The sequence below is a fragment of the Poecilia mexicana genome, unplaced genomic scaffold, assembly GCF_051168715.1.
Source record: "Poecilia mexicana isolate PSO_F unplaced genomic scaffold, ASM5116871v1 scaffold_14, whole genome shotgun sequence".
Taxonomy (NCBI): domain Eukaryota; kingdom Metazoa; phylum Chordata; class Actinopteri; order Cyprinodontiformes; family Poeciliidae; genus Poecilia; species Poecilia mexicana.
The window spans coordinates 7,714,988-7,859,166 of NW_028263383.1; the positions used below are offsets into that span (position 1 = coordinate 7,714,988).

Sequence of the window (144,179 nt, forward strand, 5' to 3'; positions counted from 1 at the left end):
ATTAAAGGTATTTTTGCAAAAGAGGAACTTTTTTTTCCTCAATGAACTTCTGAAAATAACAGCAGTTTACAGATGGTGATTGTGTAAACATGGCCTAAGAATCTAAACTAGGGTTAAACAATGCATTGGAAATTCATTGTTGGGTCAGTATCTCTATATGCAGTAACAATAGACGGATCCCACCTCCTAGATCCGAGCCGTCTGTCGCCATCTTGATTCTACAGAAGCAGCTTTTGACTTCATTGATCGCACCAATATCCAAAGCAATGGTTGGATCGAGGTTGGAGAAAATGTCTTTTGGAGTACTGGTCAACTTTGTACAACAACACATATGGGCAGTTGTCATCATCATAACCACATTGGTGCCTACAAATGCAAGAAAAAATATGGCAACAAGAATCAGGTGAGAAGTACATGTTTCTAAAGCTCTGAGTCTTTCCTCTCTTGAAATAGTCCTGGACAAAGCGATGGAAATGCAAACATAAGAGCCAACTATCAGAATGAGGGGAATGCACATCACCACAATAAGGGCAATAGCAGTCAATATGTAACTGTAAGATTTATCGTTACAGGCCAGCTGATATATTGGTCCATGATCACAGAAGAAGCTTTTAATCTCTATAGACGAACAGAACGAGAGGCGATTAATTGGCAAACACAGAAAAGCCTCAAAAATGAATTTAAGCCTCTGTACTGCTGCTCATAATGCTGTTCCTATAGTGACATTTATCAAATTTGCATATTGGAAGTTTTCCTTCTGACATTCACATCATTTTATCATACATCATCATAATCTAAATCTCTATACATAGTCCAGAGCACAATAACCAAAAAGGATAAAAAACAGAAATGTTTGAACAACCCAAAATAAATGAAATATAAAGAACCAGAGATTGAGATATTGCCTAAATGCAGCTTACCTAAAGATTCTCAACTAAAGCTAATGGAAAATCATCATCTCCTAAAAAATCAGGGCTGTAGATGTGTTGTGATTATTCTGTATCTGAATTTTTTGGAATTAGTCATCTTAAAAATAGTGTTTTTCTGCCATAATTCAAGAGCACATATTTTCAGTGGGGGACAAAGGTGGCTACAATCATAATAGCCACACAGGCACACCCACTAGAAGGAAACAAACGCACCCAGTATAACACTTTCATTCTATTGGCTGAGAGGTTGCCAGGCAACGGTACTTTTTTGTTCCAAGCCTGTGCAGATAATGATTCGCAAGCGAGCAGAGAGGTTTGCAAGTGGATATTTGATTTGAGCAGAGAGAAGTTTTGAGCGCCAGGAGAAAGGTTTGAGAAACCACAGTGAATATTTGAAAGAGAGCAGAATTGAGCACAAGCATTACAAACTTTGAGGGAAAAGACACGAAGCCCTGCTTTCAAACTGAAAATGTAAGTACAAGAGGTAAAAGTTTTGAGAAACTGAAACTGGTCAAGTTTCAATCCAAGTTTTGATCAGATCCCATATAAATTTCAGTTACTTCCTCCCAACTTGAAAAGGTTCAAATTGCAACTTATGTGTTTTGAGGTCAATGAATCCACCAGCTGACATTCTACATGATCTGCACCATTATACACATTAGCAGCGTCATCTTAACATTTGTCTCCAACTGCAAATGAGCTGTTGTGTTCTGTGTTTTCTGTGAAGTTATTTTTGAGGTTTTCTGTGGTTAGCCCTGTCCCTTTCCTGTCTTCCCCGCTGATTGCTTCCCAGGTGTGTCTCATTCTCTGATTACCCTCCAGGTGTATTTAAGTCCACCTGTTGTCTTTGTCTCTTGTCGGATCCTCGTCAAGTGTTAGTCTCCCTATTGTCGCCTGTCTGTTCCCCCGAGCTGCTTGCATCTGGACTGTTTCTACATTAATCCTTCATCTTCGTCTTCTTCAACCTGGGTCTCAGTGTTCTTTCTCACCCCAATCAACCACAAATCATGACAAATACTCAGTAAGTGTAAAATACCCCCAAACACTAAAGTGACCAGTACAAAACCTGAAGAAGGTTAAACCACAAAAGGCAACTCATTTTTATCGAACCATATGAAGACTGCACAATTTCTCATTAATTTATCATTATTGCAAAATGCGTTTTGCGAAGAACTGCCAGGACTACAAGTGGCCAAGACATCAGGAAGCTACAACTAATTCGCTTCAATGCTAAAACATTGAAATAACTTGGCGTTATTTAAAAAGCTAGGAGCAATTTTTTAAATAAATCTTTATTGTTGAGATGAAAATGATTTTGTTTTCCTATAGTTGGATGCCTACTTGTTTTCCTGGGTCTGTGTTTGCTATAACGTCAAGAAAGGACAAGAAAACCTTTAAATTATTTGTATATTGATCACAACTCAATGAACATTTATTTGATCTTGTATCAGATGTAAATCACCCACAGGCTTGAAGCCTACTTGTGACATAACAGGTATGAATTGTTGCCTCCTGGAAATTATCTATGTGCAGTTTAATTAAACACCTTTTTAACATATTTAGAATTGTTGGCCATCCATCTCCAACATTTTATATACCTGGGTTGTAGATCATCTTTTAAATCTAGAGTCAAAAGTTATGGAGAATTCATGAGAATATGGTTTGAAGAAAGTTACATTTATTTCTCTACCTTTTAATTTTTTTTTCTCCATTATTTCATTTATGGACACAGATGAAAACATGATACAACAAAAATAATACTAATAATAGATGTAATTTTCAAGATGTTAAGTAAATGCTCCTTTTTTGTAGATATAATTTTATGCTCTGGTAATAGAAATGTTGCGTTGCGTCATGTTGTTAATGACGGACGTTCATTGAGCGACACCTGAGAGCTTGAGGTAATGATGAACTATATAGGTGAAAAAATAGCATGGAACAGCTCAGAGAGCTGCACACACTTCTGATTCTCTACTGTGTTAAGAAAACTAGAAGTGCTTTCAACAATCTCTGTCACTTTAGTTTTTTGTGAGTTGTCTTTATCCTGTTATAAATATGAACAGAGAGGGTGAAAATACTGTCACGTTTAACTCCACGTTTGTTCGTCCTCTACATTTTTATCTCGGTGGGTTTTACAACATCCCTCATGTTAAGTATTACTATGTCTTCTTGTGCTTTGTGTACATCATGACTGTGCTTAGCAATGGTTTCCTCCTCTCTGTTATTTACCTGGTGAAGTCTCTCCACACTCCCAGATACATAATAGTGTTCAACCTGGCTCTGACAGATTTGTGTGGGAGCACTGCGCTCATCCCAAAGCTCTTGGACACGTTTTTGTTTAACAGGCGGTACATTGTTTATGAGGCCTGCTTAACTTACATGTTCTTTGTTTTATTCTTTGGAAGTATGCAGTCATGGACTCTAGTCATAATGGCCTATGACAGATTTGTAGCAATTTGCTTTCCACTGAGATATAACATTATTGTAACAAGGAAATCAATAGTTACAATTCTGCTGTGTTCATGGACATCTCTGGTCCTGGTCATTGGAGCCTTGGTCGGACTTCTTGAGCGCCTGTCCTTTTGTGCATCTGTGGTAATACAAAGTTTTTTCTGTGATCATGGACCAACATATAGTTTGGCATGTAATAATAAATACATAAACTACATAGTGGCTAATTTCACTTTTGCTGTAGTCATTTGTGTTCCTCTCATACTGATCGGAGCCACCTACATCTGCATTTCTGTAGCACTAAGCAGAACTGCATCCAGAGAAGAACGACTTAAAGCAATGAGAACTTGTACTTCTCATTTGATTCTCGTGGCCCTTTTCTTTATACCATATCTGGGCACAAATATAACAGTGAAAACTAACGGCATTGACCCTAATATGAGGATATTAAATTCTAGTTTATCCCACACAGTTCCCTCTCTGCTAAATCCGATCATATATGCTTTAAAGACAGAAGAAGTGAGAAGTGCTTTTAAGAGGGTTTACAAAAGAAGAAAAATAAACAGACTCGTCTCACAATTGCAAACTCGGACTTCTTAGTGCTTTAAGGCATGACTAAAAAATTAATATTACATCATGTTGTTTTGCTGTGTTGATATTTTAATGCTGATAATATGGTTGTATGTGTAAAAAAGTTATCTTAGGGATGCACATGTGTTTTTGTTAATATGATTTATTTCAGATGCATGTTTTTTTTTTTTTTAATACAAGACATTTTACGTCCAGTGGTGTTTATATATAGCATAGTGATGACTTTAGATATACCTTAGATTCTAAATTGAAGTGATTAGTAGATATATTTACAGTTGGTTGTTTGTGAATGTTGTCCTTCGTTGATCTGCCCAGAATGTACCAGATTATACTGAGACGAGTCAGTGTGGAAAGGTTCATTGCAGAAAGCATGTAGGTAAAATGCAGAATGGTGATAGAAACATGTAACTGTGGACATCTAGTGTTCAAGGCTGAATTATGAAAAATAAAGTTGCAAATTCTCATCATAAACTTTGCTTGTCTTTTTAAGTTAAAGAGCGTCCCATTTTCATGTACCTACTGCAGAAATCACACTTCACATAAGTAAAATTGAGTTAGTTTTATGCTTTTTTAGAAGACATTATAAAATGAAATATGAACATATTCTGGTAAGAAAAAATGAAAATTTTATGCGGTCTACTTTTTTTAAACGATACTACATTTCACACTTTATTTTGTTAGTGATTAATGCTCATTATTGTTACCATTTTAACTGAAGTGTTTAATATTCTGAGTACTGATTGGTGGCTGCCTCGCTTTTGCCAGTCTTCCGCAGGGCAACTGGCTACAGTGTAGCTTACCACCACTATCAGTGTGTATGAATGACTGAATGCAGTGTAAACACTTTGGAGTCCTCTGCACTAAATAAAGTGCTAAACAAATACAGACCATTAACCAATAGAGTAGAAATAGCTTCCTACATAGGTGAGGAATTCATCCTTGAAATGGATTTTTAGATTATGAAACTGAATTGATTCTGAACATTCATTTAAAGTAGTATCTCATAATGCCAGAAATACTAATAACTTCCCTGGGTTTAATTAAATTGTGCTCTGTTTGTACAATACAATAATAATTATTTTTTCAGTAGTGTTTAACATCCGTGTAAGAGTAACGAGCTTTCAGCCACCTCATATTATAAACCATTACAGTACCAATGTCATGATCATTAGACACAATGAGAACTCTCCACACCTACATAAAACACCTGGTTTAAACTGGCTTTTCTCCCAACATCAGACCCTGTCACACTATTTTGTATCAGCCTCTAGTTTCATGGGTGGGTGTTGAGAGACATGATGCCATTGGAAAACACCGCTCCCACATCATCACAATAAGAAAAAAAAATCATTAATATTGGCATAAAAGCAGAGAGTTCACGTAACGAAATTGATTGCAGGAAGCTAGGTGGCGCAAATACATGAGAACAAAACTAGTAACTGAGGACATCTAGTGTTCCAGACTAAGTACTGCACTTAAAAGAAAAATTCACGTCACTAATCGTCATTTAGTGGTTTAAACATATGAAATATTATGATATGATATGGAAATTTGAATCTTGAAGTATTTTCCCCTCTGGTTTATCCTGGTTTCATGGTGTTTAACATAGTGTTAAAAAGCATTAAATAACAAAAAGAAAAGTTTAACATACCAAAAAAGAGTTGGTCACATCACTAGTCAAATCTTCATTTCTATATGAGAAGATAAAGATATTAAATGTGACAGGTTTTCTCTGCAAATACAAATAATTTTGTTCAGATACAAAATAAATTAAAACAGTAAATTCACAAATTCCTCACTATTAAACTTTTAAAGCCAATAGCAGTAGATTGTTCATGTGTTAGAGCGCAAAGTGCCACCATTATAAACATATTAAGTATTAACTAGACCTCCGATTGGTAGCGTTTACCCAGCAGATAGAAAACAACATTAAAACAATGAATACATAAATAAATCTCACTTTTACATAAACAGTGTGTCGTGTTAAAAAATGTCTGTTCTTCATTCAGTAAAATAACTGGAGGTGGCTAGCCAGAAATTGTACTCAAGTACGAAAAGTGTTACTTTAAAATAATATCACTCAAGCAAAGCCTTAAAAAATGTGGAGCAGGAAAACTTCTCAAGGAAGAACTTTTTCTTTCTTTTATTTTCAAAAAAATTACTCAAGTAAATGTAACTGTACAACCGACCCGTTTAGTGACATTGTCAGGTTTAGACGTTTCCAAGTCTGTAATATATCCATTAAACCACTAGAGGTCAGGCTTTGAACATTTTGCCGTTCTCTTTCCGTTCCATTCTGCAGAAATATAAACCAGTAGACTGAACACACTGTTCAAATAATCCAACAAAATATTCACATAAATAAACAAAATGAGTTATGCAGAAATACAATTTCACAATAGCAAACAAGAGAAGGTGGAACACCTTGTGTAGTTTTTATCTGCCATAAAGTATTCACAAGACAAAATTATACATTGAAACATGGATCAGACTTTATTTATTCTTTCTAAGTAGTGGTACACTTGTTTGGCTAAAAGGACAAGCAGGTGCTATTTATAAAACATAAAAATAGAGACTGAATTGCATTAATCAACATTTTTTCCTTAATATGTTCACAAGACACATTGATACAAAATTGTGCTGATATTCAAAGAGTTGACCAAATTTCACAGAAATGTATATTTATCTTGCCAGCAGTTACTATTTGCACATCCTTGTTCATTTTTAACCACAGCTCAGAGGTTATTACTTAGTCATAATGTAAAAAAGGATTGGACTTTAATTATGCTTTTGAGTTAACTTTGGTTTTTCTAAACAAAGCAAGTGTCCTGATTTTGATCTCTTTGGTTTTCAGAGAATAAACAATAGGATTAATGCAAGGAGGCATGCAAGATGCCAGCGACAGACTCAGAACTCTCTTCTCTGGGTCCACTACCCTTGAAAAAAACCCAATGCTGAAAATAACAAGAAGAGGAATATAAAATATAGCAACAACAATAATATGTTCAACACATGTGGCCAAAGTTTTCACTCGTCGGTCCACAGATTTCATCTTGAACACAGTCACCAGGATGCTCACATAGGAGAGCAGGATGAAAATGAAAGGTCCTCCCAGGGTCAGAACAGAGAGGGATGAAGATGCCGACCACTGCAGTGAATAATCGTTGCAGGCAAGTCGAAACACAGGTGCATAGTCACAAAAATAACTGAACACCCTGACAGAGTTGCAAAAAGACAGTCGTGTCATTGAGCTTGTAGTGAATGTAATCATTACCACAATAAAACACCAGGTAGCGCTGATAATCCAGCACATGCTGCGCACTGTGTTGATTGAGTTCTGCCTGAAGGGGAAACATATAGCAATCAGCCTGTCATAGGCCAGTATAGTGAGTGCATAAGACTCCAGAGCTGCAAATGCATAATATACAAACATCTGAACAAAACACAGGTTAAACGGAATAAAATTGTCTTTCATGAGAAAAATCTTTATCATGCCAGGAATGGTGCAGGAGTTAAGCACTAAATCTATCACTGCCAGGTTGGTGATGGCCAAGAATTTTGGAGTGTGCAAACTGTGACTCACAGCAATTGTATAAATCAGCAAACAGTTAAACATGACTGAAAACACATAAACAAATGCCAGGAAGATGAAATACACAGATATGAAGGGAAATGACTCAAATCCAACAATGTAGAAACCTGGAGGGTGAATGATGACAGAAGTGTTAGAAACAGTCCTAGAGGAAGACATCACTGATTCCCACAGCGTTTGCTGGAAGATGGAGCCTCAGTAAGAAAATCTTTAATCTGAAAGCAGAAAAGACAAGGTTTGTTAGAAATACAAACAAAATTAAAATGAAAACCATAGATTCTGCATGTTCTAAATTAGTTTTAAATTGCTTTACCTAATGTTCCTCCCATGTTGTTCGCTGCAACTCTTTTGGAGGCTTCTTTCAGTGTCGGCAGCAGGAAGATATCTGCGAATGTGACTGTGTGTACCAATATTTTTAAAGCCCATCCCATGAGTTTAGTCTCAAAAAGTAATTGTGAAATATCTCATTTGTTCTAGTAAATTGGTCCATTGAGAGGCCAAGTTCATGGCTTACACTTTGTGTTTGTTATGATCAAAACAAAGTTCTAATTACCTGAAATATTAATTATAACGAACAGCCTTTAGCAAATTATATCAACTGGTTGAATCTGTAAAAAATACATGTTTTGATGGACTGCCTTACAACATGCTTTATCAACATCCTGTAGCTACTGATCTTTGTTGTTTCCAATTTACACATTCATGTTTAAGCTTTTCTTTGTTATTTTATAATATATGATTGCCCAGACCCATGTGACTGTCGATCCTTCTTGACTTTCAAAAGTCAAACATTTAATTCTTTGTATTGAAATTATTCCTTGTATGCACACAGTAAAAAACTTGCACATCATTGTTTTTGTCATTTTCTAACATTAGTTTACAATCATGCCCCACAATGTGGCAGAGTGATACAGTGGATGTTTTATTCCAAACAGTGTAATCCTTTTTTTCAATACGGCAATATTTTTCTGCTGGAAATGATTAATTTTAAAAAAGATTTTTCATTTTGGATTTGAATGCTATGCAGCTTGATGTTTATTTTTATTTACATCCGGCAGCTGATGAATGGATTACAAAAGGTTACGTAATCCCAAATCCCCAATGAGCTAAAACGGGAGACTTCAAAGACAGAGGAAAAGGAAAGAAGAGAGAGAGGAGGAAGAAATTCAAAGCACATCATCTGTCAATCATGATGAGGAACATGAGGTTCTAGATCTCACTCTTGAAGCAGTGATAAGGACCCAGCCGAAGTATCTGCAATTTATAAGGTCTGTTTGCAAGATCATTATCTCTGCCTCTGTGAAGCTTCATGACTGTATAATCAGAAAAAAGATTTGAAACGGATCTGCAAAAGCAAAGGAAGTGGATTAGCAGGATTCAATTAATCCAGGAGATGCTGCTGCAGCTCAGAAAAAACAAAAACAAAAAAACGTCCTACTGGCTACTTGTTTTCTTTGTTTTTAAAAACATGTTTTAAATAAAGTAAAATAAAATAAAATAAAATAAATATATGAAAAGTGATTGGGAAAGGTAAGCAGGTAGATTCATATTGGGCCTGAGATAATCCGGTAGAAGGGGAAACCCCGACCCACGGTCACAACTCCAGAATCCATCCAGAGATATTTCTAAAAAAGAAAAAAAAAAGTCCAAACAATCCAGCCAATCAGAACTTCCCCAGAATGAAACAGTCCCAGCCTCTCAATAAACTGTCAGCCCCCATGAACTGCAACATGAATTTTCCCACTAAGTTACCCTAAACCGCTCCCCGCCCCCCCACTTCAATGGCGCCGTGCCATTGAAGAGGGGGAGGGGGAGGGGGGCGCAGGAAGAGGTATGGATGAAAAAAAAAAAAAAAACATGAACTCGTATGCGCTGGGTTTTTACCTTAGAATAGCCAACTCTGTTATTCTTCTGTCAATTTGATACAGTAGGGGCTTTCGCACTGCCCATATCTGTGTCCTCTGTCTCTTTTATCAGCAATTAAAACTGTTTAATCCGTTGTTAACATGTCGTAACCTGTTTTTCCGAGCTGCCTTTAAACGCAACATGAGCGCTAGACGCTCTTGCTGGGTTTACACCTGTGCGGCAGTGAAGGAGACCTGCTGCTGCTGGGCAGAGCTGCTCAGGTGTGTTAGAATCACGGCAGCAAACCAGCAAAACACAAAGAACTTTTCACAGTTTTCCCCCCAAACTAACAGACTGCTGAGTAAAGCTGTTGGATGCAGGTAATGTTAGCTAAAAGATGACTAGCTAATGTCAATACAGCACCTTAAGCTTGTTAACAAGTAGCCTGTAGGCTACTGGTGTTGTTGTCTATGTTCAGCTAAGATTCATTTTGCCCCCCATAAAGGTGATTCTCCTCCTACCCCTCTGTTCGTCTGGAGCCGGGGCTGAGTATAATGGGGAGTCTCTAAGAATCCACCTTCCTCACACACATCGTTCAACCAGACAGCTATTTTAGGGGCCCAGAAATAGTTTGGAAACCACTGGGGGGGCCCAGGAGAAAAAGTTTGGGAACCACTGCTTTAACTATGGTGTTCTATCATTTTGCCTTGAGGGATAAAAACTCTTAAGCATAAAAGGCAAAAATAGCAACCTGTTTTCAAACAGTTCTTGTTTTTAAATAACATGCAATATTTATTAATGAAACAAGCAAGTGGTTAACCTATTGTAGAAAAAAATCATAAAAAGGTGCAGTTTATTATTTAAAATAGAAAAGGACAACATTTCCTGCTAGACCAAATTTTTGTTTATTTGGATTTTGAAGATTTTACAAGAACATGATCCTGTCTTTCTTCTGAAGAGCTTTCTATATATGCCCATGTTTGATAAATGGCTGTGCCAAATGCTAAAATTAAAATTAAAGGTGTCAATTTGGATATCATTAGTAGGCGGGACAGATTTTAATTGTGGTCACTTGAAATCACTCAGAGGGCCGAATGTGCCGTACATTGGACAACCTTTCATTTTGTACACAAAAACTTATTTAAAATGCATTTTAATGTCATGAAGGAACAAAACAGGATGATAGGCAATGTCAATGTTTTTTCTTCTAAAGCGGGAGCCTGAGATATGACATGTACTAAGACCATTTTACCACTAGAGGTCAGGTTTTCATTATACTGTGATGATTGATTTTTGGAGTACCGTACATTTAATGCTGCAACCATTTTTACTGATGTCCCCATGCATCAAGATAGTGACCCGGTTTGTTTTCACTTGTGCGTCATTTTCAGGTGGTTGTGGAGTTTCTGAAATATAGTTTTAAGCTGTTTTGCTAACAAAATAAAAGCAGACTGAAAATAATGAGCTGAAAGATTAATTTACTTAAGCATCAAAATATTATGATACATTTTATTTAGTATATTTTAAGAAATATGTGCAGTTGTTGACTATTTTTCTGCTTCAAAAAAACAATACACAATTCTTTGTTAATATTCTAGCTAGCTAATCCACTGTTTTTTTCAGAGTTCAAAAGTTTGAATAGGGACTGATTCCAAAAGCTGGTTTGGTTCTTCAGAAAATAACAGCCTCAGAGGTCACGAAATAGTGGCAGACAAATGTATTTATTTGAAAACTTACATTGTAAATATGTAAATATTAAAACTACATAAATGTACTTCTGATGCATAAAAGGCCAATTTTCATTTCATTTTTAAATTTCATTTTTGTGATACAGCAACGAGTTGGATGTATTTATTTGATTATGTATTTATTGCTATTAAAGATAATGTAACCCAGTTAATTTTCTATTATTTCTAAGTTCTCATTAAAAAGCAATTGTTGCCCAATTGCTGACAAAAAACAAGCAAACTAAGAAAATTTTCATAACTAACACGCACATTTTCACACAAGTTTAGACATGTGACTAGTCTAGATTCATGGTGATTAATAGTTATAGAGTATAGATACAATCATAAATATCTCAACTGAGCTTAGGAAAAGGAAACTCAGCAATCCAGATGTGAAAAAAATCTATACATTAATGGAAATAAAAAACATTTGGATTTACAGAAAGATCTATATCAAATGTTCCCTAATTAGGAGAAAATAAAAACATATAAGTAAGAAGATATTAATTGTAACAATATATGTACAGAATAAAAATTTACCATACATTTTCATTAGTGAAATGAACAAAACATTTTTTTATTCTGGTTTTGATCAGACCCCTCATTTCATCACTGTAACGTCTGCAAGGATTGTTATTAGAATTTTGTATTAACTTTGGTTTTTCTAAACAAAACTAGTGTTCTGATTTTAATCTCTTTGGTTTTCAGAGAATAAACAATAGGATTAATGCAAGGAGGCATGCAAGATGCCAGCGACAGACTCAGAACTCTCTTCTCTGGGTCCACTACCCTTGAAAAAAACCCAATGCTGAAAATAACAAGGAGGGGAATATAAAATATAGCAACAACAATAATATGTTCAACACATGTGGCCAAAGTTTTCACTCGTCGGTCCACAGATTTCATCTTGAACACAGTCACCAGGATGCTCACATAGGAGAGCAGGATGAAAATGAAAGGTCCTCCCAGGGTCAGAACAGAGAGGGATGAAGATGCCGACCACTGCAGTGAATAATCGTTGCAGGCAAGTCGAAACACAGGTGCATAGTCACAAAAATAACTGAACACCCTGACAGAGTTGCAAAAAGACAGTCGTGTCATTGAGCTTATTGCAAATGTTGCAATTCCCACAGTAAAACACCAAGAAGCAAAAATAATCCAGCACATGCTGCGCACTGTGTTGATTGAGTTCTGCCTGAAGGGGAAACATATAGCAATCAGCCTGTCATAGGCCAGTATAGTGAGTGCATAAGACTCCAGAGCTGCAAATGCATAATATACAAACATCTGAACAAGACACAGGTTAAACGGAATAAAATTGTCTTTGATGAGAAAAATCTTTATCATGCCAGGAATGGTGCAGGTGTTAGCAAACAGTTAAACATGACTGAAAACACATAAACAAATGCCAGGAAGATGAAATACACAGATATGAAGGGAAATGACTCAAATCCAACAATGTAGAAACCTGGAGGGTGAATGATGACAGAAGTGTTAGAAACAGTCCTAGAGGAAGACATCACTGATTCCCACAGCGTTTGCTGGAAGATGGAGCCTCAGTAAGAAAATCTTTAATCTGAAAGCAGAAAAGACAAGGTTTGTCAGAAATACAAGCAAAATTAAAATGAAAACCATAAATTCTGCATGTTCTAAATTAGTTTTAAATTGCTTTACCTAATGTTCCTCCCATGTTGTTCGCTGCAACTCTTTTGGAGGCTTCTTTCAGTGTCGGCAGCAGGAAGATATCTGCGAATGTGACTGTGTGTACCAATATTTTTAAAGCCCAACCCATGAGTTTAGTCTCAAAAAGTAATTGTGAAATACCTCATTTGTTCTAGTAAATTGGTCCATTGGGAGGCCAAGTTCATGGCTTACACTTTGTGTTTGTTGTGATCAAAACAAAGTTCTAATTACCTGAAATATTAATTGAAACGAACAGCCTTTAGCAAATTATATCAACTGGTTGAATCTGTAAAAAATACATGTTTTGATGGACTGCCTTACAACATGCTTTATCAACATCCTGTAGCTACTGATCTTTGTTGTTTCCAATTTACACATTCATGTTTAAGCTTTTCTTTGTTATTTTATAATATATGATTGCCCAGACCCATGTGACTGTCGATCCTTCTTGACTTTCAAAAGTCAAACATTTAATTCTTTGTATTGAAATTATCCTGTGTATGCTTTTTGTATGCACACAGTAAAAAACTTGCACATCATTGTTTTTGTCATTTTCTAACATTAGTTTACAATCATGCCCCACAATGTGGCAGAGTGATACAGTGGATGTTTTATTCCAAACAGTGTAATCCTTTTTTTCAATACGGCAATATTTTTCTGCTGGAAATGATTAATTTTAAAAAAGATTTTTCATTTTGGATTTGAATGCTATGCAGCTTGATGTTTATTTTTATTTACATCCGGCAGCTGATGAATGGATTACAAAAAGTTACCTAATCCCCAATGAGCTAAAATGGGAGACTTCAAAGACAGAGGAAAAGGAAAGAAGAGAGAGAGGAGGAAGAAATTCAAAGCACATCATCTGTCAATCATGATGAGGAACATGAGGTTCTAGATCTCACTCTTGAAGCAGTGATAAGGACCCAGCCGAAGTATCTGCAATTTATAAAATCTGTTTGCAAGATCATTATCTCTGCCTCTGTGAAGCTTCATGACTGTATAATCAGAAAAAAAGATTTGAAACGGCTCTGCAAAAGCAAAGGAAGTGGATTAGCAGGATTCAATTAATCCAGGAGATGCTTCTGCAGCTCAGAAAAATCAAAAACAAAAAAACGTCCTACTGGCTACTTGTTTTCTTTGTTTTTAAAAACATGTTTTAAATAAAGTAAAATAAAATAAAATAAATTAAATATATGAAAAGTGATTGGGAAAGGTAAGCAGGTAGATTCATATTGGGCCAGAGATAATCCAGTAGAAGGGGAAACCCCGACCCACGGTCACAACTCCAGAATCCATCCAGAGATATTTCCAAAAAAGAAAAAAAAAAGTCCAAACAATCCAGCCAATCAGAACTTCCCCAGAATGAAACAGTCCCAGTCTCTCAATAAACTCCCAGCACCCATGAACTGCATCATGAATTTTCCCACTAAGTTACCCCAAACCGGCACACAAACACATAAACCCGCAAACAAATACCATTCCAGGGCCCAGCTCAGAAGCTGAGCCCAGAGAGCTGATTGCTTTGTGGCGCGACCATCTTATCCTGAATCTGACCAAAACAAAGGAGATGACTGTAAATTGTTATTACATGGACAACATACTGGACTGGAGATGCAGCAGTGAAGCTATCTACAAGAAGCGACAGTCCAGACTTGTGCATCTTTTCTGTAATGTAGATGATTGGAAAAATAAGCTTCCTAAACTGAAGAAGAGATGTTCCCATGCATCAAGATAGTAACCCGTTTTTAATCCATAGTATCAATTTCAATGAGTCTGTAATGGTGTGTTCAGTCAGAGGCCTTTTCAGATCCCCTGTGTAATGGCACAGATAGTTTAAATGTTTCTGTAAACATTTAACATTTATTATGAAGTTGTTTACATCAGTTTTTTAAAAAAGAAAAAAGGTAAGGTAAAGGTAGATGTCATAAAAGGAACCCTTTTATTTTGTTTACACTGATTTAAAGGGGAAGAGTCATGATTTATGGCAGGAGATTCATGCTGCAGGACTTGAGTGATGTTCTTGGGTAGTGTATTTAGGTTATGTGGCTGTGCTTAAATCTATAGAAAGCTAGTAATTTATTAGTATATGAGGCCATTATGTCCATGGAAAAGAAATAGCTTGAGGACACTCTGTTCACTCTTATTCACATCAGTTATCCATTTAAATTAATGGATTATTTGAATTCAGAAAAAAATGACAGACATGGGTTAGCACTCTTGGATATGTGTGTCAACAGTAGCACATTTTCAGGTTGAAAAGCTACTTAGTGAGTGGATTCAGCTATGCATGAATTATTTAGATGTTCTGCAACAGTAACAGATTGAGAAGTAATGAGCACAGTCTGGTGGGTTTGTTGAATTGAAATCAAGGCAAGTGAGTTTTAAGCCAAAGCCAAAACCAAGGGCAAAAAATGCTTTCAGGTTGTTTTCTTTAAACCAGAGGTTCCCAAACTGTGGGGCGCGCCCCCTAGGGGGGGCACCATGCCATTGAAGGGCGGAAGGGGGAGGGGGGGCGCAGGAAGAGGTATGGATAAAAAACTAAACAAAAAAAACAAAAAAAACATGAACCTGTATGCGCTGGGTTTTTACCTTAGAATAGCCAACTCTGTTATTCTTCTGTCAATTTGATACAGTAGGGGCTTCCGCACTGCCCATATCTGTGTCCTCTGTCACTTTTATTAGCAGTTAAAACTGTTTAATCCGTTGTTAACATGTGGTAACCTGTTTTTCCGAGCTGCCTTTAAACGCAACATGAGCGCTAGACGCTCTTGCTGGGTTTACACCTGTGCGGCAGTGAAGGAGACCTGCTGCTGCTGGGCAGAGCTGCTCAGGTGTGTTAGAATCACGGCAGCAAACCAGCAAAACACAAAGAACTTTTCACAGTTTTTCCCCCAAACTAACAGACTGCTGAGTAAAGCTGTTGGATGCAGGTAAAGTTAGCTAAAAGATGACTAGCTAATGTCAATACAGCACCTTAAGCTTGTTAACAAGTAGCCTGTAGGCTACTGGTGTTGTTGTCTGTGTTCAGCTAAGATTCATTTTGCCCCCCATAAAGGTGATTCTCCTCCTACCCCTCTGTTCGTCTGGAGCCGGGGCTGAGTATAATGGGGAGTCTCTAAGAATCCACCTTCCTCACACACATCGTTCAACCAGACAGCTATTTTAGGGGCCCAGAAATAGTTTGGAAACCACTGGGGGGGCCCAGTAGAAAAAGTTTGGGAACCACTGCTTTAACTATGGTGTTCTATCATTTTGCCTTGAGGGATAAAATCTGTAAGCATAAAAGGCAAAAATAGCAACCTGTTTTCAAACAATTCTTGTTTTTAAATAACATGCAATATTTATTAATGAAACAAGCAAGTGGTTAACCTATTGTAGAAAAAAATCATAAAAAGGTGCAGTTTATTATTTAAAATAGAAAAGGACAACATTTCCTGCTAGACCAAATTTTTGTTTATTTGGATTTTGAAGATTTTAGAAGAACATGATCCTGTCTTTCTTCTTAGCTAGCTAATCCACAGTTTTTTTCTGAGTTCAAAAGTTTGAATAGGGACTGATTCCAAAAGCTGGTTTTGTTCTTCAGAAAATAACAGCCTCCGAGATCACGAAATAGTGGCAGAAAAATGTGTTTATTTGAAAACTTACATTGTAAATATTTAAATATTAAAACCACATAAATGTACTTCTGATGCATAAAAGGCCTATTTTCATTTCATTTTTAAATTTCATTTTTGTGATACAGCAACGAGTTGGATGTATTTATTTGATTATGTATTTATTGCTATTAAAGATAATGTAACCCAGTTAATTTTCTATTATTTCTAAGTTCTCATTAAAAACAATTGTTGCTCAATTGCTGACAAAAAACAAGCAAACTAAGAACATTTCCATAACTAACACGCACATTTTCACACAAGTTTAGACATGTGACTAGTCTAGATTCATGGTGATTAATAGTTATAGAGTATAGATACAATCATAAATATCTCAACTGAGCTTAGGAAAAGGAAACTCAGCAATCCAGATGTGAAAAAAATCTATATATTAATGGAAATAAAAAACATTTGGATTTACAGAAAGATCTATATCAAATGTTCCCTAATTAGGAGAAAATAAAAACATATAAGTAAGAAGATATTCATTGTAACAATATATGTACAGAATAAAAATTACCATACATTTTCATTAGTGAAATGAACAAAACATTTTTTTATTCTGGTTTTGATCAGACCCCTCATTTTATCACTGTAACGTCTGCAAGGATTGTTATTAGAATTTTGTATTAACTTTGGTTTTTCTAAACAAAACTAGTGTTCTGATTTTAATCTCCTCAGTTTTTAGAGAATAAACAATAGGATTAATGCAAGGAGGCATGCAAGATGCCAGCGACAGACTCAGAACTCTCTTCTCTGGGTCCACTACCCTTGAAAAAAACCCAATGCTGAAAATAACAAGAAGAGGAATATAAAATATAGCAACAACAATAATATGTTCAACACATGTGGCCAAAGTTTTCACTCGTCTGTCCACAGATTTCATCTTGAACACAGTCACCAGGATGCTCACATAGGAGAGCAGGATGAAAATGAAAGGTCCTCCCAGGGTCAGAACAGAGAGGGATGAAGATGCCGACCACTGCAGTGAATAATCGTTACAGGCAAGTCGAAACACAGGTGCATAGTCACAGAAATAACTGAACACCCTGACAGAGTTGCAAAAAGACAGTCGAGTCATTGAGCTTACAGAAAACGTTATAATTCCCACAGTAAAACACCAAGAAGCAAAAATAATCCAGCACATGCTGCGCACTGTGTTGACTGAGTTCTGCCTGAAGGGGAAACATATAGCAATCAGCCTGTCATAGGCCAGTATAGTGAGTGCATAAGACTCCAGAGCTGCAAATGCATAATATACAAACATCTGAACAAGACACAGGTTAAACGGAATAAAATTGTCTTTAATGAGAAAAATCTTTATCATGCCAGGAATGGTGCAGGTGTTAAGCACTAAATCTATCACTGCCAGGTTGGTGATGGCCATAAATTTTGGAGTGTGCAAACTGTGACTCACAGCAATTGTATAAATCAGCAAACAGTTAAACATGACTGAAAACACATAAACAAATGCCAGGAAGATGAAATACACAGATATGAAGGGAAATGACTCAAATCCAACAATGTAGAAACCTGGAGGGTGAATGATGACAGAAGTGTTTGAAACAGTCCTAGAGGAAGACATCACTGATTCCCACAGCGTTTGCTGAAAGATGGAGCCTCAGTAAGAAAATCTTTAATATGAAAGCAGAAAAGACAAGGTTTGTCAGAAATACAAGCAAAATTAAAATGAAAACCATAGATTCTGCATGTTCTAAGTTAGTTTTAAATTGCTTTACCTAATGTTCCTCCCGTGTTGTTCGCTGCAACTCTTTTGGAGGCTTCAGGAAGATACCTGCGGATGTGACTGTGTGTACCAATATTTTTAAAGCCCATCCCATGAGTTTAGTCTCAAAAAGTAATTGTGAAATACCTCATTTGTTCTAGTAAATTGGTCCATTGAGAGGCCAAGTTCATGGCTTACACTTTGTGTTTGTTGTGATCAAAACAAAGTTCTAATTACCTGAAAGATTAATTGAAACGAACAGCCTTTTGCAAATTATATCAACTGGTTGAATCTGTAAAAAATACATGTTTTGATGGACTGCCTTACAACATGCTTTATCAACATCCTGTAGCTACTGATCTTTGTTTTTTCCAATTTACATATTCATGTTTAAGCTTTTGTTAGTTATCTTATGATTTGAGATTGCCCAGACCCATGTGACTGTCGATCCTTCTTGACTTTCAAAAGTTAAACATTTAATTCTTTGTATTTAAATTATCCTTTGTATGCACACAGTAAAAAACTTTTACATAATTACAGCTTACAATCATGCCCCACAATGTGGCAGAGTGATACAGTGGATGTTTTATTCCAAGCAGTGTAATCCTTTTTTTCCAATACGGTAAAAAATTTTTTGCTGGAAATGATTACTTTTAAAAAGATTTTTCATTTTGGATTTAAATGCTATGCATTTAGATGCTTATTTTTATTTACATCTGGCAGCTGCTGAATGGATTACAAAAAGTTACCTAATCCCAAATGAGCTAAAATGGGAGACTTCAAAGACAGAGAAAAAGCAAAGAAGAGAGAGAAACAAATTATCTCAAAAAACAAAATAGATTTTACCCGCAATTGTTTTTTACAGTTGAATTTCGGCAACCCCGGCTGCCGGCGTTTTACCATAAAATAAAAAGCATATTTTACTGACATGTCCTGGAGTGTAATTTCTTAACCCACATGCAGAACACCACGCGGAGAACAGAAATCAGTTAAATACGTTTATTGTAAACACACAATAATGATCAACAATAGAGTTCTGAAGAAAGTCTGCAATCTGGATCACCGGAGCACAGGAATGTGAAAAAAGAGGGAAAAAAAAGGAGTCGTGGAAAACGGCAGTGTCAGAATAAATGGACTGGTCTCACTTGAGTGGAGGTAGGTCAGGGGGAAGAATCACTGTGGTTACCAGGGTTTGGTTCAGGTGGAGGGTTGCTGCTTGACCGACGAAGAGGTTGCGGTGGCAGGCGGACAGGTAAGCTTTGGATCACAGAAGGCGAGGAGCGAGTGAGACTGATGACAGGGTAATCCAAGGAGGTTTGGTTTACTGTGGAGGTATCAGTGGAACTCTAGCAACCAGTGGGTCCACAGCATCATGAGGAATAACCTGAGGAGATATCACTTGAGGTCCACAACAGGAGATCACAGTGAGAAGCTCAGAGGGCTGGAGTACCAAATACTGGCTAACACTCTGGATCTCAAGTGTTGGCAGCTCCGTCCTCATATACTCCTCCAGACGATCTGATTAATTGCAGGTGTGCAGGAATCCAGGAACCACCGAAAAAACAGTCTCTTGGCACCGTCTGGTGGTAAAAGAGGGGGAAAGCAGCAAAACAGAACCATTCCAACAACATGATTTCCAACAGGGTAATTGTTTTTACCGTGGAATTTTGGCAACCCCAGCTGCCGGCTATTTTTATTTATTTATTTATTTTTACATTGTGGGGTTGCCAGAATTCCACAATAAAAGAAATTAGGGATAAAAATGTTTTTTGTTTTATACCAATTCCTTTGAGATTTCAGTTTGATATATCATTATAAATTATACATTTAATTATTAAAAAATAAAAGAAACCAAAGTATCACACCAACATTCTAATCTTTGTAAATTACTTTTGCAGTCTGGTTTATGGTTTTACGTCAAAGATATAAACATCAGCAAAATTTGTAGTTTTGACTAATTAATTCCATTAATTTTAGGGTAATTAGCTCCAGGCAATATTACAATATTTTTCTATGAATTTTACAATTACTTAGATTTTTACAATAGATGTCTGTGTTTTCTACATTTAAAAATCACTTGAATATATGTTTATGGAGTTACGTATTTTTTACGGTAATGAAGTGATTTTTATATTACAGTCAGCAAACCGTAACTATTTTACCATTTTTTACCGTAAATTTACTGACTTATTTTGCAGTGGTGACTGACGGTGATTCCATGTATTTTCTACGGTAATAAAATGTTTTGGATATTACCAGGGGTGAAAGTAGTATTAAATTCTTGGCGGTACTATTTGGAGTTTCTGTGCTGATTAATTTTTTTGCAAAGCGATAAAAGCTGGGTAGCTCTTGAATTGCTACACAATGGAGCCATGTTTCCCTCAGCCCACTGGCTGCAATGTTGACACCTTGAGATGCCATGAGACCTAAATTCTGAACGTTACGGCATGGAGTGCATCCCAGTTTTCCATGTCTGGCATATAACCATTCATTTTAGCTTTTAAACTGGTTATATTGATCCTGTGTCCAGACAGAGGGGTAATCAGTAGATCTAGCATCATGACCTGTTTGTTCTGAAGATCCTGCAGCTTCCTCTTCCTAACATGGCGCCTCCTCACCCTGACTCTCATACTGACAGGAGGAACCACAGAGCTCTGTTAAGTTAAAGCTCATCTTCTGAAGTTGGGATATTTTTCCTCCAACAGGTTCCAGAGGAATCACCTCAAACCAGATGTTGGACTGGATTTTATTTCAATGCCATTTGTGAATGTTAGAGCCTCAATTTCAACAGTGGAGCTTTAAAGGTTGAAAAACGTCATTTTGGAGAAAATCTCATCAACATCAATATTTCCACTAAATAAGAGGCAAAAAAAAGTTTAATAGAGGAAAAGCCTCTCGGTCTCTGAGCTCAATGCAAGATGTCAGAGAGCATCAAACTATTTTTTTAAATATTAGAAAATTAATTTAATTTCACATAATTATCGCGGTAGAAGCCATTTGTTTGTTAAATACTTATTGAAACATATTTACCGTGTTTGATGTTTGTTGTGAATGACGTATACTCACAAAGAACGAGATAATAAGTTCAAGTTTGTCGTTTATTGAACGTTCAGAAACTACAGCGGCTGCGCCAAGGTAAACAAAGATAAAACAACCCGAAGAGGTGATCAACTCTAAACCACTCGCACCTTTTTACTCTCCGTCTCTATTTGCCATTTAAGCACACCCGTTGCCGTGGAAACCGCCTGCGCTCCGCAAGCCGAGCAGGGACTACATTAAAAACATAACATTCAGTCCGTTACGATATCAGGTTTTCAGGCTTGATATTTATTTTGCGATTATTAATAAGCCTCTCATGAACACAGCGGTGGTTGATTAGTTAATTTTAAACTCCTGCTCTGCTAGTTATTAATGGAACCGAAACGCACAGAATTGCGCAACACCTGATTGAAACAATAATTACAGAGGTCATTATTTTTGTTGGGTCATTAATTTGAACACGTTTTGTTGGTTTTTTGTTGTTCTTTAATAAAGCTACGAACGTTTTGATAAGGAGTCAGAGCAGGACGTGCTGGTCTCAGCGTCCTGACGGCGTTTAGTTTGTCATCTAATGCCCAGATCGACTCAAAACCTCCCGATCAACGTGTTGCTCCCCTGCTCTAGCAAAGCACGAACAGTTCAGAAACAATATGAAATGGGGGAAAAGCTGTTTATTAACTAATGAAGTCGTGTTTTAGATTGTTCTTGAAAAACTAATCACTCACGGCTGATTAGTGAAGCCATAGATTCTTTACAGCAGACAGCTGCTCCCCTCTGTTTGTCCTTGGGGAGAAAGATCTATATCAAATGCTCCAGTTTGTCACTGTAACGTCTGCAAGGATTGTATTAGAATTTTGTATTAACTTTGGCTTTTCTAAATAAAACTAGTGTTCTGATTTTGATCTCTTTAGTTTTCAGAGAATAAACAACAGGATTAATGCAAGGAGGCATGCAAGATGCCAGCGACAGACTCAGAACTCTCTTCTCTGGGTCCACTACCCTTGAAAACAACCCAATAGCAAAAATAACAAGAAGAGGAATATAAAATATAGCAACAACAATAATATGTTCAACACATGTGGCCAAAGTTTTCACTCGTCTGTCCACAGATTTCATCTTGAACACAGTCACCAGGATGCTCACATAGGAGAGCAGGATGAAAATGAAAGGTACTCCTAGGTTCAGAACAGAGAGGGATGAAGATGCCGACCACTGCAGTGAATAATCGTTACAGGCAAGTCGAAACACAGGTGCATAGTCACAGAAATAACTGAACACCCTGACAGAGTTGCAAAAAGACAGTCGAGTCATTGAGCTTACAGAAAACGTTATAATTCCCACAATAAAACACCAAGAAGCAAAAATAATCCAGCACATGCTGCGCACTGTGTTGATTGAGTTCTGCCTGAAGGGGAAACATATAGCAATCAGCCTGTCATAGGCCAGTATAGTGAGTGCATAAGACTCCAGAGCTGCAAATGCATAATATCCAAACATCTGAACAAGACACAGGTTAAACGGAATAAAATTGTCTTTGATGAGAAAAATCTTTATCATGCCAGGAATGGTGCAGGTGTTAAGCACTAAATCTATCACTGCCAGGTTGGTGATGGCCAAGAATTTTGGAGTGTGCAAACTGTGACTCACAGCAATTGTATAAATCAGCAAACAGTTAAACATCACTGAAAATATATAAACAAATGCCAGGAAGATGAAATACACAGATATGAAGGGAAATGACTCAAATCCAACAATGTAGAAACCTGGAGGGTGAATGATGACAGAAGTGTTTGAAACAGTCCTAGAGGAAGACATCACTGATTCCCACAGCGTTTGCTGGAAGATGGAGCCTCAGTAAGAAAATCTTACTGAAAACAGAAAATGTAGGGTCCGTGTTAAATTCAAGTCTAACTATATAGCCTCAACTGCAGCCTGCATACTGTAACCACACACTGCCTTTCTCATGAGATTCAACTCACATTACGTACTTAAAAAGTAGTTTTGAAATACCTTGTTTATTCTACTAATTTGGCCTCTTGAGAGAGCAAGACTGAAGTTATTCTGATAAACATTTGCTCTGCATGAAACTAGGACCTAATTATCTACATGTTGATCTAGTAACCTGAGTAACTAAACTCCCATTGTTAATAATTACAACTGGTTCAATCTGCTCCAAAGTTCTGACGTATTGCAAACATAAAGTTGAAGAGATGAGACATTGGTTTAGTTTCTAATTAGCCAATTTGTTGTGTCACTAGAGGATCTTTATTCCTTCAAATGTTGCATGTTTTAACTTTTATTCAGAATTATTCTTTACTGTCCCACAATGGGGATTTTTCTGAAATGGAAAAATTCAGAATCAAATAGGAGCTGCTTATGAAATGATAGAGTGAACATCTTATGAGCATTCTTATCCATAAGCATTGGTGCCGTACAACATACAATACTTTTTCTGTTTTAGGTCAGTTAGGATTACCATAATTTATTTTTAATTGCTAAATGTGAGAATAATAAGGGAGAGAATGTGATTTTCTTTATATAAATTCAGAAGTTTATATCCTACGTCCTCTTTATGTGGTAAAATTGTCATTTACTCTTTATGACAAAGGTGAAACGTTTTCGGTTTCCTTCAAAATATTTTGCTAAATTTTAGCAGATTTCCCCTGACAGAGCTGTTGTATCTGAGTCTGGATGGATTTCCTCACATACATCTTATAATATCTGTCATAAGTTGTGGTTGTAGTGGTGAGGAGAGACGCCGAGACCCAGGTTATGGTGGTGATGATATTTAATGATGAAAATAAAGCTCAGTCCAAAAACAGGCAGCACGGCAGAGAGACAGGCACACAGCCAAATACCGGTAGCAACTGAACGACAGGACTACGTGCGAGCGAACACAAACCAGGACTTAGCAGTACAACTGGTGAGTAGACTAACGACAATAGACAACGACAAGGACCCGACGAGGAACACAGACAACAGGTGGGTTAAAATACACACGGGGTAATTAAGGGAATGAGACACACCTGGGGAGCAATCAACGGGGAGGACAGGACAGAGACTCACAGGGAAACAGGAAAACATAGAAAAACTCAAAAATAAACATACAGAAACACGGAACCTAACAATATCCAACCACAGCAGTGGTTCTCTAAAGCAGAGACTTTGTTGTAAGCAACTTTGTAACTAATCTGGTGGCATGCTTAGTGTCAATGTCCATTTTGATGACCCAATCAGTGCACATCAGATTTTTGAAGTAATTTATTTTTTCTCATTAAGTCTCCTTATATTGGATAGTTAATGAGAAGTTTCTTTATATTGGTGCTACATTCATTTCACTACATATTGTGGCTCCCTTACCATTCTTAGTCAACATGATCACAACACCTTTTGCTCTTCTTGTTTGAATAATTCACCTGATGTTTGTAGATGAGCTGGTTCTGGACGGAGGCCCTCGTGCCCCAACCTTTCCAACACTGTTGCTGTTTTTAACAAAGGAAATCTTAACTATAAGTTTTTATAATTTATTTTGTAGGCTAAGCTGTTTTCATGATGATGTTATTGTGATAAGCTAATATACACAGCTGCCAAAAATATGTTAATATGTAAATTTGCATCTTCTGCTGCTTCCTAATTAGTACACATAGCAAGATGAAATGTGTTTTGTTCACCCAAACTGTAATTTACTCAGTTGTTTTCTTTAACATTGATATTTGGTAGGATGATTCTGTATTATGTTTTATCCAAATTCATAAAACAATTAAACAATGCTTCTATATCAAAGTTGGACTTTACACATTTAACCACTAGAGGTCAGCCTTTTGTCCTTTTACTGCCTCTCGGCTTCAATATAAATATTGTATATTCAAAGGAACTGCTGGAAATATAATGATCAAATATAAATATAATATTACCAAAAAAGAATTTTGCATACTTCTCCTTTTGATGATTCTACATTTAAAGAAAATTTTCTCACATATTTTAGCTACCATATCATAATGCTGGTAATTTTCTCAAACAACATTGTAGGCCAATTTATAACGTTAGATTAACATATTCACAAATATTTAATGATAGAAATACTGCAGAACAGGCATAAAATATTTCAGAATTGTGGAACATTTGAATCAATCTGATTAATGTTAATTTCCATTTTAGACTATTTTATTTCTTATTTGTTACGGGTCTTCAAAGAACCTAAACTAACCAACTAAGTTAAATTTAAACAGTAAATGTAACAAGGTGCAGTAAAACAGCTAATGCAAATGTTGTTGTCCATTGTAAAATTTATTTTCAATGCACTGTTCCAACCAATTTTCACTTAGAGAATTCAAATACCTGACATAATTTAAATCATATTTACATATAAAATCAAACCTCAGAAGACAATTGTGGTAGGCTGGACCCTCAGTTTTAATTGACTTTACAAGGTGCAGATTACAAAAAATTATACTACAGTATAATATTAAGATATTAGGTGTAGTGACATCCTTATATGAGAAAGAAGTAAAAAAAAAGGGGCGGGGGGAAGCAAAGACAAGATCTGTTCATGACTTTTTTTTCTAGGTTATTTGTTACTTCTACAGTCTACATTTGATTGATTTGGATTTTGCTCAGATTTTTGCATTAACTTTAGTTTTTCTAAAGATAGCCAGTGCTCTGATTTTGATCTCTTTAGTTTTCAGAGAATAAACAACAGGATTAATGCAAGGAGGCATGCAAGATGCCAGCGACAGACTCAGAACTCTCTTCTCTGGTTCAACTACCCTTGAATAAAACCCAATAGCAAAAATAACAAAAATAGGAAGATAAAATATAGCAACAACAATAATATGTTCAACACATGTAGCCAAAGCTTTCACTCGTCGGTCCACAGATTTCATCCTGAACACAGTCACCAGGATGCTCACATAGGAGAGGAAAATGAAAACAAAAGGCACTCCAAGGACAAAAATGGAGGAGAATGAAGCTGTGGACCATTGCAACGAGTTATCATTACAGGCAAGTCGAAACACAGGTGCATAGTCACAAAAATAACTAACCACTCTGACAGAGTTGCAAAAAGACAGTCTTGTCATTATGATTGTTGAAAATCCTGCCGCTCCAACAGCTAGACACCAGGTAACACTGATAATGCAGCACATGCTGCGCACTGTGTTGACTGAGCTTTGTCTAAAAGGGAAACATATAGCAATCAGTCTGTCATAGGCTAGTACTGTGAGTGCATATGATTCCAGTGCTAAGAATGCATAATATACAAACATTTGCACAAGACACAGGTTAAATGGAACAAAGTTATCCTTGATTAGAAAAATCTTTATCATGCCAGGAATGGTGCAGGTGTTAAGCACTAAATCTATCACTGCCAGGTTGGTGATGGCCATAAATTTTGGAGTGTGCAAACTGTGACTCACAGCAATTGTATAAATCAGCAAACAGTTAAACATGACTGAAAACACATAAACAAATGCCAGGAAGATGAAATACACAGATATGAAGGGAAATGACTCAAATCCAAAGATGTAGAAACCTGGAGGGTGAATGATGACAGAAGTGTTTGAAACAGTCCTAGAGGAAGACATCACTCATCTGCAGAGCTTTTGTTGAAAGAGGGCATCTGTTTAAAAGTAAAGTCTGAAAAACAAAGTGTTGATGTTTATTTGAAATACTGATATCTAAAATATACTAAAAACTAAGTAAATCAGCTCACCTAATGTTCCATGAGTGTTGTTTAGCCGCAGCACTGAACGGGGCTTATCTGAGAAGCTGCAGGCAGACAGCTGGAAATGTGACTTGCGTTCCAGATAAAATATATGTTCCAGTTTATCCCGTGAGATTAACTCAAAACTTTGAAAGCTATTATGAAATACCTTGTTTATTTCACTAATTTGGCCTATGGAGAAGTCCAACTGGTTCATTATCTTTAAGCTTGCACATCAGTTCCATTAACTTTTAAAAAGTAATTTAACTTATAGACATGAGTACCTGCAGATTTTTCTATATCTTAACACAAACTAAAGATAGATTTTGTCTCTATCAAAATCTGAATATGGGACAATTTATGAGAAGCTATAAATACTAGTCGGTTATGACTTGCAACCTTCAGCTGTCTGAAAACAAGATAAAACAATTTTGACATTTCCTAATCAATCTGAATCAACAAAAGAATGACTTTACCAGAAAAAAAAGGTCCATGAGTGATTTAAACAGAGCATAGAAATAAATCCAACAAAATGTCTTATGAAAAAGAGTGGACAAACATGTCCTCATCATCTGGGTAATCTGAAGACAGAAGCCAAGATCTGAAACATACCGAAGTAGACTGAGAGCCGAAACTGAAATAAAAAGTTGCTTCATTATATTAGATCTAGGGTGCACTTATTAATTATGCAGAATTTTATTTTTTCCCCACAAAATCTGTTTTTCAAACTGTCTAATTGGTTAGCAGTCAAATAAATAGGAATACATGTTGAAGTAATTTATCAATCTAGTTTATTTGCATAGCACATTTTAGCAACAAGGCAGTTCAAAGTGCTTAACATCATAAAAACAAACAAAAAAAAAATACAAAGTTGCAAAACACACACTCAAGAATTGTTCATTAATGTTTCGTTGTTTATGTTTCAAAAGCAACCCTGAACAGGTGGTTTGTAGTCCAGATTTAAAGCCACTCTGTTTTGGCAGTACTCTGAGTATGTTCCAGATTTGTGGTGCATAGAAGCTGAATGCTGCTTCTCCATGTTTGGTTCTGGTTCAAAAACCTTTTGACTACGTTTTGAAATGGGTCTCTTTTAGATCAATTTGAGTTACGCATGTAATTGAGCAGCTCATCAACAGACTGCCAAATGTTAATTTCTTACAGAAAGATGTATGAAAGTGCAGAAAAGGCCTTTTTTGTAGCAGTTGCATGGATAATGAGAAACTGTCTAGTCAATGTCTTTTTTAAGGAACCATCAGTTTTTGTTTGAGAATCAATGTCGAATATTTAAAATGTCAAGCCACGTCACATTTCAAACTTTATTTTCATTGGTAATTATGACATTTATTACAGTCTTTTGTTTTAAAAGTATCACAAACAGTTCTTGAACTTATCCCAAAACCATATGGATTTGTGAGTTCAACTGGTTGACTTGTTAGAGGTCTGCGATTGGGCTCTCCGCTGTTCTTTCTGAGCATTTTGGAAATTTGTCATGCAGTCTTTGAAGCTCTGAACCTGCTTCTGGCAGGCTCTCCAGTCCTGATGTTCAGCCATGCACTCCTGCACAGCATAATGCAGCTCAGCACAGCCAGTACGGGATATCATCTGATCAACGGGGTCATCCTCGTCGTCTTTACGGGTGCGGTCATGGGGTGAAGGATAAGACATCCTCCTTATTTATATACACAACACTGACTCGGGCTGTGAAAATCAGCAAGAAGTAGAAAAACAAGATCTGGTCAGAATTCATATCTAAAAATCATCAACTGCATACGTTTGGAAAAAATAGATTAGAACCTTGAATGGTTCTAATCTGACTATAATTTTTTTGTATTTTTTCTACTGTTTTTAGTCAATGTGTAGAGGAAGATCACCTGTTACCTGTTGTGTGTTTGGGGTTCAACGCTGCCCCCTAACAGTGAGGCACGGTACTTTCTCCCTCACCCTCAAAGTAACTGCATTTTTGGCCAACCTGAAAGAATAAATATGTCAGTCACATTTATTTTAACATACAATGGAATATCAAAAACATTGACAGTGCCACCACGAGGTACAACACTACACCTCCGTATTCCTACAAGCAAAACGTAAATTTTACCATCAAAATTTGATACTAGTGATACTCGCAATAATAAAAACTTATTTACAGAAAACTGAAATAGGCAAACTGATTCTCTTATTATTTTACTTCTCATGTACCTCTTTGACTTGTCAGGATTACAGGTCAGCCATTAATCACCTACATGTACCTGCATGAACTTTTGGTACATGCAGGTTGCCTCATGTCTTACAATGTTGGACTTGTTTCGTTTAACCCTCTGATGCGTGAGTGACTGACTATGCAGTCTTCCGTGAGTGGGTCCTTTTTGACCCGGGTTACAATCAATGTGTTTTTATGCTACTTTTGCCATTTTGATTCAGAATAATGTTTTGTATAACATTTCTACTGTCTTTTATTTCACACAAGAGTCATTTCATGTTTGAAATATTTTCATTTTTCACTTTTTTAAGCATTTTTAGAACAATTTGTAGAACATTTTTAAAACAAAATGACAACAGCAGCAATTTTACAACAACAATGATGAAATGTCAATCATGTACATGTTAACATCCATTATGTGGGTGTGTGTGTGTGTGTGTGTGGGCATGGGGGGTCGGCTGCACAAGAGCACGTTTCTTGAAACTAGCTAGCTAACCGAGCTAGCTAACATTACTGTCTCTATTCTATTATGCTGTGTGTATCACACATGTGAGTGTGTGTATGTGTGTGATCCATCCATCCATCCATCCATCCATCCATCCATCCATCCATCCATCCATCCATCCATCCATCCATCCATCCATCCATCCATCCATCCATCCATCCATCCATCTTCCATTTATCCGGGGTCGGGTCGCGGGGTCAGCAGCCTAAGTAAGGAGGCTCAGAGTTCGCTCTTCCCAGCCGCTTGTTCCAGCTCCTCTGGGGGAACCCATGGCGTTCCCAGACCAGCTGAGAAATATTGTCAGCGTGTCCTGGGTCTTCCCCAGGCCTCCTCCCGGTGGGACGTGCCCTAAACACCTCACCAGAGAGGCGTCCAGGAGGCATCCTGACCAGATGCCCGAACCACCTCAACTGGCTCCTCTCGACATGAAGGAGCAGTGGCTCTACTCTGAGTCTCTCCTGGATATCTGACCTTCTCACCCTATCTCTAAGGGAGAGCCCAGACACCCTGCAGGAAAAACTAATTTTGGCCGCTTGTATCCGTGACCTTGTTCTTTCGGACATGACCCAATGCTCATGACCATAGACGAGGGTAGGAACTTAGATCAACTGGTAAATCAAGAGCTTCGCTTTTTGGTTCAGTTCTCTCTTCACCACGACAGATTGGTACAACACCCGCTTCACTGCAGACACTCCACCAATCCACCTGTCGATCCCTTCTCCATTTTTCCCTCATTGCTGAACAAGATCCTGAAATACTTGAACTCCTCCACTTGGGGCAGGACATCCTCCCCTACCCGGAGAAGGCACTCTATGCTTTTCTGGCTCATTTATTTATGCATTTATTTCTATAGCTATGAATTTGTATTTCATTTATTGAGATGATAAAAGAAAGAACATTGAACACATTGATCAACAGGTTTTGGATGTCATTCAACATATTCTCTCTCTTGGTTTTCTCATTCAAGGTGTCAGACACTTACATATAATACTTATATGTAAGAGTTCTTGTGGTGTATAATAATATTATTCAGCGGTGAGACTTCGGTCTCAGTGTGTTTGGTTCACAAAAAATGTTTTCCTGACAGTCAGTTGGTAAGAAACCAAGATTCCCATTAAATTCCATAGGAAATGAATGCGGGTCATTTTGGACCCACTCACGGAAGAATGGGGTAGTAACATAAAACATGCTATTTCTTAAAATGTATAAAAGGTAAGTTAAACATTTGAATTGCATGATATCAGTAACATGTTTCTTGAAGAATACCTGGAATATGAAGTGATGAAAACTTTTCATTACAAAGATATTGCAAAAAGATTACCTCCCGGGGTCAAAAAGGACCCACTTACGCATCAGAGTTAAAGCTGTGAACGACTCAGTTTTTTAGATTGGTCTCCGCCGAACAGTTAGTGTTGTTCTTATTACAAATAAGCTGTAACTACAAATGTTTTGCTCCACATAACGTGAACGGTCAATAAGTTTAGAAACAAACTACTACTCACATAAAGTTTTGCATCCAGTAACTAAGGGAAGGCGATAAGCTCGCGTTTAAATGCTTACTTAATAATCATTAAATAAATAAGTAAAATAAAATACCTCTCTTGTTTTGCCCGCTCAATTCATCAAGGACATTTTCCTTCTGTTGTGGAGCAGAAAGCACGTTTTCATAAAGCGCAAAGCTTCATTGTGTTTGCATAACCAACCTAGACAGGAGAGGAAGGGGACATGTTTACGCAGAACCCGGAAGTGTCACCAGAAAACATGCTCTGTTCCAATGGTTCCGCTGCGAAGCGAAATTTCATTACAATATTGTCGCGAAATGTGAATTTGAAACCAGAATTGAAGAATTTTCAGAAAATTACATTATCAATGCAATCATTTCTATGCTTACTATACAGTCTAGAGTGTGAATATGCCAAGTCATTAATAAGTCATTAATTCCTTAAGACCAAGTTTCCGTTGTACAAACTATTGACTAATTCAAATTTTAAGTCAGTTTTTTAACTATGAGAAAGTTTGTAATTGTGCTTAATGTCCTAGACAAAATGTTTAATGCTTCTAAAGCTTTAAAACAGCTCACACTGAACATTTCAAACTTACTAAAGGTATTAATTTATTATTAATAAATTGTAGTTTATGTGTGATATTAAAAAAATCATATTAATGTCCTTTGGAAACAGGTCCAATTGTAAAAAACAAACAAACAAACAAACAAAAACCCAATTCAGTCAACATGTAGTTCAAATTAGATTAGATTCAAATTCCGTTGCATGCTATCTAATTCACACAATTTGTAATACAACTCAAAAGATTCAGATGATAAGTAAAGGCAGATTGGTAAAATCTGCCCAGTCAACTGGAAAAAGTCGCTGACATTCCAAGAACATCTTATGATGTGAAAGTGTGACAACACTGGAACGGTACCACTTTCTTTTAACAAGAAGAGATTTCCATTAAGATTTTGCTGGTTGTCCTTGTGAACTCCCAACACATACTGTACTTATATTTTGACATATGCTGCTGTTTCAATATCCCAACTAAAATTCAAAAGAAATTCCAATCTATATCAAACCAGATGTCAAATCTTGTATATGTGTATGTGTATGTATATGTATAAATTGTGCCCATTGTGGATTTTCTGTAAATCTTGAGTGAAAATCAAAGTTTTCTGGCATCGAATAATACCATCTTTACTAATCTCTGTAAAATATTTACTATTCACTTCTTTGGATTACAATAAAATGGCAAGTTCAGAATATAAGAATAGAAATGTAATATTTACAGCACTGACTGTACACTGAGTAGTTATAAGAAAACAATAGGAGCCCAGTAATTGCATGCACCATTAGACAAGGCTGGTTCATTATTCTCCTCAGAGAAACTTTGCTGCTTTGTATAAAGTTGTTGTTTAGGAAATGACTCAACAACAATAATGACATTGGTAATGAACACTATTCCCTTGGGGGGCATTTTGTCACCAAACAGAGCTCAGTGACCCTAGATAAAACGATCCTCTCCTGCCTCTTTGACTCCTGGGAGCCCTGCTAATGAGTCCTATTTGTGATGTCATTACCCAAGGATGCTGGTTAATGACCTTCTTTAGAGCAAACAAAGCTTTTACAGCTCAAGCTTAAGCCTAATTAATCTCATCTGCACCCATTAGAAGGTTGTGCACTCTTGCAATTAAAAAAGTAAAATAATAGGAAGGGATGTAGAATGAAATGAAAGAGCTTCTATTGCCAAACAACCACCTTCTCCATTAACAAGCAGATACATCTGCAGTTTCAGATGAACAAAAATAATACAAATACTGTTTCACTTATGTTGGCTTTTCATACAGAACTTCACATCATTGTCAAACTGCTAGGCTACATGAATTCGGTGGTTTTTGAGTTCTTTTTATATCTATTAAATGATAAATGGGCAGAATTCCAGTTAGTGTAGATCCGTCAACAAGACAGAAAGTGTTTTGCCAAAGAGTTTCTCAAACATCTGAAGGTGGATCTATATCTGCTGTAGTCTTAAAAAGCTTAGTTACAGGTTAAACTAATAACCAAGACATTAGTCTCAAGACAGAGAAGGGGAACTGGCCTTTTAGCTTTTAATGAAGGCAATTAGATTTTGTCAATACATATATATTTCTGAAAGTCTTCGCCGTTTGTATTGCATAAAAAATATTTATTTCAGTGGTAGAGGTTTCATTATTATATAACATGATTCTGAAGGAAATATGTTAAACAAAAACAGACAATAAATACTGCACTGAACTTTGAATAGTTGCAGTGTCGCCATTTAACCACAAGAGGGCAGTAATTGGCAGGTTTAATCTATTATAACGGCTCATCCACTGGCAAGTCTTCAGAGAGGGACATAAATGTACAGTATAAAAACCGAAAAAGGTTTTTTGCAACATGATTCATTAGGCTGCAGACTTTTTTCAGCATCAACTTGTAAGGCCTAATGCTTCTTAACAACGACAGTGATGAAAAAGTTTGCTTAGTAGGTGTGAAGGATTACTGAGCAGAGTTTACTGGTCAGAGTAGAAAATCCAAAACCGAAAAACAAAGTATTAAACTCTGATATTATGTAATGTTTTTGCCTGTAAAAACTCGTAATGTAGTAGACGGGCTGATGGAAATGAAAGGACTATTCAAAGTTTATATAGTGACAGACAGGCTGTGAGCAGATGAAGCCTCTTACTTTGCAGAAACATTATGACCAGATGAAGAATCAGCAGCTTCTATTGAGTGAAGGTCAACATGAAATATTTACTCAGTTGAGGCAGCACTTTTGTTTTTGACATATGAATCATAAGCTGTTTGCTATCCAAGGTTGTGTTTCTCTGCATTATTTGCAGAAATATTTGCAGCCCAGGTGGAGTGACAGGGCTACTATTCTTCATGCTATGCTGAAATCTGGCCTTGCTAAGTGGCAATAAGAAAGTCCTGGTTGCACTGCGCATCACATTAAAAATAGCATTCCCATGTTGAAACAGAGCTGTAGAATGAAAACTGTTCTTATCACGATGAAGGAGTCTGGTCAGAGTTGATGGGAAAATGGAAAAAAGTAACAGTAAAAAAGACTCGATTTGAGCTCTTTTTATGAAAAACAGACTTTGCATCCTGTTGGTTTATGTCATAAAATCACAGTAACATATCTTAAAATTTGCACTGAAACTTTAAGATATCAAGTGTACAAATACTTTTGTAAAGCCCTGAATTTAAAACAATAACAGCGCACTATAAAGCAGAGCTTCACTGTCCCCTTTACTTTATTCAGACTCTCTTACTGATGCATTTGCAACAACAGAAAGTCCCTCTGCAGTTGATGACCTTTGAAACTTAAAATACAAATTATGTCATATTATGAATTAATCAAAAACATCTAAAAGATCAAAAAGCAACTGCATTGCCACAGATGAGAGAGGGTTTTACTGCTTTGTTGATAAGTCCAGTTTGCAGTCAGGCTTCGGCCTCCCAGTCATTCACACATGGAGCAAGAGGGTGAGTCATTGCTTTGCATAAGGCAAGGACATTTTGTGCCTGAACTATAAAAAATCCCTCTAATGAATCTTTACTCGTCCCCCCTTTTCTTTATCTCTCTGCTGCTGCTCTCCCCGTTTGCTGGGCTCAGCTAAAACACTGTCCTTGCTTCCTTACAAAGTCACTCAACTGGATAAAGTCATTTACCTGAATGAAGAGGAGCAAGGAAGACGAGCAGCTGGGGGTAGTGCGGGGGCACAGGAGATGTCTTTGACAAACCACTATTTGTAAAGAAAATGTGGAAAAATAAGGAGTAAGGGGGGCATGAATAAACTGGATGTTTTGAACCAACAATAGAAAAAAGTGTTTTCCATGTCTTTATGGGACAGAGTCTGATATAATATAGGAACAACTCAGACACAATATAAGGAAGATGCACTGACAGACATCACTTTATTTTTGCACACCAAGGAAAGATGAATAGATATTAGTTATGTACAGTAGAGTGTAAACCTTTAAAAGACTGTTCTAAATGACAAATTCTGGTGTAAACAAAAATGAAAACAGGTTAAATTTTTAATTAATCTTTGGGGAATGTAGTTTTAGCCCACAATATCAATTTGAACACAGCTCAGGTAGGGAAGCACGTCATTATATTTCACGCGCTATTTTGTTTTCCACTGTACTGAATTATTTACATTCATTGTGTGGGGTTAGAAAACATTGTGATTCACCTTAAATTTGACTCTGACAACTCTGACTTATAGCAGGCTAAAAATATCTGCAAGGTTGAATTGCACAACGCAGATGTCATGTGAAAAAAAAAATACTAAACAAAACATTTTGCTTGTGTCTGTATTTATCAGACCAGGTGCAGGTTGCAACTGGAGTAATAATTCTGTGAGCATTATTACAGACACTGTATGCCCAATGAATAATTTGCTTATTTTGTGCATGTGGTGAGAAGTAGGAAGATGTGCACCTGATCCTGAGATCATAACAAAGTTTAGTTTAAAGTTAGCAACAATTTCAGTTCCTGCATACTGGGCAAGCTGGGCAAAGGCATAGGAAAAACTAACCCTAAAAGTTGTTAAAGTCTTACCAAAGAACTTTGAAAAATAAAGATTTTTTGTGCATGATAGGCATAGAACTAGTTTGAGAGTTTCAAAGAAAAACTCATATTGACATTTCATACAGAACATTTTCATACAACATTTTCTGTTTTCTTTTGGAACGCCTCACAGTTTTTTTTATGATTAGACATCTTAGAAACAAAACCCACGCTTTGTCACATAACAACCTCCAACTATTGGGATTGTGTGTGGCACATATTTATCTAAAAGGCAAGTTTGATCAGAACCTTTTTTTTTTTTTTACAGAAGGTTTCAGGAATAAAAATTCTAAAAGTGTGGCACGGATTTTCACTCTGCCCTTGATGTCATCACTTTGTAGGGTGATGAATAGTGGTAGTTTTCTGCCACACAAAGCATTTTTCATATGGCCCAAAGGTTTTGTTTTGTTCAGCAAACATGTCCTGCTTTCTTCCACGTTTGCTGAGTTCCCTCCACAGATTTTGGAAGAACTGCAAACAGGACTTTATGTGGATTTTCCAAAAAGCCATGTACCTGCCTGCTTTTCTGACAGTTCTATCACTTTAGGTTGTAAGGCTGACCATGATTCACAAGATTTTTCAGGGACATCAGTGGATGGTGTGATGCCACACCCTTATTTTATTTTATTTTTTATTTTTTTTATGAAATCTCTCCAATATTAATTTCACCAGCAGCCATCGTCATACCCAATAAGCTAGGCAGAGTAAGGAGAACATTGAACAAAATGTGATAGGACGTACAACAAGTTTCATCAAATCAACTTCAGGAACTCAGCAGGTTTTTGATGACTTGCTGAAAAGAAACATCACTAAAGGAGTTCGCTCTGTTACTCAGAATTATTTTTGAACATTTCAAACTGTGCAACTGCAAAAGAAATAAGCCTCTCAATGAATGGTGCCGCAGCTAGGAGCTGTGGGATGTTATTATCTCTTTTCCTTTCATAAAGGATTGCCTAGCGCATTCTCTGCTAAATAAGATTATGCAGGAAAGAATGAATCTCCCTTCTGTGGCATTAGGAGATTCTGATCAGGCTCTTATCAAAGCGACCCGTAAGTTACATCTGGATCATTTGTCTGAGTTATGAAATGCTTTTTGAAGAGAAAACTAAAGGTTGCTTTTCTGCTGGACTCAGAGTAGTCTTGCAGAGCTGCTGCAGCCTCCTGTTAAGAGGAACATGAATGTACTGCACACGAATGCTTGTATTCTTTGACAAGGCTGTCTTGATGATTAGGTTATCTCTTGAACCTTCACACACAACAGGACAGTGAACGCTACAGTAGTCCCTCCACAGCTGACATGGTGTCACATTCTTATACAATTACTACGTAACGGTGCCCCTATGATGCTGACTCAGTAAAACACTTTGATCTCGAGCAGAGGACTCCAAGTCCAGTCCTCAAGAGCCGTCATCCTGCAGCTGCTTTTAGATGCATACATGCTCCAACACATCTGAAGCAAATGGTGGATTCACCATCTCATGTTTGGCAATGGCCAGGCAATGAATGATTCCCATGATTCATGAGTATTTGAGCAGGGATGCATCTAAAAGCTGCAGGACATACAGGACATAACTCTCAAGGACTGGAGTTGGAGAACTCTGACCAATGGCATGAGAAAAACTAAAGTTACCTTCACTCATACTTATTGCATGCGTTGCATGGAAGACTTTAAATCTGCAGTGTTGTAACGTCCGCAACTATTTTCATTTATACTTTCATTATTTAAGTCGATTAGTATCCTGGAACTTTTTATGTGTAATTAACGTTTTTATGGGATATAAATATGGCGCTCCTCCCCTATTCAGAAACTTATAGGAAAATGATCCTGTGGGAAATTGAATTAAGTTAAATAGATTACATCAAAGGAAGAAAACTCATTTCTACCCAAAAGAACCTGTAGCTGTACATGCAGTTTTTTAAGTAATACAGGTGCTGGTCATAAAATTAGAATATTGTGATAAAGTTCATTATTTTCCATAATGTCATGATAAAAATTAAATTGTCATATATTTTAGATTCATTGCACACCAACTGAAATATTTCAGGTCTTTTATTGTTTTAATTTTGATGATTTTGGCAAACAGCTCATGAAAACCCAAAATCCCTGTCTCAAAAAATTAGAATATTATGAAAAGGTTCTCTGAACGAGCAATAAAAATAATCATCTGAATCAACAAAGTAACTCTAAACACCTGAAAAAGATTCCTGAGGCCTTTAAAAACTCCCAGCCTGGTTCGTTACTCAAAACCGCAATCATGGGTCAGACTGCTGACCTGACTGCTGTCCAGAAGGCCATCACTGACATCCTCAAGCAAGAGGGTGAGAAACAGAAAGAAATTTCTGAACGAATCGGCTGTTTGCAGAGTGTTATATCAAGGCACCTCAGTGGGAAGTCAGTAGGAAGGAAAAAGTGTGGCAGAAAACGCTACACAACGAGAAGAGGTGACCGGACCCTGAGGAAGATTGTGGAGAAGGGCCGATTCCAGACCTTGGGGGAAGCAGTGGACTGAGTCTGGAGTAGAAACATCCAGAGCCATTGTGCACAGGCGTGTGCAGGAAATGGGCTACAGGTGCCGCATTCCCCAGGTCAAAGGTCAAGCCACTTTTGAACCAGAAACAGCGGCAGAAGCGCCTGAACTGGGCTACAGAGAAGCAGCACTTTGGACCACTGTTGTTCAGTGGTCCAAAGTACTTTTTTCGGATGAAAGCAAACTTTGCATGTCATTCGGAAATCAAAGTGCCAGACTCTGGAGGAAGACTGGGGAGAAGGAAATGCCAAAATGCCAGAAGTCCAGTGTCAAGTACCCACAGTCAGTGATGGTCTGGGTGCCATGTCAGCTGCTGGTGTTGGTCCACTGTGTTTTATCAAGGGCAGGATCAACGCAGCAGCTATCAGAAGATTTTGGAGCACTTCATGCTTCCATCTGCTGAAAAGTTTTATGGAGATGAAAATTTAATTTGGTCTGGAATCGGCCCTTCTCCACAATCTTCCTCAGGGTCCGGTCACCTCTTCTCGTTGTGCAGCGTTTTCTGCCACACTTTTTCCTTCCTACTGACTTCCCACTGAGGTGCCTTGATATAACACTCTGCAAACAGCCGATTCGTTCAGAAATTTCTTTCTGTTTCTCACCCTCTTGCTTGAGGATGTCAGTGATGGCCTTCTGGACAGCAGTCAGGTCAGCAGTCTGACCCATGATTGCGGTTTTGAGTAACGAACCAGGCTGGGAGTTTTTAAAGGCCTCAGGAAACTTTTTCAGGTGTTTAGAGTTACTTTGTTGATTCAGATGATTATTTTTATTGCTCGTTCAGAGAACCTTTTCATAATATTCTAATTTTTTGAGACAGGGATTTTGGGTTTTCAAGAGCTGTTTGCCAAAATCATCAAAATTAAAACAATAAAAGACCTGAAATATTTCAGTTGGTGTGCAATGAATCTAAAATATATGACAATTTAATTTTTATCATGACATTATGGAAAATAATGAACTTTATCACAATATTCTAATTTTATGACCAGCACCTGTATATTGAAAATTAATGTATAATTCCATTTCCATTTCACAAATATTAGTTTTTGTTGGTGTATATTTTGTTGGCAGCTGTGGCTCAGGAGATAAGGATTTGTGCTGTTGCTGGTTCAAAACCCAGCTTCTCTGTTGGTGTCAGTCATTGTGTCCTTGAGCAAGACAGTGCATCCGCCTTCGCCTGTTGGTGATGGTCAGAAAGCCCAGTGGCACCGACTGTGTGCAGCCCTGCTTCTGTCAGTCAGAGCAGATGTGGCTACGATGTAGCTTATCACCATCAGCGTGTGAGTGAATGGGCGAATGACTGCATAGTGTAAAGGGATTTGGAGTTTTCTGAACTAGATAAAATTCAGGCCATTTACATAAATTCCCAATAAAACGTGTCAAATTTTATAGTTATTACAAAACAAAATGTGGAAAAGAGAAGTGAAGAAACTTTAGCAAATGCAAAATAAGCTATTTATTCACTTTTTTGGCTTTGGTTAAGCAAAGTTTAGATGTGGCATCAAAATGAAAACTCAAACCTTTTTAATCAGCTGTGAAACAAAACATCATTTAATCATCATCATCATCATCATCATCATCATCATCATCATCATCATCATCATCGCCTTTATTAAAGACACAATCAGGTCTTTATAAAAACATTAAATTAATGTCCAGCACAGGTCCAAAAGAAGCTAGTGTTATGATTTACTATGGTTATGAACAAAACCACATTTAAAATCTAATTTTCTAATGTTTAATATCTAACTACTAATTTAGACATAAACTAACCTGAAATAATACATGTTCCCTCCCAAAAAGTGTTGCTAAAATACATTTCAAGTTGTATAAGATAAATTTTATTTCAGCTGTACTTCTTACAACAAACATGGCACTCTGATAAATACACCAGCCTGCTAATGTCATCTCTCTCTTATAATTTGCACTCCACCTAATAAACCAAGACAGAATAATCTTGTTCTCCCTGCAGGGCTTGTGAGCCTGCAGCAAACTACTTTTCTAAGAATAACAGTAGCTGAGTCACAATTTTATTTGAGCTTTTCAGATTGAAAAATCCATGTCATTAAGCCGTCTTTATGAAAACCGCAGTTCTCCTCAGAAGTTTACATTTCAGTTGTGAAAGCATTATCAGAAAAGTCATTTACTTGTCTGGATCTCCATCTAGAAATAACTACAAAGAACCCATTTTATGCCCCTTACATTTTTCATAATCTTGATTCCAAATGTAATTCTATGAAATCCTGACTTCTTGCCTCTTCTGTTATTTCACATCACAACAGAAGCCTGATTTATCTAGAGTATTTAAACATAAAACTTTCCAAATGCGTAAGAGAAGTAATCCGTTGTTAAGGGCTCCCTATGCCAGCATGGGGAGTTTAGCAAGATCCCATGTTTTCTAAATAATTCATATTTCTTTGTTCAAATGTAAATTAAAAGTTTTGAAGCATGTTTTAAGACGTAATAAAAGTCACATAAGCTTTTATGGCTGGATAGCCATAAATTAATCCTTCTATTGTAGTTTATTGAGTTATTGTAAATGTTTGAGCTTAATTCATATTTTGTTGACATTGCAATTGTTTGCAAAATAAATCTCAACAAGTAATTCATAGTTTTTTGAATATTGTCTTGTAAGCACAGCATAATTCAACTAGTGCTTCAATACAGGTCACTATACACAAAACATGACTGCAAGAGCAGATGAGTAAATCAGAAAAATAACCGAATTTCTACAAGATATGTACAACAGTCATGTCCAGAAAGACTTCATGTCAAATGCAATTTCTTACATAAACAATGCAAACTGACCGACAGTCTCTTTAGGGGAGTCATATTTGACTCACTAAACCTAAAACATGTCCTCATACATGCAAAATGTTCATACAAATGAACACATTAATGCTGTGGTGAACATTGGTCTTATTTGTAAGTAGGCCCAGCAAATGAAATTCAGCTTGTGGCTCCTCTTATACTCAGACTGGCCCCGGTGAAACAACCTCATTGGCCGGCCTGGGATCTGAGTCCTGCTCATTGCGATTGTGTTCTAGGTTCTTCTGGTTCTTCCTAGGTGAGATACAGCATCATCAAAATATCATTCTTATCTGGATTAGCATTATGCAGATCAACACGCATAAAACCATCTCCAGGTTCTTGCTCATACATGTGTGTGTCCAGAGGGAATCCGCTGCTTGTTTTCAGCACAATGCAAAGCAGGAGGTCACTTTTGTAGACAATGTCCAGGATACATCTGTGTGTGGTTTCCTTGGTGTTGCTTGTGCACCTTTTCTGTTGCACGTTATCCTTCCACTTAACTTTTTAATAATATGCTTGAAAAAGGGATTCTCCTAACAACCATCTTATTTAGAGCTGAACTTTTGTGGCTTGTATCAGTGACTGGATAACTTTAAAGTTTTCCTCCTGACTGTTAGTTTTCTGAGAAACTGAAATTTAGATTTTCATTACCCAAAAGCTCTAACCATAAAAATTATTATTGAAATTAACTGTCAGTGATGTTCTATTTCACTGAGACACACTTGTCTCTTGCTTTCACCAAGACTTTCAAGTTAAAGACCAGTTTTCTCCCCTTTTTCATGAGCATCTTGATTCATCGTTGTCTCTTCTATCCTTCCGCACCAGCACTGAGCTAAACAGCCACGTTGGCCAACCTGGGGTCTGAGTCCTGCTCATAGCGGTAGTGGTAAACCTCCATCTGGTCCCTGCACGCCTCTCTGATGTTATTGAGCCACCGTTTGATGCCTCCCCGGTTCAGATACAGCACCATGAGGAACACCACTCCGATCAGAGCCAGCACTATGCCGAGGAACACGTATGAGACTGCCTCCAGGTTCTCGTTCATACAGTCCACGTCCTCTCCCCGCAGCTTCTCCACGGGGACCCCCCTCCGCGCTTCCGGCTCACTGCAAAACACCCGCTCAGCATCCTGACACTGCGATGAGTTTTTTAACCAGTAGTAAAACACTTCCAGTTCGCAGTTGCATCGAAACGGATTTAAAGCCAAGTAGACGCGTATTCGTCTCTGCTGGTACAAACTAGATATGTTTTCTCTCCCAATGTACTCAATTGAGTTATTTATGAGGACTAAAAAGTGCAAGTTATACATATCTAACCTTTCCATGGGTATAGACTTTAGTCTATTCCCCGCCAGCTCCAGTCTGTGGAGGTTCCGCAAACTTTGCGCACTGAGCGCGGATGAAAGCTGCGCTGTGGCATCGGGCGAAACAGAGTAATTGAGAAAAAGAGAGCGCAGCTCCGTCAGTCCGTGGAAAGCCCTGGATGAGATAGTTTCCAGCTGATTATGGCTCAGGTCTAACAAATGTAATCGGGTGAGTCCCAGGAAAGCGTACGGCTCAATAGTCTGTATCCCGTTGTAGGAAAGCGAGAGTGTCACCATTTCCAACTCGGTGCCGTTGACAGTGAACGCGCCTTGAGGTAAAGTTGAGATGTTTCTACCTCTAAGTATCAAAGTGGACGTCCATGTTGGTATGTCCGAAGGTCGATCGGTTTGGCCCCCATCAGGTAAGCAGGTCACAGTCCCCGAGTCCCTGGCACAGCTGCAAGAAGACGGGCAGGCGTCATCTGTCCTGACTGGCGAAGACAATAAACACAGCAGCGCTACGTAATGCGAACCCCACTGATTCCAAACAGAGAAAACACCGCTTAAATGTTCGGCACTACGAGTTATCCACATCTTTTCATTTACTGGTTGTCTAAAAGCTTCAAATTATGACGTAAAGTCGAGTCAGTCCGCGCTGAAAGCGACGCGCTTCTTTCTAACAATCAGGAGATGAGGAACTCTCCACCCATTGTCACCTCGGTCTGTCTCTGGGATCTTTGCGCATCTGAGCGTTGGACAGCTGCGTGGAGAAGCTGCTGATCAGAGCTCCTTCGGCGGGATTTTTGACGCCTGTCACACACAGAGAGAGCGAGAGCCGCACACACGCACCACACGGGACAGTACTTGCAGGGGCACGTCCAGAAAGTTTTGAAAGGGGTGGCCAGATGGGGGCCATTGATAATGTTGGGTGACGGAACCTTATTATGATGTTGCAATACGTGCATGCGCATGTATTGCAAAAGGAGTATTTGCTTCTCTATTAAAGACAACATCTGATATCAGAATGAATAAATAAACAAACAAACTAACAACCAAATAAATAAATAAGTGAATCTTGTCTCCTCCTCTCCCTTCTTATTTGTACACCCTTTGGATGAGTACAAGCAACCCCCAAAAACTAATATAATGTTTTGGATTATAATGATTTGCTTAAGAATTTCTAATATAATTAGTCTTGAGTGAGTTAACTATTTTAGTGGGATTTTTTTTTTTTTTTTTTTTTTTTTTTTTTTTTTGGAATCGCCAAACATAAAGTAATACATAGTAGTGAAGTAACAGAACAAGGATGCTTTTTTACAATACATTTTTACAAAAAAAAAAAAAACATGTTAGCGCATGTGTGCTCACCTTTGCTTTAATACTCGGTATGTCCAGGTCAATATTGCTTGCAGTTTAATTAGTAGATAATTGATTTTGAGTATAAATACAGCTCTTCTATACACCTCTAACAGCTTTGAAGAATTCATGATGAACAAACAGACTAGACAGGTCATAGATAAAGCTGCATAAAAGTTTCCAGCAGGGTTAGGTTCTAAAACAGTTTGTGAACTTATATTCACAAACTATGAATATCAGTTTGACACAACTGCAAACTCTCTATTCACTGACTAGCTGTCAATCAAACAAACAGCTGCAGGGCTCATTATGACTCTGGAGGAGGTGCTGAGGTCCATTGCTCAGGTATTTGTCCACACCTGGCCTGAAAAGAAAGCCGTCATTGAGGAAAAAAGTCATTGGAAGTGCCATTCTGAGTTTTTCACAAAAATCATGTGGGAATATACATGGACTGATTTGAAATTAAACGTGTTTCTTTCTAGCTTTTGTAATAATATAAATTCAAAAACCAGTCAGAAAAATGAAAAATATATATCTACTCTCCTGCGGCTTTAAGATGGCCAAAAAAAGTTACACTATCTGTCTATGTTGCTTAATGTTAAACTTTACATTGTGTTTAACAAATTACATCAACACATTCAGCAATATTCTGTTTCACCATGTCTTACTGAGTCCTGCTGCACTCCCCGGGTTCTTGGCTTGCTGATCATTTTACTGCAGAGCTCCTTGCATTCGTTAGAAGTAATGCAAGGGTTGTTTTGTTGAATCCAGATTAGTAGCTGTAATTAAATGCAGGTAGTGAAGCCTGTTAAATAATAATGACTTGATCAACTTGCCTTCAGTTTCAGAGAAAAACAACATGGCCATCTGGAGAGCTGATCACACTCTTTACATCTCTGGCAAACAAGAATCTACTTTCATATCAAAATAATGCAGCACAACAGGAGTCTACAGGATGTCTTCTGCAGGTTTTAGATGCATGCTTATTCCAACGTGAATCAAATAAATGGTTCTTACTAGGCCTTAGCCAAACTGGATGCCATGTTGAAGAGGTAATTCAGTGATTTGAATGATCTGTGTTGGAGCAGAGATGCATCACAAAGCCCTAAGGAGAATGAGCAGCATTGTTTTGGAGGGAAATATATGACAATTACCAAAGAATATTGATTGGAAATGAACTTGTGCACCTCTTCAGATATATTTAACAGCTGGCAGTTCAGCTTGAAACATTGAGGATAAAGAGACCTTCAGGACCAAGGTCAGCTCCACAATACACTTATGAAAACAAATCTAGTTTAACAGCAAAATCACACATACAAAATACCCAACAGGCACTGAAATGAAAAAGATAAAACAGTTGAAATCAACCTGTAGTTCAGGACCAAGGAGAGCTCCAGTGGTTCTGAGCAGAAACAGTATGCAGCCTTTAACTCCCAAACCACCAGCCTCACATTTGAATGGCCTGCTTTATAACACTATAACTCTTGGATAATTCTGCATCTCATAACAAAGGCCCCATCCATTTCTATCTTTTTTTTTCCTCTTTTGCAAAAAATACAATATTTTATTATTTTTTGCGACGTGGGTTGAGATGACAGATCATAATGCTGATGGGATGATTTTGTTCAAAAGGCACATTGAAGCCGATAAAACATCATGGGAAGATGGATTTTGGAAAAGAAAAAAAAAACTATGTTGGAGGCTGCAAAGTACTTGAGACTCAGGCAGAGGTCCATTGGGACAACAAGCATCTGAGATTCATATAGCAGCACAATGGGATAATTTACATAAAACCTTTTCCTCTTCTTCATGTGTTTCTTCCTTCAAGACAAAAGTATAAAATACTTGGAAAAAGGCTTTCTGTATAAATGCTGCACTTTCAGATGTTTTTCGTGGAAAACAAATAAATATTCCTCTTCATAGTTCTGCACTACTAGTTCATAAAACCCATAAAATACATAAAATGTTATGGTTAAATTGTAATAAAATGGAAAGAGTACAAGGGAAATTTCTGCCTTTGTAAAAACATTGTGCAAGTAAGTTGGAATTGGTTTCATTCCATTTCACCTAAAAAAGTAAAGCTAAAAATGCAATCAAACATACAGACAAACTATATGATAGAAGAAGTGAGCTCTATATTGATAATTTACATACTTTTTAAAATCTCAAACTGGTTCAATCTTCAGTCAAGAACCAAATGGACATGACAGATCAAGGTTGGAGTGTAAGTATAGGCACAGGCAGAAACATAAAACATAAGACTTAGACACACAGAAAGACAACAAGTGTGCAAATAATGGAAAGTGAGCTCACTGCTGGTGCTCCTGATAAGTCGAAAGAGCTATATTAACGTCAATATTTATTCCTACAGACAGACAAGGACACCAGCTCGGTCAGGCTCTTCTCTTCGCAGGAACCTGGAGCTTACTTGATGGACGGTGGCTCTATCTTCCTGCACACAGAGCTGATTTAGCGACGGCTGCTTTACACCGGCTGCTGCTGATATTGTCATGGTGCCCTCTGTGGGGCCTTCAATTTGACAGGGAATCTCAAAATTGATTTACCTCAGGCTACTCATCCCTATGTCCTGACTGCAGTGATAACCCGGATGTAAGTGTGTGTATCTGTTCACTGTTATGTGGATGACCCGGGTACTAATGGCATTGTGAGTCAAGTTTCCTTCCCCTCTGAAAGCCTCAGTTTGTTCATAGTTGCTTAAATGCTAAATGAGAGGAGACACACAGTGGCTCTGCAAACATATAATACAATATAATACATTTGATTACATGAATGCACAATAGATCAATGCACATCACAACTCCTCGATGTGGGGCCAACTAATAGAGATGTAGAATCTAATATGTAAAGTAAGGATATTGACACAGAACAGCATAATGCCAATATAAATTTCAATATAATCGTTTTTTTGCTCAAATGCTGTGCTGAAGTTTCAACTGGTCTTCATAGATATCTCTTCTGGTATTGCAAATTGATATTTCCTCTTAGATTATGTTTTGTACACATTTTTTTAAAAAAAGCGAATAAAGACAAAAAGAAGGAAACAAGTGTCAAGACTGCAAGATGAAACAAGCAATGTTTCTCTCTCTCTCTCTCTCTCCCTCTCTCTCTCTCTCCCTCTCTCTCTCCCTCTCCCTCTTCTCCCAACACACCTGCAATTAGTAGCTCTCGCTCAGGTCCATTTTCCAGCATTCCTGTGGTTTTTGAGAGTTTTTTCATATTTTTTTTCATTAAAACATCCTTCACCAACAAGCTGCCTCTGTCTCTTTGAATTTGGATCTTTTATCAACCAACCTACAACATGACAGTTTCCATCATGGATGTGTGGGTAAACGATCTGCACCAAATGCATAAATCCAATAAGAATCAAAATCTCCGGGGAATGTTTTCAACTCCTTGTTACATTCGCTCAAGAAAGAATTACACAAGACCTTCAAACTCAGTATCTCTTCTGTTTCTCTACAGAAATTTCTCAATTTTTAAGTCTGATGTGACCCATACTAATGAGACAGCTCATAAAAAGTCCAGTGTATCTTTTTGTACTGCAGTATGGATGTTTGAGCACACAATTACCTATAGATAAGCAGTCTTGGCATGCAGTCTCAGGACTCTGCAGGAACTGCCAAGTGTGCATTTTACTCATAATAGGATCCATCAGACCTTCCATTAAACTCTTGAGGAAGAAGTGTTGGGTGTGTAAGCAGGTGGAGATCAGTGATAATCTATCCCTCCTTCAGTAAAGATGGGGACACATGACCCACCTTCCTCCTATATCAAATGCAGAGCGCAGCTCTACAGTCTGTTTCACCTGCCCTTCAATCTGTCCATCTGTCTGTCAGCAGACCTGCGCCTCAAACTGTACGCCACCAGCGAATGAATAAGAGATGAGGGAGGGGGAGAACAGGGATGAAGGCAGAAGTGAAGAAGAAGAGCTCTGGAGTAGACGGGGGTGTAAACAGATCTTGAGAAGCTGGTGTCAGCTGTCCCTGGACCATTAATTAGTCATTTAGGCTGGTAATGGACTGAGCCAGAACCAGACAGACGCAACTTACCCAACAAAGCCAAAATCACTCTGTCACACGACTTAGCTGTAGCTGCTGATCACTGTGTGTGTCAAGGGTGAAAAATTATGATGGTTGCTGACTTTATAATGTTGAAAAGAATCAGACTACACAGACTTTAATACTGAAATGTTATCTCACTGCAGTGAGATAACATTTCAGTATTAAAGTCTGTGTAGTCTGATTCATTAAGGTTTTAAACAGTTTTGCATATATTTAGCATGCTACTAGAATCACATTTGGGTAGATAAAGTGAATTAGGGAATTAAAATATGTGTGTGACAATAAATTACTGAGAAGTAGTACATTTATTTACAGATCTGTAAATAACTTTGATACTTAACCACATTGTGCTAAAATATCTTTAGGTAAGATGCTAATCCAGGTTGAATTAGGTTTACTTGTAGCACTCTTCTGCAGCAAGACATCACATGCAGTTTGACGCTAGATTATAAATCTGTCCATTATTACAAAAATCATGTAGAAATACAGTTCCTTTCAAATCACCTGAACTGTTTTCATTGTTTTTCACATTACAAAGTAGCTGAAAGCTAAAGTGAAGCCTAGTTGAAAGAAGTCAGATCATGAGTTTATCACAAGCCGTGAAAATGACGCAGCAAACATTTGGCAGAAAGTGCTTTGGTCAAATAACACCAGATAAAACTTGTTGTGGTCTACTTTGTCTACAATTTGTCTGTAAAAGCAGAACAGAGCTTTGTACGTTAAATGCCATTGATTAACAAACATTATTTAGTTACAATTATAGAACAACTTATTTATAAAGCCACCAGCTCTGCTGCAAGTTACCTGCCTTCAAATCTTGTGCTGATAAAGTCATGTCTTTTTGAGTAGACACTTTTTATGTGTTACCTTTACATGTCACCCAACATTTAAAGTTTGATGAATGAATGCAATCCAATCTGAAAATGAATAGTTCAGAGTGTTCATTTGACAGTCATTTGATTCAGTCACTTGAACTCTCAAGAAGATATTAAGGTTGAGTTACAAAGTGCCTCACAAATACCCAGTAACCTTTCAGAGATGGCATAAAATAACTTTTCTCAAAACTGCTCTTTGCTTTACTCATGTTTTTATTTTTGTAACCATTTTATATGAGCTGTACTTCTTTATAAGCCTATTATAGCCACTTTTATTTGGTATTATTACATAAGACCGATTCCTCCAGCAGCACTCAGGATAGGTTTACCCCTCATTGTGTTCCATGGTGATCGTTGCTTTTCTAACGAGTGTGCGACAAACAGACGATATGGATACTCGGCGTCTCCTGTCTTTGTTTAGATTGAATTACAAAACGCTTGATATCTGATGTTCAACTGACCGCAGTGTATCCTTCTGGCTGACAGCAACTGATGACACTGAAGCCCCCATGGCGGCTAAAGGCTCTGCTGCTGAAATGTATCAGTGGCACCTTGGAAAGTGAATCAGTTGTCTGACTCAAGGAGAAGACAGTGGACTGCTGCCAGTCGCGTCAGAAAGGGTTAATCAGTCAAAGTGCACATTGTTTCCGTTTCTGACTTAATGCTGGAACTTAACCATTTTCTGTCTTTTGATCTGGTATAACTCTTTTTAAACACATTTCTGCAAAGCAGATGTTGGTATTTGATACATAATTTAGTTGTGGGACGGACACAGAGCTTACATGGGGTCATAGTCGAGGTCAGAGTTTGAACTTGGGTTTGGTTAAAGCTTCAAGTTTCCACAGTTCGCAGAGTTCATAAGATACTCAAGTGACCTCATGGTAAATCTTAGTCCCTACAAGTCAGCGCTTATTTATTTAAATATAGTAAACAACGGTAAATAAAGGGAAGAGTGAAATCCTTCCTATAAATCCTCCCTTGTCATCCGGCAGTCCTGAAGGGAAAATGTAAGCTCTGATATTTATTCACAGCATGGATGGGCAGTCAGACTCATAGCTTCTTCCATACATCAGCAGCCAGACTGCTCATCACATCCACCCACTGTCAGGGTGAACTTTCCAGGGTGAACTGCTGCTGCTTTCTGCACGGCCCAGGCTGCAGGACCCCACATGATGGACAGGCCAGAGTCCAGCACCATGTCCTCTAAGTTGTTCAGTTATTAATATCATACCTGAGTATAGCTGGGACTTGATGTTAGACTTCAAAGATTTTAAAAACAAAACACAATAAAGGATTTTTTAAAAACAGTAGTTTATGCACTACATATGAACAACAATACACTTCAGGAATTAGTTTATTCAATAAATGAAGTTGAATTGTGTTACTGCACATCCCTTGTTCAAGACAACATCTTGACATTTTGAAGAGGACTTAATAGGTCTAGATTTGCAATAGATTTAATTTAACATTTATCCTTCAGCTTTATCTTTTAAATTGAAATAGAGTAAATCAGGTTTTCTATCAGGCCACTAAGTTTATACAAAACCACTCTATGGTCAATCTATGCATCTATAAACACTATAAAGACTCCTCTTACCCTCTTCATAAATTGTTTTGGTTTCTGCCGTCCGGCAGGAGACAAGTTGAAGAAAAGCTTTTATGGCTACTACAACTTTTTTAAAAACTGGAAAATACTGAAATAATCCTGAATTAAGTTCTTCTTTCATCAAACTCTCTGAGAACGCTGCCTTTTTTCTCTTTTTCTGCTTTTGTTTTGGGACATGAATGACTGTGCAGAGTCATGTATTTAATTTGTCTTAACTTTCTGCTCTGTACATTTCTGTTGGACTTAGCGTTGCTTTCATCACTTTGTGGCCTGAATTTTTGAGATTCTTGTGCTTCATTCTACGTTCTTATGTTTTAATGTCTCTGCTCATGTCTGCGCTCAGTTTGTGTTTTGTAATTGTCTCTGTGTCCGTTCATTTTGTCTTCCAGCAGGTATGCTCCTTCGTCAGCTTCCTGCCCTCCAGCTGATTCCACTCAGTTAATCAGTTTCACTTTCCAATATTCACTTTCCTCAATAGTTCAGTCAACTACAGTCAGGACCTCCTGTTTACATAAGCTCCTTGCTTACATTTCCTGTTTTGTTTCTTTATGCTTCTCAATGTGTTTAATTTTGTTTTCTACTCTGTATTTTCTCTGTATGTTTCTTTAGACTCTGCTAAAGCAAATTTTTTCACCTTCAAGCTGTTGCTGCCTACCTCCTGTCTGCTCTGAGGTTATTCACCGTGACACAATTTGCAACTTCTTATTGGTGTATGCACTAAAGGAAACCTGTCTAAGTTGTCTTCTGGTTCTTTAGATGAGAAATTTTATGTTTAAATACATTTGTCTTTAGGATAAGGATCAGAGGAAGGGGTCAGGGTTTGATTTAACCAGTAATTTACATCTAGGTTTGTGATTAGATCCTAAAAGAAAGACTGAATGTTTATCAACCACATTAACAAGTTATCTACAAACGTATTCTTAAGCCCATATTTTAAAATGACAAGTTACTATTCTGATAAGCCAGTTCTTAATATCAGAGCACTGCTTTCTGGAAAGCTGTAGGCTGATCGTTTGTTGAGCAGAATGTCCTCCAGAAACTGTAGGAGACTCCTGAGTAGATTTTCAGTTAATCTTCATTCTTAAAGGTCAAACTAGCTTATAGCTAATGACAGCGGCCTACGCCATTACCCATCCTCCCTCTGGCTGCTGCATGACAGTAATTGATGACTTGTGTCTATAAGTGATCCACTACTGCCTATTCGTCAAGATGCCCTCTCATTTTGTTGGCCCATAAAATCCCTGAAAAGTGTATCTTCATGTATTGCTTGGTCCACAGCTTTTGAATTTTAATCAGCAGTGGTCATATCTCAGCTTTCTTTATCTTTTATATTTTTCTGAGCACTCGACAGCTTGTACAGGTCTGAAATATGGCATGGTGAGAAATTATAGTTTGGTTATTTCTGTGAGTGTCTGCTGAGTAGCAGTTAGCACAAGTTCTAGTTATATTTACATTCATTCTTTGGTCAGTGAGGGAACATTGTCAAAATTAAATTAAGTCAAGTCTGAAAAAAAGGGCTTTGTCTTTATTGTCTTTAATTTGATCATTTTTATGCAGTTGAGTTAAAAAGATACAATCAAATATTAGTACATTTTGGGCTGTCTAGTGATACAATTGTTGCCTCACTGCAGTAAAGTCTTAGTCTCACTCCACAGTGAAGCTTTAGAGTTTCCATGTTCTTCCTGTGCATCTCTAGACTTGGTTCTTGTCAGTCATGCATGGAAGTTGGAGGGTAGGAACAATTATGTGATGTCTTGTGCCAGTGAGACTTTAAAGGTGTTGCACAAGACTTTAGTACTATGGCTGCAGATTTAGAAAACTCTTTCAGTCCTGGAAGACAAATCATCTGTTTTATCGGCACACAACAAAATGTTCTAACAAACCCAAACATTCATAAAGATAGACAACAGAGTAGATAAAGAGAATGATAAAAATCCTTACAAATAAATAATCATTAATATTTCAAAATCAAAATTAACCCAAGTATTGCTTGTTTAGTCAACCTGGTTTACTTTTAACCAATAATTTTTAGATTAAAAATATTAATACATTATTTGGGGTCAAACTCAAAGACATTCTTGAACCCGACCTTTGGTTAGCACAAACTGTTTTGTTTTTTTAGGTAGCAGTTTTTACGCTTTATGACTGCAGATTCAAGCTTCCCTAAACAATATCCCCCAAACCTAGAAGCACATACCACACTCTTATTGCAAAATAATAGAGTAAAACGGCTGAAAAGCAATAAGAGATCACATTACACTGCAAGAAGAGGAGAATAGTGGAAAAGAAGCTTGAGCAGTCATGGAGCTAAATGGCTTCGTTATCCATCCATGTTTCTCCTCACATCTGAGCTGAATCAAAAAAGGACATAATGTGACGTTTATTACTGTGAAAATAAATTATAGAGGAAGGGTCATTATCATCCGGAGAGTTTTGAGAAAAATGAATCTATTCTTAGGTTTTACCCACATAATGAGATATGCCTGCAGTTTCCTATTAAGAAGTTTCAGAACACCAAGTTTAGCCCCGGTGAATAATCTTTCATCAATCAGACAAAAAAAAGTACAAACATTACTCCTATTTAAATGGAGGTGTGCTAGATGACTAAACATTTGTGGATGTTTTGCAAGAAAATGACTCATTTATTTTGCTAACAATTAATATCCCAGGGATCGCAGAAGGCATGCTGACACCACAGAATGTACACAAAGCAAACAAATGATGCCCATTTCCCTGAAGCAAGTTTCCTCCTCAATATTGTTTGTTTACCCATTGGACTTTCGAAATATGCCACCTGGGTTATTGCTTCCTGAAGGTGCATGAATAATTCCAGCAAAAACAATATTCTGCTTCTATGAGAGCTAGCTTCAGCTTTCAAGGACAAATCTGTGATACAGAAAATGTTTTCTTTCCTGTTTTACTTGCGAATATCCCTTTTAATCAAAACCGACACTTATTCCCTCCACCAAATATATAACCAGAGAGATGCAACATACATTGGGTCTTGGTCAGCTCTCATAATGCTTTGTAATAAACAGAAAATAACACAAATGAGGGTGAACACTCAACTGTTCATTCATTGGAGCTTTTTTGGTTCTTATAAAAACTACTAGAACAAGGTTTTGTGTCTAGACAGAAAAAAAAAATAGTTAAGAAATATAACAACTTCAGTATTGCTCTTTTTTTGTATTCCACTCTGCTGTTGCATTGTTGATGTAGAAATCAAATCTATTCTTCCACAAAAATACTCAGTCATTTTTCCTTTGCTGTCTTAAATTAAATCAGACCTTTTTTAGATCACTGGAGATTACTTAAAATATTTATTTTTGCTAAATTCAAGAAATTGGTTCATATTTAGCATGGTATTAAAGTTACCAAATATGATAAGCTGGTCGGAAATCGAACCTAATGAATTAGGATTTTACTCTACACTTTATCACCTACCGTAAGTTTGATGACTCTCATACTAACGGCCTCATACAGCCATAACTGATGGCCTGGCAGACCGTCGCCTGTGTCTTCAGGGTCACACCACCTGGAGTTTGAGGTGTCAGTCATTCTCCAACTCTCCGTGTTTCACACTGCTTACTCATAGATGTGTGATGGTGTTCCAGCAAGGTGAGCCGGCTGTTCAGGAGAATAATTGGCAACGCCTTTGCTGTCCAGTTCCCTCACCTTGTCCAGTATACACATTCCTCAAGCACACATGCCAAATTTAGCTCATCTCTCTGCAGCCCTCAAATTTAGAAGCTGCCATTCTCATTCAACTGTTAACCCTCTCATCTTTCTCTCTATATATTTTTTAATAATGATCTACAGGGTTTAGCTGAAGTCTGCAAGTACAATAAATGACTGTTTCTAAATTTTCTCCAGGAGAGATTGTGTTTACCGTCTAACCCTGATTCAGACTTGGATTAATTACCAGCTATTTTTATAATAGCTGGTAACAACTGTCTGTCCTGGACAGTAATGGAGATTTTATTTTTACATGAGCCCAGCTGCATTACCATCCTCTGCATCATGTATCAGATTCCTTCTGCTGAGGAGAGAGAGAGCTGAAAAACTGAGCGCCAAGGAGACCGACTGCCGACGCAAATCCACTCAAAGGCGAATGGAGAGACTGGAGAATATGAGGGGCTTTTAGAGTGAAGAGCGACGAGCTCATCTAATGATCAGGATGGGATAGTTTGACCTTTGAATGGCCTTCCATAGGGTTGGACACATGAAACTGTAGGTAAACAGATTACTGCTTATTAAATTGATGCGATAACGATATCAAAATACAAATAGAGTATCTTGCAAGACTACCCTTGAACATTTTCAAATGAGACGCCACCAGAATACCTATTGCAACACAGAGGGAGTACGGGCTACAGCAGCTGATATGGGAGAGTCGAAGCTCTATCGGAGTGGCAACAAGGAATCCACTGTTGAAGAAGTTTGACTTAAATTCCCTCAAAATCATGTGGGAAATTTCATGGTTAAATGGAAGGAAGTTCTTTGATCTGATGAGACCAAAGTTGATTTTTTTGACAAACACCACATTAACAAACCCACCATCCCCACTGTGAAGCACGGTGGTGGCAGCATCAGGTTCTGGGTGTTTTTATATCATTGTAACTAGTTCTTAAAATTAGTTTTCACTTTGACATTAAAGGATGTTTTTTGTATTTTTTGTTCTAATAAGCCAAATGTTATTGGTCATGGTTGATTTGCAAAAGCAGTAATGCATGGAAAAGAATATTTAGATTTTTTTAACTGTAAAAATCAGAAAAATGGAAGTGTGAATTTATAAACAGCTCCCCTGCATGTAGCACTTGAATCGCTTTTTTCTTTCTTTGATGACACTTTCTTGGAAAACTTTTTGACTACAAATATTTGGGGACAGCTCTTAATCTGTTTTGCACATCTGCAGGCAGATATTTAGTATTCAGTGCATATTTTGTTAAAGGATTCATTCTTATTTCTTTGCAGTCGATCACCCTCATCACATATCTGTCCCCTTGGACTCCTGCTGTGCTCAGTGAAAACTTCCTCTGAGCTGATATCAGTTGCCTTATTATTATTTTTTTTACTTTGACCTTGACTTCCACACATAAATCCAAATCTGTTCTGTTGGCTACCTTCCAGAAAGCAGTGGATGCCTGAGGACATCCAGCTGTGTGCTCTGTCTTACTGCATTTATCAACATAAGTTGTTTATTCTCTATTGAAACTACAGAATCTCTAGGAGAATGCTTACTCTGATCGTATCTCTCATTATTCATGAATAAAGCCATAACAGAACTGAGTTACGAGGGACTTTTAGGGTGAAGGTCCTGGGGGAGATGCACTGCAGGTTCAAGAGTCAAAGCACCATCCTGCTTTCAAGCTATTCAAGCATGAAATTGAATTAGTCAGTGTGCAACTACTGCCATCTAAAGGTCAGAGGGCGACATATTACAGCATTGCAGGTTAAATTTAGAGAGAAATTTGCTTGGTTTTTAATCATTACTCATGGGTGTCTAAACAAAAGCCCCACTCACACACACACACACCCACAAGTTGAAAAGTCCACAGCTATAAAAAACAAATGTTTACTTCTGTTTGAATCAGAGCACATGTAACCTGGAAAGGTTGTCTTATACAGTGCAAGACCATCACTGAAGCATGAAATTGGAATTACTGATGGATCCATTCTGACACACACAGACACACACACACACACACACACACACACACACCCCTACAGGTGCTTACAGACAGTTAACTCTTTCCTGAGCCACAATGCCCACAGTCAGAAAATATTTTATTCCGCTTCACAAAATACAAAACTATATTTCGATATTAAGTGTGATCAGTCGGGTTTAAGCTTAGAATGTGGACCGTTGAAGACATTCCTCCAAGGCGTTCAGTTCCTGTAGCTCAGGACAGTGAGGACCACAGTGGAGGGAGAGTATTCTCCTGACCTTGGGAATGACGGAGAGGGCCGGGCCTCTGGCACCACTGGGAGAGAAAAAAAACACACACACACAAACCTGGGTTTTCAATTAAGCGAAATAATAAAAAGGTTAAACTGGTGCAGAATTACTCAGCTGAAAATACGAGGACAAAGTATTTCCTTGACTGACCCATTGAAGTGGACCTGAACTAACTTGAAGAGCTGCTGTCCCAGTTCCAGACTGTCTTTTCCATACTGGGAGCTGATAGCTGCAGCACTTTGTTCTAGATGGGTTGCTGCATTTTTCCAGTCACCTGCAGAAGCAGTAAAAAGAATAAAATAAAATAAAATAAATAAAAATACAAATAAGAATATGCAACTTCTTAAGTCATGAATGTGCTGATCAGGATCGAAAGTTTTGTTGCTTATGAAGCTCAGATAAAGTTAAACAGTAAAGTCATTGAGTTTGGACTTTAACTGAAGTTAATAATATATGAAAAGCAGGATTTGTTACTGTTAATGTTCTTATAAAAATTTAAAGCCAGTGGGTTTTCCTGTGGAAACAGTAGTTCACATCCCTTATCTGTAAAAAGTGATGCTCACAACAGCAAACGAATGGAAACCTTTTTCATTTTTCTTTTCTCAAAGTTGTTGCTCTGCAATTAAACTTCTGTTCCAGAATCTGGTTTTGAATATTGCTTGATTATAAAAGATCTTTCTAAAATCTACAAAAAAACACATGCCTATCTTTTGTAATTTATTTAATTTTTCTTCATTGCATCCCTCCTTTTGCTGTGTTAATCTTTTTGCATAATTTGTTGATGATATTCAGAAAATGAAAAAAAAAATGACTTTAGTAAAATGTATCCAGAAAACATAGTTACAGATAAATAAGTCATAAAAGTACACCTTCATTTAGTAATGGCAAATTATCTTAAATAGATGGTATTTTATAACTCTCACCCAAAGAAGCATAAGCTCTGGCAGTGGCATCAGCCAGCTCCCCCTGCAGCGGATGAGTATCTCTGAGTAGAAGTCCAGACTGACTGCTGATCTTTTTCAGGAGGTGCAGGGCTTCCACTAGGTGACAGAAGAGTGGAAGAAGGACTATTGGTAACTATGTACCTGTATGTTTAAGTCTTAAGAGTTTTGTCTGGAATCTTAAATAGGAACCTGGATTTTCTTTTTCCATGAGTGCCACAGCTTTCTCCAAGGCAACCCTGAACTCCTGCAGCTTGTGGTTCACATCAGATGAGGATATTTGATGACCACATGGTAAAAGAGAGCATGAAAAACCACTTCCTTTGTTTTTCTAAAGAAAGAAATATACACATAGACAATATTTCAGATATTCAGTACAAATGTTTCATAGAAGTGAGTAATAAATAGTCATCGAGTAAATAAATATACTTTAAGAGCTCCTTTGCACTTTGTACACAGGAGTCCTGACTCGTTCCTGCTGCTCTCCTTCATCTCCTCCTCCTGGTCGCTGCAGGCCTCACACTCACACAGGAAGTAGTACTGTTCCTGCAGGAGACACCGCCGTTCTTCAGTCCCCATCCTGTTGCTGTTGGGCCCTAAAGACATGCATCAGACATTTAAAAGTGTATTTTAAGCCAGCGACATTTTGTGATTTTTATGGGGAAAAACATGTTTTGTTAAGTGGATTGTTTGCTTTTACAAGTAAATACTAAAATTGTTTAAGAACTTCTCAAGTAAGTGGGGAATTTACTTTAATCCCTAAAAAAAGTGATTGGCTGTCACACAGCTCACCATAGCAGTGCAGGATCTCCTCTCCAGCATTGATATCTCTGGTTGCTCTGACCGTCACAGTGACTCCCCGGCCCTGTCGTTCTTCCCCAAGGAGACGCTGATTGAAACCCTCGGAGTCCTGTGAGCCAACGGGACCATCAGCGGTTCCGGTGCTGAAAACCAGACTGGTGTTGGGACGGCAGGAGTGATTGAGAAGGCTGAGAGTTGGAAACATTGCCGTGGCAACTCGAATTTCCTCCACAGACTGCACTCGAGAGTTTTCAGATCCTGTAAGAGAGAAAAGACGACAAACTAAAGGTTGTGTTTTTAAACAGATTCTAGAGTAATGCACTTTAGTGCCTTGCTAAATTATTAATAACCTTGTACTTTCTATTTAGCTATATTTTTCCAACCACAACTTGTGAAGTAAAAGGAAATGCCATTTGGTTTATAAATTAAAAAGAATTGTCAGATATTTGTAATTGGCGTGAAACATGGCTCTACAAGGCACTAACTCATAACATAGGTTAAAAAAATCTACATATAGTCATGTTCACAATCATTCACTATACTTTGCTATTATACTATTAAATAAAATACCAATAAAAAGTGTTTAAATGTGTGAGACTGAAAGGGTAAAAACACCTGTATTTGCTTTAGCCTGGAAAATCCCAAGCTGTAGTTGTTTATCGCGACATTTAACGTGTAGGAAACTTACCTGTGTCTTGCAGTGTGATGACTGCCTGAGCATTACACCTCAGCTGCAGCATGTGCCTCAGAACTGCACTTCCCACAACCCACAGCTCTGAGCTCCACTCTGAGTCTCCTCCTTTCTTCTTTGGTCCGTCTGAAGATTGGCTGGTTATTGATGAAGCATCACTCAGCTTCCAAGATGTAGGAAGAGGACCTGCCTTGCTGAGCTTCAGGTATAGTGTTGCCACAGTAAATGCACACAGGAGACGCAAACTAATGCTCTGATGCTCCGTATGCTGCAGCAGGTGAAACACGGTCATGTATGGATTATACTGGTCAGACTTTTTCTGCTCATCCCGGATTGTCTGCCTTGCTCTGTGGATGTTTTCAATCCCGGCCTTTAGCGTTACCCTGAGAGCAAGCTGCGCCATTACACCCATCGCAGCAAGCTCTGCTCCTAGTGGACACTCCCAGTGGTGATGCTCTTCCCAGGCTTCCTGCTGACAAGAAGCTGAGCAATATCGGCTGAAGCTGCAACCCTTGCATGGCACGGCACATAGAGTTTCAGCCAAACACCAGTGACATCGCTTGTGCTCTGCTCCAAACATAATTTCCCTCTGTATGTCCAGCCCCTGTCCACTGTTTCCTTTAACCTTCTCAACTCCTGGAATGAGGACCCAGCTGAACGGCCTGTCGCTCAAAATCACCTCTCCAGCTGTGATCCTCTGCAGAGCCACCAGGTGGCAGCCTTTTTCTTTGCTGCATCCAACAGACACTTGGGGACAAATGCCGAATCTGAAAGCTTCACTGGATGATATTGTAAGACTTTTGCTGCATTTATCATCGTTTGAAACATGATGGAGTTGATCGTTTTTTGTTTTTACAGACACAGGGAGGTGGTTCAAGCAGAGACTGCGACGGTCCTGCAGTTTGTGTGAGAGATGAGCTGGATAGCCAGTGTTCAAGGCTCTGTCGATGTCATAGAGACATTCCTAAAGAAAACAGAAGATGATGAATAAACTTTACAGAAAACTAATGAAATGACTAAATTTAAGAAAATTTTTTTTACAATCATAACCAAGATACCCAAACTTCAAAATGAATGATAAAGTAAAGCGGTCTGAAAGAACAGCCTGTGAATGAGCCATTAGCATTCAATTAACACCTAATTAAATGTTGCTAATTAACACATCGATCAACATTTAAAAAGCAATTTTACATTGAAAAAAGTGCTTTACAAAGAGTGAAGTGTAAAACTAAGATAATATTGATATACAACAGTGATTCTTGAGAATAGGGACAAAATGGGTTTTAATTTTCCCATTTTTTTTTTTTATTATTTCTCAACCTTATGTATGCAAATATGACAAATAATGTTTATAAAATATGAAGATGCTAAGGTACAGGCTCCCAGTTGCGAATTTTTTTAAAAAAAATTACATTTTTAATCGACCTGACCCAAAACTTTGTCATCACCATCTGACAAAAATAAATCTAAAATGATTTTTAAAATACCCCATTAGTGATATTTTTACTCAATTTACAGACAAATGCTTCTCAAGAAATAAAATAAATATTATTTAAAACAAAAAACAAGAAAAAGTCCATCTGATGGAGTTGACAGTGCATGACGGAGTTGACACAGAACTGAAGGTGGTGACAAACTAGTGAGTAAAATGAAAAACTTGGTACATGTGAAGTAATGCAATTCATGTAAAATACATTAAAATGAATTAGTTGCACAATTAAGTGAGATTTGACAACAATTTCACTGAAAGAGTCAGAAAAACTCTGACGGAGTTGACATCTGACGGAGTTGACGAAATGCCAAACTACCTCAATTTATATGATGTTATTCTGAAGGAGGCCATATTGTAGCTCGTCAGGTCCATGAAATCTTTACATTTTACCAAAATTAAGCTTTTATTTCGCAAAATTTCATCAAAGTTTTGTAAATTGTCAGTTATGGAGTTGACACATCATGGTTGTGACAAGCAACTTAGGAATAAAACAGAAGAAAAAACTAAAGAATAACTTAAGCTAACCGGAGCTAACTAGCCCTCCTAGCAAAGGAAGAGAAAAGACAACGTCATGGGGTCCTCAGAAGTTCTGGTGCCCCCCAATAATGCCTGATTTTTTTACATTCTTTTCATTTCTGACGGTGTTGACAAAAACTAAGGACAAATTTCAACGGAGTTGGAAAATATCTAAAAATTATTTTTAATTCAATTTATCGATACTTTTATAATTATTTATATGACTACTTATACTTAATTGTCATAATATATAATTTTAGTATTTCTTTAATTGTTTTAAACTATAAGAATGTGTTGAGTTCTGCTCCTGGACAAGGGCTTTTACAGGCATCATCCACCGACTACAATGTTTAAAATAAAAAAATATTCAGCAAAAAAAAGAAAAATATACATTGTTGTGCTCACATGACCCAGGTTAGTTTAGTTAGATATTTGAAAAAAATATATTTTGTGTATATTTTATTCAAATTTCATGCTTTATCCATAGGACCTGTTTTGTCCCTATTCTCAAGAATCACTGACAAAATAACACTTCAATATTAATTATGATAAATCAAGATGTGGGTTTCAGCGAGACTTCAAAATGAATAAGATGATCAATAAATGGTTCTAATTGAATTAGAAATGTAACTGCCATTCAACAGAACAGAGACATAATCATGGAATCAGATAATCACATTGCATCATTGTAACGTGAATGGAGGATAACCTGAATTTTAACTACAGTCTTAAATGGAAACTTCCACTAACTCATGCTAAAAGATGCAGATTTGTTGGTGTACTTGGTCTACTAAGCAGATAAATAAAAGTATTAGTTCATTGTTCAGAGGAATATTTGAAATATAACTATATCAAGTGGTTAAAAACAATTAGGAAGAAGTTTACTATGGATAAAAACTGCAAACAGTTGGTTTAGCCCTGTCATTTGCATAGATAAATCTCTCAGTTACATGATTTTGCTTCAGTCTTTTGAGATTGTTTTTCTCTTCGAGTTCAAAGTTTAAAAGACTTTTAATTGCTTAATGCCTGATTTTATTTTATGCATAATTGGTTTGTCTTTATTTAGGAGTCTAATTTATATAAACATTTGGTGTGGCATTTCATTATTCTAATTTTTTTCATCAAGCCTCCATGATGTGCTCAAATCAATATGAATCTACGAGAGCTAGTTTTAAAATATATTTAAAAAAAAAAAACTCGTGAAAAGCAGAGAATGATCAGCCCTACCTGATACTGTTGCAGATGGTAGAGAGCAGCAGAGCGATTGGCATAGCACAGAGAAAGCTGCTCTGAACTTTGGGGAGCAAAACATATTCCCTGTAATAGCAAGAAGTTTTCTTTGATTTCAGTTAGTGGTTGACAAGAATATACAGTTCCCCACCCTTTTTTTTATAAGTGCCTTAAGACCTATATACGTAAATGTTTTGACAGTCGACCAGCATTTCAAGATATTTACCATCACACAGCTACAGGTTCACCTATTGAATACTTTAACTCTCTGAACTTCATTTACAGCTATAGTATGTGAAGCATATAGACCTTTGTAGAACATTTTAATTCACCTGTGAATAGTGCAGAGCTGCAGTCTTGTAGTCTCTTGTCTTAAAGCAGGAGTTACCCTTTTCTCTGCATTTGGCTGCTTCTTCTGCATCTTTCTTCACCGAGAGTCCTGCAGAGATCGATTGAATTGCATCCAGATCCTGTTGGCTGGAAAACACAAAGAGACACAAAGATGCTTTTTTTTTTTCTTTCTTTCTTTTTTTTCACTCATGCGGCTCAGGGTTTTCTCAAAACCATCTACTGGCAAGAAATTATGGGTTAATGAATTATCGTAAACAATTCAACCTGAACGTCTTTAGCCCAAACGGTCTCAGATAGCAAAACTGAAACATGTAACAACGAGTCAAACTTGTTTATAAACTACAAATAGTTTCTGTTAAGAGAGAAACATACTTTGCCAGGCTTAAAGCGCATTTAAACACATCATCTATTTCATGCAGAGAGAGAAATGTTTCCTTTAGCTCAGGATCCAGTCCACTCCATTTGTGTGCAACGTGATCTTGCCACTGCACGCACGGAAGATCCATCATGAACTACAGTGAGACTTCAAGGCACTGTATCAAAGTTTAATCATCATACGTGGAAGGAAAACCTGTATTTAGGTTTGTTTTGGGACATCCAGCATGCTGCCATTAAAACATCCTTATCAAGCTAATATCATCACTGGCTGTTCCTGGTAAGAACTTTCAAAATAAAATTCCACCTACTGTCTTGGTTTAATCTAAAAAAATCTAATTTGGGTAATTTTAGTATAATTGGTTAAATTGGTTTATTAAAAATATATACCTTTTTGACGGTGCCACCATAATACACCCTGAAAAAAAATTATCTATTAAATGTTTAAACAAACTACCAAGCATATTATTATTATTATTATTATTATTATTATTATTATTATTATTATTATTATTATTATTATTATAAAATTAGTAAATTAACAAATAAACCATAAACAAAAAGGTCCTCAGAACCAATCGTGAACGACGCTCTCTTTTATTTTGAAGGCTTAGATGTGCCATATGCGGTTATGTCTATTTTGATGTTACCTTTCTCGTTTCCTTAGCTGATCTCGCGAGAAGTGGAATCACTTGCCTGAGACTGCGCACCATAGGAGCTAATGTCTGCGAGCTTTTGAAACAACTTTGTAAAGAAGACATGACTGCGAAACTAACACAGGGGGCAGTTGAAGTAAGCTTCAAATGTATTATAACAGAATGTTTATTTTTTACCTTTAGAATAAATGTCTTAAGGTTACTTTTAATAACGGAGCGCTCCCTCCACGAATTTGCTAACGTTTGCTTAGGATATTTATAGATACATCGCGACTTTACATGTAATGCTCCTAATTAATACAATTGAGACAATAAATGTGTGCTCAATTTTATAAATACCTGGGACACATTATGTTTAAATCTTCCTATGAATAAAAAATTGATCCCAGAGGTACCGCGTCTGCTCTATCCCGTCATGTGGTGTTTATATACAACTTCGGGAGCGATGAGAACTATTTGATGTCCATATGCTAAATTTGTAGCATTAGCATCATAAAGTGCTAAAGAAATCAGGCTTACTAACAGGTGTGTTTTTCCAGGCCCTGGTCAAAGGATCCCATGTAGAGAATCCGGTGCTGCAGTTACTGGTGAGTAAAAGAGTGTGCACAATCCAACACGTTTTCCTTCACTGTTTATTGTGTATTTTATTGTGTTTATGTTTATATACGACTGGAGAAAAATCTTGTACTTGTGGTTTGATGAATTTCATAAGTTTTAGTGTGACACAAAATAAAAAACAACCAACAGAATTTTCATAAATTGGTATCTGTTGAATATGCACCTATTAGGTTCTTCTTGGCCAATACAATTTTCAAGTTTTCTTTAATCTTTGATTTGTAGACTTCGCTTTTTTGCCAACTATCTAAATTTGCTGGGTATCTATCTGGCTTCACACCTGGCCTCTGTTTTTATGTTCTCACTGGAAAACAACTAAAAGGCAGAATCAGCTAAATAAAAAAAGACTTGTCAGAACTAAATCATATTCTCTTACAATATTAGTCTCTTTATACACACTGTGCCAACGTTCAAATAATTTGTTTAATGTCTTGTACGATTCATGAGAAAATGTAAATTTTAAATTCTTTGTTTCATCTTGCTAACTTTATTTCTGTGTGTTTTTTAGAACATTCGTCAGATTAATACCACAGGTGTGCCCAGGTACCGCCTCATGATGAGTGATGGTCAGCACTACTTGTCTTGTAAGTATCTTAAACATTCTCAAAATGTTCTAGTTTTAATGTTATCTTTAATAAATAAAAAAAACCCTATTTTTTCTTTCTTATTGTAAAAAAAATGCATGTCCAGTGAACCAAAGTGAATAACCGTATTTCATTATTTATGTGTACAAGTATATAATCGTCTATATGTGAAAAATGTTTGCATCCTCAGTGGTTTTATATTGGCCGTTCAAGCTATATAGAAGTTCATGTTCGGGTTATGTAGTCTTTTCAAACTGGTATTTATAGCCCTGCTCATTATCCAGACTAAATAATTCATTTTCTGGAATTGATCAGCCTTTATTTGTTTACATATGTTTCTGTGTCCAGCCTTCCTGATGGCCACCCAGTTGAACCATCTGGCAGAAGAGAACCTCCTTGTACCACATTGTGTGTGTTTGTTAAAAAGGATGACCAATAACACTTTGTCAGATGGCCGGTATGCGTTTCCTCTATTTGTAGTTTTAAATCGATTTCTTTTTTTATACTACAATATTCTAAAGTTTAAAAATATATTTGTTTTCTATGGAATTAAGTTATTTGTTTTCTGATGAGAATAATTTTAACATTGCTCTTAACAAGCCAGCATAGTATTAAAATGATTAATTTGAATCTAAATATGTTTAAATATGTTTTTTCCTTGTTTAGGCACGTGGTCGTCGTCGTGGACATGGATGTCTTGAAGTCAGCAGAAGAAGCTGGAGGAAAGATTGGAAATCCCACCTCATATTCAACAGATGGTATAGTTCTTTTAATGGTTTGTGGCTAAATATAACAGCAGTAATGTAGGGCATTACTGCTGTGAGTGTTGATAGATGACAGATGGTATTTGATTCACCTCCAGGCAAGTTGTCATCTCCAAATAAGGTGTCATCAACCACCTCGGAACCATCGTCCACTGCAGCCGCTGAGGTACCTGGACCATCCAACAACAGCAAAGGTGAGGAAGCGTGAAGGGCCTGTATGTTTCGACTTGGTGTCGTAGATTGGCTTGGAGCTTCATTATAGCTTACAGCTAATAAAAACCCAAAATTAACTTTGACAGAAATTTAGTGTATGAAATACAACCAATGCGCTAATCAATATTGAAACATGTCCTTGTACTTAATACTTGGTCAGCACTCCTACAGCAGGAATTGCTGCATTAATGCAGCCTGGAATGGAAGTGACCAGCTTGTAGCTCTGCTGAGCTCTTGAGGAAGCCAATGTTACTTTAACAGGAAATAGGTGACAGGATTTATACACATAAAAGGAAACTCAGGTAGGGAAATAAAATTAGGGCTATGTATAAGACTTAATTATTCCCTTACATAAAACATAATTAAATGAAATAATTGCAACCCTTTATATTCACAAAACCTTTAATATTTACATACCCTAATTTTGCCAACAGAGGGAGCCATTCACCCTTTGCGTTTTTTGGAGCTGGTGTATGTTTTTAACTTATTGGATTTTCTCCATATTGGCTGCGTTCTGATTATAAAACCACAAAACCTTTACAGAAAGATTCTTATCCAAAAAGTAGCACTACTGAGCAAAACATAAAGGCATGTTATTTAATTTCTTACAAAGCCAATATCACTTCTTTTATCATAGATATTTTTCAAATTCTTGTAGAAGCAGGATCACAAACCCCCGTGCTGATATGCATTTTTTCTTTTCTAAATAGATATTGGTATTAATTTATATTTACATAACCTGGTCAGTTGGTTTTAACAATGCAACACGCCTGAATGATGGCTAATTTCTTTCTACCATGAATGGTGCTCTGAATTATACCCAATGTGTCCCATTTAGGATCTGATCCTCTCTTATTAGCTTAGCATGTGCTTCAGCCAGTAGTTTTTCAGCTCCTGCTGCTCTCAGCATTAACATTGCTTTAGTTGTGAGGCAGGAACATACCCAGCCGTCCTCCTCAATAGAAGATGTAGGAGGGTGGGTGGGTATAATGAGTTCCTCATACATTGTGTGTTTGTGTAGGCGGTTGTCCACATGTGTGTGTTGTGACTGAGGGAGCATGTGTGGGCTGATGGCTTCTTCAGTTCATGGCTTCCTGTATGTTGTGTTAAGGACTGGATTCCCCTGTAGCAAAGCACAGACGGGAGGGGAAGAGGGACAGACATGTCTAATTTGACTCAGCAAAGATGAGGGTTAGCCTTTCCTTGTTATGGTGCATCCTTTGATCAGTGTTACCTCAGAGGTCCCAACGGTTTGAGAGAACCTGCTGCTATGTTTACCTGTTGTGCTGACAACATTGTCTGCACTGTTCTTTATAACCAGAATAACAAGCTTCATGTGAAGACAGCATTTTCTCTTTGTGGATGTGACCTAAGCTTTGTTATTTTTCCCATATTTTCTAAATTAAATTTTCACATTAAACATTATTTAATATCACAATTAGAGTATTTCAATGAGCTTTAGGAAATCTAAAGACATCAGCTATTGCAATTTGACCGGAAGCTCTGAATGAAGCAAGGCTCTGAGTCACATGTAGTGAACTTGACTTCTTGCCTCTTTCACTTACTTCTTTCTCTGGTACCCAAGTTCCTCTAAGCCAGAATGTCTAAGAGAAATGTCAGAAGTTTCCTCTTTAAAACATTGCAGTAATTAGGTGTTTGTCATGTGTAAGTAAATAATTAAGCTTGCAGTCTAAGGCAAAGAGTGCAGTCAGATGAAATGCACATCTCAGCTTCCCCAGAGTGAGGAAATTATGAATTAGGAAATTAACTGAAAGCTGCTGTGACCAGCTATTGATGAATAGCAAAATAGAAATTATTCTAACAAAAGATGTATTTTTTTCTTTAAAGGGGGGGATATGTCATCTTAACTCCACACTTCTGTCTATTCATCAGCATCAGCAGCATTATGTTGTGTTTATACATGCCATGTTTAAAGAGGGGTATTGGGTATGTACTATATGTACATATAATAAAAATCAGTTTATTTTGAATCTTTATTTTAACAAATAAATTTCACAGATGAAATTAGTCTGTTTTAACCTTTTCGATCATTGTGAACATATCATACCACCAGGTTTTAAAGTCTCCACAGCTTCCCTGCTAAATACATTTCTCATTTGGTGTACTTTAAAGTTCATGAATGCTAATTTATTTGAAATGCCTTTATGTTTTGTCAAATCCTGAGCCACGATATCAATATTCAACAATGACTTTTACTGGCAGCAACTGTAAAGTCAAAGGTCACGAAACGGTAGTTACAAACACATCTGTGCCTCCATTTAAATATTCATCCGTAGCTTTCGCTTGAAATAGGCCGACTTTCAAATGGCTCAGCACATTTTATTTAAATTTTAAAAAGAGGTCTGGACCAGGTCAGGAAAAGAAAAGTTATTGAATATTCATCACTAACTATATTCTCTTTGTCTTCAAATGTCTTTTTCTCACATGTCTGACAGCTTCTGTTGCTTGTAAAGGATCATGTGGTTAAACTGAAAAATCATGAGAAACAATAATTACAAGTAGTAATTAATTTCAAGCATCTGCAGCTCATAATCTTCATGATTACTGTATTCAGTTTTCAGAAAATGTGATGAATAAATTCTTAATTTATTAATAATTATTAGACCAATAAATAAGATGTTTAATTCAAGTCTGCTTGACATATGTAGTTGGTACTGTTCAGTAAAGGCACTCCATACTTAGCTTGCTATGCCACAGTGATAAACCTTTAACTCGATAGGGGGGCTAATGAAGCCTAAGTCACTTTTGTTGGGTTTCGTTTCTCTCTGTGGAGTTTAGGTAAGGTTGAGGGCTCTGTTTGCAATGTGGGCATTTGCCAGGCATTGCTGGGAATATGAAATAAACTTATCCATAAAGTTTATCAAAGAGAAGCATAAACACCTGTGGTCACTTTGGACTTGACAAAGTGGACCAAAACCAGGAGAGGAGACAATATGGCTCACCTGTGGAAACTGCTGCAGCCTCCCACACGATCTCAAGTTGCTTGCAAGTTCCTGGAGTACATTTTTTTCCCTAGTTTTTCCTTCCACTCAACTTTCTACTTATATATTTAGATTTGCACAATGAACAGCCAGCTTTTTGATGTCTAACCGGTTGATTAGAGGGTGTCAGTGATTGTCTGAGTGTGTCGAGTCTGATTGGTCATAATGTATCACTATTAAAAACCCTTTCGGTTTGTTTTTACACCAGAGGAGTGGGGTCTGCTTTTGTTTTGTCCCAAACAGTCCATTCACCAAAATGCTGTTATGGTAGATCTCAAATGCCAACAAAACCAAAGCATTGCATCAAAAGTATGCTGACAACAGCTAACTGTTTGGTTTGAATCATTCTGATTGGGCTGATGCTGCTTTATTGTAGGAGGTGAGATGACGCCATATGAGATTGTGGGATGGACCAAACTGTCTTCTGGCATTTCATCTGTTCAAAGGAACAGAAGGAAAGAGCTCAGCAGTTCTTCAAACCAATTTCATCTTAACTCTTTTATGATTTATTTACATTATAGTTGAACAGAGATTGGCACATACTTTTGTATGTTTTTTTTTCTGTTTCTACAATTTTAGATTGAGCTGAAATGCAGCTATTTAATTACCTGTTCTTAACTAGAAGCATATAAATTATTTTATCTTCAACCTGACTGCAAGTGTAAGGAATGTCAGTGTTTAGTTTATGAGGATGTAGTCCAGGTTTTAATAATTTAGCAGATGAATATGTTTTGGCCTACGTAATTCAGACAGCTAATATAAATTGTGCTTCTTTTAATTAAATTCACATTTCAAATCAAATGCTTGTCTGGCTTCGTTTTCCACTGACCGTTTGTTTTTTCTTTTTTTTTTTTTTACCTCCTAAGGACGGGGAAAAGGTTTCACTGGAAAAGCTCCTGTGAAGACTTCACCAATGAAGACCTTTCCCATGAAAGGGTCACCCATGAAGGCTTCACCAATGATGACCTCTCCCATGAAAGGGTCACCCATGAAGGCTTCACCAATGATGACCTCTCCCATGAAAGGGTCACCCATGAAGGCTTCACCAATGATGACCTCTCCCATGAAAGGGTCACCCATGAAGGCTTCACCAATGATGACCTCCCCCATGAAAGGGTCACCCATGAAGGCTTCACCAATGATGACCTCCCCCATGAAAGGGTCACCCATGAAGGCGTCCACCAGCTCACCAGGTTCTGTCCCAAAAGTGATGCCTATCGCTACCCTCAACCCGTACAACAACAAGTAGGTCTACCTGCCGCTTTGACCTCGTTTTCCATATACAGGTGCTGGTCATAAAATTAGAATATTGTGATAAAGTTCATTATTTTCCATAATGTCATGATAAAAATTAAATTGTCATATATTTTAGATTCATTGCACACCAACTGAAATATTTCAGGTCTTTTATTGTTTTAATTTTGATGATTTTGGCAAACAGCTCATGAAAACCCAAAATCCCTGTCTCAAAAAATTAGAATATTATGAAAAGGTTCTCTGAACGAGCAATAAAAATAATCATCTGAATCAACAAAGTAACTCTAAACACCTGAAAAAGATTCCTGAGGCCTTTAAAAACTCCCAGCCTGGTTCATTACTCAAAACCGCAATCATGGGTCAGATTGCTGACCTGACTGCTGTCCAGAAGGCCATCACTGACATCCTCAAGCAAGAGGGTGAGAAACAGAAAGAAATTTCTGAACGAATCGGCTGTTTGCAGAGTGTTATATCAAGGCACCTCAGTGGGAAGTCAGTAGGAAGGAAAAAGTGTGGCAGAAAACGCTGCACAACGAGAAGAGGTGACCGGACCTTGAGGAAGATTGTGGAGAAGGGCCGATTCCAGACCAAATTAAATTTTCATCTCCATAAAACTTTTCAGCAGATGGAAGCATGAAGTGCTCCAAAATCTTCTGATAGCTGCTGCATTGATCCTGCCCTTGGTAAAACCCAGTGGACCAACACCAGCAGCTGACATGGCACCCAGACCATCACTGACTGTGGGTACTTGACACTGGACTTCTGGCATTTTGGCATTTCCTTCTCCCCAGTCTTCCTCCAGAGTCTGGCACTTTGATTTCCAAATGACATGCAAAGTTTGCTTTCATCCGAAAAAAGTACTTTGGACCACTGAACAACAGTGGTCCAAAGTGCTGCTTCTCTGTAGCCCAGGTCAGGCGCTTCTGCCGCTGTTTCTGGTTCAAAAGTGGCTTGACCTTTGACCTGGGGAATGCGGCACCTGTAGCCCATTTCCTGCACACGCCTGTGCACAGTGGCTCTGGATGTTTCTACTCCAGACTCAGTCCGCTGCTTCCCCCAAGGTCTGGAATCGGCCCTTCTCCACAATCTTCCTCAGGGTCCGGTCACCTCTTCTCGTTGTGTAGCGTTTTCTGCCACACTTTTTCCTTCCTACTGACTTCCCACTGAGGTGCCTTGATATAACACTCTGCAAACAGCTGATTCGTTCAGAAATTTCTTTCCGTTTCTCACCCTCTTGCTTGAGGATGTCAGTGATGGCCTTCTGGACAACAGTCAGGTCAGCAATCTGACCCATGATTGCGGTTTTGAGTAATGAACCAGGCTGGGAGTTTTTAAAGGCCTCAGGAATCTTTTTCAGGTGTTTAGAGTCACTTTGTTGATTCAGATGATTATTTTTATTGCTCGTTCAGAGAACCTTTTCATGATATTCTAATTTTTTGAGACAGGGATTTTGGGTTTTCAAGAGCTGTTTGCCAAAATCATCAAAATTAAAACAATAAAAGACCTGAAATATTTCAGTTGGTGTGCAATGAATCTAAAATATATGACAATTTAATTTTTATCATGACATTATGGAAAATAATGAACTTTATCACAATATTCTAATTTTATGACCAGCACCTGTATTTGTTTGTTGTTTAAACTCTGTATTACACAGTTGAAAAATACTGTACTTCCTCCTATTTTCATATCAAACTGTATTCATTTGTTGTTTCACTCTTGGATCATTTTCATCATTGCTCAGCAATCAGCCACAGTATGTTCTCTGATTTTGTGGCTGGTTCGTTTTTGCTGCCATTTCTCTGAAACAGTGTAGGGCATTTTTGAAAACGTGTGTCGGTGCATGCATGTGTAAGCATTTCTTTTTTATTATTTTTATACAAATGTGAGTGGCTGTGTGGACTTGAGCGTGTGCATGTATTTCAATCCATTTGCATGGAAATGAAATAAAATGACTGATCTTGCCTCAGAAATGGATTCTGTTTTTTTAAAGGCAGGTACTGCTGGGTCTTTATGGGCTGCTGCTGAGGTTTTGATTCTGTTATTTGGCCCTTTGGGGATTTGGCCAACCTTGTCTGTGTCCCTTTTCCTTCACTCTTATATTTTCTCCTCAGAGTGTTCAATTTCATTTCTTTTTTAAAATCTTTTTGTTAAACATTTGTATTTGGCATTTAGTGCAGTTGTTTCTGTTTCAGAACAGTTGTCCAGATTAGAGCAAAGGTAAATTTTTAACTCTCCATGTTTGTTCTCTGATAACATAAATGTGTGTGAAATTGCAAGCTACAAGATAATGTGCCTGTAGGTGTTGTAATAAACTGATGACTGTTCTTGCTTTGATGTTGAGAAGGACCCATGGTGAGTGAAACAGATGGTGTCAGCAGTTGTGCTTCATGCAGGAAGGCTTGAGTGGAAAAAAAGTTAAACATTTTTGCCTGAGTTGGACATATTGCAGTTATACTTCTTTTGGCCATCTACTTTGACTTCTGGCTGTCGTAAACCCGGGTGTGGCGGTCCTCTCCATATCGTGCTCTCTCTGGATCATCCTCATAATGGGGGGTTTATTTGCATAAGTTACATTGTGCATGTCCTCCACTGTTTTAGCACAGAGATCAGAAAGCTGGAAAAGTGGAGAGTTTCCAGACTTGCTTAAACAAGAATAAGAACTATATTTTTTTAAATGCATATATTTATAAATGCATTCAGTTGTTTGTAGACGTACCAAGTTTGAACTTTGAGGAGAAAGTTAATTTTCCTTTCTTGAAACTTTAAAAGCTTTCATTCCCAATTTCTTTGAATTGTTTAATGATTACAGGGCCTGAAATTCACTTGTGGATTATGGGTATTGCATATTATATAATCAATTCCTGCAAATCTGGTTTTTATAATCTGGGAAATTTCCGCATACAGATGAATGGTGTAATAATCACCATTGGAGCCATAAACTAAAATGAAGAACTCTTATAGCAGTCTCCCTTTCTCTCTCATGGTGTCATTAAGCCGGACAGTGATCTGTTCACCAGACACAAAATTAACATCCTTCCATGGTCATCTCACCACATCTGAATATTATAGGAAACATTTGAAGAAAGAGAGCCTGAGACTCTGGATCATCATGGGCAGTGATTGTAGACACAACCAGTGTCTCTCATGTTTAGACAGGCTTTTGGCCTTATACAGCTGAATAAATTACTAAATTAACTGTTGAATATAACATCAAGTTTGGTCGGGCTTTATAATGAATCATTCATTTTAGTCAAGTGTGCTGAACCAGGCAAACTTCTAAGACAGTCTGAGAAATTGTGCAAACAGAAATGGTCAAATGTCTCTCTATTACGATTCTTTTGTTTTTTGTTTAAGGAAGGTAATGGTACAAAATGTTAAAGTGGTTAGGTGTTAGTAAATAATCATGTGGCTTTATGGATCCATTTTGAGGAAGTTCTTCAACAAAAACTGCCTACACCTCACCCTCTATTAGCATCTGCTGCCTACAAACTGATCAGCTTTTGTACCGTTTGCCTCTAGGTGGACTATCAGAGCCAGAGTCACAAACAAATCCAATATCCGCAACTGGAGTAACTCCAGAGGGGAGGGCAAGCTCTTCTCCTTTGAGGTCGTGGATGAGAGTGTGAGTAGAGATGTGCTAACGTTTGTTTGTATTGTGCATGTCACACATGGTGGTGTTTTTGCTTTATCCATGCAATATGCCTTGCTGGTCAACAGGGTGAAATCAGGATCACAGCCTTCAACAATGAAGTGGACAAGTTTTTTGCTCTGTTGGAGCAAGGCAAGGTGAGGACATTCATAAGAATCCTTTACATAATAAGAGCTTTTTGTTATATAAAAATATAATATTTTGAGTGTTTTGTTCCTTACTGGTTCATGAGTTGCCAGAACTATTCAAACCCATACTTCCACATAGTTATTTGCTTTTAGATTAATTAAAATCTTTGTCATCAATGAATCACTGCCATTTTAAATCTATTCACAGGAGAAGTTTTTAGGTAATATAAGGTGACTTCCTGACTGCAATATAAAAAAACCTTCAATAGAAATGTTTTTTTTTTTTTTTAGAAATGACTGCTAGTCTTGCTGTTTCAGTTTGTAAGGATGCACAGTGGGTACTGTGGTGGCAGAGCATGCAGATGAGAGGATTGGCATAGATGTGCTGCGATGCACTGCTGTGATTTAAATGACTTGTAACACCTGTTTCAGGAACAGACAATAAAAATCCTGGATTCACTAAATATTCCAGGTATTTTTACAGCTTTAATACATTTTCAGGAAGCCCTTTTGAATATAAAAAGTCAGCAAGCTTCAATGGTAATATATTTTCTCTTCTGTAATTTATTTTGTCAAATAATTAGGATTAAGATTGTTTCTGTCTAGGATTTCTGAATATGTAATACTTGCAAATTAGTGATTTCTATGTAATGGTAAAGCTCCCATTTTACCTGAGCAGCTATATCATCTGACAATGATCCAGTGGATCATTTCTACTGGATTTTTATTTTGAAGGTTTAAAATTGAATAAAAGACTGATAAAGTTTGAGGTTGATAATTTTCTATTAGCGTTGTCCTGGTATTGTTTGTTATTTATTCTCATTTAAAACATCTTGCTTGTTAAAAGATGGATAGCTTATGATTTTCATTTTTCATTTTAATTTGTCTGTGTATTTTGAAAGGCCCAGTATGAGTAAAAATGTTACCAAAAATGCTTTTTAAACTGTATCTGCATCAGTCACCTGGACTAATGAGTCAAATTTTTATATTAATTAAGGGAAAAGCAGAAATTCTGGTTGATACTGACAATATTTATTATTGTTAAAGCCATCATGACAAATTTTCCTCCACTTTTTATAAATCTAAGCATTTTGTGTTTGTGAATTGTAATGGAAACCTTTATGTGCCCCTCACTCCTTTTTTCCCCTTTAGATTATCTGATCTTATATTATACTATTTGTATTCAGAGCATCACTGCACGTCCTTGAAAATGCAATGACCTACACAATATTATGTTCAATTCATCCTTTGAGATTTTCAGAATGGACACAAAGATATTGTGACAATTACAGATTGATGCATTGTTTAGCTCTACTTTCTGCCATTAGCAGCTGGAATATAAATTGAAAGTCATTTATATTTGGAGATACTGTGTGCATTTCACCTTGCTCGTCAATGTGCAAAAGGGCAAGCTACTCTGCTTTTGACTGATTTATGCTAATTTTATTTTCCATTTGAGATTGGCCCTCCAGTTCACAGCAATTAAATTTTTGTGCCAGTTCTGTTGTTGGCTTGTCTGACTGTTGCTGTGCTGACTTCAATCTGCTCTAATATACCACTTATCCTGCAGTGCTTTGTGCTTTACATTTTGAATATCAATAAGAAGTTGAAGCACTACGCTGGTCAAAACAACACCTGAATACATTAAACACTTTTTTTAGCCAAAATTATTTCTGAAAGAAAGATAAATCTGTATCAGAACAAGCAGAAGGTCTACAGGAATGTTTTATTTAATCAAACAATGCCAAGCTAAGATCTCCCGTTGACCCTGTATCTATTTGGATTTGCATTATTAACAAAGTTTTTATCTTTTCTTGGGTGCTATAAGGTTTTCCTTTTTTTTTTGACACGTCTTTTGGCAGCTTTTTTCCCCTTGTACATACACGAATGATGATATCCATCAAATACACCTCCCCTCGGAGAATGTCAGCATCAGTGCTGACCTCAACAACATACACTATCAAACTGTGTGTCTGTGATCATTCAGACACCCTCGCTGCTGAGGGACTGAGTACTAGGAGATCTCCTCCCAAAAATCTCTGAATTTTTATGACCTTATTCATCATTTTGATGGACAGGGAGAAAGCACTACATGGCATCATTTTTTTTAAATTGCTAAAAATGCCATCCCAAAAGTAACTCAGTCACAGAAGTGCCTGTAACTACAAACAGTCTCATTGCACTACAAGCCTCTCTTCTTTTCAAGTGCATAGTTGGGGAATCAAAACAATAACTATTTTTTTTTTACTGACAAACCATTTGCTTTTATAGACCCTGAGGTCTATAAAAAATGTTTGCAGAAACCTAAGCCAGAGGATGTTGGTTCATGACCTTGCAACAGTAAACATTGGCATTTATTGTCCTATAGAAAAAAATTATGTTTTCTACCGCCACTTTCTGTTACATAACTCTTACTGCCCTTTGAACTGGCTACATTTATGTCAAAAAATCATTAAAGGTTATCCTATCATTCATAAGAAACGGGTAACGGCAACCTTAAGAGGAAACCTCAGTTCCACATTCAGTTCAACTTTTCTGTTTCACCTTGTGTTACAGATGGACTCAGACTGATCATCTTCCTATACTAAAAGCTGCTTGTAGTGTCTGTTAGTAGCCCATTTAAAAACAAATCACCAGCCATTATGCTACATTAGAGCAACTGAAATAAGCAATTAAAATCCAGCATGTAGGAAGTGGTGACCTTTCATTGCATTGTAGTTACAGGCTGCTGCAACATGACTTGAAAATTATATAGCACATTTGTGGTGTTTCGTATTAACAGAAACAGTTTTAAGATAACGTTGACATATTTTTAATATACTTGGCTGTTCTTCAGTGGCATGGAAACATTTTTTAATAGTATTACAAGTGCATCTTGGAAAAAAATTAGAATATCATGGTTGATTTGACTTATGAAATTGAATTCAAAAGCAAAAAGTTGTATTACAAACCTTTACACCCAAATGATGTGAAGATTGTGCACCCAAGCCTATTAAAAGATATGAGGAAATGTACTAAAAGAATTGTTACAGGTCTTCTGAGCAACAAATTCATGCGTTTTAGTTGGAAATCAGGATCCCACAGTCAGGAGGGAAATTAAAAGTTCCTATGTGAAGTTTCCACAGTCGTTGATAATTTGCAGTGATCTGTTGTTGTTGGTCCAGTGTGTTTAGTTTATCCCAGAGTGAACAAAGCAGTCCATCAACAGTAAGAAACCCAGTTAATGGAAAAAACAAACCTGATTTGTTTTTTTAGTTTTTTGTTTTTTTTTAAAGATGGAAGCAATAATTACGAAAAATTAGATTAAATTAAGAACTGAAATAATATAACTGTGTAATTAAATGGTGTATGAATTTCTTTGTTACTAAAGTAAATTTACTTTTCAATGATATTCTATCTCATCTGCACCTGTATAAAGTTTAAACTGCCAGTTTTGGCTACCATGGGCCAAAAAACATAAGAGCATGACGCTTGGAAATGTTCTGTCCCCATAATGCAAACACTAATGCTGTTTGCATTGCTGTAGACGTGTGGGATTACCAGCATCTGAAAGGCGGCCAGCATGATTTATGGCACTTACCCACCAAATTCATCAATTAACCCTGGTCAATATTTTGATTGTCGAATTAACTCTGGCATCAGCCTCCAACAGTGATTCCTTAACTTAGACCTAGATCCAATTTGTGCCCTCTGCCCTCCAAATAAATGAGTGGTCTTTATGTTCTTCATGTTCCAAGTGTTGACAGACCAAGCTGGAGTGTGTGAGAGGCTTGAAGCAGTCATAATACTGCTTACAGAAGTTTCCTGCTCCTCTGTGTGAGCTAAATGAAAACGGAAGGAAAGGCAGGAAGGAGCGAAGGAAAGGAAAGATTCAGAGAAACAAACCCAGAGGCAGAGAGAGAGGTGGGATATTGGAGCCTTGAGAGTGTAAATGAAGAAGAGTGCCTAGCAGATTGAGTTTAAATTATGCTGTTAAGCAGTCACTCTCAACTGCTGCTTATTTTCTGGTGAATTAGAGAAGTGATGGGGCTGATGGGGACACTGAGCCTCAGTTTGACCCGAAGGGTTTTCCATTCTTATGAGGAAGTTTTGCTTGAACAGAGGCTGTTTTTGTAGAGTAAATTTCCTTTGCGGGTTGATCTGTCAGTCTCTTCATCGTTTCCTCAATGTGTTTAATTAAATCTAATTTTATAATGTTGGTGCATTTTGCTGACCCGTTTCTTTTCTCCAGGTGTACTACATCTCGAAGGCGACTCTGAAGGTAGCCAACAAACAGTATACGACACTGAAGAACGACTACGAGATGACCCTCCACGCTCATTCATCTATCGTACCCTGTATGGACGGTCAGGATGTCCCAGTAATGCAGTGCGACTTTGTGCCCATTGGAGAGCTGGAAAACCGAGACAAAGACTCCATCGTTGGTAAGGAACACTGCTTATAAATTCAGCCTAAAAAATATTTCCTCTTCATTTTTAATAAATACAACATCAAGCAACCATGTTAAAATTAAGTGTTAAAAGGTTTTTTCAAAGTATTTTGATGATCGATATTAGTTATTGTCTGCTATCATAACCCTATTAGTGATCTTTAATGCTCTAACATGAGAATTAAGGATAAATGCAAAGTTAATTCAGTTTTTTAATTTCTGTTCCTTCATTCCAAGTTTCATGTCTGATTATTTTTTCACTATTTTTTTTCAGCCGTTCTACTTATAGGTGACAAAATATTTTATTTCATGAGTTTAACTTTTAATGGGACAATGACTAACCAATCAGATTTTATGTAAGTTTCCCACGGTAACACAGATCGCCTCTCTTGGTCCCACCCATCGGATCATTTGAAAGACTGAATGTTTAACTCACACCATTTAAACAAAATTTGACATTTCTCTGAAGTAAAAAAAATAAATATAAACTGTGCATCATTTCTCTACAGACATGTAAGGACTACTTGCGCTGTTCCCTTTTGCATATGGCAATGACTAAAGTAGCAACATTTAACACAGGAGATACGGTCTCAGTGGGAAGATATTACTTTTATTTTTTCTTCTCATGTCTTTGACAGATGAAGTTCTTTTAAATTGATATTGACATTAGTACCAACCATTAAATGTGTTATCATAGTAATCAAGAACATCTGCCTTAGATTCATGTTTGACAGAATTGCATGCAGAATTTGCCACTTACTAGAATAACAAGACGACCACATAATTGCAAAGGCAAAGTAGTGAATGCCATCACATCATATCAGTTCACATCTTAGAGATTCACTGAGTAGTTAAGGTAAAGAAACATGTTTGCACTGGTTATGTAGGGCCAGTGTTGCACATCCTAATCTGTCGTCTCTCCTGTTTCCCCTCACCGATCCTTCCCACTCTATCCCTTTGTTAAATATGGGATTATAACATAGTAATGAGAACTGTCAGCCTGTTCCTGTTGTGATAATGGAGTTCATAGGTGGATGACATCGTTTCAATCATAATGGAATTAAGCGAGTCTGAGAGAACACTGACAGAGAGCAAACGCGAGGGATGGAGGAGTGGGCAAGAATTTAGATAAAGGTTAACAGAAAGTGCAGAATGAAGAAAAGGGTCATTTGCAAAGCCGGTTTTAGAATATTGGCCGCTTATTTAATGTATGGGGACCAGCCGTGGCAGACAGTTGGCTATCACAAATCCTTAATGCTGGTTGAGATTTTGGACACTCGTTGTACCGAAGGGCTTTATTTATTTTACATTCTTGTTTGTATCATGTTGCATACAAATGGAGGCAGAGATATTTTTATTACTATGCATGTAGGACTAATGATAGTCCTACATGCATAGATCCGGTGTGTCAGAAAAAGTTCAAGAAAGAGGGAAATGCAATATGGTTTAATTTAATTTATGCTAATTATGACAGTTATTAAGAAACAGGTTTTCCCTCAAAAAATAAGGAAGGAATTTTATACATAAATATGTTTAAAGTAAGACTTTAGAGGACTGTGTTTATGATTGATTAAGCTTTAGGTAAATAAATAAAAAATCTGAGAAAAGACTACTTGTGTAGGAACTGCACATTAATATCTGTCTCCTTTTGTTTTAAGCCACCTTGTAAGATTCCTCTTTGATTTATGATGAGCTCTTCACAATTCATTTGAATTATGCTGTTGTGCATTTTAGAGCCATGTCTTCTGCAGTCTCTGCTCTTCAGTTGTGTAATCCTGAATGAAGTGTTAAAGCCTTGAACGTGACGGGAAACATGAATAAGAAATGAGTTAATTTGTTGTGATTTCTGAGTAAGGAGCAAGAGTTAGCTAGCCTGTTGTGATGTTAATATTAATTCTCCTGATATTTGATGGTTTCACCAAAGCTTGATCTTTTCTGCATAAAGTCAGGCTAGAGTACAACCCAATTTACACCAACACTAATTAGAAAGATCAGAAACATTCCTTACATGTTTCCTCTATTTTTGTTGAGAAGTTTACATTCAATGCAGATCATCAGCATGAAGATTACATACATTTTTGCCTATTAGCTATTCTTTCGAACGGTTTGGTTAAACTTTTTTGATTTTTAAACAAAAATAAAATTGTTAGTCTTGTTTATAGTTGTCCTGCAGAAACACCCTGATTTTATCTGTTAATTTGTGCTGAAATTTCAGAGTTTTGAGGTCAGCTCTTTTCCTTCATTGTTCCATCAACCTTGTGCAATAAATTAAGATCAATTGCACCAAAACAGACCCTCAGCATGATGCTGCCATCTCCTTTATAGAATCTGGCACTGATTTTAGAGCCTTTGTTTTCTTAGCATGACATCTGCAAACTTAATTTGTCGTCTTGTAATCAGTTCAAGTTTTTGAAACCTTTCTCAGTCCATGGTGACGTAAAAGTGGTTTTGTTCTGGACCCCAAAGCGTCGCATGATTGATTGACAGCGTTAAGACCCTCCCCCTTGCTCTGATTGGTTGTTTCTAGTTTGCTCTGGGAAAACACAGGGGAACTGATTTCTTTTTTTTTCTTTTTAACAGATTATCTGTCTCTCATAATGTTACAATATAGTGTTGTTTTCAACAAATGTGTAAAAAAAAAATTACGATTTTTTATTTTATTTTATTTTTTAATAAAAGTTACATACTACAGCTTTCCTGCTGATATGTAAACTTCTCACCGGAACAATGTTTGCTTTCCTTTTTTTTGTAAGCTATATGTCAGGAGAGATTTGATTGTGTGCCTTTAGATATAATTGGAGTGTGCAACAGTGCAGAGGATGTATCCCGTATCACCACTAAGACCAGCAGGGAAGTCTCCAAGAGGGCCATCAGCCTAATAGACACCACTGGCAAAGTGGTGACAGTCACACTGTGGGGAGAAGAGGTAAGGGCTATAATCTCCCTCCCTGTATGCATCCATGACTGGATTTATAATGCATCATAAAAACACATTGAGCCAACTGTAATTAACTGGGTTTTTGAAGGAGCCCATGCATTTATGCATCTGTGATGTGTGGGTGGTCTTGCATACAGAGCACTTTGATTTGCTTTTCTGGGCTGTTGGATCGTTTAAATCACTCTTGTGACCTTCAGTGCTGTGTTGGACCAGACACTCTGATTTGACACATGGGGCTAAAATGGCACCATCCTTCTCCAAGCTCATTTGATCAGCCCAAGCTAATCCGTCCTCTTTACCAAGCTCTGGAAATGAGTTTAAAATGAACTTGTAGTTTGCCTAATTATTAAAGTAAACTTTAGCTGATATTCCAGTGGCTAAAAGTTGGAGCCAGAGATTAACACGTAAGACCTCTCTCTCTTTCTGTCTCCCATTCTGTCCACTATATCAGTCTATGACGTCTTTTTCTGTTTCTTCTCCAGGCGGAAAAGTTTGACGACTCCGGACAGCCTGTTGTTGCCATCAAAGGAGCTCGCTTGTCTGATTTTCGGGGCATATCTCTCACAGCTTTGTTCAGTTCTACAATCACGGTGAACCCAGATTTACCCGAAGCCTTCAGACTCAGGGCCTGGTGAGTCGCGCTGATGTACACCGACAATCACACAAGCTGATAATCACATACAGAAATATGTCCACAAATTACAGATTTTCTAAGACTCTGTCACTGATTCTGCTCAAGACAAGAAAGAAATATCCTTCTACAAAACTCTTAATCATTTTTGAAATCTCACACATTTTGCCACGTTAAAACCTCAACCTTCAGTGGGATTTGCGCCCTTGACCAACACATAAGTAACAAGTTTAAAAAATTATTTTTTGTCATTTATTGGATTTAGCCCCTTTGAATTAATAATTTGTAGAGCCACTTTTCTACGCAGTCCTGGTTGAAAATCTTAGAAAGTATTTCACCCAACAGACTTGCACATGTAGACATTGAATCCCTCCCCATATTGAATGGCAAGCCTTGCCACAAATTCTCATTTTGATGTAGGTCTGAACTTGAACTGTACCGTTCACGTTTAGGGTCATTGTGATCATAGAATGGGAACCTTTGACCCTGCTTCAAGTCTTGTATAGTCTCTCATTAGTTTGTTTTGCATTTAATCTCCATCTTCCTATCAACTCAAATGATGTGTTTGAGTTAATATAGTCACTGCCACATTTCACTGATGCAGATGGTGTGGTCAGGGTCATGCACAGTTGTATTTTTCTGCTGCAGAGCATTTTGCATACATTTCCTGTCTGCAGATTTTCCCACCTGCGCTGTGGATGCCTGCAGTGCCTTCAGAATTACCAAGAACCTCTTGACAGTTTTTCTGTCAGTTTTGACAGCCAGGTCCTCGTCAGTTTGCACTGGTGTCACACGTTTGCCATTAGCAGATAATTTATTGAACAGTCCTCCCGGGATCATCATTTATTACCCAACCCTGCTTTAAACTTTTCTGCAACTTTCTGCCTGACCTTTCTGGTGTGCTCCTTGGTTGTCATGATAGTTTTACTTCTCTACCATTTTTTAACAAACGCCTTACGCCCTCAAAGAAGACGGTACTTACCGAAAGAACATGCACATGTTGATGTTTGAAGAAGTATTTTAGCTGCAGATGCATCTTTTGGTACAAAGGGTCAAGCATAAACTAAAGGAATGCTAAAAAGCATCTAAAATTTTTGTCATTTTAAAATTGTTTAAATGACAAAATAAATGAAATATTTTTGTTATTTATTTAAAAATAAATTCAATTATTTGCATTTTTCATGCAACGCAAATATTGTACAAAATAACCTTAAGTTGTTAAATGAAAAATCTCAAGAATATACAGGTGCTGGTCATAAAATTAGAATATTGTGATAAAGTTCATTATTTTCCATAATGTCATGATAAAAATTAAATTGTCATATATTTTAGATTCATTGCACACCAACTGAAATATTTCAGGTCTTTTATTGTTTTAATTTTGATGATTTTGGCAAACAGCTCATGAAAACCCAAAATCCCTGTCTCAAAAAATTAGAATATTATGAAAAGGTTCTCTGAACGAGCAATAAAAATAATCATCTGAATCAACAAAGTAACTCTAAACACCTGAAAAAGATTCCTGAGGCCTTTAAAAACTCCCAGCCTGGTTCATTACTCAAAACCGCAATCATGGGTCAGACTGCTGACCTGACTGCTGTCCAGAAGGCCATCACTGACATCCTCAAGCAAGAGGGTGAGAAACAGAAAGAAATTTCTGAACGAATCGGCTGTTTGCAGAGTTTTATATCAAGGCACCTCAGTGGGAAGTCAGTAGGAAGGAAAAAGTGTGGCAGAAAACGCTGCACAACGAGAAGAGGTGACCGGACCCTGAGGAAGATTGTGGAGAAGGGCCGATTCCAGACCTTGGGGGAAGCAGTGGACTGAGTCTGGAGTAGAAACATCCAGAGCCACTGTGCACAGGCGTGTGCAGGAAATGGGCTACAGGTGCCGCATTCCCCAGGTCAAAGGTCAAGCCACTTTTGAACCAGAAACAGCGGCAGAAGCGCCTGACCTGGGCTACAGAGAAGCAGCACTTTGGACCACTGTTGTTCAGTGGTCCAAAGTACTTTTTTCGGATGAAAGCAAACTTTGCATGTCATTCGGAAATCAAAGTGCCAGACTCTGGAGGAAGACTGGGGAGAAGGAAATGCCAAAATGCCAGAAGTCCAGTGTCAAGTACCCACAGTCAGTGATGGTCTGGGTGCCATGTCAGCTGCTGGTGTTGGTCCACTGGGTTTTATCAAGGGCAGGATCAATGCAGCAGCTATCAGAAGATTTTGGAGCACTTCATGCTTCCATCTGCTGAAAAGTTTTATGGAGATGAAAATTTAATTTGGTCTGGAATCGGCCCTTCTCCACAATCTTCCTCAGGGTCCGGTCACCTCTTCTCGTTGTGCAGCGTTTTCTGCCACACTTTTTCCTTCCTACTGACTTCCCACTGAGGTGCCTTGATATAACACTCTGCAAACAGCCGATTCGTTCAGAAATTTCTTTCCGTTTCTCACCCTCTTGCTTGAGGATGTCAGTGATGGCCTTCTGGACAGCAGTCAGGTCAGCAGTCTGACCCATGATTGCGGTTTTGAGTAATGAACCAGGCTGGGAGTTTTTAAAGGCCTCAGGAATCTTTTTCAGGTGTTTAGAGTTACTTTGTTGATTCAGATGATTATTTTTATTGCTCGTTCAGAGAACCTTTTCATAATGACTTGATATTCAATGGCATACTCAATTACTAATATGATTAACTGCAGCCCTAATAGTTATTCTGTGTTTGTACTACAGACACTTGGTGGCTCTGTTTAGGTGTCTTGATAACTCGTTGCACTGGGTTTTTGGGGGCTGAATGCAAAAGCACTCCAAACGTTTTGTATGTACAAAACTGAGTATCATTTTCCTTCCACTTTGCTGTTTTGTGTTGGCCTCTAATCTAAAATCCCATGTTTGTAACTTTACAAACTGTGAAAAACTTAAAGGGGTTTGAAAACCTTTTAAAGACTATACTAATTTATCATTTTGCTGTGTGGTCAGCATATCCTATAAAATAGGATATTATAGCCAAACCTAGAACTATTTCTTATACGCACACAATAATAAGCAAACAGAGATGGAAAAGCCCCGATTAGTGTCATGAGACCGTTGATTTGTGCCGCCCGAGTCTCAGCGGGTTTCTAGTCGACATTGGATTGATGGAATACCAGAAGCGGATATTTATTCCTGGATTCCAGCTCTGAACTGCTGCCGCCTGTTCTCTGAAGCTCGTTGAGCAGGATCAAACTGGATTCCCATTAGCAGCTCCTGTGGAGGGATTTTGAGTTATGACTCATTCACTTATTAAGACTGTTCCTAATTCTGGCCACAGGAAAAGAAAATGCATTTTGGATTTTTTTTCCTGTGTGTGTGAAAGAATGCTTTCGTGTGCATGAGTTTCTCTTAAAAGCAACAGTGAGCCATCAAGCAGCTTTAAAGTTAGAAAACAGGCTAACAAAGGCTTTTGTTTGTTACTTGACGGAAGCATTTGGTACTTTTGTAGTTCCAGTTTAGGTTTTATTCATCCAGCAGTTTTATTTTTCACAACCTTTACGTGACATACGTAACTAATGCTGATGCTCAAAAGTGTGAATGGGACTTTCTTCCTTTCTTCACTGCCTCCATTCTTCTCTAATCGCTGACGTTTCCCGCCGATCTGCACTGTCGTTTGGTTCTCCTTTCTGCATTTTTGCTGGCAGCAGGAAGTTTATTTTCAGAAGGTAAAATGTTTGCTGCGTTTTCATTTAGCTTTTGCAAAGAGAGCGTGTATTTTACTTTATTTTTGTGTTGCAATGAGCAGCTATTTTTATTATTAGGATAGGGCTTGTTTTCATAAATGAAGAAAACTGATTTAACCTCAAGTATGCTTTTATTGGCCTACTCAGCCTGAACACAGAGGAACAAATCACTGCTGAAAGAAGGTTTTTGGTAGATTAATGAAAGGGAAGAGAAATTAAAAGATACAGAGCATTCCCAGAATAAAAAAACAAGTGTTGCACTAAGAGTTATAATGTATAAAAATAATATGAAAGGATACATCTGTGGATGTTAGACATCTGTGTCAGAAAGAATCAAAGTAATCATCTGGTGGCCAATAAGATATGGGAACAGGAGACTTTCTAGTTCTACTACTGCTGACAAACGAGTAACTTTTAACAAACTACTTTAGGGCTGAAACGATTCCTCGAATGATTCGAGTACCTCGATTACTAAAATTCCTCGAGGAAAATTTACCTGCCTCGAAGCTTCGTTAATTTATGTTTTATTAGTTAGCGCACCGTGTTCCGGCCGGGACTTCATTTGCGTTGCGCGGAGCTCTCACTTCCGCCTCTGAGTTGTTGACAAAAGCTAAGTCTCAGCGGCATAAAGTCCAATCTTCAAGATTGGCCCGTGGAGATTTTATGGATTGATGATAATGCCCGACTTTTTATCGTTTTTGGGGAACCAATAAGCATCCTTAAAATGACTGGGGAATGCCTGGAGTACGGCAGCATTTCTCCTCCGGGGCTGCTGGTTGAAAGCGAACGGCGGGAAGAGCGCTGAGGTGAGCGGATAGCCTGAACAGGGCGGGCGGCTGAGTAGCTGATGCTTACCGTGTAAATGTAGCTTTACCGACGAACCGCACAATAAATTTCATATCCCGGTCTGAAGAAACGGGTGGCGGAGCGCATCGTACATGGCTGGTAGATGAGTTTCTGAGTGTGACCAGTGAAGGTGTCGTAAATATCCCGTATTGCTTCCCCCCGTGTTCGTCCCCCGGTCTAACGGTTCGTCAGTCCGCTGGTCTATTTCCTCCCCTCCACCCCATGTTCGTTCATTCACCCTCTCCTCCCACTCCAGGCGCCATTTCCCGTATTTTCAAACCCAAAGCGTGACAGGTTAGGTGGCAAGGTGAGTTTAATTAATCTATTAAACTCACTGAAGATGAATACATAAACTAAAAGCTGGATTGTAGACATTTTTATAAGCATATTTGTGAGCCTGCCTCTTTGTTATTAAATTCAATATAATTTCAGATTTTTCTGTAACTTTTCTTCTGGTTAACTTAGAAAGTGAGCTATTATTGTTACAGGTTAGTTTTCTAAACTACAAAAAAGCAACTGTTAGGGATGCTCAAATATGGAAAATTGGACTGATATTGATATCTGATAGTAACACCGGTATTATGCCAGATTTACCAATATTTCATTTTATAATTTTTTTTATCCGATTACTCGATTAATCGTAAGAATAATCGATAGATTACTCGATTACTAAAATATTCGTTTACAACAGCCCTAAACTACTTACTCAAACTTTTAACAGCTTTATTTTTTTAAATCACATCGAATGTTCACAACTGATGTTTGTTTTTTACAGTTATTCAAATGCAAAACTTTGAGGAGAATGAGTTTATTATGACTAGTTAAAGCACATGAGACTCATCTACAGTATCATTTAACACTCATTAGCATAAATGTCATTAGTTTGGACCATTTATAGATTTATTTCAACTACTGTTTTTTTTTTTGTTTTTTTTTCTGGGTGGAACAATGATGCAGCATGGAGCTCCAAAGCTTTTTTAAATCGAAAATCTTTTTGATTTTATTATGGATTTTCTCTAGTCTATATTGGGACAGAGTTATATTTATACTTAAGCTCAAATTAGTACACAAATCTCCACTAATATACAGTAAACACCCTTTAGCAGATTGGACTCGGACTACATGATTTGTATAGCGATGAACAGCTCAGTTGGACAACCAGTTATGTCCAAGTTTCAATCTAGTTTCTGAGTTGTGGGAAACTCAACAATTTGGAGTCGGTTCTCCTTCATTATTCTGTCTAACTCATGCATGGCGCTGCAGTCACCTTGCTTGACAGTTGATGAATGTTTTTAGATTTAATAGCCTCACTTAATCATCCAATCACCCTTCTTGCTTTTGGCCAAACACCTTAATTTAGTTTTGTCTATGAATAAAACCTTTCTCCAGAGATTTGGCTTGTGTTTGTGTGCAAGTTTCAGTCATAGTTGAACATGATGAATATGGAAGAAAAGAAACTGGCCTCAATGTTGACAGAGGACATCAGTGTTCCAGCAGCTTCACCTTCTTACTTTCTTTCATCTGAAGGAGATTGTTTGGGGGGGGGGTTATGTTTGCAAAGCAGTTAAACAACTGAAAACTTGCAGTTAACATAAAATTGTTTGACCATTTTTTTATTGTGCAGTAATTGAAATAAACTTCCATCAGTAGTCAATCATGATCCCTTAATACATGTTGATAGACCTTAGCCTTGTCAAGTTAACACATTGTAGAGCCCCCAGTTGTTGGTGGATTGTTTCTTTGCCAGTGTATGAATGTACCTTTACATTTGAGCCTTTGTGGGATTCTAACTATATGTGAAGAAAATGTACAATAAATTCAAAGTTTTGCAACCTGTTGTTGTTTTTGTAAATCATTGCAATTTTATGTTGTGGAGTCGTTATAATAAGTTATTAGAATCCATACATTTAAATGATCAGGTTTTCTTTCTGTGCCACATTTATACATGATTACTTCTGTCTGTTTTATGTTTTTCTGTGCTCCCTCTGTAGGTATGACCGGGAAGGTTATGCAGTTGACAGCCAGTCGCTAACAGAAACCGTGTCAGTCGGTGTTGGATCGAAGATGAACTGGAAAACGCTGAGCGATGTTAAGAATGAAAACATGGGACACGGAGAAAAGGTACAGTCTACACAGGCAAACATGGCAGCTTCTTATTTACTGAAGGGTCATTTATGTTAGGGTTCCCTACACCAGTCTGCTTGTTGCTTTCATATTTCTTATGAAAGCAGAATCTAGAGAGACGCCTTCAAACCCAACTGATCCAAACTCACCAACTCCAGTGAAGTGCATCAAAACTATCAGTGGGTTTTGCTTGTCTTGGAATCGTGGAGCAACATTGTAATTCACAAAATGTCTACATATTGAAGCTACATTTTCTTACATGCCTGTCAAAGTCTTTCTAAGTTTCAGAATTGGAAACACAAAACAATTTTAAAACCTTTACATTTAAAAACAATGTTTACACTCCTGTTTGTCTTCCAATCTTTGCAGCTACAATTTGTTTATCAATTTGTTTTAACTGAATAAGGATTAACACTTCACAAATAGCTATACTGTGGAAGAACGTACTATTGGAATTGTGTGGAGTGGATCTTAAAGTGAACCATCTGCCATTTTAGGAAATGAAACGGAGCAAAATTATCTTGGTTTCAACCAGAATTGGAGTCCATCTAAGGGGTATTTGGCGCTCGCTAAACTTTCCATCTAATTAATTCAGTTTATCTCAGATTAGTTTTCCTCTTTCCTTGCTTTTAATTGGAAGCTGCTTATGGATAGCTTGAAGATCAATGTCATTTCTAATGAAAATTTCTAATTATGTGCTAGAGGAAGCCTAAGGAGCATAATATTACCAGAATGGAAAGAGGCATAGAATAAAAATGTGGACTAGCGACTCGATTGCAAAAAAAGAAAAAAACGTAAGCACTGCCACTTTAACTTCACAACACAGAGGAATCTGTTTTGAAGAATATAAGAGATCAAGATGGTAGAGATGACTAGTCTGAAAAAAATAAGTGAAGTGAAGCTTGAGAATTTGATGCAGACTGGAAAGGTTTTACTTTCCAATGCAGGACGGTGAGTTTAAACGTGAGAAATTCTCATTTTTACCTCTTTTGTCTTGGCCTCTTTCCTCTTGTGCTCGCTCTCAGCTCTGTGCACCCCCAGCTGTTTCTGTAATTGAACTGAAAAGCGAGGACAAGGCTTCTCATCACACACTCTGAGGCTACAGCTTTGGTTAAAGCTATGGAATATTTCTAATTTGCAGCAATCCAAATTAGCATACTACCTGTTTCCTCCATCTTTGGGGATGGATAATTTGGATAGTGTGTTAGAATCTATCTGTGTGTGTGTGTGCGTGTGCGTGTGTGTGTGTGTGTGTGTGCACGTGTGTGTGTGCGTGTGGAAAGGAGCATGTTAGGGAAGGACGGTTGTGTGGGATATAAGTGTTCAATCCATTTCTAATTAATGTAGATATGCGTGTGTGTTTGGGATTTTGGGACGAGCATTAAATTTGTCATGTGCAACCACATCAATTATGTGAAGTGGATTTTCACTTGGTTGCCCTTCCACGTGTAAATTTTAATTACATTTAGGTGCCAGAAGGTGACACTGGGATTTGGTGTGATAAGAATGAAAACTACTTTCACATTGCAGAATGTGTGTCAGTCGCGTACATCCAGTTTGTGTTTGCGTATCTCTGAGTGGTTTCGTCTACACGCTACTAGTGGTGATATTAAAAGACTTTCCCCCAAAGTTTTTCTCTCCATATGAAGCATTGCAAGACTATTACTCCTCTTCACTTTTACACATTTAGTAGTCAGAGAATGATGCATCGTTATTTTTATTTTTTTACAAATAAAATCAAAAACATGTAACATGCATGTGTGTCTTGTCCAATCATTTGGACTCAGCTTGTGTGTTTGTTGGGGTCTCTATACAGATTGGAAAGTTATAGGATTTGATTTCACTATTCCTCTTTTCTGGGTAAATATGAAAAGATAAAATACACATATAGACACTTATTATCATTCTTATTTTTTCCCATGTATTCTCCTTCCTTTTCTGGAATGCTTCCTTCTTTTCTTAACCTTTTTGAAACATTTTAAATCCTGTCATTTTTTTTCTTTCCACTTCAGTTATGCTTTACTTAAGTTGGTATTTGACATAAAATCCCAGTGGAATAAATTAAGGGGGCATTTTTATGTATTTTCCTCACACATAGTGGCATTTTATTGCACAATCAGGTACTTATGTTACCTCCAGTTATAAAAATGTTTTTCAGAGCGCAGTAGCTCCTACGATGAGCTCAGTAGGTGCACAGTTTGACTAGGCCTTAACTGATGCTGCCGATAGTCTGCAGGAGCTGTGTAGGGGAGGCTGGAGGAGAGATGCTTTGTGGAGTTGGCGGCGCTTTGAATGAGCAAGCGTTTAGGCATCTCTGGGTGGTTGCCACGGGAGATTTGCATAACATAATGTAAAGCTCAAAAAAGTCGATTTTACATAATGCCCCTATTTAAAGTTTGTAATTATAATGCAACATTCAAAATGTGCCAGGGGTATAAATGTTGTTAAAAGTCTTTGTAAATGAATACAGCAAGAAAAGAAAGGACCTCAGCAGAGAGTCTTTAATTATGAAATATTGTGTTTATTATGTTTTGCTATTGATGAAATAACCCCTGGTCAAGGTCCTGCTGTCCTTTACGTCCACATTAACTCTGCCATCATAAGGAAGATGCGGCAAGCCCTCATTTCTGTCTCATCCACCCACCTACTGCCTTCCACATCGCCTCCCCACTTCTTTATCCTTCCAGTTTGCTTTTAAAATGTGACGAGGCAGGCATGCTTATGGGAGCGTAGGAGTGTGGTGTTGATGAGGAGTGGGGATGTTGCTAAAGGGGGAAATTCTGCTAATTAATAAAAAAAAAAAGCCTCTTACTAAGTGTTTCTGAAGGGTCCTTGCTCGGTGGCATGGACGCTGAGTCAATGGATGGGTGGACAGATTATGAAACTGTGAGTCAGTATTGGCCAGAGGGGGAAAAGTGTCAGAGGGCTCAAAGTCTGAGTGACAGTAAGTGTAGAGGTCGAGGGGATGCAGCACAGCATTAGCCCCCTCATGAGGGATGCAGGAAACACAATGGCCTTTTCACATCCGATGCTTTTGCAAAACACTTTGCAGGAATCATGCTTTGCAGAGCAGAGGAACAGCGTTCCTCAGTATGTGTGTGATTTTGGCCCACATCCTAGAAAGAGTCTTTGATAGACTCATTTAGGCCAACATTAGTAATGAGTCTGGCCCAGCTCTAGCTGCTGCTTGTTGTTTAGTGTGCGTTTTATATTCTAGCTGTAATTCCTGGATCTTGTTTAAAGTCTGTTCTAGAGAAGAAATGCCCTCTGGTGTATTGTTGGAAAAAATCAATTCTTTCTGGTTTCCTATACGTGCATGTGGATCACATTTTCCATGAGTATTTTAAATTCCTGTACGCTTGCATGTAGGTGCATTCGAGGGCTGCCTCTTGCAGAGAGCATTGTTCATCTGCTGTGTGTGTGTGTGTGTTTTTTTTTTTTGTATTTATATTTATGGAAATGGAATGGCATGCTTCTCTACAGGATGAGAGCAATAGCCTTTTCCCCTCAGAATTAACATTTCTTTCCTTTTTAGCTGTTGATTTTAGCAGTGTGAGTTCTGCCGCCTAAGGTGCTAATATCTGTTTAAATTACAGCTGCATCGTTGCATTTTAATGTGATTTTGTTTGACTGTGCACACTTTAATTTGATTTTGTAACAGAAGGAAGTTTAGCGTCACTATGTCTGCATTGCACATGTAAATATTTGGTTGTTTGCATATAACCTTGCATTATAGTCATGTATACTTGTCAGTTTGCTTGTGTGTCTGTATGTATTAGCACAGCTTTCGCATTAGAGAGGGAGAAATTCATCTCGTCTTGCATCGATTATGCAAAGATTTCTCAAACTCCTCCTGCTCTTTGTGGGCTGTTCCAAGATTTTCTGGAAGTCAAATAGAGATGTGTAAACAGCATGCATGCACTAGTTGGGCTGAATTGTTGGCACCAATTAGATATTCAGTGCCAAGTCGGATGTAATTTCAATTTGGATTTTCTTAATTATGCCCTTTTGCACCCTTTGCGATTTACTCTGTCGCTGTTTGAACTTAAGGAGCCCTTTGGCTTTTTGTCTTTATTTCAAGGTTTTTACTCTCTTAAAATGTATGGAATTAGGTTTTTCCATTTTTCAAGTCTGGATGAGAAGGGTTTTTGAACACCAGGAAACATTTCATTTGATTTCAGAGTGTTACCTTTTCCATAATTTAAAACAGAAAAAAATAATTCAACCATTGTCTGTTCACGCTTTTTCCTTGACAGGTCTCAGGGTTGCTGGTGCCGTGTCCAGGGGTCATTGGGCAAGAAACTGGGTGCCCTCTGGACCGGTCGCCAGAACATTTGATAAAATATTTGCTCACCAATCAAAGTAATTGACTTCAGATATTTAAATGACATGGCCAAAGGTGTGTAAAATGCAGCACCTTTAAATGCTGCTTCTAAAATCACATTTACTATAAAATAGTCACACACATTGTGTAAAATTTGTAATTTAGTATCTTCATTCAATATTGATTCACACATTTGCAATTATAACACTTTATACCATAAAGTAATTACACAGGGCTCTTTTAAACCCTCTACATTTAAAAAAATGTCCACAGTTCATAGTCAAGTCTTATTGCACAGTTGATCTACTGATTAAAAATCTGACAATATATATACACAAATAATATTCACCAGATTTCAAAGATAGAATAAATTTTCACTTTGTTATTTGATATGTTGTTTTTAAGTCTAATTGGTGAGAAATTGTTCTATTATCATTATTTTGTTAGGAATTATGGTTCCTTACATTATGTTTATTCATTTGAATTAGTTTTCTTTTAACCTTTCTAGATTTAACTAGTTATTTGGGTTGATTTGACACGTCAGTCCTGGCCTTTCTGATGCCAGTTTGATCAAATGTAGTTCCTGACGTCCAGTCGTGTCAAATGGATTGAAGGTCATGACTATTTCTGATCACAAACTGGATAAGATAGTTACTTTTCCACTCATCTTTTTGCGTGTTCTGACTGCAAAGAAGTCCAAACCGCAGAAGCTGACGTCATACCCCACTACTGTTCTGTGATTTTTGACTCTGCTGTGGACTAGTGATTACTCACTGTGTTCTTGAGGCCTTCGCCACCTGGCATCCCTTTCATCTCACAAGATGTTGCCTCCTACATAACAAACACTTTGATGAGATATCTTCTTCCGCTCTATTCATTGAACACCTTTCACTTTGAAAAGTTTGATTCCGTCTTGGCAAATGCACTTTCTCTTCTAGCACACGTAAACATGTGCTTTTAAGTTTGAAAAATCCATATGACATGACCTAGGAGCAGGTTAAACAGAAGGATTGCATTTATTTCCACCCTCATCGCAGTCTTGAAATATTTTTGATATTTAAATGTGTTGGGTGTCAGTGGCTCATGTAAGTTGTTGCTGTGTAGATGTAAAAAAGCTGTTTTTATAAATGCACTAATAACACATTTTTAAGACACAGGTCATATTTTTTTGCTTCCCTTTTTGCAATCACATAAACTTGGCTTTTCTTGGGATCAAATGAGCAACAGCAAAAAAGGAGCATTATGCTAATAAACTAAGGAAAATGTAACTAAAGAGTAGCATTTATGTAAATGGGTCTGTCATTTTTCAAAATGTCAAACCTCTAGTTGTGATGTTAAAAACCGTCAGATCTAGAGGGATTCTTTTCTGTTACTACAACAATCAATATGCATACAGTTAAACTTAAACCAAGTCAAAAAATATATGTGATTGTGTACAGCATATTAAGATTATTAGTTCTCTACATTTTGAGTGTTTACTGCGCCATGCGATTATGTGCTTCTTATAGACCTTACAGTCGGTGACAGGAAGCTTCCCCATGTCTTAAATATGGTGTGTGATTTAATTTATGCAGCTTATATTCCCCCTCTCACTGAAGCTGCAACCAAAAACATACAAACTTAATATCAAAGTTTTCTTGAAGTCTAAGCCTCTTAAGTAGAAATCAGATGGGTGTGCTCTGAAATTTTAATGAAACAACTTAATTATAAGCCAGTCACATGGACTACTACAGATAGTTCCATGTTTTAACATCTGCCAGCACTGTCGGCAGCCAGCAAGACATAAATAGGGAAAATAAATGCTCCAACACTCTGACTTTCTTACTAATTACCAGGGTTTCTTTTCTCTAGTCTTGCTTTTTGTGATTTAAGCACTTTTTTGGTACCAAACAAAGGATAGCATTTATTCTCTGGTAAGTTAAATTGTAGATGTAATTCCTGCTGTTGAGGGTCTTTTTTTTTTTATTTATAAATTTGGCATTTAAAGTTCTTACAATTTGTCCAGGCTATATTTGACTGATGATAAACAATCATCTTTTTACGGTATTTGGGTAAAACCTTTAAAATATAATCAAATATGCTTGAGGTGTTACAGTAAATAAACATTTGCCAGGTTTTCGCTGCTTCTTTATGTTGGGTTGTTATTGATGCAGAGTAACTTAAACCCGAAGACCTGTTTGGTCTGGAAAATTATTCTTCTATACATCTGCAACCAAACTACTGTCTGTTTTTACTGCTCAGACTCTTTTCAATATTTAGATTTAGCCTCTTTTTCTGTCGTTTTTGTCTTTCAGGCAGACTATTTTAGCTGCGTGGCAACTATAGTTTACATGCGTAAAGAAAATTGTTTGTATCAAGCATGTCCGTCTTCAGACTGCAACAAGAAGGTCATAGATCAACAGAATGGTTTTTATCGCTGCGAGAAGTGTAACAGAGAGTTCCCCAACTTCAAATATAGACTCCTACTTTCAGTGAGTATGATGCACATATGGGACAAACAACATTAATGCTTGTCAAACATGCAGTGATTATTCTCAGTGATGACACAAATACACAGTCAGACAAACAGAAGTAATGTTTTGCCCTACCCATCATCTCTCGCTGTCTTGACTCTCAGGCTAACTTGGCAGACTTCGGGGATAACCAGTGGGTGACATGCTTCCAGGAGACAGCTGAGGTCCTGCTGGGTCGCAAGGCAGAAGAGCTGGGACAGCTCAGAGAAACAGTGAGACTCTGACACACACACACACACAAAAGGAGAAACTGCCACAGACAGTTCTTCTTAACAATTTCGCCCAGGAGATCTAACTATAACGGACTGCTTCCTTTTAGAGTTTCCACCAAACTTTTTGTTTACCCCTGAACATTTGTCTGTGTGTGTGTATTTCCAAGGACGAGGAAGGGTTTGATGAAGTCTTCCAGAAAGCCAACTTCTCTACCCACATCTTTAAGAACCGAGTCAAGCTGGAGACGTATAATGTAAGTACCAATAAACAGAAAAAGTATATAAGTATATGGTGCAAAGGAATTCACTTGTTTCCAAGACATAAGACTACAAAATACTGCTTTGTATGATTAGCAGCTCATGTCTCGTTCATCATAATTTTGAGAAAAGTGCACCTCAAAAAAATAGAAAATTGTTGAAAAGTACATTTGTTTTAGTCATTCAATTCAGAAGTTGGAAGTCATAGCTTTATTGGATAAAGATTGATGTATTGGATTTGATAAAGCACTGTCCACTAACGGCAACAGATAGGAACAATTATTGATCAATTATTGATTGTACAAACCTAAAGTTGGACCCAAAGAACCCTGGAATTCAATTTTGAATAAAATTTCATTACAAATTTAATCAAAATTTCAATGAAATGCAAATTTTACAACGGACTAGTTCTTTTTCCATAACAAATTTTCTTCCTTGTAAGCTGCTTGTATATAAACTCAATGAACAAAGAGCTTCTTCTCCCTCCTCTCCTTGTGGGAGGCTGTCCGTGACTGTTATCTGGTCAGCTGTCGACTCAGCAGTCCTCGCTGTGATTGTGTAAGCTATATGACATTCTGTATTGTCACTATGACACTCCTGCATTGATGATCCCTTTTTTAGACTTTTATAACTTTAACATTTTCAGAAAAACACAATTTTGGGCTATTATCATTGATATTAGAAGTAAAGTATCGAAACATGTGGATTGAACTAATAAGCAAACTTTTCATTGGGATTCTATGGTGCAATGCTGAGTAAGCTGTTTTTGTTTTTAAGTAACCAAAATGCTGTTGATATTAAAATAAAACAACACCTACAGTACAGATCTAGAAATGTTTCCAAGCTGCTCTGTTCGCCTGACTCCACCACCTTTTTGTTGTTTTTTTCAAGTGAAGTTTTTATTTTTTGTGGATTAGTTGGTCGGCTTGCTAAAACTGACCTAGTGTCGATACCATAGCGATCCCAAATGAGGCTGTTTTATAAAACAAAGTCAAACATATAATCTTTGATATTGTGTTAAGCATTCCCCAGGACTAATGGATAGACTAGCTGTTTCACAGGTGAACAGAATTGGCCAATTTTCTGCTTGACTGCTTTATCCATGAATGGCTGACATTGATTTTTTTCTATAAATGTAGCAGCTACTTAACTCTAGCAATAAGAGCTCTTCTGTGCGGAAGTTTTTAGGTGGATTTCTTATAGCCAATAAAGAAAGCTGTGTAACTCATTGTGTTGAGCGAAAAAATAAGAAATTACAGAATTAAATACATCTCTTAATGATGGACCTCAATTAGCAGAAAAAATACCGACTACAAAAACTGCAACTCAGCAATATCTAATTGAGAATAATCCCAGCTCCTTATATCTCAACCCTGTACTAGAAGAAGAAATCATAAACATTGTGAATAACTGTAAAAATAAGACTTCCACTGACTGTGATGATCTGGACATGAAAACTATTAAAATAGTAATTAAAGGAATCTCTAAACCACTAACTTATATTTGCAATTTATCATTTCAAACAGGATCATTTCCCAACAAAATGAAAATAGCTAAGGTCAAACCAATGTATAAAACTGGCAACAAACACCTCTTCACTAACTACAGGCCTGTCTCTCTTCTCCCACAATTTTCTAAAATCCTGGAAAAACTCTTTAAGAAAAGACTGGAACAATTCATAGAAAAACATTCGCTACTTATTAGCAGTCAATATGGATTCAGAGCAAACCGGTCAACATCGCTGGCTGTAACTGACTTAATAGAAGAAATAACCAACGCAACAGATAGTAAGAAACTGGCAGTAGGGATATTTATAGATCTAAAGAAAGCTTTTGATACAATAAATCATGAAATCTTACTTAAAAAATTAGAACGCTATGGAATTAGGGGAGTAGTTTCTGACTGGATGAGGAGTTATTTAAAGAGCCGGAAACAATTTGTGAAATTGGGAGATGTGGAATCTGATTGGCAGGAGACTGTCTGTGGAGTACCACAAGGATCAGTATTGGGACCAATTTTATTTAATCTTTATATAAATGATATCAGTAAAGTGTCCAATGTATTAAAATTTATCTTATTCGCTGATGACACAAATATTCTAGCCTCTGGCGACAATTTAGAGCATCTTCTCTCAACAGTCACTTCAGAGATTAGTAAGTTAAAGATATGGTTTGACCATAACAAATTATCCCTAAATTTGGACAAGACGAAAATCATGGTCTTTGGGAACTGTTATAAAAATACTGAAATCCAAGTTCAAATAGAGGACGTAACTCTACAAAGGGTTTTTGCTAATAAGTTCCTCGGTTTAATAATAGATGACAAAATCAGTTGGAAACCTCATATTAAACATTTACAGAGTAAACTCAGTAGAAGTATATCCATATTGGCTAGAGCTAGACATGTATTGAATGCTAAATCACTTCATATTCTATATAACTCTCTGATTTTACCATATCTATCATATTGCTGTGAAGTGTGGGGAGTTAATTACAAGAGCTCTTTACATCCGGTAACCGTCCTACAGAAACGAGCCATTAGAATCATCCATAATGTCGGTTATTATGAGCATACAAACCCACTCTTCATAAAATCCAGAATTCTCAAATTTGACGAGCTTGTAGAATTTAAAATGGCTCAGTTTATGTTCAAAGTATCTAAAAAGTTGTTACCTGAGCACATACAGAGCACGTTTTCTGAAAGAGAAGGGGGGTATAACTTAAGGGGTCACTCAAACTTCAAGATCCGCAATTTTAGAACAACAAGAAAAAGCTTCTGTATTTCAATTAAAGGTGTAAAGTTATGGAACAAGTTACATGAAGATTTAAAACAAAGCAATAGTTTAACACAATTCAAAAGAAAGTACAAAGAGGTAATTTTCAATAGATACACATATGGGTGACAGAAAGCAATAAGGTGTGTATTGCAGATAACTTGGTGTAAGGGTTTAGAAAGACAAACCAGCATAAAATGGGAAAATGTATAGGTAAATATTAGTAACTGTTACTTCTGACTGCCACTTTGATTTTGATTTTTTTAATGACAGTAGGACTCTAAAGTTTCAAGTGTTTAGGGGGTAGGAGTTTATAAGTTCTCACTTCTTCCTACCCCATTTTGAGCATGATATGTTAACTGAAACAAAAAAATCTGTATTTTCTCTTCTTTCTTATGCACTTCTTGTTACTGTGCACTATTTTATTTTTATATTTGTATCATGTTCGAATAAAATTTCATTTCATTTCATTTCATTTCATTTCATGGTAAACTGTAAGGCCTAATTTTTAAGTAGCCTAAAAACTGCAACTGTTGCATCTGTGGTGTTATTGTTTGCCATAAAACTACAAAAGGAGTTGCATGTCTACTACGCGTTTGTAAAACAGAAGTCATTATCTTTTGTTTTTTACTGAACTGCAGTCTTAAGCTTGTGAAACCACCAAACAAGATGCACAAACACGATGTAATCACAAAGCACTGTCAGTCACACAGCATAAACTCAGAATCATCTCAATTAGTTACAGAGCGACAGGGGGGTTGTTTTCTAGCCAGTGCACTTTGGATTGCAGAAAACAAATACAGCTGTGGATTCATTTCTCTTAATTAGGCACAAATTAGCATTTAGCTATTGTCTGTCTAAGGCTGATTAGCCTAATTATTCAAAGGCCAAATTGCCACTAAGGGCATGTACTGGGAGAAGCAGTTGAGGTTCAGATTTATCTCTGAAGGATTTGTGTCTTGACCTTATGAAACCCTTCAAGCAATCCTGTGCAATTTTAATCCAATCCTTTACTTCATAAAATAAGAAGGAATGCCTGCCAGTGACTGAAAAAATGCCAGTGCAGCCTCTAAAGACCAAATTGCTACAAAAATAAAATATTCTCAGTGGGAGAGATTTGTGTCTAAAGCACCAACCTCCCACGCCCAAGACAAAGAGAAAAAAAAACAATACGCCTTCAGATTATTAGTTTAAATTTTAAACCTTTCTCTAACTGTCTGAAGTATAAAATTGTTACACAAAGTGGATATAAGTGTTCAGAACAGATACATAAAACAAATACTAATAAACCAGCATTTTAGCTGGCAGATTTTATCCATGACTACAACAAAAAACAATTCAAATTATGAATATTTTCTGTCATAAAGTATTTAGTAGAGCCAGTAGCTGTGTTGCCACTGTTCATTGTGTCAGTGGTCAGTCAGCCACCTTTCTCAGCTCACCTCAGGTGAACAGTGCGTATATCAGAGTGAGTCAGCATTAACCTTTTTCTTTTTTTGTTTTCATCACGAAAACTTTTAATGCACAACGTAGGCTGGCTGGGTTAAAATTGTTACTTTGAGGGTATGCTGCACTGTTATTTACAGTGTGTTGCAACACACTGTGCATGTAATGAAAAGTGTTTTCTTTTTTTTTTCGTTTGTCCATCCAGAAGCAGAAACTTTTCAGGTGGGTTTAGCTGTAGGAGGCAGGGTAATTTTCTAGGGTATTTTCTCTTCCACTGAAGGAACCAAACAAAACAAGTGGATAGAAATGTAACTCAGAAAGAGACCATTAGTCAACTCCCAGTTTAGGATCTTCTGCAGGTCACATTATCTGTTAATTTTTAAATATTGACATGAGTATTTTATCTCACATAGCCTGTAAACCCAGTCATGTTATTATATCAGTGTTTTCGAAGGGTTACTTTTTAAATCTGTTCATAAAACAGGCAAACCTTAGTGAAAATGTTAATTGAATGATTTAATTGAAGCAAAGACCTCAGCTGGAGGCTAAGGGAGTAATGCTGTAATGGTTTTTTTTAATGATTTAATATGGTGAAGTTAAAATATTTTATAGCATTTATGTTCTGAGATACCAATTAAAACGATCACAGCCCCCCTCAGGATTGTCTATCAATAAGTAATTTTGAAGTTTCAAACTAGCAAACATGATAAAGCAGCTGCTGCTGGGTGTCTGCTCCAAAGATAAGTAAAACCTGTGTTGATTAAATACATTAAAGTAACACCTACCTTTATTTGCGATGTCTATAAATGAGTTTTGTGAATTTGATGCTACAGTATCATCACCAATGTTTTTATTACTGGAAATTATACATTTTATTATCCCCAACAGACTTGTTTCTCCTCTCCCTGTGAGTGCCCGTTATATGGATATTCAGTCTTTCTGTCTCATAAGTTTGTTACAAATTAATTCAGTGCAATAACCTTTCTCATTTGTCTCTTTTTATAAGAACAGCTAGTAAAAGCTTCACTTCAGTTGTTGGCTGTAATGTTTAGCTCATTAGTTCATGTAGCAATAGACAATCCATCTAAATAATTATGGAGCGTGTGGAAGAGGTTTAGTATCTAAGAATGTTTAATCAGTAAAATGTTTAGATTTAATTCAATTCAGAAAACTTTATGTATCCTCAGGGGCCAATTAAAGGAGTCACAGAGAGCCAACATAATAAAAACAGAAATGGAAAGAAGGTGTGAATGGACCTTGAGGTGTATACATTATATAGATGTTATATTTGTATTAATAAAGAAGGAGTTCAATCTGGTGTCTGTAATTTTCTCCTTCATATGATTGACTTGTTTCTAAATATAGCACACTTGATTTTCCCACATTAGGCCAGTTTAATGGACTCAAAAAATATTTACACCACTGGTAAAGATGTGTAAAAAGCCTTAAATGAATTTCTTATTCCTTTGGAGCAGTTGCATAATCTTACACTGAAAGATTTGCTGCAGTAGTGAGCGCTGTGGCTGTTTGCCTCCCTCTTCACTGTGTGACGCTAAGATAAGCCTAGCTCCTCCTCCAGTCTTAACATCACCTTATCGATGTTTAAACACATGACTACTACTAAATGCAGTTATGATTGAGTTCATGAGTAGCTGTTTTCTTTCTTTTCTAGTTTTTTCATGTTTTCCTGTTTGACACAATGCATTTCTGAGACAAGTTAGTGTGCGTTATTTCATATTTATAATACAGAGAAAATGTCATGGACTACTAGTATAAATGTTCTGTCTGATAATCGTCACAAGAGAAATGCCATGACTTTCACGCATTGATTTAATTTTTTCAATTGTATAGACTTTAATGTGTTAAAATTTTAATGCAATTATTGTTTACTGTCATGCAAAAGTCCTGAGAAGAAACGTTTGTATTCACGTGTTTCTGGTTTGAGCCTAAGTCTGACGCACAAACAGCATCCACAAACACTCCAATAAAGGACAGAACAGCTTATCTTGGCGCCCTGGGGGTTAATTTTGGCTTTAAAAAACATTTCTGTTGTATCATCACTACTACCTGATATGCAATGTCAATGCAAGACATGTAGCAATCCCAGATGTCCAATCGCTAATGTCAGTGTTAACAATCTTTTATAAAGATTTGTTTTTGTCAAAGAAGTTTTTGAAACACTTGAAATTCGAATAGGTAACATCATTTTGTAGCAATCTAACCTAAATAACAGATAAAAAACAATTTATTTTTTGTTGAGCAACAAAATTGGTTTTTGAATTAAAAAAAAAAATGTTGGTATATATGGTTTTCAATTAATTACAGACTCTGCAATTAACTCGATTAAACTTTTAATCATGTCCCTCCACTAATTTGAAAATGTGTCAGGTCTGTTTACTCCATTTGACTTGTTTGGTGTGCCTCTAATTGGGACACCAGTGATAATGTAGAAATGAATTTCCTCCCTTTGGTATTATTTTTCACACATAATGAACTAAAAGCTTAATTTCTCTTAACTTTTTAATGTGAAAAGTATGTTGGTATAATTAAATATTATTTTATGACTTTATAAATGTGTCTACCAGGGTTGTCAATACATATGGCAACATAATGATGCCTGTATTTGGACTTGAATCCATGTCTCTTTCAATATGAAGACATTAAGAAGATATAGATGTACTCTTATTATTTGCTGCAAGGTTTCAAACATGCGGGCTGTATAGCTGTTTGTGTATTGTGTATCTGAATATATGTCAAAGGGGACAAATGTCCCTTTCTTTATGATAACAAACAGACCATTGAGAGCTAAGCACGACTAATATTGTCGCCTTACATCATCTGCAAAACCAGACTCTTAGTTTAGCTTGTCAACAACAAATTAAATTCTTCTTGCTGTTTCACAGAATGATAAAAATGGTTAGTGAAATCGAAGGTATTTTACATAATCAATGTGATATTTCCAAAAAATATTTCTAAGTGTCTCATTCTTGACCATGTAGCTGACGGTGAGCACTCGTGACGCACTGGACAAACAAATCAACAAAGACACAGCAGGCTGTCTGTCGTTGACACATTTCTTAATTTGGATAGACGCAAAGGTTTTTATGTTTTCAAAAGAGAAATAAGAGTCGCACAGAACCACAAACGTAAGCCCTGTGGTGTCATTTGAGGACAACTCAGGGCTCCAGTAATATTCCGGATGAGACCAGTGTTTCTAAATACCGAGGCTGCAAATTAATGATGCTGCTAATAAAACTTAAGATTCAGTAAGGTCAGTGGGAGCCATTCTTTTGCTCAGAACATACTGAGACAAAGTATTATCTGCAGGGAGTATTAACTGCTTGGTTGTGGCAGTTTTTCTGCAGGAACCTTCTGCTGTGTAATTACATTGTTTAACACAGTACTGAAACTTATTAATTCTCCATGAGGTTGTAGCATATGTCTGAATAAATTGGTTAGTGGTGTGTTGCGTTTGTGTGAGCCATAGTGTGTGTTTTCTTTCACATTATATCCGCGTGCCAGACAGCGTCCAGACCTTATTTCTTCAGGGAGAATGCCGGCTTCACACCAACCTGTGAAATACAGTTAGAGAAAACGTTCAGCTGCCACAATATTATATGTTTTTTCTACACGAGTGGAATATTAGAGCATATTATGTTGATCACATCAGTTTTGCTAGATGTCACCTTTTGCCAAGTAAAAATGACCCATTTTTAATTTTACTTTTGTTTCTTTAGATGGACACAATTGAAAGTAATGACAGGAGTGTGAAATCACAGATATTAAACAGCTTTAATACCCAATTTGGTTGCTGAACTGCTGATGGAATATTTTTAAGGCTTTGAAATTGTTTTATGTGTAATCCCTGTGATAGTAACTGTGATCATAACAGAAAAGACTTCAGTCATTATGTCTTCACAGGAAAGTCTTATAATTGGAGAGTGAGCTGTTTCAGCTCAGAAAATAATGGAAATGATCAGTCAAATGGAAAAAATCATATTAAATCTCTGATTTTGTGATTTTAGAATAATCCTTGTGGATGAATGGCATGTTGGTCTTTTCATTTTATCCCTGCATCCCCTGTCTGTAGCCTCCATCTTAAAACATGCCTAAAGAAAGTCAAATTGGAACATGTTTCTCTCTCATTTAGTCTAATTTATAGTGGAGGAAACGTGCAGACCGGACATCCTGCTTTTGCGCTGTTAGAGATGGAAAATGTCACTTTCACGCTCTATTCCCCCAACAAATTGTAGTCATGACTGAGGTGTTCACAGTTCACAAGCTGAATGCCACCTTAGACCAAAGTCGGGTCACTTTCAAATTATCTTCATTTTATTCCAGTTGAGGAAAAAATCAAACGTCTCTTTGTGAGACTCTGTAGGAACTCATTTTAGATCTATAGGGTTATCAATGAGGCATTACAGCAGAAAATACTTACAATCTGTTTTTCACCTTCCAAGTTATTTGAAGAGTTGCATCTGCTTTGTCTTTTATTAAATCCATGTTTGCAATATGCAAATAACGAGAAAGTGTTGAGATATTTTTGTATGCATTTATTTTTTATCTTTTTAATATTGCACCACTAGTCAACAGCCGTTTTCTTAGATCTGGCAATGGATTCTGAAAGCTCCTCCAGAACCAGGCTCAATAAAGCATTCGTCTTCCACAACAAAATGGGGTTTGATTGGGCAGCTAAGTAAGTGTGTCGGTAGTAACTTGTATGAAAATGGACCTGGACTACACACAGCTAACGACAGCAGAAGCTCTGTACATGATGGAGCTCCAGCCAATTATGTAACACTGAGCCAGGCGTACTTTCTATTTGAAAGAAAAGAATAGACTACACATTGCTAATAGCAGCAATAACATTATCTATGGCTTTGTCCAAGGAAGAAACACAGCTATACACACACAGAACCGGAATAATCTTTAAGGGAAAAGAAAAACAAAGGAGCATACACATCATTAAACAATAGCCGTTTTGATGGCTTTGTCCAGAAAACAGACGGCTAAGCCAATTATTTTCAGCCGTCTCCTCTATGTGGGCTGCGCAAGAGGCTTACTAATATTCATTTACTTTTTAAAAGTAATTCTTTTGCAAGCAGAGCAAATTTAGTCTGTAGTCAAACATTTCCATAATGTCAGGACAATGTGGCACAAGGCGTAGGAGCACCCGGTTGTGTTTTCAGCTCCAGAGCTGGAAGCATAAAATGTAAAGACAGATTAAAGTGGGGCAGACAGTGTTTTTGGTGAAGAGCTGATGTCTACCTACAACAAGAAAATAAGTCAACACATTACATAAAAAACACGAGGCATTGAGTCACCAAACTGTGAAAAATATCAGTAGCTGACTAATCAAAGAAAATCCATTTCTGCCAAATAACTTCTCTGAACTTTAGTTGGAAGGGCTTTTTTTCATTTGCATATGCACTAAAATTTGTTTTTGTTGTAGCCAACATAAATATAAAACTAAATGCTTAAATTGCAAAAATGAACATGGAATGTTTGTTAAAAATTGCCATTTTATTTGACTTATTTTTGAAGTGGCTCCATAAGCCATCAGCTGTGGCTGATGGAGCGTCAACATTCACTGTTTTAAGCAAGTGCAGTTTCCACTTGAATCCTTTCTAACAGATGGTGAGGTAAATGATTCATGTCTGCTGCGCGACAAAACAAAAGGAGAAAATTGTCTGAAAAATAAGTTTCACTAAGTGTTAACATTACAGCTCTACCTGCAGAAAGTTTCTTGGACTGAAAGGCCAGACAGACTCCTGCATTTGTTGATTTTTTTTTTCTAAAACAAGCTGTGATTGCTAATTACAGGCTTGTTTCCTTCTAAAGTCAGAACAGATAGAATGTGCAAATTCTAGTGTCCTCCCAGAGTTTTGATTAAAACATTCAGCTTATTGAGGGATGTTTGCCATATTAGCTAATTATTCTTATTAGCTGGCTTGTATGTAGTTGCTGCCAAAGTGCGAGCTTTGATGATGAACAAAGGGTGGTCCAAGCTGTCTTTGCTTCATCGTTTATTTATTGTGAGCTTCTCATATTTCCCTCTCATTAGCAAGGTTTTTGGAACATTACTCAGACACAGAGAAACTACGCAATACAAATCAAAACTAACATGTTAAATACTTAATAATGATGCGTCTACATGAGCTAACAGCAAAATGGCTTATGTTGCAAAGAGCAGTGAACTACGGCTACATAGTCAATCTGCTGTGATGGATGGTTTGTATGTGCTTTGAGGTTAGCAGTCAAATTTGTTAAATGTTACTAAACATGCTGTTGATTGATTTTCTACCTTAACTCATTAAGTGAACATATGTTAAAGCTGGTCTAATTTGAGTCTTTGCTTTTGTCCTCAGGACGAGAGTCGGGTGAAAGTGACCGTAATGGAAGTACTTCCTGTCGACCACAGAGTGTACAGCAGACGACTTCTCAGTAACATTCGGAAATTGGCTCACTGAGCCACATTCACATCTGGCTGCCTGATAATTACGCATATGTCTGCTTGGTTTTTGACCAGACCAGGACTGGTGAGACTTTTTCGAACCTCCAGATTTTATATCTGATACAGGAGCAACCAGTGAGCTCTTTAGCAGGTTTATATCTTAAAACACTGACAGAAAAGTTCATTAAAGGGATTTTTTTTTACATTCACAAGGCTTTTTGTTTTAAAGAAATTTAACTTTAATTTGTGCAATTTCAAATTTTTCCTGTTAACAAGTGATTTGTGTATCTGTACATTTTAGTAGTAGTCTTTTGATTTAAAGCATGTTGATATTCAGTGCTGACTAAGAGATAAAAAGGAAAATCCTACTCTTAATTTTGTAAAATAAACATAGCACCAGTGCATGAGAGTTTCTTTTAGATCCATGTTCAGTGTTGTAAAAATATGTTTTCTTTGTGTTGTTTTCAAAGGTGTTTTTGTCTCTAAATGATGCTAAACTGTGATTAAAATAACTTGAAAATGCCCAGTTTTTGTCTTTATCACTTAGAGTATCTGTATTTTATTGTAAATGGTTTGTATTTGTATAGCGCTTTAACTAGTCTAGCAGATGCCAACGCTCCTCTGAATGACTTCAAATCATCATTCACACACTGATGGTGGTGACCTTTAACCCCCCCCAGCAGGAATGGTGTCTTGCCCAAGGATGAAACACCATCAACAAACAAAGTTGGGCAAAAACTGTCGACCCAAATAACAAAAACCGCATCGACGGATTAAATACCTGAATGTAATTGGGTTGCTGAGGGATGTAAAACACCATTTAATAGTGTTTGACAAAGTTACTGTAACTGACATCAATTAGTTTCTAGAAAACTAATTGCATTTTCTAACTGCTTTCATTTGTCATTCTGCTGTCTGCTTCAGTTGCACGCAGCATCAGAGAAATCCTTTCACAGGGTTTCTGTCAGAACAGTCACTTCTGCAAACACTGTCGAGGCTGGTGGGAGCTGTGCTCTCTAAAGCATTTTGCACATGGTTTTGTCCAGACATTTACTGCTCATACTATGCCGTGTTGCGTGAAGAAATTAACTGAATGATTGTATAATGCAAAATAAGAAATGCATGTTAGCTTATAGAAGAACGTAGAATTCTCTCAAGTGATCTTTAAATAAATGTTCAACACGTCTACATGTTTTGGCGAAAGTGGCTCACTGCTCAATTTAACAAGAAACCCAACTTGCAGGGTTTGACCTCCAAAGATTGAAAACGCGTTATAATTTACTGATTAGGCTTACCATTCTGACAAAACAATCCCGACTTGTTGATGTCCGTACTTCTACAAGTGAGGTGTTAGACAGCAGCTTGTTGTAGGTGAGGTGTTAAACAACACTATATCACCAGCCAAACTTGTATGACTTGTGAATGGATTGGATTTATTTTACTAGCACATCCCTCAGATTCTTGATTGGATGGTTTTGTAACAGATTTGCAGTCGAAATCAATGCATCAAATATCAGTCTTCTTGTGTCCCTCAACCCCTTACTGAGATATTTCTGCCTTGGTGGTGTGGTGCATTATGCTGCTGAAAGAGGTCTCGCTTGTTGAGGATTGGTGTTTTACATAAGAGCGTGGATGTTTTGCTCCAGTCCTTTGATTGGTGGTTTGTGTCAAAGACGGCAGGACTTAGGTTTCCCACCTCAACATTGCCCACGGCATCTGGCTGTCTGGTGATGTGAAAGAAAATGTGATGCATCAGACTGTTGGCTCTTTCAAGAGGCAGAGGTCGGCGTGAGACCCCTGACTGCTCCATGTATTCTGACAGATTTCTTTCAGAATCAGTATTAACTCCTCTTTTTAGCTACAAGTCATCTGTAAAATCGATCCATATGACCCAAACAAGCATCGGCGCTCAGGTTTGCTATTGTTCCTTTGTTGAATCACACTCAACATATGCTTACTGATGCAGAGGAAGAATGCTGCACATCCACTGTAACTTTGGAAAGGTACTAAGCCTGTCATTTAGCAAACATAAGTAGAGCTTGGTAAGCTCACTGAAATCCGCAAGCTGGCTGTTTTTTTCTGCTTCTAACATAAATTTTAAGACGAAACGTTTTCTTGCTGCTTAATATGTCCTACCATAAACCCTTTGCCATGACCTGTTGTTCACTTCCCCCTGCTGTTCTTTCCTAGCTGTTAAATTGTTTTCTACTTCAGTTATTTTGTTCATCGTGGCAATGGAAATCTTTTTTTTTTTGTTTGAAGCTGTGGTTTTGTTTTTGATTCCGATAGATAAATGGATTGATCGAGAATTCAGTTGCCCAAAAGTACGACATAAAGAGCAACAGTCTGACTAACTTATGTAAAAATTACATTTCTGCATCTCTACTTATTTTTCTCCTTTATATTCCAGTGCAGTTATGGGATGGAAGTAAGTTTGAACAAAATTTCAACTCTGGAGTGAAAAACTTTAAAAACAATGTGATCACTGGTAAATTTGTCATCTCATGTATGCAACACTTTCGACTAGCTTGGTATTTTAAACTTATTGGAGTCTGCAGCATGGCAAAGCACCTTTTTCTTTACTCTGACCGTACGCCTGGGGCAGTGACATGCCCAACCTGTGGTGTGGCTAATGATCATGACCCTGATGTATGATGGCCACAATCACCTTCTCTTTCACTTCATGCACCATGACTGCCACTTCCTGTGGCACTGTGTGAAGCTCTGGGATATGAAACATTCATGTGCTGCTCTTTTTATAACTAAGTGCCATGATTTCACTCCGACTTATTTCTTATGTTCATGGACGACCTTATTAAAGTTTTGTTTTGGCATTTGCAGAAAATGTGACAGCAGCCTGTTTCACTCCAGTTGAAAGTTTTCTTTATTATTTTAGAACTTCGAGGAATAAATCGTGTAGGTGCAGTGATTGAATTTTTGAAAGGGAAACCAATGAGATCAGAAAGTCATTTCCAACTTAAAGCCTTATCTGTGATTGAATTTTAAGATGAAGACATGTCAGGCATTACAGCAAAGAGGGAAGCTAAAGGAAAATGATTTTTTTTCTTAATAGTTATTCTTTGTACGTTCTGAGAGGTGAGAACTGGGTTGCATTTAAGACCGACAATTTTTTTTTTTTTATTCTTGAAATGTGGGGACTTGAATATGCAGTGGCTGTGTCTGCAGAGTGTAAACCTGCAAAGACAGGAAATGAAAATGGGCTTCTGTTATCACAGAGGTGGCAGCCCTGATCAGTCCATCCACTCTTCCATCTTGATATTCAGTCAAGCCCTCCTAAGCCTGCCTACAATGTCTGTCTTTCAAACTGCTGAAGGAGGAGGATGAAAGAAGCTTATGGAAACGAGTATTTTAGAGAAACAGAGCACCAAACACATGAACATGCATCTCTGCAAATTAAAATGTTGTCTAAAACCAGTAATTTTATTCCAAATGCACAAAGATTCAATAAACCGCTAGAGAGGAAAGAAGGGAGTTCTGGACAATTGTTTTAGGTGTGAATACGTCTTATATTGAGCTACACACAAGGAGGCCAAGACAGAGTAACAGAGTCGGTGTGAGCCAAGATTTTTGACACTCGGTGAAGGCTACTGTCAGTGCAGGCTCATGTGCTGGAGCCGCTCTGATAAGGCCGACAGGAAGCGAACACATCTATTACACACGCATCTAGAAACGCACACAAAGAGCCTCTCTGACATTCTGCTTTTCTCGGGAAAAGCAGCCGGCTTGTATGTCATTATGATAATATAACGGATCAATAACTATCTAACGGGGCAGTGACAGGTTACCCCACCAACCACTTGTAATTTTGTTTATGTGTGACTGTATTGTATAAAATAGTCCATCAGTGCGTAATCGACTCTTTGCTGTGTGTGAAGAGACGGACCTCGCAAAAGGAAAACACTTAATAAATTGTCATCTAAGAGAAGTCATCTCTAGCAATAAACAAAATGTTTTTTTAACTTAACAAAACACTAATTGTATTTGAAACATATATTTCTTTTAATACACAATATCACGGTTTACAAACAACAAAAACCCCAAATCCACTTTCATTTTAATAATAAGACTAAAACAATAGATATGTGTAATTTTTTTGGGTACAAAAATGTTAGAATAAGGCCATGAGAAAAATTAGCAAGACTACTGACTTGACATTTGTCTCCCACAAGCAGGGAGATCCACAAAAGTTCATAGTTACAGAAGAAATCTCAGCTCTATCTCTTGGATAGAGAGCTGGCTGGTGTTAACCTCTCAGAGTACGATGGGAGCTGTGACCTCATTCAACGGCATCGCTGACTGCAATAAGACTGTGCTTGATTGGCTAGAAAATTTACCTGACCTGAACTCCACAGAGGATAAATGTGATGTCGTCTGGATGGAGATGAGACACCAGACCCAACAATGCAGCCGAGGCTCAGTATTAAAGCAAGCTTCCAGCTTAGCAGTGACGAAACTTGGTTCAAGCTTCGTTCAGTTTTGAGTGAACGTACTGGATAATATGCGGCGATGCTTGTCTGTAGGCAAACATGATTTTTAATGAATCTTGTGGAAGATTTCGATTTTCAGGGAAATGGAATTTGGGTTTTTCATTAGCTATAAGCCTTCAAAATTAACAGAAATAAAAAGAGAAGTTTAATCAGTTTTCAAATTAAATTACTGAAATTAATTAACTTTTTAATAATATTCTACTCCCAGATACTCCTGTAAACTGTAACCAGCGAACACTTGGCGTTTAGGTTCAAAACACGCATAGAAGAGTAAAATACTGATGACTTTGACAATCTGTGGAGTTTTAGTTTGAAGTTCAGATATGAAGTTTCAAACTAACTCACAAAGGCCCAGTTTTCACTTGTCACTCTTACTGTCAGTCTGTGTAATTTGAAGCTGCTTGTTAGGTGACAAATATAGCAGAACAAAAATAATATTCTACTTCTGTGTTGAAACAGTTGTGACACAGACCCAAAAGCAAGCTTAAAACATGACTCCATAACAAGTGGGTGAGCAGCGTAACAAAACAAAGGAGCCCACAGATCTACTAAGATCAAGAGACAAAAATCTGACAAGGAGTAAGCAGGGACTAAATATACTGAGGGAGCAAAGATAGCTGCAAAGCAGGTGGGACGGTTATGGAAGAGGGAACATGCGCATCGCAGGAAGAAACAGAAAAAGACCAAGGAAATGAAAGAGAAACAGGATAAATAAAAACTACAATAATCAAAAGTAAACTCAGAAACCCAAAACACAAAAGATCAAAACATCTTAATAACCCCTGCAAATAATTTTATTCTATTTACACAGTTTGATAACAAGATATTGATCTGCACTCTCTCAGATTTTCACTTTGGGCCATCTGAGAATCTGTGGCGTTACTTTGATTTGATTTGAATTGATGCCCATAGATGCTCTCCGTCCGATCTGAGGGCGTTTTGAATAGAAGAATGGACCAAAAAATTATTTCACCAGAGGGGTAGAGAACGTAGAGACGCACCTGTAAGGTTTTACAGAGGTAAATGTAGCAAAATGTGTCTATAAAAACTATTCAGTCCTCAGAGGGACTGAATACAAACACAAAACATGGGTTCAAATTTGTTAGAAAAGGAAAAAAAAGCGGATCCTCTTTAGCCAGAACAGAGCTTTCCATCAACGATATTCATGTTGTGCTTTGATGTGCATGAAAATCCTGGTTTAACCCACAACACGAAACCAGTGGCAGATAGACGAATGTCCTTGCTGGTTTTCAGCTTCTGTCTGTGGACCTCACAGTAGACTTTAACAGACCGTCTGAAGGCCTGTTTCTGTTCAATCAAGGACACTTCATGCTCACTGGGGTATTTATAGGCTCTGAATTGTCTCTCTCTCTGTTTGGCTGTATGAATGTGTCTAAGATCTTAGTTATCCAAGATTTCATAAAGGACTCCAGTGGCAGAAATACAGATGCTCTGCAGCGTTCTGTTTTCTTTCATGGTTTTCATTCGGTAGGTGCAGCCTTTTGCCAACTTTCACTCTTACATAATTCCCTTTTAACATTGTATTTATTTTATTTTTATTTTCCTCTGTCTTGTCCTCTAACCTCCTGGCCAGTGGGCACCCATAGCAGATTTAGCTTTCAGTAGAATTATTATCATTTTTCTCATTGATTTTTTTTCCCCCACTCTGTACTTCCTTTCATTGTTTCTCTCCTATCCAGCAGTAGTTAAATTAACCTCCCCTATTGCACTCCATCCCTCTCCATCATGAGCACATTTAGCCTCAAGGCATGTGTGGTTTTTTTTTTTTTTTCTTTTCTGCAGCTCTTGGAGAGCCAGAGGCCACGCCGACACCAAGGACGAAATGCACTTTGCTCACTATGTGCTAGTACTTATGCATGATAATTCTTCAAAGGTAAAAAGGTCTAAATTGCAACTGCAAGCACATTTATAACACAGTGAGTAATTGGAAACAGCATATGTGACGGATTTTTAAGTGAATTATTGGGTACAGTGGTGACAGAGCAGCAGGTGGACGTAGGTGGTCGATCCCAGCAGGTACAACACATCAAGTATGTTGGTGCAGCATGCATGCATAGCAGATTAGGGATTAAATTAAAGAACACTCCGAGTGGCATCAAAGACGGTGCATGAAATGTCACCGTAGACTTCATTATAAGCAAACTCTCACCCTCAAAGGGAACTTCCTGGTTTGCAGCTCAGTGACTCAGAGTAGGGGAAAAATTAGCATCAAGTCTATTTCTTAACTACTAAGAAATAGACTTCTGAATGACATCAGATCTCAACTGAATTTATTGGCATCACAGCATTCTATGCTTTGTACATTTTACATACCGGAGGTTACAGTATTGCTCAATCTCTCTACTTAGTTCCTGGGTCCTCTCTCCTCACTTCACCCCAACAGGATGTAGATTTGGGGACTGGCATGGTCACAAAAGAAGAATGACTTTGTGCATCATGAACCTTTCAGGGCTGATTTGCCCGTGTGCTTTGGCTAATTGTCGTGCTCAAAAGATTTTTATTTTAAAGGCACTCTATTCCCAGAACCTTTGGAAGAGAAAAAAGTACCACAGCATCACAGATCGTCAACAGTGAGCATGAATCAATTCTCTAAATATTCCTCCTCTGCTTTCTGCCTGACGAACATTGAGTTAAAGCTGCTTAGCATTTAGCAAACTCTGCATTTTTATAAGCATTCTGGGCAACAGAAACCTTTTCCCTGACATGCCATCCAATTAATTAGATAGTATCTATAGCTTACAAGAAGGTGTAGTTCTCTTATTGACTTTTTCAGATACTTTTACCTATCTTGCCGAACTCATATTTCTATGTGGTGGAAATGTAAACTTAATTTCTTGCTCAGTTTTTAAAAATGCTCTCAGTCTGGTTTGAAATCCTTTTTCTTTCTGCTGAAACATTTTTTAAAGACGGAAAAAAACAACATATAATAGTAGTAAATTCAAACTTCAAGAGTGAGCGGAAAACGCTGTGTAAGTGTGCAGAAAATGTTACAGCATGTTTTTATATAACATTCTGTTTTTATATAACCTTTTTTTATAGCCAAAATTAGAGCTTGTTGCACTTTGGGTGTCGAGAAGCAACATCAGTTTCACGAGGGCAGCTGGATCGAGAGCAGCAGAAAGAGAAAAATGTGTGAAAGCACACATTACTCAAAACACTATTATTGTGGTCTTTTGTGACTGCTGTCAATTGACAAATTGGTGTCTCTGGGCCCTGTTCTATAGAGTCGGTGGTGCAGAGAAATGCACTCATGCTGTGGCAGCTGACTTTTAGATGTTTCGCTGCTACAGGCATGAAGCGCAGTTGGAAGCAGGCTGTGATTATGAGAAATATATTATTTGGAGGTGAGAGGGACTTGTGTCAATCATTGGCTGTCAAATTTGATTTCCCTGTGTTTGCTATTACAAATTGTTTTCTGCTCCATGGAGTCATGAAACATGCAGATGGTTTGCGAGTCCGTGTGTAATTTCTAATTATCTGTGGTTGGTTTTTTTCTAGACAAAAGTGAAGAGATTTGTTTTGCGTACTGTTTTCAGCAAAATGTACGCAACTTTTTAAAATGTTTCAATCCTTAATCTTCCAAAGAAAAGGTCTCACGCCTTTAAAAAGTTTAATAATAATTTAATATGCCACCTTAATAAAAATGAATGTATCAACAAACTATTCAATATTTGCATGACTGTTCCAATAAATATTTGTGTTAATCTATCACTTTAGTAAATGAGGCACTATTAATGCCTCCTGCCAAGCAGATTTTCAGAGATTCAATTTAAACGAAGGAAACTGAAGCTTTCAAAAGCAGCTTATTTTGCTCCAAGTGGTTGTGAGTGTTTTCCCGGTAAAACAATCCCCAAAAAGGCGTCACCATTGAAACTGCTAAATTGCAATCCTGGCAAACTTCACAACCAGTATAACAACTGTAACCCATTTTTCTAGGTGGTTTAATATGTGACATTTTGGCTCCTTCCAATATAGAAACACAGACAAAGCCAGACTGGGTCAGCAACATTTATGTGATTTCAGCAAGTCTGAAGATGTCATTGATTTCACTTGGTGCGGGCCACACACTGAAGCATTTTTTTATTTATTTTTTTTTTACCCTAAACCTGATTCTAAGAGTTCAACAGCTACAGAGATATAAAAATATATTCACAAGATTAAATTTTCTTATGAATTTATACTTTGACTTTTAGCATTACAACATTTTTACTTTTCTAGCTGCACGTAAATAAAATCAACAAGAAGATACATTCATTTAATTCAGTGGTAGGTGTTTCTCACTGTCCGAGATCTGGAAATATGGCAGCCATTCATAAAATAATGGATATACTTTCAATAATAAAACTAAAAGTTTCTCACCAACCCTAAACTCAAAATGCAACATGCCTGCTGCTTGCAGAGAGTAACAACAGCTGCAGTAATTATTTTTTCGCACTTTTGTTTTTACACTCATGTCTTATTAAATAACACACATATCATAACAGTGCACAGCTTCTGTTGGTGAAGCAGTGTGAATACAGAAGATTGCTCAGAAATATACTGTTGTTCACCTATATTTCTAATTGTTGCTGCAAATCAGCAGCAGTTTTCCAGGCTACAACAAAAAAGCAATTGAAGGGACGGTGCCACATTTTTGCGGTGCAGTTCTGTCTTAAGGTTATAAGCAGGTCTTGTCTACAGTGGTTGACGCTTGTCATTTTTATTTACTTCCAAGTCAGACAGATTAGTCCTGGAGGCTGAGGTTAACAGCTTGTCTGAAAGGTGTCAGGACCAAATCGGCTTTCTGCTGTCTTAAATTAACTCCAATTGTGAAAACGTTGCAGCGGTAGATGTGAATTGTATTTTATGAGCCTTTAAGCCATCGACACGCTTACATTGAGTAGGTATTAATAGAAAAGTTAATAATTATTTGCACAGTAAACTGTAGGAGGTTCTGCACCACCAATAATCTTCCTGTGTGAAACATACCGGAAACATAACATGTCAGTTATTTAAGTAAAGCAGTAAAAAAGCAAAAGTTCTGCATTTCTTCTTTTAATAAACAGATTATGAATTCATTCAGTTTTTCAATCCTACATTTTTCTCACAGGAAGATGAGCCGACAAGATCATTGGTGGTGCAGAACCTCACAAGTCAACTACCTGTGAAATAAATAATGCATGACATTGTAGTTACTTGATTGTGCTACAAAATGGCACTAAATGTTTGCCGAACACATTCTACTGACCCTTTAACTGCTTTTATCCATTTAACAATTTAATAAATTTTAATCAGAGCACGTTTGAAACAAACTGTGAACACCCCCAAAAGGCTGGCCCTCTAGACAAAGTTCCCCCCAAGAGCAAAAAAATGTTAAAAACTCTCTAAAAAAAACTCCAAAATATCATAACAAGACCTGCAGAAGAAAACAGAGAACGAAGGCACAAGTTTAACTATTATGGGAGGCTTGAAAGGAGAAACCCTTTGCTCTCTGAGAAAAAAAACCCAAAACAAAACATGAAGGCCAGTCTGAAGTTTGGACTGAAATAAGAAAGAACTGAGCCTTGAAAATTGTGTGGACAAATAAATCTAACCAGCAGAGCAGAGGACTGGTTATGGTTTAGGGACGCCTTGCTGCAGCAGGACATAACTAGTAACTCACCATCGTAGAGCGCATGAAGAATCATGTCATTTACCAGAAAGTGTTTGAAAAAAAATGTGAGAAATGCTTTTGTGTTTTATATTGAATTAGGAAAAATTTTGGAGTTTATTTCAAAGTAAACTATTTTCTAGAGATAAAATAAGATTTAAAAAATATCTTAAATAAGAACTTCAGTATGTTTTTCTCATATGATATGTATCATGGATCTGAATGGAGAATCATTTTCACACCAGGTCTCATCATGCCATGACTGAATATCTTTTTCCATTTCCCTCATCGTCCTTTGTGACCTGCTGTCTGCTCCGGAGCTGCATCTCATTGCACCATTAGTATCTCAGTTCACAGCTACAGCATATGGTGTAAAATTAATATTTTGCATATAGATTTTTGTCCCTGTTGCCTTGTCTACTTTTGTATTCTGCCTGCATGTTTCTGGCAGTCTGTTTTCCTGAAAGTCTCCAGCTTGGGTTTTGGTCCCGCTTGGAATTACGGCAAAATTATATTAAAAACTCCATGATCCTGAAAATAGAGGGAGTGTGAGCAGAATGCAGAGTGTGTGCAACGTTTGTTTTCAGACATGGATCTGAATGGAGGATAATCTATTTCACAGTTTCTAATGATTCTATATGCTACAGTCATCCCTTAGCTTTGTTGGTCCGTTTAGCCGCATCTCTGTGCACCTGCAGTGTCTTTAGGATTTGCTAGTCGATAACCGTCTTAAGCCTCTATCTTCATAACCTCAAATCGGATCACTGTGATATGACTGTGATAGATCCTGTTGTTTGTGTGCTTATCTACAGGATTAGATGCACCCGCTGGAATAGCTGTGAGATAACGTCTTCCACTTTGCTATTACCTGGCAGCGAGAAGAAAAGAGTCAGAGTTCCTAGAAAAATGTCTGAAAATAGAGGTTTTTCTTCTATAAAGGTATGATTTAATTAGGGGTGTCCTATAAAATTAAAATGGTCCTTAACCTAATTACTGTGGGCTTTTTTTTTTTTTTTCAAAGTTGTAGTGAATCACCAGATAATAGTACAAAAAAGAAGAACTGGCATAAATCCTTAGCTCTTGCAGAACTTTTTTTAAATTGCTTCGTCACATATAGTAAGTGCAAAATCAGAGGACAAATACTGAGTCATAAGACCCAAACATGGTTGTATGGATAAATAATTTCAAGTCAGAGTTTCTACAGCACAACCATGACACCCCATGTGCATCCAGGTTTGGTTTAAACAAAAAGGAAAAGGTTGATTAACAAAAAGCATATATTTATTTATTCTGGTTGAGATGAAAGGTGAATGTTTTCGAAAGCATCATTTGGGAACCAGAAAATATAGATTGACAATCCTTTCAAAATAACAGTTTTTTAGGCAGCAATATTTTCCAGAGAAGAAAATTGGGGCAATGCAGACACACATTGATAATAAAGTTTTTTAGTTTTCAGATGAAAACTTATAATGCAATGTTATATTTTGATTGTAGATGGCCTAAGATGTTAAATTAGTTCATACATTTACTATGCTTTGTAAAATATTTTACATCTCAGAAACATTATCACATTCTATCTCATTGTAAGGATTACTGGTGGCCGACCTATACAAAGTAATGTATAGATGTGAAGCATAAGACAATCTGTATGAATGAAGTAGGACATTAATTTAGACAGTTTTGTTCTGTTTGTTAATGAAACATATTTTTTCCTATGGCGACTCTTGTTATTGGTACTATTAGAAGGATTACTGGAAAAGGCTTAACTGTACGATTAACAAAATTAAAAAGGAGACAAAAAATATTATGATGTAAATCTGTAAATATAAGTATGTAAACATGTAATTATGTAATGTGACGTGTTTTTCATCCATCCTCAAGTGTGCTTAGGGTAGGGGTAATCATTCAAACAGCATATGGATCATTTTCATCCCGCTAGCACGGGGTTTGTATTAATTTGTTTAGGACTTTCTGCAAAATCACGGTTAACAGATGCAGCAATGTTTCTGCGTTCTTCTTCTCCTCGCCTCCGTATTTCCAGCTGTGAGCTAAGTGGAGATGTGGCTAATTATCCGGTTTACACCACAAAGATAATTACGCCCTTATGAGAAGTAACACGTTGAATGTGCAGTTCATATTGAACTCAAAAAGCTCTCTTCTGTGCATCTGTTTTGTGTATTGATTCATCACACGTGCGCCACATCAGTTAAGTCTTATGGAGGGGAGCTTCTCCAAGTTCACTAGGCTGTTTAATATTTAATTACGGCCTCAAACGCAATTTAAAGCGGGATTATCGGGATAACAAAGAGTTAAGGAAGGCGCTTAAAAGAGCCAGCTCCACAGAAAATGCTGCTTTATACTGAGCTTTTCAGGTCTTCGCATCTGATTTGGACTAAAACAGTACAGCTTGAACCTCATAAATCTCCCTCCCAGAGGGACGTGGCTAATCACAGATGCACCACATGTCAGTGGCTCAGTTATTCAGCCAGATTAACAGTGCAGGGGGTATTCAGCACACAATGCAGCAGAACACATTGCTAAACACACAGCCTCAAAAGGTGGTAATTGAAGGTTTCTCAGCCTTGTATTAAATTTGATTTTAAAGGGTAGGAAAACAGATGAAGATTATATTTCAGATCAAATCAAATCTACTCAGAAAATATGCAGAAAATGTGTTTTTTAATATCTGCTATTTGGTCAGCCGGTGTTGACCAAATAGCAGATATTAAAAACACAATACTACTAATTCCTGGTATCCTAAAATAACTTTTAAAAATGCCTATGCCTTGTCCCTAAAATAGAGTCGATGGAGAGCTTGCAGAAGAATAATGTGAGCCCAAGAAAAGATCTTTGAAGCACAAGAGGGAATGGGTGGAGTGGAGACTAACATGTAGGGATGCTGAGGAACGTAGGACCTGAACAATGCAAGAGCAGTACCAGTAACGCTAACACAAGTACAAGTGAAGCTCTCAGCAAGAGAGAACAACATTTTTGGGAGGGTAATTTTTCCAAGTGCTTGTTTTTCTAATACTGTACATTACACTACAGGCGTTTTTCCTTCACTCCAATGGGAGATATTGAGATTTGTTGTGTGAAAAGCAGCTGTGAGATCCAAAACCACAGGGAGAGCAAAATCTGTATTTATCTACAGCCAGAATTTGCAGCTATTGTTGCATTATTAAAAAGCTTGCAGTTTCTGTGTTGTGAAGTTTTAAATCCAGACACTGAGACAATAAACTCTGCATAACAGATGCAGTTCTTTAAAAAATAGTTTGTATATTTTAGTGAACAAGAGCAGAAGGAAGTTAAGATGAGCAACATCACAGCACAATCATAGCACCTTCATGTCCTTGTCCTCCAAAGAAATTACGTTTGCTCTTCCAGCTGACTGACCGTCCCAGTTTTATCAGGAAAAAAGTCACATTGTTGGAGGACAAAGGGGTTTCTTGTCAGAAAGTAATTTTACCAAGAAGCTGCTCCACACCCTACGAGGAAGGGTAAAGCATTGTTTTTTGTTTTTTTTTATAAAAGCTAAGGCACCTCCAGCTGTTTTCACCACTAATAATTTTATTCACCAATGTTCTTTCTGACTTTGTTTCCCTTGTCCTGATTTTGAATCTGCCATATTGAAAATGTCTTAAAACCTTTTCTTTCTGGAAAAAAACCCTACTTTTTACCCTTTGTGTCCTATTTAGTTTGTAAGAGTCCCTACTACAGTCATATTCACAAAATAAGAATGTGTTCTGATCATTTTGTCAGATTAATGGTGTTTTGAAAATAATCTTTTCGTAGGTATTAAACATACTTTTCATCAAACCCAAATTTCTGCTTTCAAAATGTTTTTTATTTATTTATTGGTCTTATGTCATTATCTCCTAAAGAGGCTGAATAATTACTTTAAGAAACAATACTGTATACTAATATTGTGTAAAATACACATGCAAGTTTAAGTTTTTGAATTATTTTTAAATTTTAAAAAATTATTTAATCTGTTTGACATTTAACCATCCAGTTGAATATGTTATTAAATCTTGTGCATTAACAGAATGGTACAGAGAGCTCAATAGATAAAACCTTCATTGTGGGAAAAAAGTGTCCAAAACGTCTCTGCTTTCAGCTTTTTAAGTTTTTCATGTTTAACTCATAACCAGAGTAAATACAAGAAGCACTTTATGATAAATATGTAATTTATTAAAAGGAAAGCAGCTATCCAAAACAACGCAGACCTTTGCGAAAAAGTAACTGCCTCATGAATCTAAATCTACTTGAGCTACTTTTACCAAGAGTAGCATTTGTAATCAAATAAATCAGACATTTGTGATAACTTATATTCAGGCCTTTACACCACTTTGGAGGTAGAAGATAAATATTAGGGTTATGCTAAGGCAACTTATTTTATTTACAAAAGTTGCAAATAAAAGGGCCAACTTATCATGCAGTGCTAACTTTAAGTGTTTGTGGTTCTTCACTTCATTGAGCCATACACTCACCAAGACATGGTGGATCCTTTTTTTCATGAAGGTTTTTGTGCAAAATAATAAAGGTTTTGAGCTATTGTGAAATCGATGTTTAAAATATTTTTATTGCATTATAAACCCTAAGCACTTCTCCCTGTAGCTACATTTTAGTTCGTCAGTTTGACGTAGTATTAAAACACAGCCACGTTTTTACTGAGGATACATTTTTTGGAGGTGGGTGTAACATGTTGGTTGTTTTACTGTAGGTTTTTTTTTTTGCAATCACAGATCTTCCAGGGTCTGTTACAAGTAACCCAGAAGGGATGTGTGCAACCTTTATTTAATGCATGTGTTGTGATTGCATGTTGATTAAATGTCATTCCATTTTTTGTTCCCTGAGAAAAATGATTCATTCATGTGAAGGAGAGTGGGTAATCATGTAGTCTTTTGGCAAGAAATGGTTTCTTGTGCAGACAAAGTGGATTTTTTCCCCTCCCTGACCTCATTTGCATAATTAGACAGACTTTCTTGGCTTAATCACCACTTTACCTTCATTATTCTGCAGCCGTTCATCTGTTGTCTTTTCAAACCTGCACTGTGCTATTTTGATTTTTTAAAAACTGCACTTACTTTTTGTGCTCACTCTAATGGGTCCCTGGAGCTGCGCGAGTATCAGACTGATCGTTTCGAGGACAACTTTTTGTAAGGTTAGACCATTTAGTCATGCAACCAGGACGACAAAATTAAAGCTCCTCTGTGGGCCAGAAAGTATATAGGAGGGAGAGGCGACCAACGCCGGACCCCAGCAAAAATGTAAACAAATGGTGGGTGAAATAAAGTAACGTTGGCTGGGAAGAGCACGGTGACCAATTTAAGCTTCTTTAAACTTGTTTCACAGCACATCTGGTGCAAAATCAATCTACAATCATCTTCGATGTTTAAACGCTACAATAACTGTAACGCTAGAAGTTTCTACATCTAAAAAAATAAATTTGTCTGCTCTGGAAAGATAGGCAAGACTGAAAGTCCAGACTTACTTACGGTCTGATTAGATGAATCAGATCTTTCAAGCTGAAGGTCTGATCCAATTATGTGCTGTTAGTGCAGAAAAGGCATCGGCGTTAAATGTCAGTACTTGGATAGTGGACCTCTGATATTCACCGGGCTAGACTGCAAATAGCTAAAATCCACACTTGAGACCCCCTCTGACAACATTCATAGCTGCTTATTTTAATAGTGCAAAACATCAATTGTACACTAATGTGCATTAATGTGCAAAGTGGAAACTATTTGAGCACTACTGCAGAAGATAAAATCTACGATCCTCCTCATGTGTTTTGTGAGAACTTTCCTGTACATTCTGTAGTTTTGACCTAATTGTGTTCCTTTGCATCAAAAGATGTTTAATTCAGATTGTGTTGAAATCCTGGAACAGTTCAAGCTGAACTCTGACCACAAATTAAATCAAAGTGCACATTAAATGGTAGGCTCACAAATGCAAGTCTTCATTTTGAAAGCTTGTAGAATTTGACAGTGACGACGCCAACATAAATGCTGCCAAAACCAAACATGGATGCAAATATTTCCGTCATGCTACATTAAATGCATCAAATGCAATCCGAAGAATGTGAGAGCTTAAATGTTTTTCATCCTCTTTTCCTTCATCAAACTCAACAGTCCTCTGAACAACAACAGTTATTCTCCTTGGTCTCTCTGTCATCAGTCTGGTTAGAATCCCCCTCTCCTCCGTTCTTTGCCGTCTCATTTATCCAGCACCTTCTGCTAATGAGTTCAGTTTAATTGTATCCCATTTGACTTGAAAACGAATGAAATCCTGAAATCATTCACAGGGAGATTTTAGATTTGTAAGGGTAATTTTTCACTTACTTTAAAAAAAGGACGAGTAACCGTGGATTATTTTCACACAAAGAACTTTCTCGCCTATTAGTGCTTTCACCATGCGATTGGGGAGAGGGTTATCTTACTTTAGAAGAAGTGCTTCACAAAGGGGTAATGACATATTTTGTGAATGATACTTTTGTAGTCATCTTATTCATCGAGATAATGGCTTATTGTGCTGCTGAAAGATTGCAGAAGGATATCTTTAACAAATTATAATGGTCATCTAATCAATCCTTCAGTCCACCTTTTAGGAGCAAAGACAATCACAGCTAAAAAGATTAGATGCTGTATATTCTGAGCTCTTATCATGAACAAGAAAATTAATTTGTGAAACTGCTGAAATGGTAGCAATTACTTTTTGAGTAATTATTTCTCACTAACTGCCTTCTGGGAAGGACATGTTGGAAGTGACCTGTATTATTGATAGATAAAAACTTAGATTGTATTCATCCTCCTTATCCTTTTTATTTACACCAGTCAACTTTGTATGACCAGAAACCGTGTTTTCATCAACCTTTTTTATAATCTGCTTAGTTGCGGTAGATAATTTTATAACTTGTTGTGATCAGAGGAAGAGGAAGCATGTGTATTTTAAATAAATAAAAAGCTATATTTACACAAAGAGGTTTACTTTCTTTAAGTAAAACTCAAACTGATCAAGGCCTGCATCAGAGTTTTATGTCAAATGCTGCACTGAGGTCCAGCAGTACCAACTGTGGTTCTTCCACAATCTGCATTTATGTAGATATCATCAAACACTTTGACAGGGGCGAGCATGGAAACCAAACTGAAAGACATAAAAGTGATTGGTAACTGTTAGGAAGTAAATTAACAATTTAAAAAGAGCTTTTTCTTTTTCTGAGTTGAAGCTGAGAAGAATGCTGTAACAGGAAAACTTCAAATATTTTGCAAGTTACTTTGTGAACTACAGAATAAAAAAAAATATCTCTGTTCATGTTTACAGAAATATAATAAAGGAATCTGTCCGTAACCCATTGCTCTGCCATTCAGTTCTTTCACACAAGACAGTAAAACATTCCCATGCACTGTTAGGTCGGTTCTATAAAGTTAAACTTAAGCAATTCATAATCTCAATTCCCTTTGGAGAAAAAGATAACTGCTATAATTGGGATCGTTTGGTTAAGTGAATGTGCTAATCCTTCACATCGAGCTTTTTTAAATACGGTAGTTCACAAAGTTCAAAGTGACATACAGAGCAAATTGAGATATTCATTGTCTGTGGTACAATTCTTCCTGGGATTAACTGAGTTATTTGCTATGAACCCTGAACAGTTTTTTGATTTTCAGGCAGTTGAAATGCAGAAACGATGCTGACTTTAGTTTCCTTTAATCTTACTGAGGTATCAAACAGCCTCTCAACACTCTGCTTCTCTTCGTTACTTTTTCAGCTCTTAAACTCACAAAAACATCAGCCTTAGGAAGTGTGCATGTATGCCAAGACAAACTGTGAGTTTTGACTTCATCTTGAGCCGCAAAGAGCAACTTCTTATGTTACTTTTGACCTACTTCACTAAAAAGTCTCCTATCAGGTCTTGTTAGAACATTTTGTTATATTTGTTTATCACATTTCTCAACAAGTAGAACAGCAGAGTTGGTGGCAATTTGGTCTTCACCGTGTTGCTCAAATACACATGGCAGGGCGACAACCTGTCAAGCATCTATTAGACAGGGATGCAGACTTTGGCACTGCATCATCGTGATCCACAGTGATCCACCAACCATAGAAAAATGGTGAAGCTTACCCTGAGTGACACACCTTCCAACATTACTCCAAAACCTCACTGACTCATCCAAGAGATCAGAAAGGATAATGTAAGTACTTATATGTCTCCACAATAAGAAAGAAAATGGGCAACAGACCAATTCAAAGGTGAAAACCAACGCTGGCTAAAAGGGAAAACAATCCTACATTTGTTTAAAAAAAGACTTTTGGGAAAAAGTTTGGAGACTGTTGAGAAAAAACGTTTAACTTTTTGAAATGTTCCATGGCAAAACTAAACATGAATTCTGCTCCCCAAAAAACCTGAAGGAGAAAATCTGATGACCATCAGATGGTTTCCTCACATTCAGTGACTCAGTTGGGTTAACTGGGAGCAATGGCAGTAGCAACTAGGCCTCTAAATGGCTAGAAACATAGAAAATTATGTTGTGGCGAGACCCTAGACAAGCTGTTCAGGGTTGAAAGCTCTCCAATGTGGCTGAATCTGAACAATTTCATAAAGAGTAGTTTGATGAAATATCTCCACAGTGCTGCTAAAGTCATTACCAGTCATTGCAAATGTCGGCTAGCAGCTTGTATTGACAAGGGTGGAACATCTAAGGTGACCGTTACTTTTTCTCCTGTACTGTGTTGTGTTTGATTAGTATTTTCATTGTCATAATGAAAATTTTCATCATCTGAATATAGCTTTTTGTACTTAATCAGTTTATCTTTTAGTCCAATATCAAAATTTGTTCTATGATCTGAAAAGAACTTTGTAATTGGCCGATTGCTTTTCTCTGCATGACACAGAGGAATAATTCTCTTTATGGGTTCGAACAGCTCATTAGGGATGAAGCTAGTGGAAAGGAAGGATTAGGATATTTTGTGTTATTATAGCTAAAAGTATATTATATAAGAATGTTATTTTTGTTGTGTGTGCCATTTGGCTGGGTGGTGCTGCAGTCGAACCGTCTGGGATTTCAGAGACCGCTGGGCAGAAGTAGGACGCAAAGACGATGTAGGTTGGAATTTATGAGGAAGCACAACTATCTGTCAGGAATAATTCACCAGAGACAAAAAAGGGGTGTGTATTTCCATGCATGTGTGCAAAAACCCAAACAGTAAAACCTGAGCAGTATTTTATATGTGTGTCATCGTCTGCATGCGTGTGCGTGTGTGGGGGTGTGTGTGTGTGTGTGTGTGTGTGTGTGTGTGTGTGTGTGTGTGTGTGTGAGTGAGAGAGAGAGAGATTCTGCCAGCAAGAGAAGAAAACAAGAGCAAAAGTTCCCCAGCCTGTGGAGTAAGTTAGTTGTCATCAGTAAATAGCTGCCTGTGTGGTGCTGGGCCAGTGGGCAGGCAGGAATAATGAGGACTGTAGATGGAGCCAGATGGAGTCTCACTTCACACAGCATGACTCTGTTCAACTGTAATGGAGAGCATTTTGTTGTATGAAAGAAGAACTTGAGAGCTTTGGGTCAGTGTTCTCTCAGTCAGTCCAAAAGCCAAAAATAGAGGATTTTTCTATCCAAAGCTTATAATGCTGATCTATTCAATGCAAGGGAATGTTAGAAACAGGCTCATGGTTTAGTAGCGACTCTGATGGGATTGCATTTTTAATTATTATTATTATTTTCAGCTGATTATTAAGATTATTTTAAAGTAGATATCATGTATGCAAAAAAGAAAAAAAAATGCTGATATACTACTTTGGATTTAAACTTCCTTTAAGCACATTTGAGCTGAAACATGCATTTTTAAAATAATTGTGTTTATTGCTCTGGCTTTAGTGTCCCAGACTCAAAGCAACGAGAACATGCAGCCGTTTTTTTTTTTCATCTCTGTTTTCTTCTTTGCGTCTGAAGCTCTGAGGACACGTATCTGTTTTGCAGAACAAATGGGTTCTTGTTTTGTTAGAAGCCTGGCCAGCTGTATTTGTCTGCTGTAACCCCCCCAATCTGCTGCCGCCAGAGCGTGGACTCGCCCCTGTGTGTGTGAATGTATACGGATGCATCCATGTGGGTGTTTGGACTTGGATTTGAACTCATTGTAGAAAATCATGTGGAGAAAAAATAAAAAATAAAACAAATGATGGGAGTTTCTCTGAGCACTTCCACACAATAGTCAGTTAGATGCCTTAATACAGGTAGATTTCATTTAATAATATCACCTAAAGGACAATTTATTCATTGACTCAATTCAGAAAGCTAAATTAATACATCAGATTCATTATTTACACACTGACATTGAGTTACTGGATTAATTTTGATGTTCATGAAAACTCAGTTTCTCAGAACACTATAATGATGTCCATGATGGAGGACTGCCATTGCGTTTTACTGCTCTTTTGTGACGCATTTGGGACACATAAGGGTGGCCAGATGTTTGTGTCTGTTTTTAAGTTAATCCAAAAACTGTTTCTCATGTAGTATGCAGGAAATTGGAGCTATTTAGTCTTCAATTATGCTCAAACATTGAATGATGAGTATAAAAAAGATACCAGACAAAAAAAAAAATGTTCCAGAAATTGAAGGAAAAAGAAAGGAAACAAAAATAAATAGCTAAAAATACCAGAACATTTGACCTCACCTGTCATGAAAATAGATGGCTTTACATAACATGCTTTACAAGACAGGACAGAGTGATTGCAATAAAAGTCACTAAAACGGCTCAAATTGCCAGATTATGTGATTTTTGGCTTTATTGATCGGTTTATCTGCCAAGCGAGAATGAAGTAACAACAAACCGAATGACAGGTGAACCGTGTTTAAACAGAAAGCAGGAGCAAGGACAGTCCAAGGATTGGCAGGGAAGGACTCTGTGTCGGTCCAACCAGGACGGTGCAGCCAGGTAGCACAACATTCGCCAGCAATTTGGAGCCAACCCCGGCTGACTCGCTGCACAGACGAGTCTATGGACTGAAATAGCACAAAGATTGCAGCACATAAAGGCAGGTGAAGGCCAAGGCCTGGAACAGGAGTTCTTTGAGCTTATTTTACTGTGTCTGGCAAAGCTGTTTTTGATTCATCACTCTCAGTATGGTTCCTGTCAGGAATTCAGTCAAACTAGACCCAATAAACAGTGATGCTTTGGTGAGTCACAGTAAACAGCAAAGCAATATAATCTTCTCAGATTTTTTTTTTTTTTTTAGAATACACTTTCAGCCTCTGCAGATGACAAAAGGGACTCTTTTCACTGCAAAAATAAATAAATATAAGTTGGATAAAGACACATTAATGGGTAAAAACCAAATAGAATTCTTTATGTTTGACATTGAATGAACTAGATGTTCCCTGTAATGTCTGGGTTTTCATCAACAGTTCTGCAGAATAACAGCTGCTTTCGGAAAGCCTGGAGAAGTATTATAGGATCACTCTGGACTAAAAGATTAGAAGGAAGCCTGTTACCAGGAAAGCAGGAAAAATATGCAAAAAATAAGGCAACACACACAGCAGCTGTTATTGGAAAGAGCATCATAACATTTTATAAAGGAAATAAATAAGTCCTTTAATTACATTTATACACACATCATAATGGAATAATTTAGAACTGTGACATAAAACACTTGTTTATTTTCTGTCTACAAACTTACAAAAGCTTCCATTCCAACCCCTTAACTCTGTATCTTATTTGGACACCTGTCACAGACTAAGACTAAATAATGGCATAACTGTGAATTAGAAGTAAAAAGTACAGTTGAAGCAGGAGTTCCCAGTTTTCAGGCCTTGAAAAAACAAGTGTGGAGATCATGATGGGAAAACAAACTCATTAACAAAAATATTCTAAAACAATCTACATTTAATGGTTAGAATTCATAGAAGAGTAGCTTCCTACATTTAAAAGTAATTAATTACCTGTTAATGCTGCTTGTGTCTTCATTACACAGCTGCAGATTTATGTTAGAATGTCCTAGTCAAAGTCCAGATTTAAATCCAACACTGGCAGGACTCGTAAACTGATCTTCACATTTGCTCTCGGTCAAATCTGACACGTTTTCATCTGTTCTGGAAAACAGAAAAAGCCAAATTCTACAGTTTTTAAACGAACAAGTTAGTAGAGACAAACTGTGTACATAGCAGTAAAACATGGTTCTACATAATCTAAAAACACATTTCCTAATTTTATGATTGTATGATTTTTGTTAAAATTGAACAAACTTAAGCACATTTTCTTTGTGTTTCACAAATATCCATCTGTGCTGGGCCATAAAGGAAAATCCCTGTAACAATTGTTGAGGTCTATTGTTAAAATGTGGAAAGGTTTGGCAAGGCACAGCATTAATTCCCTGAGATTTTAGAAGTTTCTTCCTTAGCCTAAATCCAGACTGGAGGGATTTTCCTGACACAGATAGAGAAGGCGATGAATCTTAGAAAGCTGCTGCAGAACAAACGATGGTTGGAATCCACAGAGGTGGATGTGGAGGGAGCCGTACGGCGACACGGATGGGCTGTTGCACCCTCCTCCATCGCTGTTGCTCCTACAGTGTTGAAAGTGTCAGCGGCAAAGACGGTTATCTGAGAGTCACAGGAGGAGGCAGAAAAACAGTGAGAGAAGACATGAAGAGGAGAGTGAACTAGGAAAGGAAAAAGCAAAGTGCCAAGCTGAAAGAGAAGGAGGAACCATGAGGAGTGTTATGGTGGGAGGAAGGAGAGGAACAGCGGGAGGGATAAACACTTTGAATGTGAATTGTAGGCATCTGGCAGCAAAGGAGAGGGAGGTGGAGACGGAGATGTGAGACATAAGAGGTGACAGAGTTAGGGAGTGGGTGAGTGTGACACAAAAGGACAGAATGATGAGGGAAGCAAGGAGCATGAATGGTCTGAAAGAGAAAAAGGAAAGCAGGAAGGAAGGTGGGGCCGATTAGGTGCAAATACAGAGTAATCCAGACGAATCAGGATGTCTACGTCCTCATAGCTGTCTGGTTTGTTTTGTTCTTGAATGTAGCTGCTTGGATGCTGCTGGACGTGTTTGTGTGGTTGGGACAAACGAGGAATGCGGGAGGCACAGAGTAAAAACTGACAAATCCTGTCAATTCGCTGTCCTCCCACATAATCAGCTGACATCTCCGGCGTCCACCAAAAAACAATTCGGCTTTCACAGACACACTCTGAGTGACAATGGGTGTCGGATTCCTTTTTCTTTCTGTATTGAGAAACATCTTATGCACCCAGAGAAATCCTTCATTGATAATTTGTCAGTCATTTGTGGACGTTAAAGTAATTCAAGACAGCACTGACAGCAAACCAAACTCGTGAAAAATCTAGACACAGCAGAGCTTCGGGTACAAGGTGTCTCCTCCTCCTCCTCCTCCTCCTCCTCCTCCTCCTCCTCTCCCTGGTAGCTCCTATTTACTCAGCACATATGTGTCTTTGTAATTTGCACAATCCCTGGCTGTTCTTTCTGTTTTTTGTTTTTTTTATTAGTTTTACCATGGTATCACTAATTGGTATTAAAATGTATTAAAGGTTGCTCATTAGTCTCCTTATCCAGCTCTTGTTCTGCATTTGAGATGTCTAATGATTCGTATTGAACATTTTCTGAAGGTAAATTTGAGTTTTTTTCTGAAGTGACAAAATTCTCCCTTTCAAAATACTCCCAGGCATTACCCTTCCTTCTTCAGACTACATTAAGATCATGTCAGGATGTCAAAAAAAAAATCCACTCGGTTGCTGCGAATTCAGAAAATTTGTTTGAAATGAGTCTCTTAGTTCTCACATTTTCCTCCAATACTTTATTGGCTATTGTAACAGAAACCCACCACTGCTGACATCACTTCTGTGCTAGAAATCTGCAAAACTTATTTTATACATGGGAGGATATGGGACCTTTACCATCAGTTTAAACCTTGATGTGGGAACGAAGCATCAGTATTTTCATTAGGAAGTGCTTGGGAGGTTTTTTTTTTTGCACTAAAGCTGCTGCTCATTGTTTTTCCTCCTTGAGCGCTATGTGCAACACTTCCATTTAAAACCGCCTCTGAATATTTACTGCTAGTGTACGAAAATGTAAAAAAATCAACAGATTTCATAAACACAAACCTATAGAATTTAAAGTAAAGTCTTATTATTTGTTTTATGAATAACATTCAAGCACAAAAGGAGATAAATATGCAACTTTTCTGACCTGACCCACATTCCTGACACTGAACTAATCTGAGGCTTTTACTGGTTGAAAAAAATGCAAATATTGCATACAGGGTAATTTTTACAATGCCACCTCTGCATGTGAATAGATGCCCAGCTCTGTGAACTAAGTCCATAAACAAAGTGATAAGTGCTAATGCATGCTAACATTTATCACTGTAAATGTGCTCCCATTGGAGGACGGGTTAGTTCCCCGCCTATCAGCACTATTATGTTTTAAAATATATATCATGGCTTACATGCCTGCAAAAACACGCGTCACATAAACATAATGGGAACTCATCTGTATCAGGCTTGTCTTGAAATATTAAATCAACAGACACTTATAAAAGAACAAAAGCATTTTTTTTATGCTGTTGAAGTCAGTGTGCAGACTGTAAGGTATTTGTTTTTGTCCCAAGTGTCCTAGACTCATAAAAACACATTAAACCATGATGGATCGGGGGAACCCACAGCAGGAGTCAGATAAACAGGTTGAGGTTATGAAGAGCAGAGACAAATAAGGAGGAGAATGACAAAGACCTCTTTTGTTCCGCTTTTGTTTTCCGCTCCTGCTTTCACATTGTTTTGCCGCCATTATGTGAGCACTCTTTCTTCTTCTGACATATTCAAAAGCTCCAGGCAAATGCCACCTACACTTAAGTTATTGTTCTTTCTCCCATTCATTCTCTCTATGTGGGTTTAATTTTCAAAACACTCAGTGTTTAATTAATAGGAGCTTTAATTGAAAGCGTTGTCAAGAAGATAAGCCACAACTACAGAAAAATCTAAAAAAGAAAAACGCCCAACCAAATCTTTGCGTTTCTAAAGTTTTAACATTTACCCCCCATTCAAGACCCTGAAAATGAGTTTTCTCAGAAATAATATTTAAAGCTAAAAGTTTCTGACAGCATCTGAAATTTTAGCCTTTGACTGAATTTTAAAAGCATATTCATGTCACTCAGTCCGACTGACTGCATAATTTATTTATGTTCGACACATGGAGGGACTGTTACATAAAACCATCACTCGTCAGTCACACATAGCAAACTACAAAAGTGTGGGATGATGAAATCCCTGCAGACCATAGGAAAGCATACTATGGGACAGACGCTGTTAAAACAAATGTTCCATGTAATGATAAAAAAACGACTTTTAAAACCAAATTATGTTCCTAACCCCATTTGATATCTGTAACCTTATTCAAAAAGCTGATTATGAAGAAAGGCGTTTGTACAACTCTACATGTAGTTTCTGCAGAAATTGGTGAAAACTGAGAAGTGCAAAGTTTAAACCTCCACTTCAGGCTAAGAGGATTAGAGCTGAACATCATCAGCCATCTGAGGCCAGACTGAAGTCCTTTTTGATTTTAAGAAGGACAGTTTCAGGATTGTTTGTCCTGAGGCCAGACTGACCCTTTTGTGCTCTGGCCTTCTTCACTGTGACAGCTCCCCACTTTTCTTGCTGCTGCAGTAGCTGGAGATGTAAGTTCACTGAACTGTATGATTATTTTCGCTCAATCTATTCTCACTATTTTAGCTGTCCTAGAATATCAGCTCATGGATTATGAGATTAGCAATAACTGTTGAGATTTAATCAATATAATTATTTTTATAAAACTGAAAACGTAACAATTCAATTAAATAAAAGTACAGTATGTTTGTCATTTACGCCAAAAAAACCCCAACAACTAACAAACTATTTCATGTCTTTGTTAACACAACACAATGCAAATATCCCACTCACCTGAGGTCACCAAAGAATTTGCAGTAATTTTGGTTAATTCAGAGTGTTTATTTATTTTCTTTGGTTTAAACACCTCATTATTATTATTATTATTATTATACAATTATCGAAGTATGCTAATGCAAACAAACTGCAGGTTTTCCACTGGAGCAGCATGCGTCTAATCTCTCCATCATGTACATAAATCTAAAACTGGAATAAACGCTAAATGATTATTGCCCTCTGTTACAGATTTTAGCTATTCTAAATAAACTTACAATAAAAAAACATTAGCCAGCCAATTTCAAACACTGCAATGCTTTTTCCTGCAAGTGCAGCTCCGTGTCAGCTCGCCCTTTCATCTCCCTACTTAATGTTCATGTTGAGCACAACAGGATGGATTGTTTACCACTCCAAATATGCTCGCAGCATGTTTCTCTGTGTCACATGGATACGAGGGGCATCTCAGAGCTAAAAAACAGCAGGGGTGTTTTTCCTCGCTCGCTGAGGCAGTGTGGAGCGGCTGGGAGAACACGTTTGATTGGGGAATCCGGACCGGGGCGACACCAGAATCAACACTGAAAGCGGAGGAGCTCTGCTTTGTCTTCACAGAAAGCGACAAGTACTGTTGATACTTTTTGGTATATTCATGCTATTCTTTAATGTTCACGCACAACTTGGCAGAACATTGTTTTAGCATGAATAAAGTATGTTTTTTATGTGGATTGTAATGAAAAAAACAACTTCTCCATAAATCTCACTGTAAGTAACCAAGATCTTACCTTCCCACAACTTCACGTCATATATGATAAGAATGAGCTTTCTCAACATCACACTGGAAATGTGATTACAAAATATGTCTGTGACTCCAATTTCTTTTCCAAACTCATCAAAATTTTAAATATGTATTCACGGTACTTGTTGTTTGCTTATTTATTTATTTATTTATTTATTTATTTATTTATTTATTTATTTATATTTTTTATGGAAACAAAATAGCTGGCAGAAAACCTTTAAAAACATTCACCTTTGAATCTTGAATTTTTAGTTTCTCAGCTTCAAAGACTTATTTTTAAATACACAACAAGTCATTGACCTCAAACTATGTGTAACCCACGCCTACCACTAAAATGAACCGCTGCAGGTTACTCAGCATCGGCTGAAAAACGCTTTCTTGTCAAGATGTTCTCAGTAGTTCTAAAGCTGCTTTTGCTGTGAGCAGTATGAATTGATTGCTCCTGAGAAGACGGCATCTGTGTTGCCACAGGTATCCAGCAGCTTTACAGAAAGATAGCTCAGCCTCTGCCAAACTCTGCTAAAAGCAGCGATAGCTTATGCAAACTAATCTGCCAACATTCAATGAAGTAACTCTGAAATACGTTTTATGCCTAGACACCAGATGGTATGGCTCTTTTATTTAATTCATCTCATTGGATTTTTTTTTTCCTTTTGTATATTTCTGCCTTGCCGTCCTCAGATTTGTGATCTATTTAGCTCAGGATAACAATGCATGTTCACAAACACAAAACAGATTGGAAACATTTACACACATCATGGCAAGGAGACTGGATTATTTACATGTTAAACTGTGGACAACAGCCATGACTCTTTTCCATGACTGAGTTAAAGAGCCTAACAGCAAAGGCAGGGTGCGGCTAAAATTTGGTTTTAATTCCTGACTCCAGGCCATTTACTCTATGTCCTGCTCTTCTCTGTTCGCCTCAATTCCCATCAAGTGATAAATAAAGGCCAGTGATGCTATAGAATCTTTTAAAAAGGGAGTCTTATAGCAGCTGGAGTTAAAATCCTGCAATAGCACTCTTTCCTATGCATTAGAAACAACTGCCTCATACTAAAACAGCTGCTAATCGCCCATGCAAAGGGTCATGTAAAACCTCTTCTGCAACAAACTGGCATTAATAAAACATACTACAATGATGGACATTTGTCTGTTTCTTCTCAATGCAGAAGTATTTGAGGACAAAGAAATTATACTTCAACCCACATGTAGACATTCTCTCTTCTTCTCTGTCACATAATCTAATTAAATGCACACAATATTAAATTTTGAGTTTATCTATAAATTCAAACCATTATTAGTTCAGTTTTCAGCATTTGACATAATTTAAACCTAGTTAGACAAATTTTCTTAGCTTAATATAAAGTATTTCATTTATGTGGGTAATTTTATTATGAATGTTTTTATTTAATATCAAAGCTTCAGAAGAAGTTTATTTACCATCAACTAGTGATGTTTTTCACAGGTTAGCCCAGCGTTTGTTGGGTCTATCCAACAATTTCTGCTATTCATACATTAATCAGCGTGAAAATAATGTAAACAGATGTTCGCTAATGTTCCAGATGTTCTTGAAACCTTATTATTAGCTCTCCAATTCCCATAATGAGGGGGACACAATTCTGCTTGCGTTTGTTGTTTGTGTGCTTCAACACTTTTTATTACATTATTTTCTGTATCTCTCCAGCTCTGCAGCTAAATCATGGAGATACATTTAAAAGAAAATCATCTGTGCTGAAGCAGGAAAACATCTAAAACTTGCAGGAAAGAGAATACTGTTACCCTGCATTGAACAAGTTGTTGCCATTAGCCCCTTTTAGATCTGGGATTTACATGGTCTTTACTGCAAGTGATCAACTGAAAGATCCTAACATGGATTGAGGGATTAATGTCAACCCATCAATATTACACTTGACATGGTAAAACTAATACAGGCTATGGAGTGTAGGGGTAAAAAGTTGGACTGCAGAACCAGTGAGACATAGTGAAAAAGCAATGGACATGACCTGAAGGATCCTCTATCTCTGACCTGATCAGGATGTTTAGATTTGTACTTTTCAGAGTTTTAAATCCCTACTGGGCAAACATCCAGGCATCTGAAAGTGTCTGTGACAGTGTCCACTACACCACAAATCCCCCATCTACTGAGTTGACTTTGGCTCTTACTTTTATGTCGTTGAATCAATATAGATTGTTATTGTTTTCCTCCACAATACTTTAACACACTTGCTGGTGCTCATTGAGACCATTACGTTTCACTAGGAAGTGTTGAAGTGGTTGCAACAATAACTGTCAATATGATGAATCAAAAGCAAGAAATATGAAATAATAGGAACCTAAAATAAAAAAATAAACAAACTTCAAAACAAGGTTTAGGAAAGCCAAATTCAAGCACCAGGCAACTGAAAAGGACCATGCTCTCAAACAGAAAACATGTACCCTCCTTCTCCTACTTCCAGAGCCGCTATCTAGTCACAAACATACCAAAAATAGACTTAAAGGGCACTTCAATCTACAAACTAGACTTTAGTGTAGGGGTGCATCATATGCTGAAACTCTAAAGGCTTGAAGGTTTTGTGATGTAGTATTTGAGGCAGAACCACAGCACCTGAGGTTTGCTGGAACTAACTGTAGGTTGAGGCAAGCATTGAGACGTGTGAAGCCACCGCACAGAGGTGATTTACACCTCTGTGGTTTGAACCTCTGTGAGGAGGGGACTAAGCAGATGATGTCCTCAAATCTCCGGAGAAGGACAGACTTATATCAGGCTGTGCAGGCAGGTCACCGCTGCAGAGTGTAACAGGAGACAGCTGGAGAGCTGCAAAAATGCTTTGGAGAAATGATCTGTTTTTCTAACTCCTCTTCATGCTGGCAAATAAGTAGCAATAAATATATTAAAGAAAAAAATAATAACATGGCGCTTTAGGTGAGCCTAATCCAGATTTTAAAAAGATGTTGTTCTGTTGTGTAATTTGCAGTATTGTGGTAAAAACCACCTAACCCGAGACCAAGACAAAACCAAGACCGAGTGAAGTCGAGACCAAGTCAAGACCAAGACCAGCGGCCCGTGCTACATGACACAATAAAATGTAAAATGTGATCAAAATTGCTTCTCAACTTAATCTGAAAGATCCATATTCCCATAAAAACACCTAGATATTAAATATTTAATACATTTTACCAATATTAAATATTCCATCTGTGCTACAATCCACAGTGGTCTCGTACCATCCCTAAAAAGATAATGCCCTGGGCGTTTGCCCGTATTGATCATGTCAGAAACCACCACTCTCTGCACCATTAAATATAACAATTGAGGCAATGCCCTGATGGTAAATAATGTTCAACTTTGAACACTGACCAAGGAGCAACAAGCACGGTGAGCGCCAAGAACAAGGCGCAATGGCACACATTATAGCTGCCACTTTGAACGAAAACAATCAAAGAGCAATGTGCATGCTCTGCATGCTCTTTCGTTCTTGTGTTTTAGTTATTTGTTAATTTAAAATTATCAACATACATAATTGAATAAAATAATGATAGATACTGCAGTGTACACAGAGCATTACAAGAACAAAGAATGGGTGTTCTGTCAGGTCAGATCGTCATACACTTAGCACGAACTCAAGGCTATATCTGTCACACACCATAAGATTTCATTTAATCAGCAACATAGAATCATGACGTAGATCGTCATACACTTTGTTATTAACAATTGTATGGCATCCTGACATAGCAGTTAAGTAGGTTAATGAGTTTTACACGGGCTGTTGTAGCTGACTCCAGCTGCAGCCAGACCCTGCTTTAAATACACTTTGAAACCACAACACATGTATATCTATAGAGTTATCATTGTAAACAATTTAATGACTTATTTTTGTCATAACTTGCTGCATATGGTGAACTGACAACTCCTCTGACAGTCGGACTTCTTAATGTGCATGTGCAGGCATGGTACTCACTGCATGTATGCTATTCTGACAGCGTATGGTAATCTGATAGAACAACGGTTCTCAGTGAGTGACACTCCAGTCCTATCTAATAAGTAAAGAGCCGTGGAGAAGAATCGACTGTTTCTGAATGTCACCTCACTATATTGCAGACTTTTGGACACAGCGTTGTCCCATATATGTGACAAGTCAGTCAACACCTCCGCACAATAATTCAGGCAGTGAGTGACTTTTTTTTCATTACAAATGCTTATGTGTCTCTGTACAGCTAGCTTTGCTAACATCATGTCAACGGAGTTTACCTTTCTTTGAGCTACTTTTCTAAGTGACGAAAAAAGTTAGACGTTGTCTCCACCGTCTGTGAAAGCAAAGCGCTGCTGAGTTAGCGGTGGCCATCGGATTTCTTATGATTTATGCAGCGCTATTCTATTACTGACGATTAGACAGACATCTTCTGCCGCTCAGAGAAAACAACTGCGCATGTCTCAGAGCGCCGCATGCGAGTGAAAGGACAGTTGCGGTCTCGACTGGTCTTGAAATAAAATGCAGAGTCCTCAGCGCCCGAGACCGAGACAAGACCGAGACCAAACGCGGTCGAGTCCGAGACGAGACCGATCTTGAGTACTACAAGATTGGTAACTTGTTCAAAAACAAAAGTGCTGTGCAGTTTTTTGTAAAGTCTTATGTAATCCAGGGTTTTGAAGGGGCAGAGGTTATGCCTCCAGTCAGCAACGCTTGTTTCGATCGTGTCTGTTGTAGGAATGTTATTGCAGTCCAAGAGTTATTTCCCCGCAGAAACAAACTATTTCATGACCTTTCAGTTTATCATTTTTTTTAAATTCTCATACAGTTATCTGTCGGACTCAATATGAAACATTGGTTCTACTTCATCTAGGGCTGTTGTAAACGAATATTTTAGTAATCGAGTAATCTATCGATTATTCTTACGATTAATCGAGTAATCGGATAAAAAAAATTATAAAATGAAATATTGGTAAATCTGGCATAATACCGGTGTTACTATCAGATATCAATATCAGTCCAATTTTCCATATTTGAGCATCCCTAACAGTTGCTTTTTTGTAGTTTAGAAAACTAACCTGTAACAATAATAGCTCACTTTCTAAGTTAACCAGAAGAAAAGTTACAGAAAAATCTGAAATTATATTGAATTTAATAACAAAGAGGCAGGCTCACAAATATGCTTATAAAAATGTCTACAATCCAGCTTTTAGTTTATGTATTCATCTTCAGTGAGTTTAATAGATTAATTAAACTCACCTTGCCACCTAACCTGTCACGCTTTGGGTTTGAAAATACGGGAAATGGCGCCTGGAGTGGGAGGAGAGGGTGAATGAACGAACATGGGGTGGAGGGGAGGAAATAGACCAGCGGACTGACGAACCGTTAGACCGGGGGACGAACACGGGGGGAAGCAATACGGGATATTTACGACACCTTCACTGGTCACACTCAGAAACTCATCTACCAGCCATGTACGATGCGCTCCGCCACCCGTTTCTTCAGACCGGGATATGAAATTTATTGTGCGGTTCGTCGGTAAAGCTACATTTACACGGTAAGCATCAGCTACTCAGCCGCCCGCCCTGTTCAGGCTATCCGCTCACCTCAGCGCTCTTCCCGCCGTTCGCTTTCAACCAGCAGCCCCGGAGGAGAAATGCTGCCGTACTCCAGGCATTCCCCAGTCATTTTAAGGATGCTTATTGGTTCCCCAAAAACGATAAAAAGTCGGGCATTATCATCAATCCATAAAATCTCCACGGGCCAATCTTGAAGATTGGACTTTATGCCGCTGAGACTTAGCTTTTGTCAACAACTCAGAGGCGGAAGTGAGAGCTCCGCGCAACGCAAATGAAGTCCCGGCCGGAACACGGTGCGCTAACTAATAAAACATAAATTAACGAAGCTTCGAGGCAGGTAAATTTTCCTCGAGGAATTTTAGTAATCGAGGTACTCGAATCATTCGAGGAATCGTTTCAGCCCTAACTTCATCGCTGGTTGGTTGTGGGTGAAGTAATTTCTTGTCTCGCTGTTATAATGCCAAAGAAAACTTTCTATTTACTTTCATTCCACTTTTTTGGCTGCCATATAAAAGCTATTTAACAATTACAATCTATGCAGTGCAGAATTAAGTTTGAGTTAAATAACTCGTAAGGACACAGTTGGTTTTACATTTAAATCTCTTCACAGGTTAATTGTTGGAAGAATATCAAGATAACTTCTTTTGTCACTCATAGAATACGTGGTCACATTAACATTTTTCCACATTATTTGTATTGAACTATAATCAGCTACATATTTTAAATGAATATAAAAGGTTTGCCTAACATCTTTCTTTACTGTCCTTTCCTTATCATAATTATATCTTAGCAGCTGCTGTTCCTCGCCTTTTGCAGCTACAGCTGCAGTCATTGTTAACTTGCAGATTTCCAGTGTGCTGATGGTCTTCTCTTTATCACTACATGACAAAGCATGAAATTCCAGGGCTTTTATGTCAATATTTGTTCTATTTGTAGTAAATAGTCTTAGCCAAAGTCATCCATGCCAGCTCTCGAAATATCCCAGCGCCTTCACTGTCTTCTGTTTCTATATGTGGAGTGAATCCACTGGGTCCGTGTGATGCATGTTTTGGGTTTTGGAGCTCAGAATCTGATATATTTTGAGTAAATGTATCATTACTCTACTCTGCAGAGCTGAGTCTGGTCTAACTTGGGAATGATGAAATTAGAGTGCAGATAGGCTGTTGGTTCAGTGTGTCTCCTGTAGGAATGCTTTCAGCTCACTCAGGGCAGCTGAGCACGCAGAATTTCTTTATTTAAAAGCTCATTGGTAAAGAAGTCTTATTGAGGTATGCTAATCGTTTTTAAGGAAGGAGATAAAAATACAACCAAGAAAACTAATGTTTGCCTTCACTTTTAATAACTAGCAGGCTGCAGGGTGGCTTAATCACATATTTAACGCATATTGTTCTTGTATTTATAAGTTCAGTTTAATTGGATTCAGTAGTAACATGACACCTCCTCATGTCTCTTGCTGTGAGCTGACATTTGGAAAAATGAAAAATCCATAAACCTTTACATTACTTTAAAATTATAAATTGAGTTGGTCTGAACAATACAGTTCAGATGTTTTGGATATCAGATAAACTTTACCATCTCCTGTATTTTTTAAAACAACAAACTCCAAGCAGTTGAAGTGAGAGAAAGCACCGCGGCGAGATCAAAAGAGCTGCACGAGGTTTTCAGAAAGAACATTGTAACAGTGTATAAATGTGGGGAAGAATTTAAAGATGTTTCAAAACAATTTAAAACCTACAGTTCTGCTTTGCAGAACATATTCTATAAGTGAAGGACATTCGAAACAACTGCCAAAGTCTGGTCGTTCAAGCCAGTTCGCCATGACAGCAGACCGCAAGATGCTGAACGGAGTCTCCAAAAATCTAAAATGTCAACATGGGACCAATAACAGGCTCTTCCAAATGTTGGCATGAAAAGGATTTACAGAGAGATGCAGCACAATTTATTTTTCTATATTTGCTGCGTAAGGAGGGAAACTTAAGACTAAAGTCAGCCAGAGGGAACCTCAAGACCAGAACCTCTGAAAAAATATGCTTTAGACAGAAGAATTTACAATTGAATACAAAATATTGCATTCCAATAAAAAATTGTCATAATAACTGTGAAGCATGGGATTACAGTCATTATAGTTTGGGGATGCTTTCCTGGACATGACCAGCTGTCCATCACAGAGCTCTCCATCAATTCTTTGATGTATTAGATGCTGCATGAGAAATATATTGAATCATCTGTAAAAATATTAAAGCTGAGCTAAAACTAGAGCAGCAACACAACATTACACGTTACTCATGTATAAAGGAGCAGATTTATCCAGATATAGCAAAAATGTTCCAAATGAAACTTGTCATGTTCAAAATTGAATGTAGTGTAAAATATTGATTGCATTCTAAAGGTTTGGTAATAATTAGTTAAACCGGAATTTTATTTTGCAATAAAAGTTTTTTTCTTTCCATGTCTGATTTTTGTGACTTTGCTTCATTGTATTTTTCAAGAACGTAACTCAGCAAGGTAAAGATACGAAGATTTGATTCTTTGATTGTGACAAAGTATCTGAATCTGAAAAACCATGTACTTTTACTCAGACAACTTGTATGAATGTCTAAATGTCTTTTTTTTATTTTAGGATTTTCATCTGTATTCCAGTTTCTTCCTTCCATGGTCAGGTTCTTCAATATGCCAGTAGTGTAGAGAAGCAGAGTAAGGTGGAAAATAAGTTTTTGATCCTGAATAGCCTGTGCAGATTGGCAGAATTATAACTCCACATATGACTGTAACAACAGCTGCACATTTCTTCCTACAAGTAAAACATCCAAGGACATAGACGGGTCCCAGAGAGGACAGAGAAAAGCTGGTGTCCATTTACTGAGATCCAATTCCCTTGCTACTCACACAAGATGAAGAATGATGAATCCAACTGTGTTGTACTACGGCTTGTGCCAGAGTAGACAAAGACATGAGGTAGCAAGCCAAATCCAGCTTTTTGAGCATTTTACATAACCTTGAGAAAGGAAAGATACGTTAAAATTACTGTACTTTCACAACCTACACTGCCCATATTGTGTCACATTACGGCTGCCCTGGTCAGTGTATTTTCTGAAGATTTGATGTCACAGGCCAACACAAAGCGGAGCATGACTGTGAAGTGGAAGAAAATAAAGTGTGTTTTTTTTCTTGAAAAATAATCAGAAAAATGAGAGGTTCATTTATGTACAGACCCTAAATAAAATCTAGTCCAACAATTGTTCTTAAGCAGTAACTTAATTGTCAACCTTCTCAAAAGCATCAACTCTTAGACCAATGACCTGTCACCACTCCTTACCAGTTGGTGGCGGTAATGCTATATTAAGTTGGTTGCCAAATGCAATTAAATAAGAAGAAGAACAATTAGAAGCACAGAGTTTCCATTGTCTTCTTTCTCAGAGTTGATCTCACCAACTGAATGAATCGCCTCTAAGCTAGGACTCATTTTAAGGTTGAGAATCAATCCGAATAAGGGGCGCAGATTTTTTTTTTTCTGTAAAAAATGTTAAATCATGTACTGTTCCATTACCACTTATTTTGTTCTACTGTGTGAACGTTATGGTGTAAAAACGTGTAAAAGCTGAAGGGTTGTAAATACCTTTACAAGCTTTCCACTCAGTCATTCACAAGACCGTCCCTCAAGTCTCCAGTCAATAAGCCAGTCATCCATATCCTCGAAAAGAAAAACACACTACAAGACTGACAGGCCCTAAATCTTTTCTTTCAGCAAATATGGCCATCTGAAAGAAGGTGGCACAGGAGGCAGTGTTGCACTCAGACCTGTAGTTCTGGCTGCTGTTCATTGTCTGGTGAGGTTAGAGCCAGCGAGGGGCAGAAGTTCATCCATCTGCTCTGCACTCATCCAAAAATATTGATGATGGTTTTGGCTACAAAGCCTTGGCTCAGCAAGGTGATAAAAATCTGCTTGTTGGACTGAACCCAGCTCTGCCTCTGGTTGTAATTTTATGATGTGAAAATATGGTTTGACATAGTGACACCCCTAGGAAAATTCAACATATAAGTCAGAATATTGCATAAATATAAATGTACAGCAGCAAGTTTTGAAACAACACGGAGCACGGCGTAAGCTCACGGTTTCATGCATTGCATGCGCAGACTCTGCATGATGCCGCACTTTGATCTTTTCTCCAATCTGAAGCAGATATCCGTCTGTAATGAGTGTAATGTAGCCTGATGGAGTTATGGCAGCCAAAAGAGGGTTGGTGTTAAATGGCGCTTACAAGAGGGCACTGTGAGCAATATGAGCTGGTGCGTGAGACAAGCAATGCGCTTGCATGGTGATGGGAATAATATCAAAATCATTCCTCTCAGGCAATTTCCTGCATTCTTCTGGGGTCCAACAGAAATGTGGTGGAAAAAGCAAGCATCTACATTTTGGATATTGTGTCTCATAGTTCAGCTTATTGTGCAGAAACACAGACAATTTGCTTTTTCAGACTTTGCTTCATTTCTATCATTTCCCTTCCTCTTTCCTGCTTTGCTTTTCTTTTACTGAGCCTCAACTCTTGTGGGATTCACACTGAGAGAAATCAATTTTGCCTGGCCCCTTTGCCTTTGGAAGGGAACACAGGCATATATAAATATTCACATGCGGCTATTTCAGATACTCAGCTTAGGGACTGGATGAGCTGTTCTTGTGTTTGATCATGGAGACTGCGTACATGCGTCTCTGGATGATTTCTCACTTTCCCCTCACATCCCTCTCTTCTTTAATTTCTTCTTTCCGTAAACTCTCACAGTGCTCTGACTCTTAACACCAGCCTTTTTACCCTTTGATTTCCCTTTCCTCCTGTCAACTTCTGTTTATGTATTATTTTTTTCCTTTATGTTTATTTCTTTTTTTATGCATTTATTCTACCTCTCACCACCCCAGTCATTTATCTTTAGTATTTTCCTCACTCCTTTTTGCTTTGTTCTTATTTCTCTCTTTACTCACTTTGCTATTCCCTTTGTCCAAACATTTTATTTATTATATGTCACATCCATCCCATTTTTCTTTCTTCCTTACCTTTCTTCTTCTACATTTATGGCCTCACTGGCTTCCAAATCCTCATTGCCTTTTTTTCTTACAGCTTTAATGTGGCTTTTTAATCACCTATTTTTTAGTTTTTTCTTTCTTTTTTTCTGTTGTCTTCTTTCTTCTTCCATCCCTGTTAGTCTTTAACAATTCTATTTAACTTGTTTGGAAATAAGAAAACATTAAAAGTTCAAAGTGTTGAGTCTTATTCATGACTCCTATTGCTTTTATATAAACAGCAATGATTTCTATTTTTAGGAATCATCAGCTGTTTAATATGATGTATTAAAGGAGATCAACAGCAGGGAAAGAGAGGAACAAACATTGTTTTGCAAAATGTTCAGACTGCTTGATCTGACTTAATTTATTATAGTAATGGAAACATAAGCAATAATGTTCCCCAGAGCCTGAATAGTTATACCATCAGATTCCTGGTCACTGGGGTATTTTAACATGTAAACAACATCAGAACAAGAACTTTATAGAATGTCTTTTCATTTAGAGACATTGTGAGAAATCT

General features: G+C 37.4%; 9 protein-coding genes and 1 pseudogene across 9 annotated transcripts; 2 read left to right on the plus strand and 8 right to left on the minus strand.

The window, feature by feature from the left end:
• Positions 1-2,984: 2,984 nt before the first annotated feature.
• Positions 2,985-4,359, plus strand: LOC106912833 (olfactory receptor 1E16-like). Its single transcript, XM_014979611.2, has one exon. The coding sequence runs from the start codon at positions 2,985-2,987 to the stop codon at positions 3,978-3,980; it is 996 nt and encodes a 331-aa protein (XP_014835097.2). The 3' UTR covers positions 3,981-4,359.
• Positions 4,360-6,753: 2,394 nt separating this feature from the next.
• LOC148155452 (olfactory receptor 52K1-like) lies at positions 6,754-7,730 on the minus strand. The gene has a single exon (XM_088012484.1). It carries the CDS (start codon positions 7,720-7,722, stop codon positions 6,754-6,756), a length of 969 nt encoding a protein of 322 aa, XP_087868610.1. The 5' UTR covers positions 7,723-7,730.
• A 4,041-nt stretch (positions 7,731-11,771) lies between these two features.
• LOC148155453 (olfactory receptor 1M1-like) lies at positions 11,772-12,745 on the minus strand (annotated as a pseudogene).
• A 4,342-nt stretch (positions 12,746-17,087) lies between these two features.
• On the minus strand, positions 17,088-18,056 carry LOC148155454 (olfactory receptor 2AT4-like). Its single transcript, XM_088012726.1, has one exon. The coding sequence runs from the start codon at positions 18,054-18,056 to the stop codon at positions 17,088-17,090; it is 969 nt and encodes a 322-aa protein (XP_087868852.1).
• A 4,026-nt stretch (positions 18,057-22,082) lies between these two features.
• Positions 22,083-23,051, minus strand: LOC106906882 (olfactory receptor 51E2-like). Its single transcript, XM_088012696.1, has one exon. It carries the CDS (start codon positions 23,049-23,051, stop codon positions 22,083-22,085), a length of 969 nt encoding a protein of 322 aa, XP_087868822.1.
• Positions 23,052-25,849: 2,798 nt separating this feature from the next.
• LOC106906883 (olfactory receptor 51E2-like) lies at positions 25,850-26,982 on the minus strand. The gene has a single exon (XM_088012492.1). It carries the CDS (start codon positions 26,816-26,818, stop codon positions 25,850-25,852), a length of 969 nt encoding a protein of 322 aa, XP_087868618.1. The 5' UTR covers positions 26,819-26,982.
• A 1,257-nt stretch (positions 26,983-28,239) lies between these two features.
• coa4 (cytochrome c oxidase assembly factor 4 homolog) lies at positions 28,240-31,389 on the minus strand. The gene is made up of 3 exons (XM_014972343.2): positions 31,236-31,389; positions 28,816-28,906; positions 28,240-28,635 (listed from the first exon to the last, which is right to left on the minus strand). The coding sequence occupies exon 3, from the start codon at positions 28,600-28,602 to the stop codon at positions 28,354-28,356; it is 249 nt and encodes an 82-aa protein (XP_014827829.1). The 5' UTR covers positions 28,603-28,635; positions 28,816-28,906; positions 31,236-31,389; the 3' UTR covers positions 28,240-28,353.
• Positions 31,390-41,784: 10,395 nt separating this feature from the next.
• On the minus strand, positions 41,785-44,067 carry tpbgl (trophoblast glycoprotein like). The gene has a single exon (XM_088012487.1). The coding sequence runs from the start codon at positions 42,966-42,968 to the stop codon at positions 41,904-41,906; it is 1,065 nt and encodes a 354-aa protein (XP_087868613.1). The 5' UTR covers positions 42,969-44,067; the 3' UTR covers positions 41,785-41,903.
• Positions 44,068-56,044: 11,977 nt separating this feature from the next.
• On the minus strand, positions 56,045-62,969 carry smyd4 (SET and MYND domain containing 4). Its single transcript, XM_014972350.2, has 10 exons — positions 62,647-62,969; positions 62,256-62,400; positions 61,921-62,010; positions 58,683-59,649; positions 57,986-58,252; positions 57,623-57,789; positions 57,386-57,524; positions 57,176-57,292; positions 56,403-56,526; positions 56,045-56,277 (listed from the first exon to the last, which is right to left on the minus strand). Exons 1-10 carry the CDS (start codon positions 62,781-62,783, stop codon positions 56,145-56,147), a joined length of 2,286 nt encoding a protein of 761 aa, XP_014827836.2. The 5' UTR covers positions 62,784-62,969; the 3' UTR covers positions 56,045-56,144.
• A 337-nt stretch (positions 62,970-63,306) lies between these two features.
• On the plus strand, positions 63,307-106,698 carry LOC106906886 (replication protein A 70 kDa DNA-binding subunit-like). The gene is made up of 17 exons (XM_088012719.1): positions 63,307-63,441; positions 63,845-63,892; positions 64,429-64,504; positions 64,853-64,961; positions 65,171-65,262; positions 65,367-65,462; positions 69,350-69,728; positions 73,263-73,365; positions 73,461-73,529; positions 77,752-77,944; positions 80,739-80,875; positions 81,370-81,518; positions 88,060-88,189; positions 94,811-94,987; positions 95,134-95,241; positions 95,409-95,495; positions 106,087-106,698. The coding sequence occupies exons 1-17, from the start codon at positions 63,409-63,411 to the stop codon at positions 106,186-106,188; spliced, it is 2,088 nt and encodes a 695-aa protein (XP_087868845.1). The 5' UTR covers positions 63,307-63,408; the 3' UTR covers positions 106,189-106,698.
• Positions 106,699-144,179: the final 37,481 nt, after the last annotated feature.

What these genes read in the sequence shown, in the direction of transcription:
- LOC106912833 (XM_014979611.2), top strand. Translation starts at nt 2,985, where the DNA reads ATGAACAGAGAGGGTGAAAATACTGTCACGTTTAACTCCACGTTTGTT.
- smyd4 (XM_014972350.2), bottom strand. Translation starts at nt 62,783, where the DNA reads ATGATGGATCTTCCGTGCGTGCAGTGGCAAGATCACGTTGCACACAAA. An exon ending in ACCATCTGCAACAGTATCAG is followed by an intron (nt 59,650 to 61,920) that starts GTAGGGCTGATC and finishes TGTTTTCTTTAG; the next exon opens with GAATGTCTCTATGACATCGA. An exon ending in CATCACACTGCAAGACACAG is followed by an intron (nt 58,253 to 58,682) that starts GTAAGTTTCCTA and finishes TCTCTCTTACAG; the next exon opens with GATCTGAAAACTCTCGAGTG.
- coa4 (XM_014972343.2), bottom strand. Translation starts at nt 28,602, where the DNA reads ATGTCTTATCCTTCACCCCATGACCGCACCCGTAAAGACGACGAGGAT.
- LOC106906886 (XM_088012719.1), top strand. Translation starts at nt 63,409, where the DNA reads ATGACTGCGAAACTAACACAGGGGGCAGTTGAA. An exon ending in AACACTTTGTCAGATGGCCG is followed by an intron (nt 64,962 to 65,170) that starts GTATGCGTTTCC and finishes TTCCTTGTTTAG; the next exon opens with GCACGTGGTCGTCGTCGTGG. An exon ending in CTCAACCCGTACAACAACAA is followed by an intron (nt 69,729 to 73,262) that starts GTAGGTCTACCT and finishes GTTTGCCTCTAG; the next exon opens with GTGGACTATCAGAGCCAGAG.
- LOC148155454 (XM_088012726.1), bottom strand. Translation starts at nt 18,056, where the DNA reads ATGTCTTCCTCTAGGACTGTTTCAAACACTTCTGTCATCATTCACCCT.
- tpbgl (XM_088012487.1), bottom strand. Translation starts at nt 42,968, where the DNA reads ATGTGGATAACTCGTAGTGCCGAACATTTAAGCGGTGTTTTCTCTGTT.
- LOC106906883 (XM_088012492.1), bottom strand. Translation starts at nt 26,818, where the DNA reads ATGTCTTCCTCTAGGACTGTTTCAAACACTTCTGTCATCATTCACCCT.
- LOC148155452 (XM_088012484.1), bottom strand. Translation starts at nt 7,722, where the DNA reads ATGTCTTCCTCTAGGACTGTTTCTAACACTTCTGTCATCATTCACCCT.
- LOC106906882 (XM_088012696.1), bottom strand. Translation starts at nt 23,051, where the DNA reads ATGTCTTCCTCTAGGACTGTTTCAAACACTTCTGTCATCATTCACCCT.